The 121,896-nt window shown below is 41.1% G+C and overlaps 1 protein-coding gene across 2 annotated transcripts; it reads left to right on the top strand.

Annotated features, from left to right (window-relative positions):
* Positions 1–15,704: 15,704 nt before the first annotated feature.
* LOC126188019 (N-acetylneuraminate lyase-like) lies at positions 15,705–112,406 on the top strand. Of its 2 annotated transcripts, none has more exons than XM_049929436.1 (8): positions 15,705–15,782; positions 87,143–87,198; positions 87,341–87,417; positions 94,141–94,286; positions 100,311–100,479; positions 105,257–105,402; positions 106,820–106,991; positions 112,135–112,406. In XM_049929436.1, exons 1-8 carry the CDS (start codon positions 15,744–15,746, stop codon positions 112,278–112,280), a joined length of 951 nt encoding a protein of 316 aa, XP_049785393.1. In that variant the 5' UTR covers positions 15,705–15,743; the 3' UTR covers positions 112,281–112,406. The 2 variants fall into 2 exon arrangements, with proteins under 2 accessions (XP_049785393.1, XP_049785394.1); XM_049929437.1 differs by lacking the exon at positions 15,705–15,782 and adding an exon at positions 15,876–16,026.
* The last annotated feature ends 9,490 nt before the right edge of the window (positions 112,407–121,896 follow it).

Here is a 121,896-nt window from a genome sequence, read left to right as displayed (position 1 = left end):
AATTTTCAGACTGTTAAGTTCCATAGAAAAGATAAGGTTGTGACACTCCTTTCTGTGGTCAATGTTCTAAAAGCTGGGATCACTAAATTACTCCTGTTGATCCTTTAACTCTTTCCAAAGGATATGTTTAAAGGAACAAAGTGAAGAAGTATTAATAGCCTTTGGGAAATAAGAGCTTTCTCCTTAACCAATGTCTCTGTTCTCAGAAAGAAGCATGCAAATAGGAACAAAATCTTCATCCTACAATGTCTTTGGTCCAGTGAGAATGTGAGCTTAGTTTCACCGATTAAATTTGTCATTAATGGATGGTACCTTGCACACAAAGCAACTTGGCCTCGAAATGTTTCCTTCAAATAAATAGCTCAAAGTTATATTTCTTGCCTGCGACGTCATTTTTGATTTCAGTTTGCTACTGTATTTGATGGGTACTCTTGTGAGGGAAAGCAAAAGTGCTGAGAGAATTCATAGGACCAGAAAACATTCTTTGGTTGAAGTTGTTGAAACAGAAATGGTAAACCAAGTCCCTCAGGACAAGTTTTTGTAAGACAAACAAGACAAAAGTTGCTTGATCATGGTTTTTAAAAAGTAATTTTGAGAGCGTAGCATTGAGGTGGGCCAGGCACAAGAAGATGTTGACATTATGATTCTAACATTTGCCATTTTGAGAACCAACAATTTTGGAAGTGTGGTCAATAGTGGAAGAAGGTGTTGACCTCCTTGTGCTTATAACAGGTTTAGGACAAGGCATCAATAACTTATTTTTTAAGCCAGAAAGAGGAATTGTAGCAGGCACATGCTTTTACAGTGCATCCTAAAAGTTCAACAGTGAACATATTCTGCTCACTCATGCCATTAGTGGATGTGACACAATGTCCACTTTCTTTGGTCAAAGAAAAATGAAGTTTTGCAACATTATTAATAAACATGAACACCTAAACTCAGCACTCGGATCGTTCAAGAAACCAGACACTACATGTGAAGAAATAATAACAGCTGGAGAACAGTTTATTATCACATTGTATAGTGGAAGTGGACCAGACACTAGACAGTTTGTGGTACCAGCTATTTGCCAAGTTGGCCGCAAGAGGCAAACTGAATCTTGCAAGGTTGCCACCCACAAAAGATGCTGTGCAACATCATTTGTTACAGAGTTACCATCAGATCCAGAGTTGGATGGGAAACTGGAAACCTTCTGAGAAATGTGGCTGACTCACAGTAACGACCATCTGAGGCATGTTGTAGCAAGATGCTGTGGTGGAGTGTGCTCCTGCTGAAAATCAGTTTTGAAATTTACTTCCATTTGCAAGAATTGCAGTGGAGTCAGCTGTTGAAATGTACCAGAATTTTTATATGAAAAAAGTGAAGAAGGTGTAGCTTGTATAGAATTGATTGAGGAAATAGATATCAAACTCAGTGAAACAGCAGAGGCTGACTCACAGTCAGAAGAACGGGTCGAACTGGGACTCACATGACCTATTCACCCTATTCGACTATTCAAGGCGTTTCTGGTGACACCGAGGAACTTAGTCCATCAAAAGATTGGAAGTGAATCACATGTTCACCTCAAGAGCACCAAACATCAAAGTAAACTGTCAGAAGTATCATGTGCCTAGAAGTGATAACAGCAAGTGTTAGTAAATGTTAATGGCTTTTTAATTGTAATAAAGCTACCTATGTTTCATTTCTGCTGCATAGTTCCTTTATACTCATATAATTAGCTACCTGTTTTGATTTGCCTATTTCAGTTAATAATAGTTCAGTTTTCTGTTACTGGCTATTTAAATGTAACTTATTGAGTAACCCATGTATTTTAATAAATGTGCATGAGTCAGGGCTGAAATGCTGTGGATATTACTTTCGACTAGTGATATATGAATCAAAATGTCCAGGAAACCTGACTGCACTGGGAATAATTACATACTGCAAAGTGACACGTTCATTTCCAATATATAACATAACATATAATAAATTTCTACTATATAGATAGAAGCTGAAATAAAAGTGCTTAAATTTTTCCATTTTGCAAAAAATTTGAACAATTGATATTTTTTGGCACCTTGTACCCTGCACAAAAAAGTTGTAGTAATAAATATGTATAGAATTTTGTGCTCTTTTAAGAAAGAAACAGACATCAAAGTGCTAGGAGCACAGGAAACAGATTTTTTGAAAAAACTGTAAAAAATTCGAAATTTTCTATGTTTTTTGACTACAGAAAATTTAGCCAACATAAATTTTGTTGGCAAAACTTGGATTTGGAATCTTTCCAAACATATGAATGAGTTAAAAAAATAAAATCTCTTATCCCAACTTTTGCAAGGTGTATCTACTGTTTAGATGGACTAGCGTTTCTTGCATTAATATTATTACGAGGGGTATTCAATATGTAATGCAACACATTTTTTTCTGAAAGAGATTGATTTTATTCAGGATTCCAATACAGCATATTATTTCCTACTCTTTTGGTTACAAAACCTATTTTTCAACATAATCGTCATTCAATGCAGCGGCCTTAGACCACCTTACTGAGAGGGGGTGCATGACTGCATAGTACCACTGCACTGGTCGATGGTGGAGTCTTGTGACATTGATAATTTCCCCATCATCCACGTACTGTTCCCTGTGGTGTGCATCTTTGTTGGGCGAAACAGATGGAAGGTAGAAGGTACAAGATCTGGGATGTAGGGTAGATGTGGAAGAACGGTCTAATGAAGTTTTGTGAGCTCCTCTCAGGTGCACAGACTTGTGTGAGGCCTTGCATTGTTATGCAGAAGGAAAAGTTTGTTTGCATTTTTGTGGCGGCAAACATACTGAAGTCAATTCTTCAATTTCCTGAAGGTAGCACAATACACTTCAGAGTTGATCATTGCACTATGAGTGCGGACGTAATACAGAGTAACCACTTATGATTCCCAGAAGACCATCACCATGACATTTCCAGCTGAGGGTGCAGCTTTGAACTTTTTGTTCAGAGGAGAGGTGGTGTGGTGCAACTCCATGGATTACCTTTCTTTTCAGGTTCGAAGTAAAGAATGCAAGCTTCATCGCCTGTGACCATGTTTGACAAAAAATGTCACAATCAGCTTCGTAAAGCATAAGCACTTCTGCACAGATGGTCCTTTGTTGCTCATTATGGTCTTCTGTTAGGCGGTGAAAAACCCAGCAGGCATACACCTTTCAGTACCCCCAACTCTTTTCAGCACTACGAACAGACACACCCAGTTGAACATCAAGGTGTTTGATTGTGATCTGTCAGTCACCTTGGAGGAGAGTGTCTGCAGGTTCCCAACACTGAACGAGTCCCAACTGTGTGCAGCCAGCCAGCACACAGGAGATTTGGGAAGGTTTGCCCAATGCCTCATGATGCTTTCTTTCACTGCCAGGTCTTGACAGACATTCTGCAAGTGCCTAAGAATATGTGCAATGCTCTGGTTTTCTGCCAAAAGAAACTCAATGTCACCTCTCTGCTTGGAGGACACCTCCTTTACAGATAACAGTTTGAAGCTTACATATAGTGCTTCCAACTATCGGAACTTAATGAAACTATGGGGACCGAAGTGGTAATCTTCCATGATGTCCCACAACAAATTGTGCATTTTTTCAACCCAAATGGGCAAGAAAAAAATTGTGTTGTATCACTTAGTGAACACCCCTTGTAATGGTTCATACCTGTATTCCATTTAGTGCTAACACATTTTGTGGAAAATTAACACCCTAAAGGCTTGTATGCACAGTGTGTAACCAATGATTCATGAGGTGAGTTGCAGAAGGGCAGTATAACTTTGTGAAATGCTCTGTAGCTTCTTCCAGTGATAAGAGTGGTAACTTGCCGTCTTACTCTTCAGCTTGCGGATGTACAAACGAGGAAACTGCATGACAACAACACTCCAGTGATCTGCCTTTGTCATGTGTCTGCATTCTGCCCCTGCTCCTCCAGCCCATCAACCCCCCCCCCCCCCCTCCTCCCCCCGGCCCGTAACTCAATTTATCCATCAATATGGTTCTAATGCACTTAGATGTGCTTCAGACAATTAATGTTTGTTGTTACTTCATTTCATTAAACAATAAACATTAATTTTATACCACTAAAACACTATTTTTAATAATTATGATTTTTCTATCCCTGCTCTACAACAGGTATTATTGCAAAAAAAGGGACCTTTTTGTAGGAAATTTAATGCAGTTTGACAGTTTGATTTTGTACTGGAAACATTTTCATCAGAAGCTGCAGTTTTTGAGTAATTCAAGAAAAATATAAAATGTGGCCTTTAACCCCACCCCACTCTCACCCCCTTGGTCAGGATCCTTATAATGTTTGTTTATGAAACGCCTTCCTACTGTTGTACAAAAATTTGTGACTGCATGATTTTTTTCCCCTATTCGACATTTTTTGGTTTTCATTGAAATTGCTTGAAACAAGTATACATCCAGTGGTTGACAAGCAGCACAATCCCACTCAACCAGATTTATCTAGCACTTGGCTTGCAAATATATGTCCACACATTCAAATAAATTATTCAGACAATATTAACACTTTGTTACACTATGTCTCAATATTTTTCAGTGCATGAAATGCTACTACTAACATGATAACCATAATTAGTCTTGACAATGTTCTTGCCTCTGAAAAGTACGTTTTCCTGCTTTGATGTCTTGCATTGCAGTTATTAATAAATACAGGGTGTTTCACAATGATCTTATAACTTTGATCACATATACCTCAAATTTTAGTAGCCGTTTAACAGAGTTCAGTCTGTGTGCCATCTGTAGCACCCAGGATATCTTAGCAATATTCCAGTTATTCCCATGTCTGGCCGAGAACATCCTCATTAATGTCTGTAATTGTGGGTCTGATGTGAGTTCAGAGTTCCTGCAGATCCTGTTCCATAGTTTAGTAGACAGTATTCTTCGCAAACCTCCAAAGAAACAAATCTAATGGCGTTATGTCTGGAGACCTTGTGGGCCAGGAAATGGGCTCTCCTCTGCCAGTCCCACAAACTGCAAATGTGTCATCCAATGTTTCTTAACAATTCAAGCCCAATGAGGAGGTGCACCATCCTGCTACAGCATTATGTCAGATTGTAGTTCTACAAAATGCAGAAATTGCGGAGAGCATATAGTTGGTCATGGTGACCAGGTAGAAGGTTGCAATTTCGGAGTTCGTCAGGTGATGGAAAAGGTAGCGTTCAATAGCAGTGAGGCCATGGGCATTGGGGACATCAGGGTAGAGGGAGGTGGCATCAATAGTAAGGAGCATGGCACGAAGTGGTAAAGGAGCAAGGACTGTGGAAAATTGATGGAAGATATAGTTGTGACTTTTTTATAGGAGGGTAGATTATACGTAAAAAGCGAAGGTGTTGGTTCATCAAAGAAATGATTCTCCCTGTGAGGGGGAGGGGGAGGGGGGAAGAGAGGGGGGTGGAACAGTAACCAGCCCCAATGGGGTGTCCTTGGTGGTTGGGTTTATGGACTTTAGATAGCATGTAGTGGGTAGGAGTGCGGGGAGTGAGTTTCTGGGTGGACCTAAGGATTTCAGGAGGGACTGGAGAGCCTACTGCACTCTTGGAGTAGTGTCATTATCACAGGCTTTGTAGGTGGGTGCATCTGACATCTGGTAATCCCAGCTGTCCATAATCCCAGTGGTGGAACTTTCAGCCATAGCTGGTGCCTTTTATATTGGAGGGTAGATTATACATAAAAAGGTAAGCTGTTGGTCCATGAAAGCAGTGATTTTCTTGGGGGGGGGGGGGGGGGGTACAGTAAACAGCCACAAGGTAGGGATTAGATTTGAAGGGGTGGATTGTGGTCCTTTCCATGGATGTAAGATTGATTTCTATGCTGAGGAGTTTACAGAATGATGGAGAGACAAGGTTCGAGGTTAGGAAATGGTAGAAAGTTGACAGGGGGCGATCTAAGGCCAGGGAGAGTGGATCATTGTATTGAACACTACCTTCTCCAAATCCTTGACTGGCTCCAAACCTACAATCTCCTTCCTGTTCACCATGATCAGCTATACCCTCATGCACAATTACTTCTCCTCTAGAAGCATCACCTACGAACAAATCCATGGAACAGCAATGGGCACTTGCATGGTGCTATACTATGCCAACCTACCCATGGGGCATCTAGAGCAATCCTTCCTAACTGACCAGAATACCAAAACCCGCACTTGGTTCAGATTCATTGATGACATCTCTGCAATCTGGGCTAAGGTATAGGACACCATATACACATTGTTCCAGAACCTTAACATCTTCTCCTCCACTTATTTCACATGGTCCTCCTCGATCCAAAAAGCCACCTACCCGATGATGACCTCCACTTCAAGGACGGCTAATCAGTACCTACATCTACATCAAACCTTCCAAGCACCAAATATACCTCCACTTCAACAGCTGCCACCATCCATATCAAGAAGCCTTTCCATTTAGCCTAGCCCCACATGGTCCTAGCATCTGTAGTTACAGGCAGTTCCTCTCCAAACATGCCAAGGGTCCCAATGAGGCCTTTACAGACTGAAATTACCCTCCCAACCTTGTCCAAAAACATATCTCCTATGCCTTGTCTTTTCAGTCATCTATCATCTCCTGAATATCAACTGTCTGGCCACAAATGAGCACTCCTCTCATGACTCAGTGCCACCCAGAACTGGAGCAGCTGATCACATTCTCTGCCAAGGTTTCAAATACATATCCTTGCACCCTGAACTGAGGAATGTCCTGCCCACTATCCTTCCCATCCCCCACACCAAACCTACACAATATCCTTGTCAATCTCACCTCAACTGTTGTTCCCAATCCCTTGCCTCATGGCTCATATCCCTGCAATAGTCTTAGATGCAAAAACTGTCCTATTCATCCTCCCACTACCACCTACTCCAGTCCTGTCACAGGCATCCCCTATACTAAGAAAGGTAGAGCTACCTACCTGTGAAAGCAACCATGTGATCTACAAACTAAACTGCAACCGCAGTGCCACTTTCTACAGGGACATGACAACTAACAAGCTATCTGTCTGCATAGATGGCCACTGCCAAATATAGCCAAGAAACAGCTGGACCACCCAGCTGCTGCACATGCTGTCCAACAGTGTGCTTCACTTTAATGATTGCTTCATAGCTTGGCCATCTGGATTCTTCCTAGCAACACCCCGCTTTTCCAAATTGCATTGTTGGGAACAATGTATCCTTCGTTCCCATAGCACTTCAACTTTCGCTAGTCCCTTCCTCCACTTGTCTATCCCCTTCCCTGCTCCCATTACACAAGCCTTCTACCTCATCAACATTCCACTAGTCTTTCCCCCTTCTCTACTTCTTTCCTCTCCTCCTCCCTCCCCCCACCAGCAAGCCTCCTAAGACTGCACCTAGCAGACCTATCCTGTCCCCACCATGTCCCTGCATGCCCCCACAGGCAACATAGCATCTCCCCCACTCTTACCCTGCTATCCATCCTCCTCTCTGCCCCATGCCATCTCCCAACTCCACTACCCACCCCAGCAGATTGCTCCTCACATCAAACACAGTTGTAGTCAGACTCGGCAACACCTAGAGACTGTGGCCATGTGTGTGTTATTGTGCTTGTATGATGTGCATGGGCTTTCTATTTCAGAAAAAGGACATGATCCAAAAGCTTAAATTTTAGCAATATTTTTCATTTATCTGTCTAAAACTCAACACCTCATCTAGGTTGGTGACTAGCAATCTACCCTTTCCATACTGTTGTTATTTCTATTGTACTTTTATAATTACATTGATTTTGAACAGTATATCAGTCTGTTTACATTTCCTTGGTAATTACAGTGCCCATATTTGTACATACTAAAATGCCTGCCTGGTTAGCCGTGCGGTCTAATGCACTGCTTTCTGGGCGGAAAGGCATGCTGGTCACCAGCATGAATCTGCCTGGTGGATTAGTGTCGAGGTCCGGTGTGCAGGCCAGTCTGTGGATAGTTTTTAAGGTGGTTTTCCACCTGCCTTGGCGAATGCGGGCTGGTTCTCCTTATTCCACCTCAGTTACACTATGTCGGCGACTGGTACGCACACACCATAACTACTCTACCACACAAACATTTGGGGCTATACTCGTGTGGTGTGAGATGTTCCTGGGGGAACATACTTCTACAGTTTTACAATTGTCCTCGAACCATTTCTGCTTCTCTCCAAATTTCTCTCTAATTTTCTTATGGGTGGCAGCTATCTTTTGCATTGTTTTACATGCTTCTACAATCTTACATTTGTCCTCTAGCCATTTCTGTTTAGCCATTTTGCTATTTCTGTCATTCTGACTTTCAGACTACTGTATTTCATTTTGCTTGCTTCATTTGCTGCATTTTTATATTTTCTTCCTTTGTCAGTTGAATTCAATATCTCTAGTGTTATTCAGGGACTTTTACTAGACCTTGTCTTTCTACCTATGTGATCCTTGGCAGCCTTCCCTATTTCATCTCTCAAAGCTACCCATTTGTCTTCTATTGTATTCTATTCCTTTCCCCTGTTTCAGTCAAAAGTTGCCTAATTCTCGCTCTTAAACTCTAAACAAGCTCTATTTTCTTTAATTTATCCAGGTCTCATCTCAATTTCTAGCTTTTTGTAATTTCTTCAGTTGTGATGTACAGTTCTTAACCAATAAATTATGACAAGAATGTACACCAACACCGGACATGTCTCACAGTTTAAAATCTGGTTTTGAAATCTGTGTCTTACAATAATGTAACAGTCTTAAATATTCCAGTGGCATAAGTCTCTTTCACCTATACAACCTTCTTTCATGATTCATACACTAAGTGTTAGCAATGATTAAATTATGCTGTATGCAAAATTCTACCAGACAGCTTCCTCTTTCATTCCTTTCCCCCAGTCCATATTATCCTACTAATTTTCCATCTGTTCCTTTTCTTGCTATTGAATTCCAGTCACTCATTACAATTAAATTTTTGTTTCCCATTACTACTTGAATAATTTTCTTTATCTCATCATACATTGTTTCACTCTCTTTGTCATCTGCAGAACTAGTTGTGTAGTGTTACAGGAGATCTCCCTTCACCTAATGTGAAAGGGTCACTTATGTTTTGGCATTGTGGCTTGGTAGTGTTTTGAATGGCAGAGAGAAATGGTTGGTGTCTATAATGTAAATGTCCCAGAAAACAACTGAAAATGTTTTAAGTCCGATATGTAACTTGACCCAACATACTCTTTGAAATTATGTCGTAAGATTCACTCCATATGTGTTGCTCATATTAATATGAGATCTGATCAGCCAATTGTGCAGTGGTTTTATTTGAACAAAAAAAGTACAGAAGAGTTCTTTCAAAATTGGTTATGTCATTGTGCAGTGAGTTGGCATAGTTGTGAGCTCTCTTCCAGCCCTCAACCCTCTGTAGATGATGAAAAAGTCTGTACAGTATAATTAGTGGAACTAAGTAGCAGATCCACAGCTTCAAGAAAATTCAAAAAGGTTACCGAAGGTTAGTGTAAGGCAAAATCTGAGCATAAGAAGCATTGGTGTGACACATCAGTCGAGAAGTAACAGCTTAGTTACAACCCATAACAAGGGACTCCTTCATTGTTCCACTTTAGTTAGTATATAAACTCATAGTACTGTGGTGGTTGTTGCCTTTGTGTCCATCTTTCCTATGATAATGCATTACCTGTGATGTTCATAGTAGCTTACCCAAATTCCTATTTTCTCATTCATTATTAGACCTACTCCTGCATTACCCATATTTCATTTTGTATTTATTCCCCTGTACTTGCCTGATTGGATGTCCTATTTGTCCTGCCATCTCACTTCCCAAATTCTCGCTATATCTGTCACCCTAACCATTTCTCTTTTTAAATTCTTTAACCTATTTACCAAACGAAAGCATTGGTATGTTGATAGAAACAATAACAATAACAAACACAAACACACACACAAATTTCAAGCTTTCACAACCCACGGTTGCTTCATCAGGAAAGTGGGAAGGAGGGGGAAAGACGAAAGGATGTGGGTTTTAAGGGAGAGGGTAAAGAGTCATTCCAATCCCGGGAGCAGAAAGACTTACCTTGGGGGGAAAAAGGGACAGGTATACACTCAAACACACACACATATCCATCCGCACATAACAGACACAAGCAGACGACTTCCCACTAACACCAACTTATCCGAACTCCGGCGATGGGAACTTGCCCTTCAATATATCCTCTCTTCCTGTTATCCACCAGGCCTCAATCTCCGCTAATTTCAAGTTCCGCCACTTATACCTCACCTGTCATTCAACAACATCTTTGCCTCTGCACTTCCGCCTCGACTGACATCTCTGCCCAAACTCTTTGCCTTTAAATATGTCTGCTTGTGTCTGTATATGTGTGGATGGATATGTGTGTGTGTGTATACCTGTCCTTTTTTCCCCCTAAGGTAAGTCTTTCCGCTCCCGGGATTGGAATGACTCTTTACCCTCTCCCTTAAAACCCACATCCTTTCGTCTTTCCCCCTCCTTCCTGATGAAGCAACTGTGGGTTGCGAAAGCTTGAAATTTGTGTGTGTGTTTGTGTTTGTTATTGTTTCTATCAACTTACCAATGCTTTTGTTTGGTAAGTTACAGAATCTTTGTTTTTAGATACATTTTTCCCATGTGGAATGTTTCCCTCTATTTTATAATTTTTTTTTTTTTTTTTTTTTTTTTTTTGTTTTTTTTTTTTTTTTTTTTTTTTTGCAGATAAGTTTTTACTGTTAAATGTTTTGTTGTTCGTAAGGGAATGTATTCCTCCATGTCCCATGATCCTTGCCAAGTTGTGGGGGCTTGTGTACCTCAATGATACAGACAGCCACACTGTAAGTGCAACTACAAGTGATGAGTATCTATGGAGAGGCTGGGTGTCTGTGGAGAGGACAGGCAAACTCATGGAACCTGAAGAAAGACAGCAGCCTTTTCAGCAGTTGCAGAGGTGACAGCATTAACTGATCTGGCCTTATTAACATTAGTCAACATAATCTTGCTGTACTGGTACTATGAACAGCTAAAAGCAAGGGGAAACTACAGATGGTTGCCCTCCCCTCCTCCCCTCCCTATCCTAGCCCCGTTGTCAAGGGCATGCAGCTCTATGGGGCATGGTTTCATGAAGATGGCATCCACTTGGGTAAAATATTCTGAAGGTAAGATGGTTTCTCTTTGGATCTGTGGACAGTGACTAATTACAAGGAAAACCAAAACTGGTTCTACAGGTCATGGTGCAGAAAGTTAGAACTACTAATTGAGTAGGTAGGATAAAGAATTTATATACCGAGACTTTTTATTTTTAAAGATTATACAAGCAATATTTAATATTCGCACAACAGACACAAGAAGCTAATCTAGTTCTTAAAAGTTAGATAGATTGTCCGAACTGTAAACAGTGTTGTTCAATACAACTCCTACATTTTCTGCCATCTCCCTATCTTTCTCTCTTGTTCTCTTCATCTACACCAATGCCAGGTGATTCAAAAAGAAAGAACAGATATCATTTGCTTATTACAGCCAAATTATAAAAGATAGAAAGATATTATGCATGTCACTGGATAGAGGAAGATTCAAAGTTTACACACAGCTGTGCTGTTCTTTGTTTGTAGCAACAAGGTGACTACACCACAAGAGAAATCATTTTGTATGTTGGAATTTGCACAAAGTCAGTCAACTGTTCAAGTGTAATGAGCATCCTGCCACCATTTCAGCAAGAAGCTGCCTTGAAGAAGTAGATTTATGAGTGTCAGACAAAATTGTTGGAAGTCGGTTGCACACGCATAGGGAAGGGCACTGGTCGGCCACGACTGAGTCTATATGATCCTTTAATTTCATGTCCCTAATAAATGTTACACCCAAGTATTTGTTTGAGTTTACAGATTCCAACTGTGATTCAGTAATGGTATATTTACAGTATACTATGTTCTTGTGCTTTGTGAAATACACAATTTTACATTTTTGAGCATTTAAGGCAAGTTGCCAATCATTGCACCACTATGAAATCTTATCGAGCTCTGACTGAATATTTTTACAGCTTCATTTGGACTGTAATTCTATGTACATAATTGCATCACCTGCAAAAGGTTTGAGGTTACTATTGATATTGCCCATGAGATGATTACTATACAACATGAAATAAGAGTACCCAACACACTTCCCCGGGGTTCACATGATGTTACTTCTACATATGTTGATTAATCTCCAACCAAGACAACATGCTGCATCCTTCCTATCAAGAAATCCTCAATGTAGTCTGATACCTCATATGATTGTACTTTTGGTAATAAGCGTAGGTGTGGGTACTGAATCAAATGCTTTTTGGAAATCAAGAAATACTGTATCTACCCGACTGCCTTGATTCAGGGCTTTCACTAAGTCACATCAGAAAAGTGTGAGTTAGGTTTCACATGACCTGTGTTTTCAAAATCCATGACGGATGGCATGGAGGAGGTATTATGTTTCAGCTATCTCATTATGTTTGAGCTTACAATATGTTCTAAGTTTCTACAACAGACAGATGTCAAGGATATTGGATGGTAGTTTTATTGATAACTTCTTGTAGACAGATGTGACCTGTGCTTTCTTCCAGCTACTAGGCACAGTTTTTTGTTCAAGAGATCTACAATAGATTATAGTAGCAGAGGGGCTAACTGAGCCACGAATCGGGTATACAATCTGGTAAGGATTCCATTGGGGCTTTTTTCAATTTTAACAATTTCAGCTGTTTCTCAATGTCAGAAACACTCCCTCTCCCTTTCCCTCTCACATTTCGCTATGCTGCTTCTCTAAATGTTCTTCTAATTTCCTATGTGTGATTGTAGCCCTCTTTTTTTGCTTGTTTTAGCTACAAACGTCTTTCTTATCCTTTATGATGGTCTCTTGTGGCTATTATTTATCACAAAATTAAAACTTCGCAAGACACCAGGACTTGAAACTGGATTTCATGGGCAGTATGCTGCCACGTGCACAATCTGAGCATATCTCTTAAACGATCTCAAAGCTTCAGGTTGACATTTTCTTGACTCCATTCCTTCCAATTTTGCAGAGGTTCTTCCATGATGGACAATACTAGTACTTCTTGAAATGGGGATACAACAAGATGTTCTGGCTCCCCTACAGCAACAGGATTATTTTCAGATCAAATTCTTCTAGTCTTGGAATATATGAGGAGCAGTATGTGGCTTTCAGTTGGTTCATGAGGCATCCTTGGGCACTGGTTGCAAACACAAGTATCAGGTCTGGCATATGATTTTACCTTGTCACTATGTATAATTTACCAAGAGCAGAGTAAGCTGATATCTTAAATTGCTATATTTTTGAGCCAGACAGGGGCCATTCATACATTTTGCTAATCTCATAGTTGCATTTCATTGTGTTTCTGAAAGATAGCCTGTTGTTAGTTATTACTAGAACTTTTCCCTTTTGTCATGCACCATTCATTTCTCTTGGGGTTTTTCTCCTTCAGTCTTTACTTCAGTTATCCTGTGGGTTATTTGGTAAGAATTACATAGTGGCCCATCCCCCCTTTTCACTTTTCATAATTGATGCACAATACATGAACCAAAATAGGAATCAGAGATTTGTCTATTATGTAATACAGTGGTCTGAATGTGTCTCACAGTTTTCGTTATTTATAACCAAAAGTGCATTGAATATGGAATGAATGTAGGCCTTTGGCTAAGTTCCAGATCAGTCGGTTACCACAGTCTTTATTTTGTAATCACATTAGTTGATTTTATCAATGAAACTTGACTTCCAACCTAACCTAGACCTCAGGTTATCCTAAATATCAGTCCGTCACCACAACTTAGATTTAGAGGCAGATAGCAATGGGGACATTACCACACTGTTATGGTGAGTTTGAATCACTTTACTTATAAGAACATTGAGCAAATCTCTCACTGGAGGTTAGTTCTCTCCAAAAGTTTTAAACTCGCTGGTTGGTTTGGGTACACAGGTACCATCCCTCTATCTAACAATATTTACAATTGCCTCAATAAAAATAATAGGTACTGCTACTTTAAAATGCTACAACAGATGTGGCAATAACAGTAAAAGGCTGCCCTTTCTGGGTATAATTATCATAATTTTATTTAAAATTCCAACACATCATTACTAATACAATTACAAAACATGAACAGATACTGTGTATGATGGTGTACTGACTATTCATCCACAGCAGTGTTTTTCTTTAACTATGAAGTCACAAACAAGCATTGAATTTCATCCATGTCATGTGCTAGAGGTGACAGAGTCCATAATGAAAGAGCAGCTATTAAGTTGTTTTGAAGGAAATAACCTTACGAAACACAGCATGGCTTTCGGAAGTGTAAGTTGACTACAACAACAGTACTTGACGCTTACAAAAAAAGTCAGGGTTTTGCAGAAATGGAGTCCTTAGCACTGGTAGTCCATAACCTTTGTATGGCATTTGATTGTATCCCACATATGGCCCTGCTCAGCAAGCTAAAATCATATGGTTCTGGGGGAGCTGTTCTACATACTCTCAAATCCCACCTAAATAACAGATGACTCACTGTATCAGTATAAGTAGCAGAATCAGTTGAAATGAAGATAGAAACATCATGTGCCATAGGGTGACATAATAGGGCCCTTGTTGTTCTTAATTTTCGTTAATGACATAGGCTCCAATGGGCACACCTGGCAGTTTGCAGACGACACAACTTCGTTCTCAAAAGGGGAGAATGTACTTCAAGCTGTTCGACAAGTGGACGTCCCATGAGGCCAAGAACTAGATGGAAATTGATGATGACAAAACAAAGAGGATGATATGGAGTCTAAGTGAGACTGAAGCACTGGGTGACACAGCAGCTGTTAAGCTTCTGGGCTTACAGATCATGAGACCTACAGAAAGAGAAATGAAGTTCATCAATACATCACTCACTATAAAGACAGGCCATGATATCAATTAATTAAAAGACAGGGCAGTTTCTGAATGGTGACCTAAAAATTATTTAATGTTTTCTACCTAAGGATATTCAGTCATTACCAGTTGAACAATTTAGGATTAAAATATTTATACCAAAAGACCAATCCTTGTACAGTATAGAAGAATACTTTTCTTGTGATAGAACGGTGTCTACCTGAGCTGCAACTCAGTGCCAATGAAAACAGCAGCAACTCTGTTACTTTGCAACATGATTGTCTTATTATTGTAACGTATATTGTAATCTAGTTCTTAAAAAGATATATGTTTTAAAGTACCCACTTTAGCATCACAGTTTAAATTGAAGGTTTTTTAAAATTAATTTTAATGTGGCAATATTATTGCGAAATTGACGGTGTCTGCCCAGCCATGGCCGCTGAATGGCGAGGAACTGGTAATAAGCGTAATAAATACCGACAACGTTCAGGCGCACTATAACACGCAAACGCAGAGCTTTACCATCAGTCTAAATTACTTTAACATTGATTTCCGCTCGTATTAAAGGCTGCTATATATTACCGTCCGTAGAACAATTCAAATGCGAATTATTCATACTCTACCGATTTTGTGTTCATTTTAAATACTGTAATTTTCCTACGGCTTTATTTCAGTCTCATATTTGATGAAATAGTAGTTTTTTGTGTAGAATCTCTGCAAGCTAGAGACAGAAGACTTCAGGGATTATATTATACAGTATTTCGATGGAGTTAAAAGTCCGGGTGGAAAGTAAAACTATTTCGTCACCAGACACACCACAAGCATAAGAACGAGCACCATGCGCACTCAAACAAAATCTCTGACTGGGTGTTGTGCGTGTACGACGATGTTTTTAGACAAGTTCGCCGCGTGCCGTTCTATAGCAGTGTGTAACTTGTCATTTTCGAATAACAACTAGGCTGAGTATTGTTCAAATACACTTATTTTATTGCTAGTCTTTTCCGTAGGTAGGTACAACATCGGCATTTATCAGTTGGGAAGAAGTTGTTTACACTCCACTGTGACCTTCAGTACTATCAGTGCGTTAAATGCATGTATATAAAACACAGTCCTCTTAAAGGCTGTACCAATTCATTACGGAAAGGGGTCTCGTAAGGACGGCAAGGATGGTAAGAACGGAAATTTACTCTGCTGATTTTGAGTAAATTATTTATACATGCTTTTTGCACGACGCTTCACGTACGGCACTACGGTTTTAGACGATCAGAGGCAGAAAACGAAACATGCAGTACGAGCGAGAAACTACACTATTTGCTGCACGGTCATTGTTAAATATTTGTGTAAAGGAAGGGGGAATGGGGTAGTTTTTGAAGAATTAGAACAAGTACTAATGAAATAGTTGCTAAAATATATGAATTTTTCCGAACAGTTTTTCTACAATCGTCGATGTGAACTGATCACATCAGAAACATATCTGAATGTACTTCCATCTATCGTTCATAAGGTTCAATGAGTTCCAAAATCCGAAAATCAGCCACAGTTCATTAATAAAGCTTACGTGTTTAATTACAATTTTGTATATGCTGCTTGGTATGCATTGTATTAATTCGGAGGAACGCTGTTCGTAAAAGATAATCAGTGCTTTTTAAGGTTCGAACTGGCGCCTGCGCAATTCTACACTTATAAAATTTAGGGACGACTGCTAGCAAGTAAGAATAAGTCATTGTTGTCAATGTAACTAGGTGTCTGCTTAACGCAAAGGCCAATGCAACAATGCTTTTCGCTTAATTGACAAACTGTTTTGGTTGTATCTGCATCCATTTTGTGCAAAGCACCGTGGAATACATGGAAAACGGTACGTCCCGTCGTGTCAGCTGTTAAGTTCTGGTCACATGGGCACCGGCATTGGCGGATTCCACCGACGACCGTCATCGGCCGCCACTTCTGCGCGGTCACAACTCAGCCAGTCTCATTGCCCGAACGGAGATACTTCGGATGACAATCGGTGATGTCAATATCAGTTTCTTCGGTGGCATCAGCAGATTTCCTCATACAAGAAATATAGACTGAGAGAAACAGATAAGCTTAGTCCAAGAAAGTAGTAGTCTGTGGCATCCTAGGTAATTGGGATACACCACCGAATCTGTGAACTGAAATCGCAACAAAGTAGGCAAAAATCTGTATTGGAAATTTTAGACGTAAATTATAACCGAATCTCGATAGTAATTTGTTCAAGTGAATATGGTGACGTATCTTGTGCTTAAAGTTAGGTACTGTCTATAGTGGATCCTTTTTGGGTCCTGGTAGGTGGGTATTAACTGTCTACAAACTATTATTCCTGCTTATTGGTCTTTTTTTGCCAGTAAGATGGTGATTGTGTTATATGGGATGGTTTGCAAACGTGGTGTGTGTTTCCGCTTTTCATTGATTTAGATTTTTAGAGTATCTTATTCTAAAATGTATGTTTGCCTTTTACGCACTAACTGACATGTCCGTTTTGCGGAGTGTTTGTAATCTTGCTCTTCAATATCACCACAAATTATTTCTGGTATGTAATAGAACGTATCTCTCTTCATCTCACATATTCGTAAAACTTGTCTGTTTATTCTAATTTCTTCTAATTTATTCTAGTAAGTTCTTTTCGAGATAGATATAGCTCATTCACATGCATTCGCCGTCTTTTTAATAGCTGCAATGCACCGGTGGTCTAGCACAGAGGCGTCGTGTCATCCATCCGGCCCAAGGAGGTTAACATTGATTCTAAACTACTTAGTAGACCAGATTCTAAGCTGACCTCCTTGATCCCTCCAAAAACTGATGGAGGAGGTCAGATGCCTTGAGACCAAGCTGTCGGCCGATGTTATCTGGCGGCCTCTGGCAATTGAGTCTGCCGACAGTTGTCGGTGCCATTCGAAATACAGTCTAAGCTGTCCTCTCACGGGACGTGAAAACGCAATTGGGCAAGGAGCTGGTGACGTGACAGCGTGGATTTCCGCGTTCGACTACACTGCAAAGCGCGCAATGAAGAATCTGGCATGTCAGATTTTTGCCTCGTGGAGAAGAACATGGCCAATGAGACACAACGTCGGTTTTACGTTAGAAGCAGAATTTAGTTGCCGCCATATCGTTTGCAATTAACCTCCATATTTTGTGTTTTTCTTCAGTATAGAGTACGTGTTATGAATATTAGCTATTTCAAAACATCAGAAAAATTGAGGATTTCTCAAAATCGCGTCGGTTTAGGTAGGATCTGTTATAACAAAATGATAGGTGACTATATACCAGTAGTTAAAGGCTTCCCCTATTTGATGATTTTAGTGTTATAACTTGTGTGCTATAAAATATACCACTTCCGTGCTATGGGACAGTGATGATCTATCAGAAGCTCGTCCTTTTGGTACAATTTGTTGTAATTAAATATCAAATGTGACAGTTCCAGATGCATCCATTACATAGTACGTACCATGTACTGAGACGCGGACTGTCATGTCGAAGCCACAGGGTAGTTACGTGAGCTGTATAGAGAAAGGTAGTAGTTCGTGTCAAGCTCATTCCAGTATTTTTACCTTTTTTACACGTTTCAGTTTTTTCTTATTAATTTAACAGAAGTATTATATGCAGTAAGCGATGTTATTTATTATAAATAATGTATTTACTACAATTCTTGTTCCAACGATTGGAATGTTTCTCCAGTGGCCAGAAATTTTAACGTTACTTCTATTCTATATCAGGAAGTAAACAAAAGTTATACACTGGAAGTTTTTGATGGTTCAAAATGGTTCAAATGGCTCTGAGCACTATGGGACTTAACATCTGTGTCATCAGTCGCCTAGAACTTAGAACTACTTAAACCTAACTAACCTAAGGATATCACACACATCCATGCCCGAGGCAGGATTCGAACCTGCGACCGTAGCGGTCACGCGGTTCCAGACTGAAGCGCCTAGAGCCGCACGGTCACACCGGCCGGCCGAAGTTTTTGATACAATAAAACTTACTGTGAAATAAATATACAAATCTCTTGGTTTTATGGACTGCCTTATGTTTGTATCTTGCCGGTAAATATCTTTCTTATGCCGGTAAATATCTTTCTTAGTGATGCTGAGCAGCACTGTATCTCCTCTTCCATTAAAATGAAATTACGAAACAAATTTCGAACTTGAAATCTGTATGATTAAGTACGTAACTTTGGAGAGCTGGTGGCCAATACAACAATGAGAATAGGGATATTAACTTCTGTAAAGTGACATTAGATGCGATTCTTTAACTGCACTCTGGTGAGGAAAGGTATGGGATAGCGATATGCACATATACATATGGCGGTAGTATCGTGTACTCAAGGTATAAAAGGCCAGTGCATTGGCGAAGCATTTAGTACTCTGGTGATTTACATGAAAAGATTTCTGACCATTATGGCTGTAACACGGAAACTAACAGACTTTGAACGTGGAATGACAGTTGGAGCTAGACAAAGGGGCATACCATTTCGAAAATCGTTAGGGAATTCAATATTTCGAGATCCGCGATGTCAAGAGAGTGCCAAGAATACCAAATTTCGAATATTACCTCTCGCAATATTACCAACGCACTGACTGATGGACTTCACTTACCGACCAATAGCAGTGGCCTTTGCGTAGCATTGTCAGTGCTAACAGACAAGCAACACTGCGTAAGTAACTGCAGAAATCAATGTGGGTCGTATGATGAATGTATCCCTTAGGACAGTGCGGCGAAATTCGGCTTAACCGCCGGTAGCGGCAGACGACTAATGTGAGTGCCTTTGCTAGTAGCATGACATCACCTGCAGCCCTCTCCTGGTCTCGTGACCATATCTATTGGACCCTAGACTAGTGGGAAACTGTGGCCTGGTCAGATGAGTCTCGATTTCAGGTGGTAAGAGCTGATGGTAGGGTTCGAGTGTGGTGCAGACCCCACAAAGCCATGGACCCAAGTTGTCAGAAAGACACTGTGCAAGTTGGTGATGGCTCCATGATAGTATGGGCTGTGAATGGACTGCATCTGAGAACTATGGGACTTAACATCTGTGGTCATCAGTCCCCTAGAACTCAGAACTACTTAAACCTAACTAACCTAAGGACATCACACACATCCATGCCCGAGGCAGGATTCGAACCTGCGACCGTAGCAGTCGCGCGGTTCCGGACTCAGCGCCTAGAACCGCTAGACCACCGCGGCCGGCGATATCAAGGTTTCCGAAGGTATTGTCATATTTGCTATTTTCTGTATTTATGCCTGCATATCACGAAAATGCAGTTTCAGTTTTGCACCGAATGAAGGACCCCTCCAAAATGCATCGTTTTAACTACAATTTGTCATGCTACAATGGCAGGAAATCAGACTTCAGTATATAAAACCTTCACGAGCACATAATAGTTACTATACGTCTTTAATGTGTATGTCTATCATGTATGACGAACAGTGATAATAAGCAAAAAAATTGGAATTCTACTGACTTACGTAGCAAAAATGAACTTTTGAGAATTGAAATGACGGTGGAGTGAGGGTATTTCTCCTTTTTTGCATCAAGGTAATGTGTGGCTTTTTTTTAATACGGAAAGAAACGATAGCCACAACCATTTTTTGGTTTCGCATTACCTTTAACTATTGTTCTGTGTCTCTTTGAATGAATTCTGCTGTGGTGGCATTGCGAAATGGCTGAGTTATACACCAAAGTGAAAGTGGCCAGAAAACTTCGAACTTGGAGCTATGACACGCGTCAGATTGGCGAGTTACCACAATCTGCAATATTTTCAAGGACGAAAGTCTTCTGTTTTTATTTTCTGATACAATCTTTTCAGTCTCTGTACATCCTTCGAGTAATTACATTAATCACACATAATCATTCATCAAGTCATAGGACCTTTGTGATTATTATAAAATAAGTACAGTGGTTTGTAAAACTGTATAATACGGATGAAATGACTCAGATGATCATATATAAATCTGAGTTACAGGCGACTAATGCTCTAATATGTCTATATGGACAGTTCCACAAATAAGTGTACGCCATAATTTTAAATGTAACGTCCGCCGCGACGTCTCTGGCAGTATCTCGAATCTGTAATCAATGCGCTTTTGTACAGTGTGAGAGTTGAATGCTTTGTTTTGTCAGTTGCAGTTTAAAATGAGTGCAAAATATCTGAAGCGTCACGAGCCAGTGTTCCTCGTAAATCATCCAAAGGGACCAAAGCTTTCGTATGGAGCTGCTGCTAAAATTCTTAGAAAGTCAAAGACATTCGTTGCGAAGCGGGTCAAACCAGATTTAGAGGTTGGAAACGTGGATGATTTACCGGAGAGAGGGCTACGGTAATGGAAATGAACGTTTGGCGTCATTGACCGGGAGGTCCCTTGCGGGGCAGCTCTGGCCGTCTTGGTGCAGGTATTCATTCGACGCCACATGGGCGACCTGTTCGCCGGATGAGGATGAAACGATGATGAAGACAGAAAACCCCAATCCCTGAGCGGAGAAAATCCCCTACCCAGCCGGGAATTGAACTCGGGGCCGTAGGACGGCAATCTGTCACGCTGACCACTCAGATATCGGCGCGGACAGGGCTAAGGTGCTAAGCTGTAATCGATAATGGCGGTGATTGGATTAACTATTAGGTAATTGTGCAATTAGTAATACATGTATTTTCATGCAAACATATAATAGGGTCGTTTATTTCATACAGATAACGGTGTACACTTTCTTGTGAGACTGACTGTACATTCAAACATATTGATTGTCTGTACAATCCCGCACTACAAAATTTGTCCACCCCTTGTCTCATAAATATGTGGGCACCAAAGTCCATAGGGTGACATAAGTTAGCCGTATGATTTAATGCCTTCATTACAGAATCTCCCGACATTAATCAACATGTAAAGCGCCCCTTACTTGTATGATGACTATTATTAGACTTTTGTGCTACTTACCTACGAAAAGTAATTTTTCCTCCTAGACGAATTTCCATTTGCATCTGTAGCTGCAACAATTCAGCACCATTGCCGTTATCAATAAATGGAAGTATGAAAACAGGACATATAATTATGTGTAATTTTAAGTTCTGGTCTTAGCGCAAAATGTAAACAATTATTTCTTAACAATATGACATGACTGTTTCGTTTCGATTTAGTACCCTAAGCTCACTCCATAGATATTCCTATGCTATGCTCTCATCCTAGGAGTCATTGTGCCGCGTGCTCTGCTCTCCTCCTGTTTTAGCGATCAAGAAGCAGTTTACACACTGCATGCGTTGTGAAGGAGGTGATAACGTTGCTGACTCATTGTGACGTGGGGTCTACAAGATATCTGGAGAGTTGAGGACCTGAACCCGTGGCATGGTTCCAGGGTTTGGTTCTGGGTGGAGAGGGGCTTTCCCATTGTGTTACTTCCCTCCTCTCCCCCAAGCCCGAAATATAATTTTCCGTCATCTGTCACTCGCTTCCGCTTTTAACGTGCCACAGATGGCTATTGTTTTCTAAATAATAACAAAAAACGGTTTGATGTAGTAATGTTTTCATTAGTAACAAGAACATTTATAAAAATTTTAATATAATAATAATAATTTGAACACATCAGTGATTATTAAATACCTTTAATATGACTTTCAAACAACCATAATAACAACAAAAAAAAATGGCTCTGAGCACTATGGGACTTAACAGCTATGGTCATCAGTCCCCTAGAACTTAGAACTACTTAAACCTAACTAACCTAAGGACAGCACACAACACCCAGCCATCATGAGGCAGAGAAAATCCCTGACCCCGCCGGGAATCGAACCCGGGCGTGGGAAGCGAGAACGCTACCGCACGACCACGAGATGCGGGCCCATAATAACAACACTCTCTCACAACTCTGACAACGTCATAATTTACACAGTATGAAATCAAAGTGACTCCTGTACATAGGAAGGGTAAAAGAACGGATCCGCAAAATTACAAACCGGTATACGTAACGTTGGTTTGCTGCACAGTCTTTGAATGTAATAAATTTTCTTGAGACCGAGAAGCTAATGTTCACGAATCAACACGGTTTTAGAAAGCATTGCTCGTGCGCAGCTCAGCTTTCCATTTTTCACATGATATACTGCGAACTGTGGATGTACAGCAGGCAGATCCCATATTTCTGGAAAGCATTTACATGGTGCCGCACCGACGACAGTTAAAGAAGCTAGGAGCATACGGAATAGTTCTCAGACGAGTGCCTCGAAGACTTTTTAAGTAATGGGACACAGTATGTTGTTCTCGACGGCGAGTGTTCATCAGAGACAAGGGTATCATCAGGAGTCTCTAGACACATAAATGATGTGGTAGACAGGGCGGGCAGCAATCGGCGGCTTTTTTCTGATGATGCTGTGGTGTACGGGAAGAAGTCGTCGCTGAGTAACTGTAGGAGGATACAGGGTGATTTAGACAAAACTTCTAGTTGGTGTGATGAATGGCAGCTAGCTGAAAACGCAGAAAAATTTAAGTTAACCTTCCGTTCCTCACGCGAAAATTCGTGACGTCACTCGCGCGGATGACTGGTGTCATCCACAAAGCAAGTGGTCTATTTGTACACTTTGAACGGTCTTTATGACTAGTTTTATGATTTTTTATTAGATCTAAATAAAATACATTTAATATTTGTACACAGTATAATATATTCTAACGTTTGAAACAGTTTGACCGTTCGAAGAACAATGTCTTCAGCTGAATTACTGGCATTACATGGTCCCTCTTGTTGCTTACCGATGTACGGTTCTAAATTTAAAGTATAAGTTGGTTTTACATCAACCAAAGCAAACGCTTTTAACCCATACTTTGCTGGTTTGCTAGGAATATATTGCCTGAACGGGCAGTTTCCTCTAAAGGCCAAAAGCTGTTGGTCAACAGTAAGATATTCACTAGGTGAAAAATATTTTTGGCAATTGTTCGTTAATAGTTCAAGTACCTCTCTGATAGCTCTGATAGCAGCCAACTTGCCAATCTCTCTGCGAACACCTCTATCACGGATATTATCAGACCTCAGACATCTCAACAGAAACCTGAATCGGTATTCACTTATGCATAAATAACATGATTCAAGTCCGTTTCCCTTTGAGTTAATACCACAATTTCGATATACGCTTCCTAGAACATCTCAAAGATCCACATAGATATAACAAACCAATGAAAGCTCTGATCTCTATCGCATCTGTTTCTTTAGCGTCCCTTTCCCTAGAGAAGTTACCACGGACTTAATTGATGTATATATTAGTGCATGTTACGTTAATGCTTATTATGTTTTCATCCAAGAACAAAGGCAGAATTTCTATTTCGCCTTTTTTATACGAGCTTGATTGTTTGGTCCAGGCAAATGCGTAATAAAATTACAAGATCTGCTTCTAACACTGGTAGGATATTTATTTTTCCCCTGTTTAGTTATTCCATCTTTCCGTAAAAAATGCATCCTGTTGAGTTACTTCTTCCTGTGATTCATATGCATCATTTTCTGACTCTTCTTGTTCTGTTCCTGAATCATGACGGCTTTCATGAACAGACTCCTCAGTCTCTGAGTCAGCACTATCACTGTGAGCATCTTCATCACTCAGCTCATTGAACCATTCCAACAATACATTAGGATCTCTACTAAACTCTGTCTGAGGTTTTTTGCCTTTGAGATTTCTTCCACAATGTAAAAATAAAGAGAATACTAGGTAACATGGAAGGTAATTGCAATCAGTTTCAGTACGTCTAAATTTACGCACACGAAAGATCGATTGAATCTAGGAAAGCAATAAAGTAATACAGTATTACTTACAAGGGAACCTCCCCGTCGCACCCCCCTCAGATTTAGTTATAAGTTGGCACAGTGGATAGGCCTTGAAAAACTGAACACAGATCAATCGAGAAAACAGGAAGAAGTTGTGTGGAACTATGGAAAAAAATTAGTAAAATATACAAACTAAGTAGTCCATTTCAAGATAGGCAACATCTAGGAGACTGGCAGTCAAGGAGCGCCGTGGTCCCGTGGTTAGCGAGAGCAGCTACGGAACGAGAGGTCCTAGGTTCAAGTCTTACCTCGAGTGAAAAGTTTAATTTTTTATTTTCAGTTTATGTGACAAACTCTTATGTTTTCATCACTTTTTTGGGAGTGATTATCACATCCACAAGAAAACCTAAATCGGGCAAGGTAGAAGAATCTTTTTACCCATTCGCTAAGTGTACAAGTTAGGTGGGCCGACAACATATTCCTGTCATGTGACGCACATGCCGTCACCAGTGTCGTATAGAATATATCAGACGTGTTTTCCCGTGGAGGAATCGGTTGACCTATGACCTTGCGATCAAATGTTTTAGGTTCCTATTGGAGAGGCACGTCCTTTCGTCTACTAATCGCACGGTTTTGCGGTGCGGTCGGAAAACACAGACACTAAACTTATTACAGTGAACAGAGACGTCAATGAACAAACTGACAGATCATAACTTTGCGAAAATAAAGAAAGTAAAACGTTCAGTTGGGGGAATACTTGAACCAAGGACCGCTCACTCCGCAGCTACTCACGCTAACCACGGGACCACAACGCTGCTGAACTCAGACTCTCCTGAATGTTGCTTATGTTGCGCATGGGCTACTCAGTTTGTATATTTTATTAATTTTTTTCGTAGTTCCATACAACTTCTTCCTGTTTTCTCGATTGATATGTGTTCAGTTTTTCAAGGCCTATCCACAGTGCCAACTTATAACTAAATCTGAAGGGGGTGCTATGGGGAGGTTCCCTTGTTAGTTTCAGATTGTGGCAGCAGAGCTCGCGCGGATGACAATTGTCCTCCAGACTATAATAATGTTTCATAAACAACGTGTCTTTCGTAACTGAAAGACAACAATGATTGGAGCTAACGGCCGAAGAGTTAACAGAAAGATACTGAAAATGGCGCAAACTCAATCCAGCCCTGTCGAACAAAATGGAGCGGGAAAGTCATGTGGATGACGAGTGTCATCCGCGCGAGCAACGGAGGATAAATGCAAATGAGTAGAATGAACAATCCCATAATGTTTGATTCAGCATCAGTAGTGCGCTGTTTGGCACAGTCATGGCGATTAAATATCTAGGTGTAACATTGCAAAGCAATAAGAAATAGAACAATGTAACGTTTGTAGTAGGGAGGACGAATGGTCAGCTTCAGTTTACTAGAATGATTTTAGAAAAGTGTGGTTTATCTAAAAAGAAGACTGTGTACAGAACAATAGTGCGACCCAGTCTTGAATATTTATCAAGTGTATGGGATCCCCAATCGGACAGATTAAAGAAAGACAGTGAAGCAGTTCAGAGGCTACATAGATCTTTTACCAGTAGGTTCGATCAACATGCAAGTATTACGGAGATGCTTCGCGAACTCAAATGGGAATCTTTGGAGGGAAGACGACGTTCTTTTCAAGGAACACCACTGAGAAAATTTAGAGGACCGGCATTTGAAGCTGACTGCAGGACGATTCTTCTGCTGCCAACACACACTTCGCTTAAAGGCCAGGAAGGTAAGATAAGAGAAATTAGGGCTCATACAGTGGCATACAGACGGTCATTTCTCCCTCGATCTATTTGCGAGTGGAACGGGAAAGGAAATCACTCGTAATGGTACAGGGTACCCTCCGCTATACGCAATATGGTGGCTTGCGGAGTATTGATTTAGATGTAGAAGTGTACACGCCCCATTATCAGTGTTTGACTGGGCATTTCGATGGTGAAGACAAATCTGCAGATTGCGGCTATTCAGTCATGTAATTGTGGAGGGGATTGCTCTTTCTTTGAGTCGCTTCCGCCTGCATCTTGGAATTTAGTCTTTCTGTAAGTTTGGACAAGTCAGGAAAACTGCTGGTGAATCCTGTGGATGCCTTGGGAAGATGGAGGGAATATTTTGAAGAGTTGCTCAATGTAGATGAAAATGCGATCAGTAATGTTTCAGATTTCGAGGTAGAATGGGATAGGAATGATGATGGAAATAGGATCACATTTGAGGAAGTGGAAAAAATGGTCAATAGATTGCAGTGCAATAAAGCGGCTGGGGTGGATGAAATTAAGTCGGAACTCATCAAATACAGTGGAATGTCAGGTCTTAAATGGCTACACAGGATAATTGAAATGGCCTGGGAGTCGGGACAGGTTCCATCAGACTGGACAAAAGCAGTGATCACACCAATCTTTAAACATGGAAACAGAAAAGATTGTAACAACTACAGAGGTATCTCTTTAATCAGCGTTGTGGGTAAAATCTTCTCAGGTATTGTTGAAAGGAAAGTGCAAGTATTAGTTGAGGACCAAGTGAATGAAAATCAGTGTGGGTTTAGGCCTCTTAGAGGTTGTCAGGACCAGATCTTTAGCTTACGGCAAATAATGGAGAAGTGTTATGAGTGGAACAGGGAATTGTATCTATGCTTTATAGATCTAGAAAAGGCATATGACCGGGTTCCTAGGAGGAAGTTATTGGCTGTTCTACAAGATTATGGAATACGAGGCAAACTTTTGCAAGCAATTAAATGTCTTTACATGGATAGTCAGGCAGCAGTTAGAGTTGACGGTAAATTGAGTTTATGGTTCAGAGTAGTTTCAGGGGTAAGACAAGGCTGCAACCTGTCTCCACTGTTGTTCATATTATTCATGGATCATATGTTGAAAACAATAGACTGGCTGGGTGAGATTAAGATATGTGAACACAAAATAAGCAGTCTTGCATATGCGGATGACTTAGTTGCGATGGCAGATTCGATTGAAAGTTTGCAAAGTAATATTTCAGAGCTAGATCAGAAATGTAAGGACTATGGTATGAAGATTAGCATCTCCAAACCGAAAGTAATGTCAGTGGGAAAGAAATATAAACGAATTGAGTGCCAAATAGGAGAATCAAAGTTAGAACAGGTGGACGGTTTCAAGTACTTAGGATGCATATTCTCACAGGATGGCAACATAGTGAAAGAACTGGAAGCGAGGTGTAGCAAAGCTAATGTAGTGAGCGCTCAGCTACGATCTACTCTCTTCTGCAAGAAGGAAGTCAGTACCAAGACTAAGTTATCTGTGCACCGTTCAATCTTTCGACCAACTTTGTTGTATGGGAGCGAAAGCTGGGTGGATTCAGGTTACCTTATCAACAAGGTTGAGGTTACGGATATGAAAGTAGCTAGGATGATTGCAGGTACTAGCAGATGGGAACAATGGCAGGAGGGTGTCCACAATGAGGAAATCAAAGAAAAACTGGGAATGAACTCTATAGATGTAGCAGTCAGGGCGAACAGGCTTAGATGGTGGGGTCATGTTACACGCATGGGAGAAGCAAGGTTACCCAAGAGACTCATGGATTCAGCAGTAGAGGGTAGGAGGAGTCGGGGCAGACCGAGGAGAGGGTACCTGGATTCGGTTAAGAATGATTTTGAAGTAATAGGTTTAACATCAGAAGAGGCATCAATGTTAGCACTGAATAGGGGATCATGGAGGAACTGTATAAGGGGGCTATGCTCCAGACTGAACGCTGAAAGGCATAATCAGTCTTAAATGATGATGATGATGATGTAAGTTTCCCTTTCTGTCTTACCTTACTCAGCTTCCTGTAGTTTATCAGTACTATCTGTGGACCCACGAGTATTATCAAGTTCGTTGGTGACAACAGATATGATCAGCCCGTGAATTGGCACCTTTCCAGGCTTAAGCGTTCTCTCCCACTGATCAGGCCAAAAACCCATCCACATGGGAAGAAACTGAGAAGTATCGTGTGTTAAATACAGCTTGTAATTTTCTGGAGATCGTTTCCATTTTCTGCACTCTTAGAATTCATGCTACTTCATTATCCGAAAGTTCGGTGAGAGTTTTTGAACTGATATACACCGATGAGCAAAAACATTGCGGCCCCCTGCTTAATGGCGCCTTGGTCCATCTTCGGAACGCAACATTCAAGCCATCCTGCGTGGCATAGATTCGACAAGTATTTGGCAGGTTTCCGGAAGTATGTTGCACTAGATGTGTGCGCACAGGTTTCACATTTCCTATTCATCACGGGCCACTGGTGTGTGGATGCAGAACTGCAAGTGGTAGCAACTCACATGTGTTCCGTCGAAATCACTTCAGAGAATTTTGAGGCCAATATATCAGCTTGAGTTCTCTATCATGCCTCTCAGACCAGTGTAACACGTTTCTAACGTTGTGACATGGGGAGTTATCCAGATGGAAGAGTCATCGCCGTCAGGGAAGACGTCAAGAACGAAAGGAATGCAGCTGGTCTGCAATAATGTTCAGCGGACCACATTTGTCATGGTACCTTTTATTACTACCATAAATCCAATGGAAGCCCAGGTGAATGTCTCCCATAAGATAAAGCTGCCTCCATCACGTTGCGTCCATGTTTCAAGCAGTTGTTCGCTTGGATAATGGCGCATCCTCATACTACCATCGATCTGATGTAAGAAGAAATGTGGTTCATCAGACCAAGTGAAATGTTTCCTTTTCTCATGGTCCAGTCTCGATGGTCTTATGCCCAATGCAATCGTAATTGACGGTGTCGTTGGGTCAACATGGAAATAAGTACGGATCATCTGCTGTGGAGTCCCATGCTCAACAACGTGCACTGAAAAGTGTGTTCCAAAACACTTGTACCTCCACCAGCATTATACTCAGCCATCAGATCTGCCACAGATCGCCAATACGTATCCTGTGCTTTAAAGAGCTGACAAGCTCTGACCTCCAATTCCTGTGTTGAGGCGTGGACGTCTAACACCTTGCCATCTATGCGTGATTCCACCGTCCTTCAATCACTTTCCATCAATGCTCGTGACAGTAGCAGGCGAACAGCCGACCAGCTTCGGTGTTTCCGAGATACTCGTTCCGAGGTGCTAGGCTATAACAATGTACCCTTTATTGCTTATGGTGAAGAATTATCCCCATTTGTCTCTGCTTCTATGATGGTGATTTGATAAGTCTGGTAAAAGACTAAGAAAAATGTTTGTTTCGTGAACAACTCACCTTCTGTTTGACATGGTCTCCATTGAGGGATATACAGTTTGTCCATCGATTCTCCAACTTTTTCATCCCATCGAGAAAATATGTTTTGCCAAACTCTGCAAAATACTCGTTGACTGCAAATCATTTTCTCATTTGATGAAAATTTCTCCCCAGAAAGCCGAAGTTCCAAGGTAGGGAACAGAACGAAGTCGCTTGGGACTAAGTGTGGAAAATAGGGCGGATGAGGAACCAACTCAAACCCAATTCACACACTTTCGCCATTGTTATCGCTGACGTGTGTGATGCTGCATTATCCTGACAAAAGAGCACTGTTTTGCTGGCCAACTTTGGACTGTTTTCAGCCAAGCATAATAGCGTCCAGTTATGGTTCAGTCTTTCTCCAAGTAACCTGCGAGCATTAATCCTTGGCAATCCAAAATGCTCTTTGCCTTCTTCGGTGCTGTTTTGACTGCCATTATAATTCTGGTGTGTGGTGATGGATCGAGGTTTCATCACAGTCACAAATCAGCGCTAAATGTCTTGCAGATTGCGATTAAACATCGCCAGACATCGTGTTGATATGTTGTACCGGATGCACTTTTGGTCGACTCAGAAATCGCTGCAATCAACCTGCACACAGCTTCTCCATAGCCAATTCTCCATCCAGCATATTATACACTCATTTGGTTGAGATGCCTGCAGTCTCAGAAATATATTAATTTTTATTTGGCGATCTTGCATTACTTTAGCGTGGATGTCACAATGGTTTCTTTCGTAAAGAGCTCAACTGGACGACAGGAGTGCGTTTCGTCTTCGGTGCTTCTCTGACCATGTTTAAATTCATTAATTCAAAAGTAAATGGTCGTTAGTGATGGTGCAAAGCTCGCGTGAGCGTCATCGAATTCTGTTTTGATTTGTGTAGTAGTCCAACCCTTCAAACGAAAATGTTTAGCAACAGTACGAAACTTGGTTTTCTCCATTTTCAATCCCAGTGGTCATATTGAACAATTCAGACGGCTGTGAACAATTCAGTACACTGTTGGAATTCTTTATACGATTCTTGGAATAACCAAGCTTACCAACGGTTCAATATGGGACTTCACATCTGAGGTCATCAATCCCCTGGACTTAGAACTACTTAAACCTAACTAACCAAAGCACATCAAACACATCCATGCCCGAGGCAGGATTAGAACCTGCGACCGTAGCAGAAGCGCGGTTCCGCACTGAAGCGCCTAGAACCACTCGGTCACAACGGCCGGCCAACCTTACCAGTCATGAAGACGCAACAAATATGTTCCATTCTTTCATGGAAATTTACCAGTCTTATCAAACCATCTTTGTATATTTCCTAACCGCGTGTCGCACAAGCAACGCCACCACCTGGAATTCAGTCTCGCGATGGGCGGTAATCGTAATGTATTGGCACATCAATATACGTAAGGGAGAAGTCGTGACAGCTGCCAATACTGATCAATGGACGTTCAACAGCCATCCACGAGATTTAGAGGTTGACAAAATGATGCATTGTTTCGCAACTTATATCGTCTGTCTCTAGTATCTGTATGACTCATCTATGAGGAAGACCGACAGGTAAGGTAAGGGCAAAAGGAAACTGGCCTTTAACTTCCCGTTGACGATGAGCTCGTTATATGTATCTTATTCATTATGGACGTCGAACCCGCAACTGTGGTTAAAATAGCTGATATCATTAGAGAAAATGCACAAGCTGTGACTGGAAAAAAATTGGGCATGAAATCTGCTGTTAACTTGAAAGCAATGCAACGAAACGTTCCTCACAACTGATTTGGGAAAACCAAGAAAATCCGGTTCAGGATGACTGAACGGAACTAGTGTCTCACTCTCGCCCGGATGTTTCATTCCATACAAACAGCCGTCATGTACTATTACCACAATCAGTGTGACCTGTAGTTAGTGGGAAAGAAGTACCAATCGCATGTGTACTTTTCGACGCAACTTTACTCATCAATCACAATGCATCAACATACATTAAGGCTCGTTCCTCGTAGAGACTTTTTTCCGTGCTTCTTACACCTGGTGATGGCATACCTAAGTTTGTGCTAATGTCTAGGCCCTACCGTATGGAAAGTAAGTGACTTCTGTACCCCGCGGGGAGAAGATTGCTATTCATTTGTTGCTGCTGTTGAGTACCGAAATGAAAAGTGATCTCATACAGTGTATCGTAACTTCCACCGATAAAATACTATGACGTTGGCACAGACTTTGGTAATCAGTTAACTTTATGAAACAAGTTCTCGTTCCACCGCTGGCCAAATACTAGTGATGGAAATTTGTTCCACCAAAGGAGGGTTTCAGGCCAGTTACCTACTAATTTATCTCTGCCACAGGGGCATGTACTAGCGGCTTCAGCCACGGCAACGATGATGACATCGCAGTCACATGCTATACCAAAGCATCATGAATGCGTTCCTGTAAAGTGGCAGCTGTCTCTGACTCAATTACTCATCAGTCTGCATTACAGAGACAAAATAACTCTTCACGACTAATAGTACACAGCATTTTAACTGATACACTGCACCAGCTGAGACCACAGCAATAGATCCACAGAATCTGTCAAGTTTTGGCTGTTAATCACGGGAGACTAAGCGTTTCATTTACTTTTGCGTTTTTAGACGTCACGATTCACGATTTAAAGAAAATTACTTAGACTACATTAACTGAATTCTAAGATGACTTGTTCATCATGGCAGCTTCGTAAGCTGTTTTCATAGTAACTGAGCGCGTGTTTCCTCTCCATCAACATCTCTCTTGATAGCATTGGCAAAATCTACTGAGCAATCACAGCTCTTCGTTTCACTGGTATATCGATGCTGTTGTCGACTGTAGAGGTACAGTTAACGCTAAGATCTGCATCTATACTGCCTGGCAAAAAATGAAGCACCCAGAAGGGGAGGAAGAAACGAAATGAAACTTCGTGGGTTGAGAGGGTATGTGATGTTATCTCAATGATTACAAATTGGAGTCGGCTTTACAAAGAACTTGGCAGTTACCGCCCACTTATCAGTATGCACGCACTAATTCAGTTGGGATGTGTAGAGTCTTGTAGCACAACGAAGCAAGGGAGAGGACGTTGTTATGGGTGGCCAGTATCGTCTTTCTACAACATAAATTCACACATAAATTAACATGGTTCTTTATTTAGATGAGTGGCAACGGCGTTGCCGCATTGGATACACGCCGGCACGGTTGCTCAGCGTGTTCGGTCAGAGGGTTAGCTGTCTTCAGTAATAAAAAAACTGAGTTAATCGATCAACGACGAAGTTAAAAGGGTGTCTTACGACGTCCGCCCCGAGCGGATGAAAAGAACAAAAGCAAACAAAATGAGATTTAAAAAAGAAAAGAAAAAAAATACACCGGTTCCCGCCAGATCACCGAAGTTAAGCGCTGTATGGCGTGGCCGGCACTTGGATGGGTGACTATCTGGGCCGCCATGCGCTGTTGCCATTTTTCGGGGTGCACTCAGCCTTGTTAAGCCAATTGAGGAGCTACTCGTCCGAATAGTAGCGGCTCCGGTCACAGACAACCATCATAACGATCGGAAGAGCGGTGTGCTGACCACACGCCCCTCCTATCCGCATCCTCAGTGAGAATGACACGGCGGTCGGATGGTCCGGATGGACCACTTGTGGCATGAAGACGGAGTGCTTTTTTTATTTACATGAACATTTACTTAACTAGCATAAAGTCCATGTGTTGTGGTACAAGATCATCAGTTATAGTCCTCTTGCAGACAATATTGTTAATCTGGTTATTACAAACTTTAGTTTTACTGCTACTACCACTATAGGCACTAATCTGTTCCCTACGTTCTGTCATAATCTGCCATGAACTATACCCGTGCGGTGGTCTAGCGGTTCTAGGCGCGCAGTCCGGAACCGCGCGCCTGCTATGGTCCCAGGTTCGAATCCTGCCTCGGGCATGGATGTGTGTGATGTCCTTAGGTTAGTTAGGTTTAAGTAGTTCTAAGTTCTAGGGGACTGATGACCACAGATGTTAAGTCCCATAGTGCTCAGAGCCATTTGAACCATTTTTTGAACTATACCCGTTTTGCGCGTGGCCTGACTGACGCCAATCTGAAGGAGTGAGTCTATGTGTCGAGGCCGAGCGACTGAGGCCCTCTGGTCAGCGGCGGCGGCCTAAATACAGTACATGCTGTTGAGAGGGCGTTGACGACGTGCTGCTTGTGCGTTGTCCTGTTGAAAAATGGCACCATGATACTGTCGCATCAGAGTTAACACATGGGAATGCAGAATGTCTGTGACATACTGTTGTGCTGTAAGAGTTCCCTCAATCACTACTAGCAATGACCTGAAGAAACGCCCACTGGCTCCCCACAACATGACTCCAGGTGTTAAGACCGCTGGGCCTCTCCTAAACACTGGAAGAACAGGACCTATCTCCCCATATCGCTGCCATACTCACCGACGATGGACATCCGGAATAGTGCAGAACTGTAATTCATTGCTGAAAACAACGTGACCCACTCATCAGAGTTTCATGCTTCCCGGTCAAGACACCACTCCAAAGGCAACCTTCGGGTTGTGATCCTAGTGGCAGTCTACGCATGGGATGGTAATTTCCTAGTCCAGCTGCTCCTAGTCTTCGATCAATGATGTGGGATGAGCCAAGATTTGCAGGGAGCCCATTACGTGCTCTCGGTTGTTATGTGCGGATGTGAAGGGGTTACAATGTGCTTGGTGCACGATATAGCGATCCTCCCTTGTCGTGGTCGGACTTGGTCGACCAGAACCTTGATGACAAGTGTGACTGCCCCCTTCGTTCCCGTGCAGCCTAACATCGGGACACTCACATCCTAAAGCCTCACAGATCTGGAAACTGCACTTGTCGACCAGCTAGCCAAAAAGAGACACGCAATGATGCCCCTTTTAAACTCTCTCAGTTGCTGATAATGCTGTCTCACATGCGTACACAGCATTTCCGTGTCCTTTACAGTGATTACTCAACATCTGACGCTTTTCGCGCCCCATACGTATGCTACTAGGCCTGGGAATAACACAAAACACAAACAAAATTAATGAAAGCTGGTGGCCGTCCTACCTGTAACAAGAAATAGCAACTCTAATCACTTTGATGCCCTCCGATGTCGTGTATGTATACGAAGTTACACTGATATGCAATCATATTTTCTGGAAAATTCACGTTTTCACCTCAGGGAGTGCGCCGGATGGTACTTCTGGTACCACTACATTTTCTAGTTTTCGCTTTTCCATTCATGAATGGTGTTGGGAAGAATGATTGCATTGGTGATATCGTCACTGCGATGTAGCAATCGCAGTACTGTTAGTAACGTAAAAGTTTATTTCCATCTGGATCGAAAAGTGTTTCATTTAACACATGGCCGGTTTCACTTCTTTATGCACCGTAATTAAATGTAAAATCGAGACGGAAATAAACTAATATGTTACAAAGGAATGCTTGTAAACCTCCTTATGAGCTCTTATTCCCCTGGTATTTTCGTCGTGGTCATTTTGCAACTCGTATGCGATAGGAAGTGATATTTTGCTCGACTCTTCTTGTAACAGACGCTGTTGGAATTTCAACAGTACACCGTTCTGCTGTGCTCATCTCTCTTGTAGCGTCTGGCGCAGGAATTTCCGAAACGCTGTCGCATCGACTGCACGATCCTTCAGCAGCTCTCTCTAGTACCATGGAAGTTATTTCCTGATGTCTTAAGAGATGTGCTACCGGCCTGTCCCTTCTTCTTGTCAATGTTTTCCATGTATTTCTTTCCTTGCCGATTCTGCAGAGAACCTCCTCATTCCTTACCTTATCAGTCCACCTAATTTTCAACATCTCAAATTTTTCGATTCTGCTCTTTTCCGACTTTCCCACATTCCATGTTTCACTACTATAAAATGATTCTCAGACATTTCTTCCTCATATTAAGGGCTGTGTTGGCACTAGTGACTTCTTTCGGACAGGAATGCCTTTTTTCCAGTGCTTGTCTGCTGTGTCTGTCCTCCTTGGTGAGTCCTTCATGGGTTATTTTGCAGCCTAGGTAGTAGAATCTACTTAATTTCATCTACTTCGTGATCATCAATCCTGAAGTTAAGTTTCTCGCTGTTCTCATTTCTGCTACTTCTAATTACCTTCGTCTTTCTGCAGTTTACGCTCAGTCCATACACTGTACTCATTAGAGTGTTCATTCATGCAGCAGATCCTGTGATTCTTCTTCACTTTCACTGAGGATAGCAGTGTCATCATCGAATCTTATTATTGACATCCTTTCACCTTGAATTTTAATTCCACTCTTGAACCTTTGGTGTATTTCCATCATTGCTTCGTCGATATATAGATTGGAAACGAGCGTTTGGCGTCATTGGCCGGGAGGCCCCTTACGGGGCAGGTTCGGCCGCCTTGTTGCAGGTCTTATAACTTTCGACGCCACATTGGGCGACCTGCGTGCCGGATGGGGATGAAATGATGATGAAGACAACACAACACTCAGTCCCTGAGCGGAGAAAATCCCCGACCCAGCCGGGAATCGAACCCGGGCCCGTAGGACGGCAATCCGTCACGCTGACCACTTAGCTATCGGGGCGGACGATGTATAGATTAACAATAGATTCAAAAGACTACATTCCTGTCTTACACCCTTTTTAATCTGAGCACTTCCTTCTCGGTCTTCTTTTAGTTCTTTGTTGGGTCTTTTACATGTTGTATGTTACCCGTCCCTCCCTATAGCTTATTCCTATTTTCCTGAGAATTTCGAACATCTTGCACCATTTTACACTGTTGAACGTTTCTAAGGGTCGACAAATCGTATGAATGTGTCTTGATATTTCTTTAGTCTCGCGTCCGTTATCAGCCGCAATGTCATAACTCCCTCTCTGATGCCTTTACATTCCTAACGCCAAAATAATCGTCATCAAACACATCCTCAATTTTCTTTTCCATTCTTCTGTATATTATTCTTGACAGCAACTTGGATGTATGAGCTGTTAAGCTGATTGTGCGATAATTCTCGCACTTGTCAGCCCTTGCAATCTTGGGAATCGTGTGGATGATGCTTTTCCGAAAGTCTGGTGGTACATCGCCAGTCTCATATATTCTACACACCGACGTGAATAGTCCGTTCTATTAATCCAACTAGATGAGGTCCGAGGCTGATAAGCAATATTCAAGAATCCATCGAGCAAGTGTTTTGCAAGCCACCTCTTTCGTGTATGGATTACATTTTCGTAAGTTTTTTTGTTTGTTAATGTTATAAATGCCTAGTTGCGCCGTAGTTCAGACACACGTTAAAGCTGCAGGACCCCGTACACACGGCAGTTTGAAAGTCGGACATAGGCAACGTCATACCATCTCCAATAGGACAATGACTAGTAATGCACTTTCGGGTTGATGACAGCTGAACTTTTCTCCGAAGAACTATTAGTGGCACCTGCTTTGCCTGCAGTTTATGCGCTAGTTCGACTCAAGGTCGTTCCGGATAATAACTCCTTGGTTACCTTTGATTTGTTTGGTGCAAAAGAGGTGAGATATAAATAGTTTTAATATTTAGGCATTTTTATTACGTGTTAGAGCCATGAGTGGAGGACCAGAGTTTGATCTCCAGTCCTGCCAAGGATTTTTCTTTCTTCAGGTGATCAAAACAAAATACTGACGGCATTGAAAAAACAAAAAGAAGGGGAAATAGGTTCAGGTTTGTTTATTACTAAACGTCTCTCGGCTGTGTAGTTATAATGTAGATGTGGTCTTGCCTAAATCAAATTTGGTTCTCTGTCAAGCTTTCAGAATAGAAATGTACCCAGGAAGTAAAACAAAGGTTCAAGAGTCGAATTAAAAAAAATGGCTCTGAGCACTATGGGACTTAACTTCTAAGGTCATCAGTCCCCTAGAACTTAGAACTACTTAAACCTAACTAACCTAAGGACATCACACACATCCATGCCCGAGGCAGGATTCGAACCTGCGACCGTAGCGGTCGCGCGGTTCCAGACTGAAGCGCCTAGAACCGCTCGGCCACACCGTCCGGCCGAATTAAAATTCAAGGTGAAAGGATGTCAATAATAAGATTCACTGATGACACTGCTATCCTCACTGAAAGTGAAGAAGAATCACAGGTTCTTCTGAATGAATGAGCAATCTAATGAGTACAGTATATGGACTGAGCGTAAACTGAAGAAAGACGAAGGTAATTAGAAGTAGCAGAAATGATGCAAAGACCTTGTAGGAGCATTTGTTACTTTTAAATTTAAGGCTGATTCCTTGAGAATTGGGGTCATTTGTTAGAGTTGTTACAGAGTTGTACGCCGCACGATTTGATTCTTGACACTTTCTGATTTATTCCCGTTTTTTCATAGTCCTGTTTTCTTTCTGTTTTTCTTTGCAACGCGTCCCATTTTATTGATCAATGGGGTTCTAGGGGCAATAGTGGTTAATATAAATCCAAGCGATTACACTTCCAGTAGCTGTGGAGATCTACGCAGATAGCGTCGTTATTACGATGAATTGTCTGTAGCTTACTTTCAGAGCGATAGGGTTATCTGTCGGATTTTCCTCAATTGAGAATTCAGTAGCGGCGATCTTTGTTTATCATTTAGACAGATTAGATTCTCTGGGATGAGAAAAACCGGCCCATTATCTCTCCGTTTTTTTTTTTATTTCAGTAGTCAATGCCGGCAGCTATTGAAAGTACCTGATTAAGTTTTGAATGGGCTCTTGTCGCTATTCATCGGTGCTGTATCAGTTCTGAAACAGTATTACTTTCTCTCATTTTTCTTTCAGTTAAGCTTTTGCCTGTTATTTTCCAAACGTGCGGACAATTCAGAATTCTCTTCATACTTATTCTTTTCTTCGATTAGTGTTGCTCCTCTTGTGAGATTTGCGAACTTTTTCTTGCAATTTTGCATTATTTGCAGCCAGTTACTCGCAGCAACCCCCACCATGTTGGGTGAATATTTATAGATCTGGTGGAGCTTTTCTTATTTTTTTGGCTTTATTTTACATTTTACTCAGTTGTTGGAATTTTAAAACGTTATAAAGCTCTGCGTTCGAGCCCCACTTCAACACATACACTACTGGCCATTAAAATTGGTACACCAAGAAGAAATGCAGATGATAAACGAGTATTCATTGGACAAATATGTTATACTAGAACTGACATGTGATTAGATTTTCACGCAATTTGGGTGCATAGATCCTCAGAAATCAGTACCCAGAACAACCACCTCTGGCCGTAATAACGGCCTTGATACGCCTGGGCATTGAGTCAAACAGAGCTTGGATGGCGTGTACAGGTACAGCTGCCCATGCAGCTTCAACACGATACCACAGTTCATCAAGAGTAGTGACTGGCGTATTGTGACGAGCCAGTTGCTCGGCCACCATTGACCAGACGTTTTCAATTGGCGAGAGATCTGGAGAATGTGCTGGCCAGGGCAGCAGTCGAACATTTTCTGTATCCAGAAAGGCCCGTACGGAACCTGCAACATGCGGTCGTGCATTATCCTGCTGAAATGTAGGGTTTCGCAGGGATCGAATGAAGGGTAGAGCCACGGGTCGTAACACATCTGAAATGTAACGTCCACTGTTCAAAGTGCCGTCATTGCGAACAAGAGGTGACCGAGAAGTGTAACCAATGGCACCCCGTACCATCACGCCGGGTGATACGCCACTATGGCGATGACCAATACACGCTTCCAATGTGCGTTCACCGCGATGTCGCCAAACATGGATGCGGCCATCATGATACTGTAAACAGAACCTGGATTCATCCGAAAAAATGACGTTTTGCCATTCGTGCGCCCAGGTTCGTCGTTACACCATAGCAGGCACTCCTGTCTGTGATGCAGCGTCAAGGGTAACCGCAGCCATGGTCTCCGAGCTGATAGTCCATGGTGCTGCAAACGTCGTCGAACTGTTCGTGCAGACGGTTGTTGTCTTGCAAACGTCCCCATCCGTTACAGCCATGCGGCTGCGGATAAGATGCCTGTCTTCTCGACTGCTACTGATACGAGGCCTTTGGGATCCAGCACGGCGTTCCGTATTACCCTCCTGAACCCACCGATTCCATATTCTGCTAACAGTCATGTTAGCGATACGATAAACCGCAATCGCGATAGGCTACAATCTGCACCTACATCAAAGTCGGAAATGTGATGGTACGCATTTGTCCTCCTTACACGAGGCATCACAACAACTTTTCACCACGCAACGCCGGTCAACTGCTGTTTGTGCATGAGAAATCGAATGGAAACTTTCCTCATGTCAGCCCGTTGTAGGTGTCGCCACCGGCGCCAATCTTGTGTGAATACTCTGAAAAGCTAATCATTTGCATATCACAGCATCTTCTTCCTGTCGGTTAAATTTCGCGTCTGTAGTACATCTTCGTCGTGTAGGAACTTTAATGGCCAGTAGTGTAGTTTCCGTCTGACAGACAGTTACAAAACAGCGTACACTCCACTACAGTGTGAAAGATTCTACATCTACATCTACATGATTACTCTGCAATTCACATTTAAGTGCTTGGCAGAGGGTTCATCGAACCACAATCATACTATCTCCCTACCATTCCACTCCCGAACAGCGCGCGGGAAAAGCGAACACCTAAACAAACACTTCTGTTCGAGCTCTGATTTCTCTTATTTTATTTTGATGATCATTCCTACCAATGTAAGTTGGGCTCAACAAAATATTTTCGCATTCGGAAGAGAAAGTTGGTGACTGAAATTTCGTAAATAGATCTCGCTGCGACGAAAAACGTTTTTGCTTTAATGACTTCCATCCCAACTCGCGTATCATATCTGCCACACTCTCTCCCCTATTACTGATAATAAAAAACGAGCTGTCCTTTTTTGCACCCTTTCGATGTCCTCCGTCAATCCCACCTGGTAAGGATCCCACACCGCGCAGCAATATCCTAACAGAGAACGAACGAGTGTAGTGTAAGCTGTCTCTTTAGTGGACTTGTTACATCTTCTAAGTGTCCTGCCAATGAAACGCAACCTTTGACTCTCCTTCCCTACAATATTATCTATGTGGTCTTTTCAACTGAAGTTGTTCGTAATTTTTACACCCAGGTACTTAGTTGAATTGACAGCCTTGAGAATTGTGCTATTTATCGAGTAACCGAATTTCAACGGATTTCTTTTGGAACTCATGTCGATCACCTCACACTTTTCATTATTTAGCTTCAAGTGCCATCTGCCACACCATACAGCAATCTTTTCTAAATCGATTTGCAACTGATACTGGTCTTCGGATGACCTTACTAGACGGTAAATTACAGCATCATCTGCGAACAACCTAAGAGAACTGCTCAGATTGTCTCCCAGGTCATTTATATAGATCAGGAACAGCAGAGGTCCCAGGACGCTTCTCTGGGGAACACCTGATATCACTTCAGTTTTACTCGATGATTTGCTGTCTATTAATACGAACTGCGACCTTCCTGACAGGAAATCACGAATCCAGTCGCACAATTGAGACGATACCCCATAGGCCCGCAGCTTGATTAGAAGTCGCTTGTGAGGAACGGTGTCAAAAGCTTTCCGGAAATCTAGAAATACGGAATCAACTTGAGATCCCCTGTCGATAGCGGCCATTACTTCGTGCGAATAAAGAGCTACGTTGCACAAGAACAATGTTTTCTGAAACCATGCTGATTACTACGTATCAATAGACCGTTCCCTTCGAGGTGATTCATAATGTTTGAATACAGTATATGCTCCAAAACCCTACTGCAAACCGACGTCAATGATATAGGTCTGTAGTTCGTTGGATTACTCCTACTACCCTTCTTAAACACTGGTGCGACCTGCGCAATTTTCCAATCTGTAGGTACAGATCTATCGGTGAGCGAGCGGTTGTATATGATTGCTAAGTAGGGAGCTATTGTATCAGCGTAATCTGAAAGGAACCTAATCAGTATACAATCTGGACCTGAAGACTTGCCCGTATCAAGCGATTTGTGTTGCTTCTCAACCCCTAAGGTATCTACTTCTAAGAAACTCATGCTAGCAGCTGTTCGTGTTTCAAATTCTGGAATACACCATTCGTCTTCCCTGGTGAAGGAATTTCGAAGAACTGCGTTCAATAACTCCGCTTTAGCGGCACAGTCGTCGGTAACAGTACCATCGGCACTGTGCAAGCGAAGGTATTGACTGCGTCTTGCCGCTTGTGTACTTTACATACGACCAGAATTTCTTCGGATTTCCTACCAAATTTCGAGACAATGTTTCGTTGTGGAACCTATTAAAGGCATCTCGCATTGAAGTCCGTGCCAAATTTCGCGCGTCTGTAAATTTTAGCCAATCTTCGGGATTTCGCGTTCTTCTGAAGTTCGCATGCTTTTTCCGTTGCCTCTGCAACAGCGTTCGGATCTGTTTTGTGTACCATGGGGGATCACTTCCATCTCTGACCAATTTGTGAGGTATGAATCTCTCAATTGCTGTTGCTACTATATCTTTGAATTTGAGGCACATCTCCTCTACATTTGCATAGTCTGTTCGGAAGGAATGGAGATTGTCTCTTAGGAAGGCTTCTAGTGACACTTTATCCGCTTTTTTAAATAAAATTATTTTGCGTTTGTTTCTGGTGGATTTGGAAGAAACGGTATTGAGCCTAGCTACAGATGTGCCAGTATGTGATAAGGAAGACAGACTGTCGGAGATCAACGTCCCATGGACACTTCAGTAATTGGTTACAGCTCTGATTCGACAACGGTGGAAAAAATGGTCGCTGTCAAAATCAAGATTCATTCTAGAAACAGTCCCGCAACTAATGTCTCCGCAATATCCTTTCTTCTAGGAATGCTGCTTTAGCAAGGTGTTCAGGAGAGCTTCTGTGGAATTTGGAACGTAGGAGATAAGGTACTGGGGGACTTAAAGCTGTGAGGATGGGGCGTGAGTCGTGCCTGGATAGCTCAAATGGAAAGTGAATTGCCGGGGTAACGCAAGGTTCCAGTTTCGACTCCCGGAGCGGCACATATTTTGAGTCTACTAGGAAGTTTCAAATGCCAATATGTTTGGAGGTCGAGTTATTGAAGTTGGTCGTTCGCCCTGTTTCTGAGACTGAGCGCTGACCAATTACAGGGATCAGTGAAAGAAATCTTCATGCTATGGACGTGCGTATGCAGAGTTTTATATTGGTCGTTTACCTGCTTGACCATTGCACCAATAACGTCAACTGGAACGTCATTAAAATACATGAAGATCGTTCACCTTTAGACGCAACGTATCCAGATAAGTGGCATCCCAAGAAAAGGAACCTCCTAACGTGGAAACCACTTTAATGATGAAGAAAAAGAATTTTTTAAACGTTAGTTAGAACATGGTGCCAAGTATATATTCGAATTCAATAAACTCTATTTATAAGGTCTGTGTTCTTTTTCTACTCCCAGATATTACGCTTGTCCTTGGGAGAGTGGGCTATTTAATAGTGCTGGAGATGTGCCAGTGTGTAATAAGGAAGACAGACTGTCGGAGATCAACGTCCCATGGACACTTCAGTAATTGGTTACAGCTCTGATTCGACAACGGTGGAAAAAATGGTCGCTGTCAAAATCAAGATGACGTTTTGAATGAACGTCACTCGTACTCCATGTCAAACTATGGTACAGCTAGTGAAAGCCACCAGTCATTATCATAGTCCAACGGATTGCAGATTACTTTTGTATGAGTGCAAGGTGAAATGTTCTTATCCTGACGGGGTTGTCTTTTAGTGTAGTCCCCGTTCAGGCCAGCGCACTTATTCCAACATTGTTCCAGCAAGTAAGCAATGTCCCTGAAGAGCGTTTTTAAAAGGTCTGCTGAACAGGAATACATGATTGCCATAACCACCTCTCTGTACTCAAAACGCTTCTCAGTCATGTACTTCTGTTGATGTCGTTATGAGTGAATGTCAAAGGGAACGAAATACGGTGACTGTGGAGGACATTTCAATCTTTCGTGCTTAAAGTGCCTCAGTATTTCCTGTGCTGGAGGGATTTTCATAGACTTCAAGAAATCTCTTTTTTTTATCTTTTCGCTTCCAGGCCTATTATCATGAGTTTCTTCATTTTTTTTTTCTCTAAGACTTGCGTAATATTCAGCACTAATTACATTGATCTTTTCAAGGTATCGATTAACACAATAAGAAACCGGCGCACAAAATCAGATGAATAATTCTTAAATTAGTTCTAACTTTTTCTTCCTTTCTGGCCTTATTCTGCGTCTTCACGGGGTCGGCATGTTATTTTAGATTTGGCAGTGTTAATGACTGAGGGTGGTCGGACGGCTTCCTCCCCCTTCCTTTGTGCCAGGAAGGGCTCTCAACAAGGGAAGTGCCCTGGCGTCTCGGAGTGAACCAAGACGATGTTGCTCGGACATGGAGGAGATACAGACGGACAGAAACTGTCGATGACATGCCTCGCTCAGGCCGCCCAAGGGCTACTACTGCAGTGGATGACCGTTACCTGCGGATTATGGCTCGGTGCAACCCTGAGAGCAACGCCACCATGTTGAATGATGCTTTTCGTGGAGCCAGAGTACGTTCTGTTACGACTCAAACTGTGCACAATACGCTGCATGATGCGTAACTTCACTCCCGACGTCCATGGCGAGGCCCATCTTTGCAACCACGACACCATGCAGTGCGGTACAGATGGGCCCATAAACATGCCGTATGGACCGCTCAGGATTGGCATTACGTCCTCTTCACGGATGTGCGTCGCATACGCCTTCAACCAGACAATCGTCGGAGACGTGTTTGGAGGCAACCGGGTCAGGCTGAACGCCTTAGACACACTGTTCAGCGAGTGCAGCAAGGTGGAGATTCCCTGCTGTTTTGGGGTGGCATTATGTGGGGCCGCCGTACGCCGCTGGTGGTCATGGAAGGCGCCGTAACGGCTGTACGATACGTGAATGCCGTCCTCCTACTAATAGTGCAACCATATCGGCGGCATATTGGTGAGGCATTCACGCCCCCATCGTGCACATCTTGTGAATGACTTCCTTCAGGATAACGACATCGCTCGACTAGAGTGACCAGCACGTTCTCCAGACATGAATCCTATCGAACATGCCTGGGATAGATTGAAAAAGGGCTGTTTATAGACTACGTGATCCACCAACCACTCTGAGGGGTCTACGCCGAATCGTTGTTGATGAGTGGGACAATCTGGACAAACAGTGCCGTGATGAACTTGTGGATAGTATGCCACAACGAATACAGGCATGCATCAATGCAAGAGGACGTGCTACTGGGTATTAGAGGTACCGGTGTGTACAACAGTCTGGACCACCATCTCTGAAGGTCTCGCTGTATGGTGGTACAACATGCAATGTGTAGTTTTCACGAGCAATAAAAAGGGCGGAAATGATGTTTATGTTGATCTCTATTCCAATTTTCTGTAGAGGTTCCGGAACTCTCTGAACCGAGGTGGTGCAAAACTTTTTTTTGTGTGTGTGTACAAGTTGTGAACTATCGACCTTCAATGCTCCCTCTCGGAATCTATTGGGAGAATTTTAGTCTGGCATGGTAGTCTTGTGGGCTGCGAGCTTTGACGCGCTGTAAGTGATATGCATAAAGTGACTGCTCGTGCTGAAGTGACGACACAAGAGCTTAGTTTACACCTTCAGATGCTACAGTTTTTCGCTTATTTGTTTCCGGATGATCATGTACGCGTCGGAAAGCTGTATGAGTTTACCACGATCCACTGTCCTGGTTGCTAGCGATCCTGCGTCTGCAGCTCGCTGGAACGATCTTGCGAACATTTATGTTCAGGTGGAATGCGGCGCTGAGTGTGTCGTGCAGCGTACTTGTCATGTGTCTGTCGATTAACACCGTTGGCAAAGCCAGAGCAGAAAACCATATGTGCAGTTTCTTGCATGGACTAACAAGGCTCTGTTTCAGTGTTCACGTAGTTCACACCCACGAAATCACCAATCTTATTCTGATGCCAGAACAACCTTGAAACAGTAGGTACTGACTGAATGACGTCAAATGTAGCCTCAAGTGCTGTGTCTGACAACAGAATCACAGTCGAAGGGAAGGGAGATAGGGTTTTAACATCGTGTCAACGTCGAGGTCGTTAGAGACGGAAGCATGCTCGGATCAGGGATGAAATCGGCAGCTCTCTTTCAAAGCAACCATCGCAGTTGTTACTTTAAGCAAAATTAATGGAAACCAGAATCTGTGTGATCGGACAAGGCTTTGAGTAGGCGTCCTCTCAAATACCGGTCCAGTGCGATGCCACTGGACTATCTCGCTCGGTATCAGAGTTCAAAGCAGAGAGAAACACAATCAATGATAAATGGATAATAAGGTACTGACTCTTTTAAGTTTACAACTTAGTATTTACTGGGACAGAGTGTCCCTACTGCTGATTTTTGCCCTCATTCGAAGGCACATACATAAACACATAGATTCATAATTGACAACAGGCATTATTGTGGCCCTCTGCAGCTACATGATAATGTCTCAGATTGATTCCTTAAGTTTCTAAATTAACAATATTGCATTTAGTGCTAAACTTTTGTGTAAAATAGTTGAACTGTTTTAGGCATTTCTCCATTCTCCACGAAACGATTGGTCGCCAGATTCTGTTGGACTAGTCCGCCTGCTTAGCTGGGCGGTAACGTGCTCACCTCCCGTCCAAATTCCCGGCCGGATTGGAGATTTTCTCCTCTCAGGGACTGAGTATTGTGTTGTCCTCACCATCATTTCATCCTCATCATCGGCGCGCAAGTCGCCCAATGGGGCGTCGACTGAAATAAGACCTGCACTTGGCGTCCGAACTTCCCCGGACGGGGCCACCCGGCACCGATTCCGTACGCTCATTCCATTCTTTTGGACTAACAGAGCTACCCATATACGAGTATGATGAGCAAGAATAACAAGATCGCTAGTTAATTCAAGGCTAACCGTCTGACTATTAACTGTGGCAATAATTCTGAAGTCATACATGTTGACAGTAAAATTGTGTTCTCTGTATCACACCGAACCCAACGCTAATATAAGTGACATTAAATCAATAGAAAATGGCTAACGAACGTCAACAGGAAGACAGCGTGCACCACTGACTACTGAGGCAAGCAGAATTATCCGTATCTCAACAAATACTTATTTCTGGGCGTATGTTTGAATTTTTTCTACCTTTGACTAGTGCCATCTCCTTTAAGAATATGAAGCACCCTATTAAAAAAAAAGAAAAAAAGAAAAGAATAAAAGAAAAGACGCACCATGTGTGACATACAGAGTGAAAGTAAAATAAAACAACCACGCAAATCTAGTAACGTGAGGAGCAAATATCAGAGGATAGAGCTTAACGTCTCGTCGCTGGCGTACTCAGCGGCGGAGCACTAGCTCAAACGATGACGTCCTTGTTGGGGGGACCATCCCATGATTCATCTGAAGTGTCTCGAAGACAACGGAAACCTAAGTGGGTATCTGAGAATTTGTACCCCCGCCTCCCGCGCTATTATTGGGTAATTTCCAAGAATGATTGCCTATCGAAGTTGGAGGGCTCCAAACGTAACATATCGAACGTGCGATACTAAATCGATTATGGAAGTCTCGTGGCGCGCGTTACGAGTATGTTTCAAGTTGTCACTACAGCAACGAAGAAACAAAAGCGTTAGAGAAGCACTTGTAAATTCAGAGGAGTCAACTTACCTTACTCGTTGTCGGTGTTATCGTCTTGTGACAGTCCGCGTGATGTATAAGCTACAGGGGCAGTTCCTTTTTTACCGTACCCAGGGTAAACTCTGCCAATATCGCGCAGGAATATCGGCAGAGTGTCGCATGCGTCGATTTTCCCCTGCAAACGCAAGTTGTGGAAGTATAGGTACTGGGACAAGTACAGTTCGTCCCTCTGTCCTGGACGCCCTTCTCTTTTTATGGTAGACTTGACATATTTCCAAAGCCGTTCTGTATTCTGGGTATGGACACTGGCGTCATCTGAAGAGACGAACTCCACAGAGTTCAATTCAAATGGCTCTGAGCACTATGGGACTTAACTTCTGAGGTCATCAGTCCCCTAGAACTTACAACTACTTAAACCTAACTAACGTACGGACATCACACACATCCATGCCCGAGGCAGGATTCGAACCTGCGACCGTAGCGGTCACGCGGTTCCAGACTGTAGCGCCTAGAACCGCTCGGCCACTCCGAACTCCACAGAGTGGTTCACAAATTCGTGGTCGAAACCTTCAGCTCTCAGAGTCTGGTACGACTCAAACCCGTCTGTAATGACTTTTGTTCCAGGCAGTATGAAATGTTTTATGAGACCCACTAAAGTCACCTTGTCTCGGGACAATACCCTCACAACGAAACACTTCCGCCGGCCGCGGTGGCCGAGAGGTTCTAGGCGCTTCAGTCCGGAACCACGCGACTGCTACGGTCGCAGGTTCGAATCCTGCCTTGGGCATGGATGTGTGTGATGTCCTTAGGTTAGTTAGGTTTAAGTAGTTCTAAGTTCTAGGAGACTGATGACCTCAGATGTTAAGTCCCATAGTGCTCAGAGCCAGTTGAACCATTTTTTTGAAACACTTCCGGGACTCTCTTTCTATCCCACCGAAAACCCAGATACGATCTACTTCACTTTTAGAAGGTCGTCCTCTCTGATTCTTTCGTCTGGCAATAAGAGATTCGTCTACTTCTACTGTTTTATTCGGTCCACCAATTGGCACACTGTCATTTGTCACGACTACGTAGCACACTTCTCGGCAAAACCCGAGTAGTCACACGCGGTATTTGCCGATAACTCAGTTTTTGATCCTGTGGCTTGCAACGTGTAATCTCGAATCCAGCACGACACAAGAATTACGCTCGTCTGAATGGATAATTTGGAGGACTCGAACCACGTATTTTTCCTAACGCTGGTTCGCTTTCCGCAAAGTCCGCAATGAAATTGCAACGGAATCTCGGTGTTCACATTCCTCTTACGAAGTTTTACAGACTTCGCAGCACCACAGTGAACACAGTCCCTCCTTTTATCGTCCGTCAGAAGTCCATATTTCCGGGAAAAAGTCAAACATTTGTCTATGCTGGATATGCATGGAATTATAGTTTCCCATGTCAGGCAACCCACAGAAGAAACGTGAGAAGCAGCAGACATTACACTCGCTATGAAGAGAAACCGTGTCGATTTCCCAATGGAATCACAAGTAATTACGGCGGGAATGTAATGTACACGAACTGAAGAAACAACGGAAAGCTGATAAAAATGACGATCACAAATAATTGTTCATAACGCGCGCCACGAGACTTCCAAAATCGATTTACTATCGCACGTTGGATACGTATCGTTTGGAGCCCTCCAACTTCGATAGTCAATTTGTACCCCCGCCCCCCTCGCTATTATTGACTCAGTCACACATGTCGGAAGGCCGTACTTACCCCGTCGTTGCTCTTGCCAGGTCCGGCGGCATTGCGAGGCGCCACGCATTGGAGTCTGGTGTCTGCGCATGCTGGCCATGAGCTCACGGTAAGCGAGCGCCTGTCATCTCCATGGTTACTTCCCTCTTCTGTTGTCCTTGTCGGTGCGTACACTAATCGTAATTTAATATAGAAAAAAGCCAACTTCCTTATACAGGGTGTTACAAAAATGTACGGCCAAACTTTCAGGAAACATTCCTCACACACAAATAAAGAAAAGATGTTATGTGGACATGTGTCCGGAAAAGCTTAATTTCCATGTTAGAGCTCATTTTAGTTTCGTCCACCTACGCTCAATGGAGCACGTTATCATGATTTCATACGGGATACTCTACCTGTGCTGCTAGAACATGTGCCTTTACAAGTACGACGCAACATGTGGTTCAAGCGCGATGGAGCTCCTGCACATTTCAGTCGAAGTGTTCGTACGCTTCTCAACAACAGATTCGGTGACCGATGGATTGGTAGAGGCGGACCAATTCCATGGCCTCCACGCTCTCCTGACCTCAACCCTCTTGACTTTCATTTATGGGGGCATTTGAAAGCTCTTGTCTACGCAACCCCGGTACCAAATGTAGAGACACTTCGTGCTCGTATTGTGGACGGCTGTGATACAATACGCCATTCTCCAGGGCTGCATCAGCGCATCAGGGATTCCGTGCGACGGAGGGTGGATGCATGTATCCTCGCTAACGGAGGACATTTTGAACATTTCCTGTAACAAAGTGTTTGAAGTCACGCTGGTACGTTCTGTTGCTGTGTGTTTCTATTCCATGATTAATGTGATTTGAAGAGAAGTAATAAAATGAGCTCTAACATGGAAAGTAAGCGTTTCCGGACACATGTCCACATAACATATTTTCTTTCTTTGTGTTTGAGGAATGTTTCCTGAAAGTTTGGCCGTACCTTTTTGTAACACTCTGTATAGAACGGGCGGCGCTAGCGACGAAATTATCAAGTCGGGAAGCTGCATCCCGCTAGACTTCGGCCAAAAATTTGGCGAATATAAACAAATCGTCATTAATCCACGATAATACAGCAGTGGAATTCTTGCAGCATTTCTTCAGTATGTCTGTTTGTGCTGATGTCCGCTACATGTTCGCTTTAAACAAATTAATATTTCTGACTAGAAAATTAATATAGAAGGCTTCGGCTGATATCTACTGACGATATAGATGCAATTGTTTAACAGAATAACGAGTTAAATGAATTTTCAGTATACTATATAGCATAAAAAATTTAACATTATCTTCTAGATCGTGATCGACCGGTATAGTTTTCACACAATATTTCACAATAGTTTAATACGTTCGCGGAAAAACTCCGATGTCTCTAGGTACTGTGCATGCAGTAGCTAGACGTCGTTTCGTGATAACTGACTACCCTATCCTCCAGTAGGCCAGATTGTGTACTCTGCTTCGGCGCTGATGGCTGTTTCCGTCGGAACGCGTTTACTACGGGTAAACACAGCTCCGTTCATTAACACTTGCTAAAATTTTCCTTCGTATGTATTTTATCTCTATAAACTCAGCGAAAAAATGCATAGACAATGTGACGCTTCTTGTTCTGGGGTCATCAGTCTTCTGTCTGGTTTGAAGCGGGCTGCCACGAATTCCTCTCCTGTGCCAACCTCTTCATCTCAGAGTAGCACTTACAACCTATGTCCTCAATTATTTGATGCATGTACTCCAATCTCTGTCATCCTCTACTGTTTTTGCCCTCTACAGCTCCCTCTAGTACCATGGAAGTCATTCCCTGATCTCTTAACAGATGTCCTATCATCCTGTTCCTTCTTCTTGTCAGTGTTTTCCGCACCTTCCTTTCCTCTCCGATTCTGCGCAGAACCTCCTCACTGCTTACCTTATCAGTCCTAATTTTCAACTTTCGTCTTTAGCATCACATCTCAAATGCTTCGATTCTCTTCTCTTCCGGTTTTACCGCAGTCCATGTTTCACTACCATACAATGCTGTGCTCCGAAAGTACATTCTGTTGTGTTGGCAGAAGAGCCAACACCGTGTTACTAGTGGAGGCCGAAATGCATGCGTTTTAGCTCACGCAGGCTGGCGTGAGTAGGGAAGAACTATACTGACGTGATGTCTGGAACATGACAAGGAATTAGAATTCGGAAAGCGGACGTAATTAGTTTAATACTTAACTTTAATCCATTAATGATGAACGTCGCTCTTGACGGTACATGATTCACAATATAATCTGTTCAGAATACATTCATAGTAATTGAATATGGCGCCTTGCTAGGTCGTAGCAAATGACGTAGCTGAAGCCTATGCTAAACTGTCGTCTCTGCAAATGAGAGCGTATGTAGACAGTGAACCATCGCTAGCAAAGTCGGCTGTCCAACTGGGACGAGTGCTAGGGAGTCTCTCTAGACTAGACCTGCCGTGTGGCGGCGCTCGGTCTGCAATCACTAACAGTGGCGACACACGGGTGCGACGTATACTAACGGACCGCGGCCGATTTAAAGGCTACCACCTAGCAAGTGTGGTGTCTGGCGGTGACACCACACAATCTTGAAATTTCTTCTCAAATTGAGGCTTATGTTTGATACTAGCAGATTCTCTTGGCAGTGTTAGTCTGGTTTTTGATGTCCTTCTTGCTCCGTCTGTCATTGGTTATTTTCCTGCTAAGGTAGCAAAATTCCTTAACTTCATCTACTTCGTGACCATCAATCCTGATGTTACGTTTCTCGCTGTTGTCATTTCTGCTACTTCTCATTCCTTTCGTCTTTCTTCGATTTACTCTCAATCCATATTCTGTACTCATTACACTGTTCATTTCATTCAGCAGACCATGTAATTCTTCTTCACTTTCACCTAGGATAGCAATGTCAGCAGCAAATCGTATCATTGATATCCTTTCATCTTGAATTTTAAACCAATTGCTGAACCTTTCTTTTATTTCCATCACTGCTTCTTCGAGATACGGATTGAGCAGTAGGGGTGAAAGACTACATCCCTGTCTGACACCCTTTTTAATCCGGGCACTTCGTTCTTGGTAGTCCACTCTTATGATTCCCTCTTGGATCTTGTACGTATTGTATATTATCGGTCTCTCGCTATAGATTACCCCTATTTTTCTCAGAATTCCGGTACATCTTGCTCCATATTACATTGTCGAACGCTTTTTCCAAGTCGACAAATTCTATAATATGCGTATCACGCATTTTATGAAGGATTCGCGCATGAAAGTGTCTTAACTACTGCTCTATTGTGCAAAGCTCATATTAATTTCTCTACATGCAACAACCGAAATTGCAGAAAACGTGCATTACTCGACACTTATTAAAATTATGATGGAATGATTAACTATAGAGGAACCGCATTTGTTCAAATGATTTTCTCCGTCAGATCTATAGACTTGTGTCCACTAGCAAGTAAATTCCCCACGTAACGTCTACAGTCGCTTACGGTGGTGTTTACATTAGAACAAAAACTTGCGCAGGTTTATTTCTTGTAACGTAAACTGCTCTGGAGCGTAAATAGTGCGTACTATCTCGCAGCTTATTGTGTGAAGTTTATGTTGTGTATTTGATTTCGGTTTAACGTGTGGATGGCAAATTATCTGGCAGAAGTCAAGTTGTTATAAAAACGCGAAGGATCCATTTGTGAAGCGGATAACCACAAGACATGAAGAATACATCATTGGCCATTAAAACTGCAGCACAATGAAGACGGCGTGCAACAAACATGAAATTGGGATGAAGTGTACTAAAGGCTTGGGTATGGAACTGGTCAACATTTTAGCGCCACATAAAATATAGGGCATTTTGTTTTTGCTCTTGTCCGGTATAATGTCGCGCTTGCTCGGCTCGTGTTAGTTCACTTGTAGCCTCGTCGGTTGCGATTTGTAAGTCTGTGAGTGCGTAGTTCGGGCCTTGTGACAATAACGAGAAAATTAGTGACCCGTTCGCAGTCTTTAGCTGGCAGAAACATGCAGTACACACTTCGAGAGTGGATTTTTATTGTGGAAACATGCTGGAAGGTAGATTCATTGGGTACAACACAACGAGCATTCCGGAGAGAATTCTGTGGGCGCTATGTTCCAACAAAGGTAACAATTTTACCGATTGTAAGGATGCTAGAGGCAACTGGTGCACTAAATAGAGACACTGGTAAACACAGACCAACATTGAGTGCAGAGGTTATTGATAATGTTCGGAGACGCTTGGAGAACTCTCCAAGGAAATCGTTGCGTCGATTGAGCCAGGTGGCAGGCATTTCATATGGCATATGTCAGAGAGCTGTGTAGAAATCAGCATTGCGACCATACAGACTGCACATGTTGCAAGCATTACAAGAAACAGATGATGAAAAAAGAATGCGTTACTGTCGGTAGTTTCAAGGTTTTCTTATTCAACGCCCATACATTCTCTCCTCCATAACTTCGGCCACAGATGAGGTATAGTTCCATCTCTCAGGCTACATCAACACACAAAACAGCAAATCTCCTATCATCCAAGAAATACCACTGCATGATCAAAAGGTTGGAGTGTGATGCACGCTGTCTGCTTCCAGGACTTTTGGCCCCATTTTCTTTGATGCGACACAAGACACTACAGTTTACACGGGCATCTTCAATATATTTGTGTAGCAGCTGGATTATGTCGAACTTTCAGAAGGTTATTTCCAAGATAGAGCAACGCGTCACACATCTAACGCTTCTATGCAATTTGTAGCCATTTTCTTTGGTGACCCAATAATCTCGACAAAGAAAAAAAATACTCCCCCCCTCCTCCCCACGATAAACTGATTTATCGTCCCTGAATTTTTTCTTGTGAAGTTACCTTAATAGTCGAGTGTACAAACATAGACCACGGACAACCGCAAAACTCCGTGAGGCCAACACACACTAAATAAGAAACATAGGTGAGGACAGACTTCACAGTACGTTGGGGAATATGGTGAAACGAGTACAGTACCATCGATGCTGGTGGAGGACACTTCCAGCATTTGCTGTGAGGTCCTTGTATGTACACTCTTTGACATAAAACTTGACCGGCGGCCGGCCGCTTCAGCGGCTAAATCCGCGCCGATCGCGACATGGGACAAAGAAACTGGCCAACTCGCTAATTCTCTAAGTCCGGTTATCTGCACAATCTGGCAACACTGTAGACTGCGGCACTTCCTGGAGGAAAACTTGTCCCAAGATAGAGAGACTCCAGGCTGATTACGCCTGTGGTCTAGCGGTAGCGTGCGTTGTTTCTGTTCATATTGTCAGTGGATCGAGAGCAGCTGGCATAAAATATTTTTATAGCCTCTTCTGTCTGAATGCTGAAGACGTGAATGTAATGGTAGCGCAGATTCAATCTATTTCGCTTTGTGACACACCGATATCAAAATTTTATCTAGTAACGATTTTGCGGCAGATTTCCTGCAGACTGTCCTCCTCTGGACGCCGTATGCGGCAAAGCTCCGGGATCCATTTGCTGGCTACTGGCAGCGGCCGTGGCGACAGCAGCGGCGCTGCACTCCCCCGTTCTTTATCGAAAGCGCCTGCTACCGCTCATCGCTTTTGATGATTTGAAACGCTTTATTATTAAATGTTGCTCCACAGAAAATTTCTACAATTTCCATTCACGCTCAAAAGCAACGGAGACAGACGCCCTGATTAGTAGGCGGGTAATCGGCAAGAGCTGAGTATGGCCCGAAATTAATTTTATAGACTGGGACGAAATTAAACCACCTCACTACATTCGATGAATTTATAAATGCTTCATACCTCGTTTCTTTTCCTTTCAAACTTAATTATTTGTGCAACTTTTGGTCAATGATTGGATGTTTTCGTCAAGCCAGAGTGAGCGTCTGTGGTGTAAAATGTGTTACAGTTCTTGTTTGATTCCTTATGGTAAGTCTATGCGATAAACTGTGTGAATACCTTGCAATGCATGCTCTGTAGCAGTGCAGGCACACTGCACATTTGGAGTTCCATGTATGGGTTCATGAAGTATTTATTGTTGATCGGAAGTGATAGTTAAGGTCATCAGATTTAATCCAGATAAATTTGTCGTTTTGAAGGTTTCAGAGAACGGAAAGGAATTGCTAACGCCGGTGTTAGAAAACGTCTACAGTTAAATGCTATTGCAAAAATTTAGAAGATGTGAACTATATTAATGAACATGTGCACTTCATAAACAACCTTCTGACATGTTAGACCTATATGACGAACAAAGCTCAAATTTATATCGTTGACAGTCGGTTTGAATCTTTTCAGGACCTATTTTACAGTGAAGCACCTTGGAATTTGCAAAGCAGAAATCCATGATATTAACTTCATTTACTAAGTCGAAATCGGACGAAGATTGATGTTTAAAGGCATTCTTCAGATTTCGCATAAGAAATGTTTACTAGCAGTTTGCAACTCCATTAATTAAAATGGAAAATAAAATGTTTTAGTCAGCGGCTTCTACCGTGATTCGAACTTATAGTACAAGCACTGCAACGCACAAGGGAACCTCTGAGCTAACGACACACTGGCGGCCAGGTGCGGACTATAGTCACTGCGATGTTGCCTGAGCCTCAAAACGCAACCTTAAACACATAAACAGAGGAGGTGGAGATTACTGTTTTAACGTCCCGTCGACAACGATGTCATTAGAGACGGAGCACAAGCTCGGATTAGGGAAGGATGGGGAAGGAAATCGACCGTGCCCTTCCTAAGGAACCATCCCGGCATTTGCCTGAAGCGATTTAGGGAAATCATTGAAAACCTAAATCAGGATGACCGGGCGCGGGATTGCACCATCGTCCTCCCGAATGCACACACAAACAGGTGTTACTTATGTGAAGAACGCCGTTCTTGGAGTCCAGAAATTAAATATACTTTCTAATTGTGTCATCTTGCAGTGGATTATATCGTACGAGTCTTCGATGTGGAAAACGAATGTTAAGTGAATTTAGCGAGGTAACGCCGACCTACACCCGGAAGTAAATGCACTATCAGAGTGTTGACAAATACTTGCTACGACGCTGCCATTTCTCGGCTCTCTGACGAGGCAGCTCTTCAGCGAAATGCTTGCCGTGATTCTCCGATACGGTTCTTCAGAGTGGAGACGCGCGCGCACGTTTGGTTTTTATGCGGCGTTCTCCCCTGGTGGTTTCTGACGTCGCCTTGTGGGCTATGTATACATATGAGACATTCAATTATCATTAATCCAGAATGATACAAGTTTCAGCTTCCGGCGTGGAAGAAGGCTGTTGACGCCGACATTATATCATTTCAACGTAGGGAAAGCAAAACGGATCATTCAATGTTTCTCATTCAACATAAAGCATGTGAGATAAATTTCCGTAACGTTCATAATCATCTAAAAATACAAACGAAGTAAAAATACACCGGAATCTTATTCGAATTGAATATAATGTAAGATACCAAACGCTTTGCACCTCGATGTCGAATTTGTCCACTTGCAATCGTTTGCAGCATGCACATAGATTGTCATGATTACCACGAGAATGAAGAAATATGTTGGTAAGGATGGAAGCAAGAAGAGACGCAGTCAACAAATATTCTATTCCTCATGGCATTCATTTCATTTGACACGTAAGAAGAGGTAAAGCGGGAATTTACTTTCGTTAACACGAAAGATATGCCGCACATATTGATAACGAGGAAGTCTGCGTCTTCATACGTTTCCTCCTTGAAATCTGTATGCTCTATTATATACTAAGTAGCCCGATCATTGTTTCAGTAATGTGACCCTCTTATTTGACCCCGTAACGATGAACAGATTCCAAATGCATGTCTCTGCGTGAAAGTAGCTGTTCGAACCCTTCCTGGGTTGTTTTTTGTGTTTTATTGCTTGGAATTCCTGAAGCAGACCACTGTGCCTTCCCCCCTCGTGGGTTAGGTCTCAAAACTAAACCGCTTTGTATCCAATGGCATAATTTATTCATACAGCATCAGCATAAGACTCTTGCGAGTGAGAGAATGACAATAACAATCGTAACAAGAACAAGCAAATAATGAATGATGTTTATTCCAACGCAGAACGAGAATGGCTTTAAATATAAAAATCTATATCTATATCCATATCTATTGATCTTTGAGTTGGCACAATGAAAATATATTCTTAGCATTTAGTTACTGAATTTAGTTCTGGATGTTTGCAGAGAAAAGGAAAAGTCGGTACTTCTCGCTAGTGTAATATAATGTGAACCAGCAACTACCCTTTCCTTAGAACACGACTCAATCAGGTCCTCAAGTAGGCACTGCTGCACTCTGTTCCCTGACATTGCTCTGATGACGGTTAATGCAGATAGTTCCGATTATGAAATACAAAACGTATTGCAGGTTAGTTCCTAGGATAGTAACATTAAATTTGCGTTGTAGACGGCACATGAACGTGACGACTATGCATATTACTCATCAATATAAAAAGACAATATTTTGGGAATTTAACAGGATTACTCAAAATGAATTCTGAAATTGGGTGACTGACCGCACAGGTGCTAAACGTCGTCAAGAGTATACGATGTCCTAATCGCATTAGGAATATGAAGATCGTCTTCGACAGCTCGCAACTTTCACATTGCTATCCCCACCCTACTCCAGACAGCTCTCGGTGGAGTTGCACTACGTTGCCGATGTTATGGAAGGCCTTCAAACCGACAACAGACCACATATTGAAAAATACAAGCGAATTCTCTTGCAGCGTAAGCTTATTGTAACTAATCTAAAAATTATTGGAGAGGAACATTGTCCTATTCAAAAAAGTAAAATGTTACACACTGTTGACGTCAAACGGACATTATCTATGTCCTGTCTTGTGTCCTACTCATCTATAATATCAAGTGTACTATGAAAATGATTATATATAATGGATTATAAGGTAATGCATTGATACCAGATGGTGGGGGCCGGCCGATGTGGCCGTGCGGTTCTAGGCGCTTCAGTCTGGAACCACGTGACCGCTACGGTCGCAGGTTCGAATCCTGCCTCGGGCATGGATGTGTGTGATGTCCTTAGGTTAGTTAGGTTTAAGTAGTTCTAAGTTCTAGGGGACTGATGACCTTAGAAGTTAAGTCCCATGGTGCTCAGAGCCCTTTGATCTATTTACCACAAAATGACATTAAAAATTTAAGTTATTCACGAGCAGCTAGTTGAGAATATGTATGAACATTAAATGACACTACGAACCGTCATGTTCTGCATATGGATTCAAACCCAGCTCATGCAGACTAAGCAAAGATTTCGTGACTGACGGAAACTAACAGTCATTCCTGATTAGGCATACAGAGAGTGATATACCTCGATTTTAGACAGTATCAGTTAGCAAATATCAACTTTAAATTGCATAACGCAAACATTTTTAACAGACGCGAATTCCTACCCAGCATCTATTGTCCCTGTTAACGAACTACGAGAGATGTTAAATATTGCTTCTTCACAAGTAACTTACTTGAAATGCCGTGAGGTAAAGCTGTGTGTTGGACACGGATTCGAACCCGGAACCTAATCGGATTGCTATCGAAGCACAGTCAAATGTGACATATCGGAATTTCGCGGCAGTAACTAGATGTTATAACTGAAATGACGAGACGAAAAATTAATTTTTTCCTTCCCAGGACTCCAACCCGGCACCTATCGCTGTTATATTCTAGAGAAAACTAACGTTAAATATGGGTTTGTTGCACCAGCAGTGACATGTGAGCATGTTTGAACTGAAATAATATGACGAAGAGTTCAGCGCTCACTGGGAATAGAGCCCCACACATATCGTTGTTGACTACACACAAAGAGACGTCAGCTACCGAATTTTTCTCCACCAGCTGCTCAGAATAGCATCTTGAACTTACAGTCATCTCGCAAATAGTTCTGTGTCTCACTGGGAGTTAAAAACGTCAGATATCGTTAGTGTGACAGCGAATGAAAATACATTAAAAATCAAAATTATTATCCACCAGCAGACAGGTGTTCTCATGCTAGAGCTTGATAATACATAATTAAATCTTTAGTGCCGGGCCAGGATTCGATCCCATTCACGCATAATATGTGAAGGTGTTGAGGAATCTGCAGTTTTGAACAAACAACAAATTGTAGCCGAGCTGTATTGCCACGAAGGGATCAAATTCCGCGTTAAGGGCGGTCTGAGTTGCATTCCCAGTTCAGAACCAATTTTATCGACATACAGAAGCTCAAATAAAAGATGGAATAAGTGTCCTGTGACCATACATAGCGTTTGTGTCGTCACTTGAAATAAATAACTAGTATAAGAAAGGTTACTGGTGGTAGAGTTTCTACATGTCGCCACTCCAGACTTTATTGTGGTTCAACCTACCGTCTACTTGGTAAAGAAGGAATATCATCTTTAATGTGAATTTTCTGACCATGCAGCCATTATATCTCCTTCACTTGGTGTAGCCAGGAGAGAATGGAATCTGTCTCTCCCTATCTAAAATCATTGACAGAAGTGGGAATCGAACCCAGACCATAGGTATAACAACCTACCATCCGTCCAACAGACCACGAAATCCTCTTCTCTGCGAGTCATTTTTCTATCGTAACGCAGTTGTGCCACACTGGATGAGAATTCTGACACACAGGCTCCCTGTAGTAATTTGCAGCATGTTCAGTAAATTCATTTACTTGGTTGACCGAATCACCATGAACTAGCTGCCTCGGCTACCCAGTGCATACATTCGACTATTTTGTAATCACAGAAATAAAATCACGTTACTGCCACCTACACACAACTGCCAACATTGTAGGATGCAGAAGTTTAAATAAGAAGTGTTCCTTTTCACTTGAGCTATTCTATTGCACTATCTGTTACTAGAAAACGTCGTTCAGTCCAAAAGAAAAGCTGTAACTGTTTGTCTCTCAGAAGTCAAGACATGGCCATATGCATAATCTCACAGTGCTGTGGAATCCAAAAGTTCTGAAGGAATAGTTGCCGAGCTCTGGAGCTGTTGTAGTTCCGTGTCAGCTTGTAGCATAGATAAGATGTCGCGAGTTCGAATACATTCAGTGCTACATTTTTTAAAACGCAATTCTGCTCTCTGCTGAAGTTATCAATCTAATGGAACTTTGAACAAATTCCCTTCACTTCTCAACCCAAAGTAGTCGCATGTGGAAAAAGGACTAACTACTGTGACATTTTGTCCTATTCAGGTTTAATAGACAGCAGGCAGCAGATGCATCTCGAAGATGTGCAGGGAGAGCGCATCGTGCCATAATATGTCAGAAAAGTATTTTCTACATTAGCCGTCGTGTGGTAGTGATATTTTATTCTTCTTCAAACTTTGATTTACAGCTTTAACTCAGAACAAATTTTCTACATGCATGTAATCAATAAACTGCATGTGCATTGTCAGACTGTCATAGGTAACATCAGAGAATTCGCATATATCGTTGATGATTAATTTCTCTCTCATGTTTACTATTGTTTTAACAACACTAAAGGAAACCTTACGAAAATTGTGCACTGTATTATAAGAAATGAAATAAAACTAACGATGATAACCTTACGACGAAAGTATCTGTACACAAGCATGCCTCTATCGACACGAATTAGTAAAATACTACTCACTTAGATTTTGATAGGGTCTGTGTTTAATTGGTATGCTGTGTCATACTCAAGAGGTATGCAAATGTGGCATTTCATAAATATAGTTACGTATTCCTAGAAACCCAAAATTCGCTTGTCAGCAGCGGAAAGAGGCGTTACCTGTTGTGCAGCATTGTAAGTTTTTCAACATTGCACTATGAGCTGAAAGCATTTTCTTGCGATTTCCGTATTGATGTTTGATCTGACTGCTTGTAGCTCTTTCACAGAAGGGATAAAAACGTTTCAGTCAGTGAGACTGGAACTGCGAACCGTAACAGACGCTGTTTCACATGTCAGCACGTTACCACAGAGCTGGCGAGGGGGTATGGGTCTCAGCTTCCTATTACGACGGCAATAGTAACTAGAACTCGTAAACCGCTATTTAAAGGTCGAGATTAGTTGCGATTTCCACCTGCAACGACTTTCTTGGGCTGAAAACCGTAAATTTTCAATCTTTTGTTACCCTTCAAGCTATAATAACTCAGATTATTCAATGGAAATGACAGGTAAAATCAAGTGAACTTTGAGGCTTAATTCCGTGCACACCAGGAAGTAACTCGTCGATCACAGAGTTGCCAAACATACGTTGCCTTGTTGCCAAATCTCAGTTACAGTACCAGCAGGAAGAAGACGAACCGATGTGATCCTACAGCGGTCTGGGAAGTGACCATAGCTGGTGTCTCCAAGTCGCGGCTGCTACGGCCTGGAATACGTAATGCGTCTGATTCGCTTTCTGTAACTAGGTTTAGGGACTGGAGCGTAGTTACTAATAATACTCAGAACTGACTGCAAACTGAGCATCATAAATCAGTAACTCTCATTGTTGTTTTTATATTTCTTTCGTAAGTGCACTCAAAACGAAGAAAGTCATTCACAGGCGTTTTCCTGCCTCGCCGATAGTCGAGCAGAACATACAAATAAAAATAAAAAAGAATGTGTGTGTGTGTGTGTGTGAGAGAGAGAGAGAGAGAGAGAGAGAGAGAGAGAGAAATAAAAAGCAATGAGAGAGTGTGTAAAAAATTGTTGTAAAGAAATTGAATCATGGTATTTAAAGAAATCTTTCATTAAAATGACACGTTCCACATCATTACGAAATGTCGTATTCATGATCTATGGAACAAGAGTTAATCTAATGTAATGTAATCTAATCTAATCACATCATATTGATTATTAGCCATGAAGAGTCATGAACTACCGAAAGTTTTGCCAATACCAGTAACCAAATCTAAACTTGAAAATAAAAGACGACAATTTTTGTAATAAACCGTGACTCCTATCAAGACCCTTTCATCCCTGTTATCTAACCACGAAAGATGTCTGATATACCTCCATTCTGAAGTAACAAAGTGTGCATGCATTTAAAGATGAAGTGCATGATGTGAAGTTCTGTGACGGAGATACGAACCCAACACGTAATCCGATTGTTAACTAAGAAAAATCAAATGTTACGTATCGGTTTTTCTTACGAGCCGCTAGGTGTCTGAATCTAAAATAAGGATACAAACTTTTGTGCCTAAGCGACAATCGAACTGCACACCTACCGCGCATCCACGAATATAGCTTCAGTATCAGTTGCTTACTCATGAACAGTAAGATGTGTGCGTGTTTGACCAGAAATAACGACACCTGTTGCGATTGTTGGCAACACATGAACAGACACTGAAATTGCGCGTTAATTTTCACTAGCAGGTGGGTGTGCACTTGATAAAGCTAGAAATGAAATTATGAATATTTTTGTACTGGATCAGGTTTCAGACCCACATACTTACCTTTGGAAGAGAGCTAGAGAAGATTGCAGTCTTGGGAAAAGGAACGAAATGACTGAACTATACTGTTCCGAGAGATTCAGATCCTCGAAAGAGGAGATACGAATTCGAATCACAGTCCAGCACCAAATTTTTAAACGTCTCTAGTTCAATCAAGTACAAGTAAAATAAGAGCCCTGTCCCTTTAAATGGCTATCGGTTCATCAAATAAAATAAAATTTTCTAATGTAAGTAAGTTTACTGGCGACTGTATTTCTGTTTACCATGACTTCCGCTTTGTCATTTCCCAACGAAAACTGGCTCTGCTCAGTTGGTTATGAAGGAACGTGATGTTTAATGCGGATTCTGGATTATAACGTCTTTCTCTTGAGGTTACCAGAGGTAAAATAAATCTGTTTGTGCCTCTTAAAAGTAAATGCCTGAACCCACGCATTGCACCTGTGATAGCTCGTTCCACCAGACCATTGTGGCCACATTACCCAGCCCCAGGAGTGTGCTGTAACGGATGATGTGCTTAGCTTACAAAATTAGTCACGGTGGAAAAAATGCGAGTCTATTAAATGGTCAAGTAGAAGCAAGCTTCTGACGCAGAGATTATGCTATTCTCATGTCAGCAGGATGTAAAGACTCTTCTAGGCATCATAGGCTGGATGTGAAGCCATTTTGATTTTTCACAAATTCAGCAAATTTCTTAGTTCGAGAAAATCCACTGTGAAGTGTGAAGTTGCCGGATAATTCGATTATTACTGTTATTATTAATATCATTTTATTCATACTGCTGCTGTAACACAAGTGCTTGAACATCATTTAGTATCTTTTGGTCACTATAGAAGTAGTTTCCCAAGAACAGGTTCTTTCCCTGTCTACGGAATCCTTTTCATGTTAATATCAAACACCAGCAATTACTCGTAGATTACATTAAAACTAAAGTAATTGACGAAGACGTTACTTGGTAACAAAAACGCACTGCCTTTCTTCATTTACTTTCGCCTAGAAGTGGCTATCGAGTACTGACAAACCAAAAGGCAAGAGATCTTACTGCCTTCCGATATACGTTGCTGTTAGTTCTTCCACATGATTTGGTCGACATGACCTGTTTCAAGTAGTGTATGACAGACAGTGTTTTAGAAAATCTATTGTTTCCCTTTGCAATAAACAGAAGTATTTTCATTTTAAGCTGTCCAAGTACAAAATTTTCGCAATATTAGTGCACATTTAATATTCGCTTCTATAATGTATAAAAGTATTTCACAGTCGCAAAACTCGCATCCGAAACGTTGACCTTACACTTAGTCGCTGACCATAAATTCTAGCTCAGAGTGACACCAGTTTAAATAACCTAATGTAGCGAAGACTTTGCCAGTGCTCTTTCTCACCGGAAAATACGCAATTGACTCATTTGGCTCCATAAGTACACTGTAACAGTAATTTCTGTGTGAAATTTGTCAATAAGCTTTCGCCTTCCAACCGGCAAAATACGGAAGAGTACAGCCGGTAAACAAATCACAAATCACGATTTAGTGCCGATAAGACGATTTCTTTAAACATTGTCGAAGCTGAGGGAATTTATTTTCTGCTTAAATCGTCTTAAGCAGCAACGTTCACAGATATCTCAAATAGGAAAAAGCTGAATATCCAGGTACGAAGGTTGTAAAACAAACTTCCCACAGTTTGTGTCAGGTTGATCTTTTCGTCTGATAACACTGCTTAAGTATTTTGTCTAAGAGGTATCACAAGTAGTATCCCTGTAGCTGTGGGAATCATTGGTTGAAAACGAGTTTAACGCCAATGGGTACAGTGCTGCTATATTTTCAAAATTATTATCAACTTAAGTCTGAGTTCATCCACAAACTGAGGCGTATTTATAATATTGAAGCTAGACTGTGTATCCTTGTCTTTCTTGAGTGGTCACTGGAAGGCGTTTACACACATGTATACAATACTATGAATACTTCGAACGCTATGGTTAACGTTGCTCTCATAAACTACTTTTTTTTTTAAATTCTTCTGGGTCTTAAGCGAGCAATATGTGTTGTAGATACAGTCTCAGACCAAAAAATTGACCGCCGAGTCGTTCACGTAAGGTGGACAATACAGTCATGCTCCTCTCAGAATTCTATGTCTGGCAATATGCTCGATCTAGCAACATGTAGACTGCGGCACTTCCCAGAGGAAGTCTTGACTCCAGTCTTAGTACATTACTCTAGACTACGACCGTAGTCTTGAGGTTAAACGCGAGACCAGCTAATATGATATTGTAGATTCGCTTGAATTACACTCATAGCTTCAGCACCGAGAGGAAAGGGGCGATAAAAATTCTGTCGATATGTGCTTTCGGTCGCCAGATGTCATATTAGCTGGTCTCGCGTTTTACCTCAAGATTACGGTCGTGTTCCATCAGCGGTACGAATAAAATGATAGTAATAATAACAGTAATAATCGAATTATCCGGCAACTTCACACTTCACAGTGGATTTTCTCGAACTAAGAAATTTGCTGAATTTGTGAAAAATCAAAATGGCTTCACATCCAGCCTATGATGCCTAGAAGAGTCTTTACATCCTGCTGACATGAGAATAGCATAATCTCTGCGTCAGAAGCTTGCTTCTACTTGACCATTTAATAGACTCGCATTTTTTCCACCGTGACTAATTTTGTAAGCTAAGCACATCATCCGTTACAGCACACTCCTGGGGCTGGGTAATGTGGCCACAATGGTCTGGTGGAACGAGCTATCACAGGTGCAATGCGTGGGTTCAGGCATTTACTTTTAAGAGGCACAAACAGATTTATTTTACCTCTGGTAACCTCAAGAGAAAGACGTTATAATCCAGAATCCGCATTAAACATCACGTTCCTTCATAACCAACTGAGCAGAGCCAGTTTTCGTTGGGAAATGACAAAGCGGAAGTCATGGTAAACAGAAATACAGTCGCCAGTAAACTTACTTACATTAGAAAATTTTATTTTATTTGATGAACCGATAGCCATTTAAAGGGACAGGGCTCTTATTTTACTTGTACTTGATTGAACTAGAGACGTTTAAAAATTTGGTGCTGGACTGTGATTCGAATTCGTATCTCCTCTTTCGAGGATCTGAATCTCTCGGAACAGTATAGTTCAGTCATTTCGTTCCTTTTCCCAAGACTGCAATCTTCTCTAGCTCTCTTCCAAAGGTAAGTATGTGGGTCTGAAACCTGATCCAGTACAAAAATATTCATAATTTCATTTCTAGCTTTATCAAGTGCACACCCACCTGCTAGTGAAAATTAACGCGCAATTTCAGTGTCTGTTCATGTGTTGCCAACAATCGCAACAGGTGTCGTTATTTCTGGTCAAACACGCACACATCTTACTGTTCATGAGTAAGCAACTGATACTGAAGCTATATTCGTGGATGCGCGGTAGGTGTGCAGTTCGATTGTCGCTTAGGCACAAAAGTTTGTATCCTTATTTTAGATTCAGACACCTAGCGGCTCGTAAGAAAAACCGATACGTAACATTTGATTTTTCTTAGTTAACAATCGGATTACGTGTTGGGTTCGTATCTCCGTCACAGAACTTCACATCATGCACTTCATCTTTAAATGCATGCACACTTTGTTACTTCAGAATGGAGGTATATCAGACATCTTTCGTGGTTAGATAACAGGGATGAAAGGGTCTTGATAGGAGTCACGGTTTATTACAAAAATTGTCGTCTTTTATTTTCAAGTTTAGATTTGGTTACTGGTATTGGCAAAACTTTCGGTAGTTCATGACTCTTCATGGCTAATAATCAATATGATGTGATTAGATTAGATTACATTACATTAGATTAACTCTTGTTCCATAGATCATGAATACGACATTTCGTAATGATGTGGAACGTGTCATTTTAATGAAAGATTTCTTTAAATAACATGATTCAATTTCTTTACAACAATTTTTTACACACTCTCTCATTGCTTTTTATTTCTCTCTCTCTCTCTCTCTCTCTCTCTCTCTCTCTCTCTCTCTCTCTCTCTCACACACACACACACACACACATTCTTTTTTATTTTTATTTGTATGTTCTGCTCGACTATCGGCGAGGCAGGAAAACGCCTGTGAATGACTTTCTTCGTTTTGAGTGCACTTACGAAAGAAATATAAAAACAACAATGAGAGTTACTGATTTATGATGCTCAGTTTGCAGTCAGTTCTGAGTATTATTAGTAACTACGCTCCAGTCCCTAAACCTAGTTACAGAAAGCGAATCAGACGCATTACGTATTCCAGGCCGTAGCAGCCGCGACTTGGAGACACCAGCTATGGTCACTTCCCAGACCGCTGTAGGATCACATCGGTTCGTCTTCTTCCTGCTGGTACTGTAACTGAGATTTGGCAACAAGGCAACGTATGTTTGGCAACTCTGTGATCGACGAGTTACTTCCTGGTGTGCACGGAATTAAGCCTCAAAGTTCACTTGATTTTACCTGTCATTTCCATTGAATAATCTGAGTTATTATAGCTTGAAGGGTAACAAAAGATTGAAAATTTACGGTTTTCAGCCCAAGAAAGTCGTTGCAGGTGGAAATCGCAACTAATCTCGACCTTTAAATAGCGGTTTACGAGTTCTAGTTACTATTGCCGTCGTAATAGGAAGCTGAGACCCATACCCCCTCGCCAGCTCTGTGGTAACGTGCTGACATGTGAAACAGCGTCTGTTACGGTTCGCAGTTCCAGTCTCACTGACTGAAACGTTTTTATCCCTTCTGTGAAAGAGCTACAAGCAGTCAGATCAAACATCAATACGGAAATCGCAAGAAAATGCTTTCAGCTCATAGTGCAATGTTGAAAAACTTACAATGCTGCACAACAGGTAACGCCTCTTTCCGCTGCTGACAAGCGAATTTTGGGTTTCTAGGAATACGTAACTATATTTATGAAATGCCACATTTGCATACCTCTTGAGTATGACACAGCATACCAATTAAACACAGACCCTATCAAAATCTAAGTGAGTAGTATTTTACTAATTCGTGTCGATAGAGGCATGCTTGTGTACAGATACTTTCGTCGTAAGGTTATCATCGTTAGTTTTATTTCATTTCTTATAATACAGTGCACAATTTTCGTAAGGTTTCCTTTAGTGTTGTTAAAACAATAGTAAACATGAGAGAGAAATTAATCATCAACGATATATGCGAATTCTCTGATGTTACCTATGACAGTCTGACAATGCACATGCAGTTTATTGATTGCATGCATGTAGAAAATTTGTTCTGAGTTAAAGCTGTAAATCAAAGTTTGAAGAAGAATAAAATATCACTACCACACGACGGCTAATGTAGAAAATACTTTTCTGACATATTATGGCACGATGCGCTCTCCCTGCACATCTTCGAGATGCATCTGCTGCCTGCAGTCTATTAAACCTGAATAGGACAAAATGTCACAGTAGTTAGTCCTTTTTCCACATGCGACTACTTTGGGTTGAGAAGTGAAGGGAATTTGTTCAAAGTTCCATTAGATTGATAACTTCAGCAGAGAGCAGAATTGCGTTTTAAAAAATGTAGCACTGAATGTATTCGAACTCGCGACATCTTATCTATGCTACAAGCTGACACGGAACTACAACAGCTCCAGAGCTCGGCAACTATTCCTTCAGAACTTTTGGATTCCACAGCACTGTGAGATTATGCATATGGCCATGTCTTGACTTCTGAGAGACAAACAGTTACAGCTTTTCTTTTGGACTGAACGACGTTTTCTAGTAACAGATAGTGCAATAGAATAGCTCAAGTGAAAAGGAACACTTCTTATTTAAACTTCTGCATCCTACAATGTTGGCAGTTGTGTGTAGGTGGCAGTAACGTGATTTTATTTCTGTGATTACAAAATAGTCGAATGTATGCACTGGGTAGCCGAGGCAGCTAGTTCATGGTGATTCGGTCAACCAAGTAAATGAATTTACTGAACATGCTGCAAATTACTACAGGGAGCCTGTGTGTCAGAATTCTCATCCAGTGTGGCACAACTGCGTTACGATAGAAAAATGACTCGCAGAGAAGAGGATTTCGTGGTCTGTTGGACGGATGGTAGGTTGTTATACCTATGGTCTGGGTTCGATTCCCACTTCTGTCAATGATTTTAGATAGGGAGAGACAGATTCCATTCTCTCCTGGCTACACCAAGTGAAGGAGATATAATGGCTGCATGGTCAGAAAATTCACATTAAAGATGATATTCCTTCTTTACCAAGTAGACGGTAGGTTGAACCACAATAAAGTCTGGAGTGGCGACATGTAGAAACTCTACCACCAGTAACCTTTCTTATACTAGTTATTTATTTCAAGTGACGACACAAACGCTATGTATGGTCACAGGACACTTATTCCATCTTTTATTTGAGCTTCTGTATGTCGATAAAATTGGTTCTGAACTGGGAATGCAACTCAGACCGCCCTTAACGCGGAATTTGATCCCTTCGTGGCAATACAGCTCGGCTACAATTTGTTGTTTGTTCAAAACTGCAGATTCCTCAACACCTTCACATATTATGCGTGAATGGGATCGAATCCTGGCCCGGCACTAAAGATTTAATTATGTATTATCAAGCTCTAGCATGAGAACACCTGTCTGCTGGTGGATAATAATTTTGATTTTTAATGTATTTTCATTCGCTGTCACACTAACGATATCTGACGTTTTTAACTCCCAGTGAGACACAGAACTATTTGCGAGATGACTGTAAGTTCAAGATGCTATTCTGAGCAGCTGGTGGAGAAAAATTCGGTAGCTGACGTCTCTTTGTGTGTAGTCAACAACGATATGTGTGGGGCTCTATTCCCAGTGAGCGCTGAACTCTTCGTCATATTATTTCAGTTCAAACATGCTCACATGTCACTGCTGGTGCAACAAACCCATATTTAACGTTAGTTTTCTCTAGAATATAACAGCGATAGGTGCCGGGTTGGAGTCCTGGGAAGGAAAAAATTAATTTTTCGTCTCGTCATTTCAGTTATAACATCTAGTTACTGCCGCGAAATTCCGATATGTCACATTTGACTGTGCTTCGATAGCAATCCGATTAGGTTCCGGGTTCGAATCCGTGTCCAACACACAGCTTTACCTCACGGCATTTCAAGTAAGTTACTTGTGAAGAAGCAATATTTAACATCTCTCGTAGTTCGTTAACAGGGACAATAGATGCTGGGTAGGAATTCGCGTCTGTTAAAAATGTTTGCGTTATGCAATTTAAAGTTGATATTTGCTAACTGATACTGTCTAAAATCGAGGTATATCACTCTCTGTATGCCTAATCAGGAATGACTGTTAGTTTCCGTCAGTCACGAAATCTTTGCTTAGTCTGCATGAGCTGGGTTTGAATCCATATGCAGAACATGACGGTTCGTAGTGTCATTTAATGTTCATACATATTCTCAACTAGCTGCTCGTGAATAACTTAAATTTTTAATGTCATTTTGTGGTAAATAGATCAAAGGGCTCTGAGCACCATGGGACTTAACTTCTAAGGTCATCAGTCCCCTAGAACTTAGAACTACTTAAACCTAACTAACCTAAGGACATCACACACATCCATGCCCGAGGCAGGATTCGAACCTGCGACCGTAGCGGTCACGTGGTTCCAGACTGAAGCGCCTAGAACCGCACGGCCACATCGGCCGGCCCCCACCATCTGGTATCAATGCATTACCTTATAATCCATTATATATAATCATTTTCATAGTACACTTGATATTATAGATGAGTAGGACACAAGACAGGACATAGATAATGTCCGTTTGACGTCAACAGTGTGTAACATTTTACTTTTTTGAATAGGACAATGTTCCTCTCCAATAATTTTTAGATTAGTTACAATAAGCTTACGCTGCAAGAGAATTCGCTTGTATTTTTCAATATGTGGTCTGTTGTCGGTTTGAAGGCCTTCCATAACATCGGCAACGTAGTGCAACTCCACCGAGAGCTGTCTGGAGTAGGGTGGGGATAGCAATGTGAAAGTTGCGAGCTGTCGAAGACGATCTTCATATTCCTAATGCGATTAGGACATCGTATACTCTTGACGACGTTTAGCACCTGTGCGGTCAGTCACCCAATTTCAGAATTCATTTTGAGTAATCCTGTTAAATTCCCAAAATATTGTCTTTTTATATTGATGAGTAATATGCATAGTCGTCACGTTCATGTGCCGTCTACAACGCAAATTTAATGTTACTATCCTAGGAACTAACCTGCAATACGTTTTGTATTTCATAATCGGAACTATCTGCATTAACCGTCATCAGAGCAATGTCAGGGAACAGAGTGCAGCAGTGCCTACTTGAGGACCTGATTGAGTCGTGTTCTAAGGAAAGGGTAGTTGCTGGTTCACATTATATTACACTAGCGAGAAGTACCGACTTTTCCTTTTCTCTGCAAACATCCAGAACTAAATTCAGTAACTAAATGCTAAGAATATATTTTCATTGTGCCAACTCAAAGATCAATAGATATGGATATAGATATAGATTTTTATATTTAAAGCCATTCTCGTTCTGCGTTGGAATAAACATCATTCATTATTTGCTTGTTCTTGTTACGATTGTTATTGTCATTCTCTCACTCGCAAGAGTCTTATGCTGATGCTGTATGAATAAATTATGCCATTGGATACAAAGCGGTTTAGTTTTGAGACCTAACCCACGGGGGGGGAAGGCACAGTGGTCTGCTTCAGGAATTCCAAGCAATAAAACACAAAAAACAACCCAGGAAGGGTTCGAACAGCTACTTTCACGCAGAGACATGCATTTGGAATCTGTTCATCGTTACGGGGTCAAATAAGAGGGTCACATTACTGAAACAATGATCGGGCTACTTAGTATATAATAGAGCATACAGATTTCAAGGAGGAAACGTATGAAGACGCAGACTTCCTCGTTATCAATATGTGCGGCATATCTTTCGTGTTAACGAAAGTAAATTCCCGCTTTACCTCTTCTTACGTGTCAAATGAAATGAATGCCATGAGGAATAGAATATTTGTTGACTGCGTCTCTTCTTGCTTCCATCCTTACCAACATATTTCTTCATTCTCGTGGTAATCATGACAATCTATGTGCATGCTGCAAACGATTGCAAGTGGACAAATTCGACATCGAGGTGCAAAGCGTTTGGTATCTTACATTATATTCAATTCGAATAAGATTCCGGTGTATTTTTACTTCGTTTGTATTTTTAGATGATTATGAACGTTACGGAAATTTATCTCACATGCTTTATGTTGAATGAGAAACATTGAATGATCCGTTTTGCTTTCCCTACGTTGAAATGATATAATGTCGGCGTCAACAGCCTTCTTCCACGCCGGAAGCTGAAACTTGTATCATTCTGGATTAATGATAATTGAATGTCTCATATGTATACATAGCCCACAAGGCGACGTCAGAAACCACCAGGGGAGAACGCCGCATAAAAACCAAACGTGCGCGCGCGTCTCCACTCTGAAGAACCGTATCGGAGAATCACGGCAAGCATTTCGCTGAAGAGCTGCCTCGTCAGAGAGCCGAGAAATGGCAGCGTCGTAGCAAGTATTTGTCAACACTCTGATAGTGCATTTACTTCCGGGTGTAGGTCGGCGTTACCTCGCTAAATTCACTTAACATTCGTTTTCCACATCGAAGACTCGTACGATATAATCCGCTGCAAGATGACACAATTAGAAAGTATATTTAATTTCTGGACTCCAAGAACGGCGTTCTTCACATAAGTAACACCTGTTTGTATGTGCATTCGGGAGGACGATGGTGCAATCCCGCGCCCGGCCATCCTGATTTAGGTTTTCAATGATTTCCCTAAATCGCTTCAGGCAAATGCCGGGATGGTTCCTTAGGAAGGGCACGGCCGATTTCCTTCCCCATCCTTCCCTAATCCGAGCTTGTGCTCCGTCTCTAATGACATCGTTGTCGACGGGACGTTAAAACAGTAATCTCCACCTCCTCTGTTTCTGTGTTTAAGGTTGCGTTTTGAGGCTCAGGCAACATCGCAGTGACTATAGTCCGCCCCTGGCCGCCAGTGTGTCGTTAGCTCAGAGGTTCCCTTGTGCGTTGCAGTGCTTGTACTATAAGTTCGAATCACGGTAGAAGCCGCTGACTAAAACATTTTATTTTCCATTTTAATTAATGGAGTTGCAAACTGCTAGTAAACATTTCTTATGCGAAATCTGAAGAATGCCTTTAAACATCAATCTTCGTCCGATTTCGACTTAGTAAATGAAGTTAATATCATGGATTTCTGCTTTGCAAATTCCAAGGTGCTTCACTGTAAAATAGGTCCTGAAAAGATTCAAACCGACTGTCAACGATATAAATTTGAGCTTTGTTCGTCATATAGGTCTAACATGTCAGAAGGTTGTTTATGAAGTGCACATGTTCATTAATATAGTTCACATCTTCTAAATTTTTGCAATAGCGTTTAACTGTAGACGTTTTCTAACACCGGCGTTAGCAATTCCTTTCCGTTCTCTGAAACCTTCAAAACGACAAATTTTTCTGGTTTAAATCTGATGACCTTAACTATCACTTCCGATCAACAATAAATTCTTCATGAACCCAGACATGGAACTCCAAATGTGCAGTGTGCCTGCACTGCTACAGAGCATGCATTGCAAGGTATTCACACAGTTTATCGCATAGACTTACCATAAGGAATGAAACAAGAACTGTAATACACTTTACACCACAGACGCTCACTCTGGCTTGACGAAAACATCCAAACATTGACCAAAAGTTGCACAAATAATTAAGTTTGAAAGGAAAAGAAACGAGGTATGAAGCATTTATAAATTCATCGAATGTAGTGAGGTGGTTTAATTTCGTCCCAGTCTATAAAATTAATTTCGGGCCATACTCAGCTCTTGCCGATTACCCGCCTACTAATCAGGGCGTCTGTCTCCGTTGCCTTTGAGCGTGAATGGAAATTGTAGAAATTTTCTGTGGAGCAACATTTAATAATAAAGCGTTTTAAATCATCAAAAGCGATGAGCGGTAGCAGGCGCTTTCGATAAAGAACAGGGGAGTGCAGCGCCGCTGCTGTCGCCACGGCCGCTGCCAGTAGCCAGCAAATGGATCCCGGAGCTTTGCCGCATACGGCGTCCAGAGGAGGACAGTCTGCAGGAAATCTGCCGCAAAATCGTTACTAGATAAAATTTTGATATCGGTGTGTCACAAAGCGAAATAGATTGAATCTGCGCTACCATTACATTCACGTCTTCAGCATTCAGACAGAAGAGGCTATAAAAATATTTTATGCCAGCTGCTCTCGATCCACTGACATTATGAACAGAAACAACGCACGCTACCACTAGACCACAGGCGTAATCAGCCTGGAGTCTCTCTACCTTGGGACAAGTTTTCCTCCAGGAAGTGCCGCAGTCTACAGTGTTGTCAGATTGTGCAGATAACCGGACTTAGAGAATTAGCGAGTTGGCCAGTTTCTTTGTCCCATGTCGCGATCGGCGCGGACTTAGCCTCTGAAGCGGCCGGCCGCCGGTCAAGTTTTATGTCAAAGAGTGTACGTAATCCCCCAACTGCGTATTATCATCTCCCAAAATTGCAAATGTGTCTACTTATTGGTCCAAATGTTATGACTCATTAAAGTAGTTCAAGTTTTATGTGGATCGCACTGTAAGTAGGACTATAATCATCTGCCTCCTGTATATGAAATGAAATGTCGTATGGCTAGGGCCTTCCGTCGGGTAGACTGGTCGCCTGATGGAAGCCTCTTTAGTTGACTCCACTTCGGCGACTTGCGTGTCGATGCAGATGAAATGATGATGAGGATAACACAACGCCCAGTCCTGGAGCGTAGAAAATCTCCAACCCAGCCTGGAATCGAACCCGGGCCCCTTGCGTGACATTCTGCCGCGCTGACCATTTTCTTTCTTTGTTGACCTCTTTTTTTGTTCTATATTGCTCGTTGTATATGTTCGGGGCGGACGTCCAATGACACCCCTTCAGGTTGTTCGTTGAGCCGTTTACTCAGCTTTTTTTTATTAAAGAGGGTAGCTAACCCTCCGGCCGAGCACGCTGAGCTACCGTGTCGGCAACCATTCAGCCATCGAGGCGGACGTTCTGTATATGAGGATAAATTATGCACCGTGGTTCTCGTCTATGAATCAGATTTCAACGTTGTTTGTGAGAAGATGGTGTTATGCCTCACGCAAGGAGAAACGACTACTAGCTCCTGTCGGAATTCGATAGCGACAGGATCGTGAACTGTCGCGGCTGCGGCTTATCGCTCTGCGATATTGCTGCTCTCGTCGTCGGACGGGAGCCCGCGACTGTAATGCGAAACCGATGGTTACAAAAGGGCCATACGACGGCTTCTGTATCTGTACCCTGTGTCATGCAAGACCTCAGTGGCTCTGTCCGACTGGCGTCCAAGGGGGACACACATATTCGACTACATCCACAATATAACTATACTCTCTGGCTGTGTGTCCTAGGAGTAGCATCCACAATATAATTATACTCTCTGTGTATGTATCCCAGGAGGAACGGTCATTATGGATGTGATAGGAACGATCATTCTAAGCAAAAAAGTTTGGTAAACTTGGGCTTTAAAATGCATAACTTAAGAGCATGAGCACTATCTTTGTCTTAGGTGCTGCGAAACAAATCTCTTCTACTGCAAACTCTTTGCTTTCCATATTTTGAGAGGTGGTAGTAGGTAGGAAAGCAGGAAGAGAATGTCCAGTAAACACGGGCTCTAAAGCGCAAACCTTAACAGCTATGAGCACTTGCTCACCTTCGCTACTACGAAACACGCATTTTAGAAATTTTTGAAAACATACCGAGCAATCTTAAAATTTGTTAAAATTAAAATTTGAAACAGTCTTATGGCAATTTTTATTTATTTATTGCAGTGAGTGACCGGTTTCGGCTCTTTCATAGAGTCAGTTTCAGACTCCAGAGCGGTGGATGGACACTCAGTTACACAGCGTCGATGGCCGACGAAACTCGTCTGGCAGTGTCCATCCATCGCTCTGGAGTCTGAAGATGACTCTATGAAAGAGTCAAAACCGGTCACTCACTCAAATAAATAAATAAAAATTGCCATAAGACTCTTTCAAATTTTAATTTTAACAAATTTTAGAGCCAGTGTGTACTAGACAATTTTTTCTTATTTTGGTCCATATACCTCCTTCCAAAATATGGAAGGCAGAGAACTTGCAGTAGAAGAGATGCGTTTCACATTAGCGAAAATGAACAAGTGCTCGTAGGTCTTAAGGTATACATTTCAGAGCCCTTGTGTACTAGACAATTTTGATTTCAAATGATCGTTCCTGTTATGTCCCTGAATACTGACCATTCTTCTTGGGACGCCCTCTATAACGCCGACTACTGCCTTGATTGTGAGTGTTGTGTCTCTAATTCAATCATCCTACGCTAGAATGGGAGACAGTCCACTCGCAGTTAACAAATAGGTAGTTAAGGATCCATTTCGGCATTCATCTCCAAGTGATTAAGGAAGACAGAATTATTCGAAACCAGGATAGTCGGACGTGTTTTTTTTTTATCCCGCTCCTTCGAAATATGACTGCAATGTCTTTTGTGTACCACTTCACCTGTCACTGCGGTGCCTTACGATGGAAGTAGCTCATGAGACAGTCGTGGAACCTATCAGTGAGTAGGTTGGTCGCTCGAATGTGTGGAGTAGACACAGTGGACCGAAAAGTATAAAAAATTTCGATGATATACAAGGATTTTGAGAAGTTCTTTGTCGGCACGATAGCATTACGGACATACTGGTAGTTCATAAACTCCATGCAAGGCGGAGTGCAATTCTTGGAAGAATTCTGTGATTTTGAGAAACTGTCTTTTCAGATGATTATAAATAAATATTTCACTTTAGTAGTACACTGCAGCTGAAATTAGAGATGTACAGGAAATCGTTCTCAGCAAGCAATATTTTTGCAATATACGAGCTGTCTTGCTCTATGCAGTGGTTTCTAGGATACGAGGGTAGATATTAAATAGAACTGAATACCCACCCCTATGGTTTTTTCCCTTTGTTAACATGAACGTTTCTATGTATTGAGCTTAACGTACGGAAACTCATTAATTTTCGGGAAGGGGCAAGGATGGGAGGAACGAAGCGCCATTTCCTGCAAAACAAAACTCAAAACTACTCAGAAACTATGTTTATGAATCAGCAAACGTCTAATGCTTTTATAAATACCTGCTGCCTATAATGTACTTAAAACAGGAAATATAATTTCAAATTTATTCTGCTCTTTGACTGGTAATAACGAAGAAAATATCGTGAGTGAAAGGAAGGTTAAAGCGTGTTTAGGGTATAACGTTCACTCGGCGAACCTGTTATTATCGATGAAACACTGCTCACATATTCTAGGATTTATGTATGTATGTATGTATTGAACTGGGGACCTAGAAACGACGGAGAGGCTTCGTCCCCGCCGTAGCCCTCAGTGGTACACAACCCCACAACAGGCTACAGCAGTCCACTCACCCCACCACCGCCCCACACCGAAGTTAGAGTTATTGCGCTGTTCGGCCCCCAGTGGAACCCCTCCGGGAACGTCTCATTCCAGACGAGTGTAACCCCAAATGTTTGCGTGGGGGAGTAATTATGGTGTACGCGTACGTGGAGACAGTGTCAGCGCAGCAATCGCCGACAAGAGCGTAACTGAGGCGGAATAAGGGAAACCAGCCCGCATTCGCCGAGGCAGATGGAAAACCGCTTAAAAACCACCCACAGGCTGGTCGGCACACCGGACCTCGACACTAATCCGCTAGGCGGATTCGTGTCGGGGACCGGCACTCCTTCCCACTTGGTATTCTAGGATAGGCAGAGAAATTGACCACTGGCTCCTGAAGAAACTGATATACGGGAGGTATGATTTTTGATTCAGAAAACGACAGATCATGATGAACCGATGACTAGGCCTATTTGTTCGGCGCTTTATTTATCGTGTGCAAGGCCAGGATTTATCATTGGTGCGCCACGCTTTCTATGCAATACTGAATGAAAAGAGACAGAATGACGCTTACAAATTCATGGCAGAATTTAATCCTGTTTTGTTCGAACCAGCTGTCAGCTGTGAGCAACGGCGTTGTGCTTGTTGCTGGGTTGTATTCACTGTTGTTTACTTGCAGAACAATGCTTACTGTCTCCGATGCCTTTCATCGATGAGATATGACGGCTCAAGATAGCGTCTGGTATTTATATCATTAATTACGTAACTTACTGTTGCCTAGGACTGCGTTTGAAGAGTGACAGATAAGAATTTACGTAACTCTGATAAACTCTAGGGACGGAGTGACCTTGTAGCCTGGTGCCCGCGTTAACTTCACCGTTGTTGTAGTTACGCTGGTGGCCGTGAAAATTGAAATGCCAAGAAGGATAACAAATAATGAAATTTTCAGAATGAAATTTTCGCTCTGCACGGAGTATGCGCTGATGTGAAATTTCCTGGCAGATTAAAACAGTGTGCCGGACTGAGACCAGCGGGCAATTGCTCGAACGTCATTTTTTTCCCATGGTGTTCGTTATTGTTCTCGGCATTTGGTCTGGGCGGAAGTTATATGACACCCCGTCAAGTTCATTGTTGAATCTTTCAGTCAGTTTTTCTATTATAGAGGATAGACAGACCTCTGGCCGAACATGATGAGCTACCGCGCTGGCAAGACTAGTCTGGGAAGTTTCGCAGGAGAACTTCTGTGAAGTTTGGAAGGCAGGAGACAAGGCATTGACCGAAGTAAAGCTGTGGGGACGACGGATCGTGAGTCGTGCTTGGGTAGCTCAGTCGGTAGAACACAACGAAATTTTACTTACTGTATATACAGGATGGCCAGAAACAGTCTGAAAAGCGTGTAGGGTGTTGCACGGTAGGTTGTTCTGAAAAGTAATTGTTAAGAAATAAGTTCAATTTGTTGCGCCATTTCCGAGTTAATTGGCATTGAAGTTAGCCTTTCAGGTCGGCGCGCGCGCTGCAATGATAGTATCAATTGTTCTCATAGCGCAGAATGAGCACACGAGACTGCTCAGCCTTTGGCTCGGTTTTGATCCATACTACTTTCCAATGTTCAATTTTTATATCGCTCTCTTGTTCGGTTTTAGGAAACCAAGCGAAGAAGAAGTTTGGCGACATCGTCTCTGACGAGCCGCTTGAATTTGCGCGCACAGCGGACTGACTAGTTAACTTCAATGTTAATCAGTTTGGTAACGGCGCAACATATAGTTTTTTTCTTAACAATCGTTTCTCAGTACGACCTATCGTGCAACTCCCACACTCTTTCTGACCACACTGAATACTGTATGGTGGGGAAAAAAAATCGTTAAATGTGTATGTTATTTAGGATTGTAAAGAGTGCAAAATGTAGTAAGCAGAGGTGCCACTTCTAGGCACTGAATCAAACTGAGCTTGATTGACAGACATCGGTACACCACTCCGCGCTGCCTGAACTCTGTATCAGAGTTTATCACTCGAAGTGGATGGCGGGCAGTGGTATTTCTAGGCAACCCATGGTCAGATGTTCTCACCGAGCGAGGTGGCGCAATGGTTAGCACACTGGACTCCATACGGGAGGGCGACGGTTCAAATTCACGTCCCGCCATCCTGATTTAGATTTTCCGTGGTTTCCCTAAATCGCTTCAGGCAAATGCGGAGATGGTTCCTTTGAAAGGGCACGGCCGACTTCCTTTCCCATCCTTGTCTAATCCGATGGGACCAAAGACCTCGCCGTTTGGTCCTCTCCCCAAATCAACCAACCGATCAATCAGATGTTCTCAATGAACGAGTGATCCGGAGATAGTGCAGGGCAGCGCAAGAGTTGAATACCATATATATCGAAGTAAGCCAGAACAGCATGGGCAACATGTGTTCCTGCATTATGTTGTTGAAAGATAACTTCACGGAAACCTCGAAAACAGGGCACAGCCATCGGCCTTAACCTTAACTCGCCAGAAACGTAACGCTGCCGTCCATATTCGTTGCTACGCAAGCCAGACGTGATGTGCAGAGCCCATTCTCCTCAAGCCTCCATAAAGGGATACGTCCATTATGTTATTGTACGCAGAATGGACAGTCGTCGGAAGAGATGACAAGGTGCCGCTGCTGTACTCAGCGTTCTCGTTGCGTGCATCACCATTGGCATGCGCCTCTCTCTGCTGTTGCATATAGAGCAGCTGCAACTGTGGTAGCTATTCTGACAGTCTGTGGTGTACCAGATGTTGTTGCACTTTCTGTATGGATACTTGCCTGCTGCAAACAAACCAGTGTCCTGTCTCAAGGTACAAGGGACGTCCAATAAGTAATAAGCACTCCGTCTCCAGGCCACGAGAGGCCTACCGGGGCCATCCGACCGCCGTGTCATCCTCAGGGGAGGATGCGGATAGGAGGGGCGTGGGGTCAGTACACCGCTCTCTCGGTCGTTATGATGGTAACCAAAGCCGCTACTATTCGGTCGAGTAGCTCCTCAATTGGCATCAACAGGCTGAGTGCACCCCGAAAAATGGCAAAAGCGCATGGCGGCCTGGATGGTCACCCATCCGAGTGCCGACCGCGCCCGACAGCGCTTAACTTCGATGATCTCACGGGAACCGGTGTATCCACTGCGGCAAGGCCGTTGCCTCGTCCAATAAGTAATACAACACTTTTTTTCCCTGCCAATTTCGGTTGAAAAAGCGCGGAATTTGTTGTGGGACATGATGGATTATTCGCGTTTCAGCCCCTATGAAGTTCCGCTGGTTGGTGACCCTCTACGTAGTCTTTAAAATAGTGTCGGTAACGGAGGTGCGTTCCAAGCAGAGAACTGTCATTGAGTTGCTTTTGGTGGAAAACCAGAGCATCGCAGATAACCATAGGCGCTTGCAGAATGCTTACGGAGACCTTGAAGTGAACAAAAGCTCCGTGAGTCGGTGGGCGAGGCGTTTGTCATCATCGCAACAATGGCGCACAAACCTGTCCGGTCTCCTGCGTGTCGGCCGTCCATACACCGCTGTGACTCCTGCAATGTTGACACGCGTGGATACTCTCATTCGAGGTGATCGATAGATCGCAATCAGACCCGTCGCTGCTCAACTGGACGTCTCTGTTGCTAGTGCTGACACACTTGGCCACCATTTGCGGTACTAAAAGATGTCTGCCCTTCGCCACCTAATAGAAGATCACAAAGAACAACGAAGAACCATCTTTGCAGAGTTGTTCGCACTTTACGATGCTGATCGTGACAATTTTGTGTCGAACATTGTCACAGCCAATGAAACACTTCGAACCAGAAACAAAACAGCAATCCATTGAGTGGTACGACATAATCTCTCCTCCGAAGAAAATGTTCAAAGCCGCACTGTCAGCTCTTGAAGTCATGGCGACTGTCTTCTGGAACCCTGAAGTAGTTATTCTGTTTGATGTCCTCCCTCATGGCGCCACGATAAACTCTGAAATATATTGGACTCCCCTCAGGAAACTGAAGAAACGATTTCAATGTGTTTATCACCACGAAAATGCAAACGATCTTCTCTTTCTCCATGATAGTGCAAGGCCTCACACAAATCTGTGCACCCGAGAGGCAAAACATAATCTTCTCACGGATAACTAACACTCAAATCCGATTTCTGAATGAGAAACCCACTGCGTAATACTTCCTTGTATGAAGAATGTAGATAGTGTTAATACTACCTACTTTGTTTGGTTGTATTGATATAATCATTTATACATATCCAAGCATGCAATACACTTCACGCCAATTTGCCATCTGTCTTCATGGTGTTGCAACTATAATGGCCTGCAGTGGATTGTGTGATGGGGTTTGAATCATTTATATATAGCCAAGCATGCAATACACTTCACGCCAATTTGCCATCTGTTGCCAGCTGTCTTCATGGTGTTGCAACTATAATGGCCTGCAGTGGATAGTGTGATGGGGGTTCAAGTACTTGAGAGAGAGGTCATCAGTCCCTCAGTCGAGAGATAGTTCGTCTGGAGTCAGAGCCGTCTGCTAGAAATTTGTTCAGGGTATGTAGGAGTGCTAAGTTCTAGGCAATGAAAGCAATATTGGTATTAGAGCTGAGAAATAATTTAAGGAGGGGTAAAAAACAAACAGATCGGTCTGGTACATGGAGCAGAGCAACTGAAGGGCCTCCCAGCGCTTATCTGAAGTGAGAGGAACCACACCCAAAGCTGACCATCCGCCAACCCAATGAAGGGTGAAGACAGTTACAGAGTAAAGAATGTCTTCTAGTTGTGAGAGTCTAATAATAAAAATGAGAAGTCTTAACACGTAATGAACTTCAGTTGGCCCGTCAATAATAAAACAAGGTGAGATAAATGATCAGGTCAACACATCAGTGGTGCCAGCTGAGTGACCCCCATGGGCTGTGCAAGCGATGGGGACTGTCCCTCCCACAGCTGTCACAGTCCTGATCTATTACAGTCAAGAGGGACAGCACCCACTATTCATCAGAGTACCATTCCTAAAATGGAAGGATGGTGTAGAAAAAGGGGCTAACCTCATCTAAAAGCAACTAAAACAATAAAAGAGGGATGAACATGGCAACTGTCACACAGATAGGGCAGATAGTCCCCTAGATCCAGTATGTGCTGGGAGATACTCCAACACCAACCACCCCACACCCATCCAGAAAGTAGTTTGAAACTTCGTTGGTAAGAAAAAAACACTTCTATGGAGAAAATGGAGAACCAGCTCAACTGTCCATGATACGTCCATCAATAATAGAGGCAAAGAATTTGGAAGACCGTGTCGAGCATGGGGCCAGAAAAACTTGGCATTCCACCAGCATTTGAGCTACTGGAAGCCTCCACAACCACAATGTGAGGGTGACTCGTTACATAAAATAAAACTATGGATTAGTTATGTATGATATGGAGGTGACATAGGGTGGTGAATTCCTCCTGGCAGGAATGGAAGGAGGAGCAATTTGCAGCAGTAGTCTCCTTGATGATGAAGATCTTATTAGAGTGGCCAATAGCCTGCCAGATGTTGTTCCATCTCTGAGAAAGGAGAAGTCTTATTTGCATCTGCAAATCTGCATGTGGGATTGTCAAAGAGGGAGTTGGGAGTGTAATCGCTTCTTGAGCTAAATAGTGAGCCTGTTGATTCCCTGGTATATCCAGATGACTTGGGGCCCACAAATATTATTCTGGTGCCACATACAAGTGTGCCCCAGTATACTCCTTTCACAACCCTCCAGTGGGGTTTAACAAATGTGTGATAAATTTATGTAACTCTGCAACATCATTAGGGTATTGTAACTGCATGTGGTGTGCTTACTCTGTGTTATTGTTAGCAAAACAATATTGTAGGCTTGTGGAGAATTTATGTGGATGTAGAAAATAGCTGATGTTGCAGGGTGATAAGAGTAACATTCATCATTGGAGTGGGGACTGCACGGAGAATCACTAAAAATTAAAGCACAGTTGAGGGAGGTATGTTTAAGTAGGGCACTGTTAGTGGCCATCAGCTCTGCCATAAAAATAGTAAATGTTCCCGGAAAAGACCATTTTTCCTTATCAGTGCAAGACGTAAAAGCATATTCATGTTTGATGCCCTTTGTATGTGCAAATAACTTGCTAAGTTGGATGACTAGGAAATAGATGAATAGTGATTGCACAAATAAGCAAGAGTTGGCCCCACCAAAACTTGAAGAGGGAATATCACCACTTTGGCAAGATGACTGTCTCCATGATAATGGACCGGGACCAACAATTTCAAGGCTGAAGGTGCCACTGAGCCCTAAATGGGCAACTATAGCCCAATCAAGATGAGACTAGTGCCCAGTAAATACAGAGCATAGTAGCACAATCTGCACCCCAAGAGATATGGTCAAGGAATCAAGGAGCATTAAGCTTTCACATGAAGCTAGTTTTTAGTTGGCGAATATGGACAACCATAACAACTTTTTGTCAAAGAGGAGTCCCAAAACTCGGGATTGTGCAACAACATCCAAGCTCTGGGAACCCAAGTAGAGCTCTGGGTCAGGATGGACCATAGCGTGATGACAGAAACACTTGACTCGTGTTTTCGCAGCAGGGAAATGAAAGCCATGGGGGAAGGGTGCAAGTGTAGGCTCTTCAAATGGCGCCTTGGAGGTGATGTCAACCAAGACTATAGATGGGGAACCATACCAAACAGAAAAGTCATCAACATACGTTCAGCCAACAGAGAGATCCCTAGCCCATTGATGGCGATAAGGAAGAGTGTATCAATCAGCAGGGAGCCCTGCAGGATGCCATTTACTTGTGCCCATGGGGAGCTGTGCGATGTACCAGCTGCAACCCAAAACAACAGTGGGATAAAAACTTTCAAACAAAAATCGTAGGAAGCCTTGAAAGTCTGTCATGGAGGGTAAATAAAATGTGATGGTGCGAAATGGTCTCATACACATTTCGTAAGTCGAAAAAGACTGCAGTGAAGTGTTGTCATGTAGAAAAAGTCTGTCAGATTGCTGTTTCCAACCTTATCGGGACTGGTTGTGGATTTTCCCTCATGGAAACCACACTGATAGGGGGACAAAAGGCCACGTGATTTGAGAAATTGGCAGGCTACCATCATTTCAAGCTGTTTGCAGAGCATGTTGGTGAGGCTAATTGGTTGGTGCCCATAGATGGATGCTGGGTTTCCAAGAGTCTGTTTTTGAGTCTCTTGTTGTGATGGATGGAAAAACTGAACTTTTTGTGGTAGTATGAGGATACGGTAAGCTGTCCTCCCCATGACTTGCTTTTGCTAACTTTTTATACAGTTTCAGTGCTCTTAGGTGTCTAGCAGCAAAGTGATTGTTTAGACATTTTTTAACAAACTGACGTAACATGTACAGCTCTGGGCTTAAACTGATGCTACAAGCACTGCTACAGCCCTCTGTGCCTAATGGACACTCCCAAAATTGATTCCAGAACATCATAAAATAATAGTATCACACTTCATGTTATGCTGTTTGTCTCAAATTTCCTTAGTTAATTCAGCAAGTTGTTTTATGTGCTGGGTGAGATTCTGAGTGCTGCAGTGTGGCCTGTATAAATCACAGGATACTGAAACATCATAGGTATATATATTAGTCGGAGTGCTCATGGAGTATGCTGAAAAAAATAATAGTTCCACTTTCTGCCTCCAGGTGAAAATATGGTGCTATAAAGAGTCAGAATGTGATATGTTTCCTGTTTTGATGTCAGTATGCTGTTTGTCATTTGGCAATGCACATTGATTTCTTTTGTGAAGTGACTGTTGGTGTAAAGAGTAAAGAAGGTAGGAGCTTTCCATATGAAATTGAGAAGAAAGACCATGCCCTGCTGGTAAGAGGCCCTATGTCAATAAATGGGCTAAGGAATATGATCAATAAATGTAAAGAAACAGATTAATTAAGTGGTGGCCAAGGAGGAGGGAGGAATTACATTCTCACAGCAGTTTGTTAATGGAGTTGTGATAGCTATGGATGATGGTGCAGCACATGCCTCAGATCCTAAAGCCAGTATTTGAGCTGTGTCATGGTAATTGTCTCTCCCCTGACCAACACTTAAAAAGATTTTGCTGCACATTTTATATTTGTATCCCTACAAGATTCAGAATGTGCACCAAATGAAGCCCCAGAGTACAACACCACAACTTTGTCCCTTTTTTGGCATGTATGAAAATGGATGGCATATGGCCACAGAATATTCTTTGGATGGATGAGGCATGGTGCCATGAATGCACAGGACTGTCACATATAGGGTTCTTCTCCACCACATGTTGTGCAGGAACATCCACTGCACTCAGCTTATATGATTATGAAGTGTGGCTTCAAAGCTCATTCATTCCTGGTCCACTTTTCTTCAAGATGATGACACCTGTCAGGGCCTGTTCAGTGTACAGTGACATCTGCACATCATAAGGACCACCTTATGCAACATGTGATTGCAGCTTTACAAGAGCACAGCTGTGTCCACATCACCACTTTCATGCAAAATGGGGTGACACCACAATTCACTTACCAGGGGAAAGATTTACTTCAAGAAACCTTCAGTAATGACCGCTTCATCTTTAGGCAACTTCAGGATGTGTGGCCTTCCAGATCTCCTGACAAGAATACATGTGACTTCTGGTTGTACGGATATGTGAAAGATCATATCTACCATGAATGAATCTTCCTGATATGGAGGACAGCAAACAATGAAATGTCACTCTGATTACAGTGGACATGCTAAGAGCAACTGTTGAATGTGCTGCATTATGAAAGAAGAATGTTGCTAAGTCAGGAGACCATATTGAACACATGTTGTAACTTGTGACCATATCCTAATAAGCATGCCAGAGCCATCCTTATCATGTTTTTCATCGTTTCTCCCCTTTTCCTGCACCCACACCACATTCTGATTACTTACAATGCCATAGTTTCACATGGTGGCAGAAAGTGGATCTATTATTCTTTGTGCATACTCCTCGAGTACACTGACCAATGAACATACTTACCATGTTCCAGTCTTCTGCAATGTATACAGCCTGCATTGCAGTGCTTGGAACACTATCAGTTTAATTACACCACCTGCCATCTGGTATTTCTGCACAATGCCCTAAACGAGTACACAATGGATTCCTTAAGACTTTATCTAACAATAAAAAAATGGAAAATTCAGGATGGAATAATGACAATATACTGAAAAGGATAGTTGCTACAGTGGACATGCTAAGAGCGTCTGTTGTATGTGCATGCCAGAGCCATCCTTATCATGTTTTTCATCGTTTCTCCCCTTTTCCTGCACCCACACCACATTCTGATTACTTACAATGCCATAGTTTCACATGGTGGCAGAAAGTGGATCTATCATTCTTTGTGCATAATTCTTTCTTCAATTCAGTTTCTCACGGGGGCAGTTCTGCAATTTGAGAATTTGTCCTTTTTAATGAGGTTTTTTCTTTTAAAAACCACTGGAGTGTCAAAATTTTGAATGAAAATCAATTGCTTATAAGCTGTGCACATTTTTTTCTTTAATTTTTCTTGCATTAAAATTTGGAAACTTTTCTGCCTGTCTATTTTAACTAAGACATACACAAAGATATTGGCTTGTAATAGGTATACTGGTATTGAAATTTGAATGATTTTTTTTAGTGTGCTCCAACAAATAGTCATTTTCTTACCAAAAACTTGCAATGTAATATTGATCTTTTAGTTCTTTCTCATGTATAATGCTGCTGTAGCAGTTACAAATCTAGCTGTTTTTGTATCAAAGTCAGGTCTACTCTATTAGTCATTGAAAGTGAAAGTTCAGCATTTGATATCTATTTTGATACAGCTTCTACTGCCCCCCCCCCCCCCCCCCCAAAAAAAAATGGTGAGTTATTCACTTTGTTTTTGCTGTCAACATTTTGCTACCATTAAATTTGTGATAGAGGTTGTCACTGCCTTACAATATATTTCTTGAAAATGAATACAACAGTAAAGTTTAACATTGCTAATATTAAGTTATAACCTTCTCAAAAATGCAAAAAAGGTTTGACAAGTGTTGCTAATTTGTTGATAAAGCAAAGAAATCTTTCAAATTTTTCTTGATCAAAGTTTGGTGACATGATTATCAAATTATGATTATTTTTACAGAAGTACCACTTCCAGGGGTTGATGTCACCAGTGTTGACTCCTTTCAAGAGAGACAGGTTGGTAACAATATTCTCTGTTTGCATTGGTTATTATTGCACATGATCATACAGAGAATTTACTTTATGCTACATATTTGCATTCATACTCCTGGTGCTGCATTTTAAACAGACTTCAATTTAATTTGTTTCTTTTTTTCAGTGCACAGAGTGTCAATCTTGATATCATACCAAAATATGCTAAATATCTCTCTGATGTTGGAATTAATGCAGTCTTGGGTAAGTTCACACTTCACTTAAATGAGATAATTGTTATTCTGTGCAGTATTTTGTTCTTTAATATTTACTTTCACCATTGTTTGAGGAGTACAAAGGAGAGAAATGTAAATTACATCGAATTCTGTAATTAACATGAAATTTACTTGCTGGGCAGTTACAATATAGTACTCAAAGTAATTTTGAAAACGTGAAAGGTGTAAAATTTCAGTAGTTGAAGTTCCCCTAATATTATCACCTGAATCTATATATCTACATCGCATACAAGTGCACAGTGTATGGCAGGGATATTTGTGGCCCTTTGCAAGCATTTCATGAATGGCAACTGAGAAATTATGTGCAAATGTTAGCAACACTTAACGTGCAGGGTGAGTCTGTAGTGTGTTACAAACTTTCAGTGGTAATGGAGAAGGATAAATGTATCAGTCTTAGGTAATGGACCCTGGTTCAGAAACAACCAAGTCAAAAGGTCTAAGTGAAAATCATTCTGATACCTTGGTCTGTGGGCCTCTTCTTCTGCAAGTACTTTGTTTTCCATATTTTGGGAACATGTAAAATGATCAAAACAAGAAAAAATGTCCAGGAAACATGGGCTCCAAAGTGCATACCTTAGGAGCTATGAGCTCTTGTTCAGTAGAAGATATGTGTTTCACAGTAGCAAAAATGAAAAAGTGCTCAAAGCTATTAAAGTATGCACTTTAGAGCCCATCTTTCCTGGACGTTTTTTATTGATTTGGTCCATATTGTTTCCTTCCAAAATATGGCAAGCATAGAGCTTTCAATAGAAGAGGTCTGCTGTCAGAGATATCAGAACGATTTTTGCTTCTAACTTTTGACTTGTTCATTTACAGATCAAGTTTGCTTACCTCAATTTGATACACTTAGCCTTCTCCATCACCCCTGAAAATTTGAATCATCATCATGTAAACCCCATGTATATGCTGGAGCCTTGGAATTTTGAATTAACTGATGTGTATACCACTGTAACATGAATATAAGGAGTTGAAGATAAATTTTTCATTTACAAGTTAATGAAATCATTGTCTCTGCTGTATTGTGTTATCTGTGTTAAAACAATGAAGCACACAGAAACCAGTCAATAACAACAAAATAATGAGTGAAGAACTGGATCAAGTAAATCTCACATTTAAATGGAAAAAAGGAATAGAACACACTACGTGAATTTGAATTTGATTTTAAACATGATGCACTTTACCCCTTCTTTCTTATAATTCAAATTAGTTTTATCATATTACATTCAATGTGAGATTAAAAGTTCTCAGGCTTTGGTACCATGTCACTCTTGCAAGAAATCTTTTGATTTGACATTCAGCCTGAAGCCTTCTCCCAGAAACTGGCTGCACACGTATGTGCACTATCATATTTCTGGGAATTTAAGGAGAGTATTTCCAACATTTACCACTGTAATTGCTAATGATAGGCTGTTAAAATGTTGCTGTGGTTGGGGAATTGTTCACTGCTGTAGTAGAGCCTAGGGAATGGGATGTGAGTTCTAATTGCATTTATCTTTGCATATTCTGGTATCATCCTTGTAGCACCAAGGACAGGCAGCCATGCCACCAGCAGCCTAAGGATGTCATGACAATTAAAACTGTTTGGGTATTTAACTATCTTGACCACCTGTCTGACTTTCTGTTTATCTTGTATGGTACTTTTATTAAATTGTGAACATTCACAAAGACTTTGTCCTGACAATAGGATATGTTCAGCTATGACTGGCTTTTTGCATTGCTTGAAGCACCACACATGTTCTTTGTGCCCTTTCAGACATTTTTTAACTCCATGGCCTCTCTCCTCTATGCTTAACACTTACTTAATTTTATATACTCCAGTAGTCTGTAGTGGTTCTGTTTGGTCTTTTATTGATTTTAACTTAGCATTTCTTGTATGTCAGAAAAAAATGGCGTTACATACTCTCACAAGAAAAAAGGAAGTCATGTGATATAATATTATAATGCTCTGTAGGATAGAAATACTTTCAAAACTCCTTTCTAGATAACAACCGAATCATATTTACCACCATTTCTTCCTACTTAATGACAAAATATTCTCACACTTTCCACTGACCTATAGTTTTACAGAAAATTCACTATTGATGAACATGTTATGCACTTAAACTTTGTAGAACCATTTCATTAAGTCAACTGTACCTGCTAATTATGAAAATAAATATTGAATTACATCAGTTCTGAATTCTCACATTCACTAAACACTCCCTTGTTTGCTAATATTTCATAACAAATCAAAGTACAATAATTTATTGTTTAATTATATATTACAAAATCCAACCAAAGAGAGAAGTGAAATAAATGTACACAGCACTTTTATGTGTTTGTCAAAACTATAATTAAGACACTATTAATTCAGATTTCTCAGATGCTGCAAAATTAAACTGGCACTTAATCTGTAGTTTCTGGTTGGTGTGCTATTAAACTCTCCCTCAGCCATAATTTAAGTCTTTCTAAGGAGTTCTGCCAGTACTTTTTTTCCTTGGTGGTGTCCAGTGATGAAATACTACCCTCCTAACTTTTACTTAGGATAATGAATGAAATATTACTTTTAACATGATAATTCTTTGAGTGTGGAGAAAATACGTACATCTATTGATGTAAGATGTATGCAACCTGCAATCAGATTTTTCAAATCCCCCCTTAAAAATGAGGAGAAAAAGGTGTTATATTACCAAGATAAACACACAGTTTTACAGAATTATGTTGTCTCAGTTACCCTATCCAGAGAAATTTATGGTCTGAACAATGGGAGAAAAGTTAACAAGGACACTCAGTACAGGAGAAATTTTTATTCTCTCCTAAAAAATTCTTACAAGACTATTAACTGGGTTTTCCTTTGCAGTGGGTCAGACAATTACAGTGGACAGCAGTACGAGTGCTAAATTAGTTCACAATTTATTTTCAATTTTAATGTTCTTTGATATTCAAAAACTGTGACAATGGTGCTCTTCTTTCATCTGTCATTTCATCACCCTCCCTAAAAAGACCCCAGCAGTAATCATTCATCATCTAAGGGCTTCAGTGTCATTGATAACAGTGTTCCATTATACAGATGTCTGGATGAAAGCATTCACCCTGCCCACTGCTTATGGCTCCGAAATTTTCTGAAAATAAATCAAGGTGGGAATGTTAAAAGCGAATTTTAAATGATGTTCTGCACCCTAGCAGCTGTAGAGCAAATTATTTATAATGGAAACATAGTTATCATCTCTTCTGTTACCCAAAAAAGTCCTTCACAATTGCTCTGTAAGGTGACCAGTGGCTAATTTGATAATTGTGAGTTTGATATCAATGGTTGGATCCTTCATCACTTTTCTTGTTTGTGATGCACCAAATATACCTTCTTTCAGCTTTGCTTCACTCAATTTAGGAAAGTGTTTTTTGAAATGGTTGAACGCCTGACAGTAGAAAAACTCTTTACAAAACTCGAAAATCTTAACTGCAGGAACATTTTGAAAGGTGTATTCAGATTCTGCATGCCAGAATATATAATAACTGGTATATCATATTCCAAATACAAAATGGCTGTTGACAAGTGTTATTAGGCATGAAACAAATGAAATTGACAGGGGAAATGATATACACTCCTTGATGATAGTAAGAGTAATGCAGATGACATTAAGTCATTGGCAACTAAATCCAATTAATTCCTATTTGCAGTAGCTGAAAACATGGGCACCAAAAACTATCCATCACAGACAGATCCATTAGATTTACTCAGATCGTCATTGCATACTCCACCACCAGACATCAGTTTTGCTAAATCATGTGTTAGCCCCTTGAGTTACCTTTACAACCTGTCAATGATTAAAAATGAAGTGGCTGAAAGACACGTATGCAGTAGTAGTAACCATTCACAAAAGTGGAAATAAGGCCCATCAACCTACTATCCGTTTCTCAGAAATTTTCGATAAAGTAGCTTACAACAGTATACTGAACCATCACTCTGAGAATAACATCATAACAGCAATTCTATTTGGCTTCTCTACTGATAATGCAATATGTGCTTTTAAGAACTCAGATCTTGTAGAAATGAACAAGAAAAAATGCCCTCTTGACATTTCAAGTTATCTTGTTCTGTTGCCTTTTATTACATAGTTCATAAAATTCTGTTCGGGAATGATGTGGTGTTAAGGCCATTCCCCTTGTATGTATGGGATCATATCTTAGCAACAAATGGTATCATGGAAACAAGACTAAATTCAGAATGGCAGAAATATTAAATATTGTGTCCTGCAATATGAACTGCTTTGTCCACTCCTTTTCTTGGCCTAACTGGGAGACTGGAGGACTCTTGAAAAACTATGGAGTTGCTGATGATTCAACTATATAGATAAAGAGCCTAAACACATAAATGTTAGATGCAGCCAGAAGAATAATGGAATATGATAACATATGGTTCACAGCTAACAGCTTAACCCGTAATTAAAGAAAAACTCATAATACTTAGCTGCAAACTTATAGGTACCAGAATTAGAGATCAATGGGTACACAATGGTTGAAGTTCCAGGAGTGAAGTTTCTAGGCATTCAGATGGATAATAAACTTACATTAACCGAACAGCTCGGTTATGCCTACTTTGTATTTAGAACTCTCTCTAATTGTGTTGACAGGCAGAAGGGACAGCTGAGATACTTCATTTGCCTTCACTCAATAATGCCCTAATATTCTGGGGAAATACAGCTAATGTCTAAAAGGTTTAATTCTACAAAATTCTCTAAAAATATGATGAAAAGGAAAGTTGCTACTCACCTTATAGCAGAGCTGCTGAGTCGCAGATAGGTACAACAAAGAGACTGCCACAAATATAGTTTTTGGCCAGTAAGGCCTTTGTCAGAATAGATGGCAAACACACACATAAACACTCATGCAAATGCAACTCTCTCTCTCTCTCTCTCTCTCTCTCTCTCTCTCTCTCTCTCACACACACACACACACACACACACACACACACACACACACACACACACAGGACTGCAGTCACAGGCAACTAAGGCCTCAGTTGCTTGAGACTGCAGTCATGTGTGTGTGTGAGTTGCATTTGTGTGAGTATGTATGTGTGTGTTTGCTGTCTATTCTGATGAATGCCTTACTGGCTGAAAGCAATCTTTGTGACAGTCTTTTTGTTGTGCCTATTTGTGACTCAGCATCTCCACTATATAGTGAGTAGCAACTTTACTTTTCATAATATTGTTATATTTCATCCTGAATTTTCCATTGTTTGAAATTCTGTAAAAATTGTGTATAAAATTGATAACTGAAAATCTGCAGAAGCCTCTTCGCGGACCTAGGGATTCTTACACTTACATGTCAATACAAATACTCCCTAATGACACTTGTGAATAGCAACAAGAGTGAATTTAGGATGAACTGTATAATTCACAATCACATATTAGGAGTAAAAATAATTCTCATATAGACTACAGTTTTGAATGTAGTTTTAAACTTGGTGCAAAATCCTATAAAAGGTGCCAGTAAACAACAAGGCAGGATATTGAAAATCCCCTCATATTCAAAAACAAAGAAAAAGGATATCTCATCGTCCACTCCTCTATAATTTATCAGGATATTTCAATTCAGAGATGTAAATTCTGTGTAACTCTAATATTGGTATTATCCAAATTGGGGCTTCTTTCAACATTGTCTAGAAAGCCGATGCTTTCTTATAAGTAGAAGATAAAAACACCAAATGATTAGTGAACAGGAAAATTTTCTTCAAAGTAGCTGTTTGTCTTGTAAGTACATATATAATGTAATCCAGAAGCAATCCTAAACTTATCTGTGTGAGAAGACCAGCACTGGTGCTAATTTGTTTTTAGCATACTTTACAGAAGCAGCCAGTGGTGACTAGTTTTGTCTGTTAATGTAAAACTTGACATCCTTGGTGACTTTCTTCATAATGGAATTTAAGGAACAAGTGTGACTGGATGAATTAAGTAATTAATTATGCCAGTTATGAATTGTTGGTATTCCTTATGAAGCCAATATTTATTTATTGAAAGTGGTTGATCATAAATATTCTGAAAGAGATGAAGACTGAATAATATGAAATTCTGAACAGAGATACATTTTAGAAGAAGGTTTTAGAGTCTCCTCTCTGTAGTAAACAAAAAAAGGAAACTGGAGAAAAAGAATGAGGCGTTCATAAGCAACCACACTCTGATTAAATGGAAAATTATTGGAAAAGCTGTAAGTTAAGTTAGATGTAGTTATTTACAAAATACATAGGAGGCCCAAATCAAATGAAGAAGAAAAGTGATCATAAGCGAAAAAAGTTTATTGAATAATCTGCTTATATCAGTTGCTTGTAGGACTGAATATAACAAAATAAGCATGACTGTGGTTACATAATATCACAAAACATATATTTCATGACATTTGAATCATAAAAGTCATGTCGCTTTGTGTTTTGAAGATTAATTAATGAATTTTTGATGTATGTATCAATTGTAAAGAAATTCCAGAAACAAAATGAATGAATAGTTTTTAGAATAGATAGGAGCCCCACAGCTCATTTTTTTATTCTGCAAAGAGAATCCTTTGTAATATTCTCTGTAATGTAAATAAGTAGCACATGTTTACTCAAGGATTTCAAAATTTTACAACACTGTATTTGTACTTGCATGCAATTGTTGTATTTATTTGTTTATGGACCTTGGTTCTCTCTCTTACATTAATATGTTGTTGTTTGTAGTAAATGGAACAAGTGGAGAAGGAATGTCAATGACTGTTGATGAGAGGAAAGCAGTTACAAAGGCATGGGTAGATGCTGCAAAAACCACCAAACAAGTTGTCATGGTTCAGGTTGGAGGAGCTTGTATGAAGGATGTCCTTCATATGGTAATCTTTATATACCTTTTATTCCATTCTGTTAACATAAGTAATTTCTTTTCTATTTTATGCGGATTTAATATCCACTCAATAATTAAATCAATAGACATTGGACACTAATACACTTGATCTGTAGTATTTAATGAAACAACAATAGCCTAATGTGATTATCTACAGCAAATCCAAATCAGAGTGACATAAGCAAGATTTGTAATTTAAACTTCCTGAATATTTCAGCTACTCTACCAATATGAATTTATTATGTAATCATTATCCAAGCAGAAAAGTGAAATTGTTCCTCTTTGTTGTGTGAAGGTCACACTGCAATACGTTATCTTTTCCTAATGTAAGGAAAAGATAGATTGTTACTTACCATAAAGATTACACATTAAGTTGGAGACAGGTGCAACTAAAAGACACTTAAACATTACCTTTTGGTTACAGCTTTCATCAAAAAAAGAAACACACACACACACACACACACAAAAGCAAGCTCATGTCATGCACACATGACCGCCATCTCTGGCAGCTCAGATCAGAATGCTGGTCTGAGCTGCCAGACAAGTTAGCAGCATATTAGTAAATAATCAGTAACTGTCTCAAACTTCCTGCCAGATTAGAATTGGCTGTTGGATTGAGGCTTGAACCCAGATCCTTCCCAGTTACAGGTTTGCAATCTGGTTTGGCACACACCTTTAAACTGACAGAAAGTTTAAAAACAGTGCACACTGTGTTGCAGAATGGAAGATCCTCTGTAGCAGTTTTACCTTTCCTTTACAAAGGTGTGACAATATAAACAATATAAACTGCTCAATTCAAGTTAACAGAAGTGCTTCAATACCTCAATAAGTTCTATAGAACTTACTATCACAACCAAAAGGCAGTGCAGAACAAAATTTACCCTTTTCACTTAGTTCTCAAACTATGTAAGTGCAGAGCTGACAATTAGAAAATAAGATATCAAACTAAGCTGTTATAATAGTGCTCAATCACACCCTCACCTTTAACAAATATTGTGAGACTATTAAACAGAAAATGAGTGCATGTAACATCATTAGTAGATGTTCTCATTTGACCATTGTTAAACACATGCACATTTGAGCCACAATTCTCTCCTCTATGCCAAACAGTTGACATAACATCTAATGAATCCTGAAAACCAGTTATACTATCTCTGAAGCTAACATTGATATATCAAGTCTGTTCTAACTGCACAAGAGAACACCACATGATGACTGACACAACAAACTGTATTGAGTCTAGAAAACATGTTATTACAATGGGTACACTAGCAAAGGAGTGGTTCACAGTAACAATCTGATAACACATATACATAGGTAAACATGTAAATGAGTTAGAGCTGGCCTGACCTATCTCTAAAAGCCCACTAATAACCTTGCTGTTGTATGCCCGTAAGCTCATCTTCCTCTCTAAAAGCTGACTAGAGGCTGTGCGTGCATCCACAAGTGGAAGCCTCTGATGATGTTTGAACTTCTAGCTGTGTTTGCTGACTTCTGTGGTGTGGCCTACAATTGTATACCTGGATCTCAGGTGTGGATCTATGTGGGTCACTACACCCCTCCCCCCTTGTGGGGGGAGGGGGGGGGGGAGGGTAGAGAGTTGCTGATTCCTGGGGAAAGTTGCAAATGACTGTGATTTGGAGGCAGCGTCCATGTCCATGAAGGCCCCAGAGGTGAGAGGAGCAAGCAATCCCCAGTTGTCAGAGGCTGGGGATACAGGCAAAAGTGGCTGGTGTGAGGAGGAGAGGACCAGGGGCCTCTGCCTAGCATGAAAAAACTAAGCTGAGCCAACTGCTTTGAGGTTATGTGGGCTTGAAAGTCTGTGGTGCACCCTAGGCCTTCTGCAAAGACATCCTGAAATTCTGAGCACAGAAATTCTGAAGACTGACAGCAGATCTCAGCAGATGCCAACTGCATAGAGTTCATGATCGAAATGCCAAAGGTGTGAAAGGCATGAAACCTGAAATGGTTTGCTAAACTAGCATTGTGAATGACAATAAAAGTAACAGATCGAATCACTGATTTATAGGTGACCTCCACCCACCACGAATAGACCAAGCAAAGGGATTTGCTCTTTACTGTATCACTCGAGGTGCCTGCTTACTAGTGACAACTGCAGAGAGCTTAGGTCTGAATATCTTTGGGCTTTAAGCAGGCAAACTGCCATGCTGGTGTCTACCTTCAGGCACAGCTGTTGTGAGAGAACCAAAATCTTGCTAAAAAGCTTTTTGGAATCATGATCGGGAACTGGCCCCCACGATAACACTTCCTGAATATTCATATCCATGATCTTTGGTGCTGCAATCTGGGCAGCTGAGTGGCAGAGTACTGCAAAGTGACTTAACAGATGGCTCAATCCTGGGGATACTCTGATCTTTCATGTTTGGAGTAACAGAACACACATGATAAAAACAGAGAGCAGTGGCTGGAATGTTGTCCACACACTGTGAGGGAGGTGCTGGATTGGTCAGTTTACATTGCCATGATGTCATCCTCCCTGGATGCAGCCAGGCCACCCTGTACCGCCACGACATTGCACAAGGCCTCTAGTTGCAGACCAGCAGTATGGTAGACCTCATATGGCTGCTCACTTGACGAAACCTCTTCAAGGAAGGAGTTATCCAACTGGACAGCCCATTGCTGGACTTCTTTATCTGGGGTGGAGTGCATGATAACATCATGAATCATGACATCGGCATATGTCAATTGCAACTAAGGTTGTGGAGGGTCGTGACCAGATTGATGGGGCCCCTTCTTGCATTGGTGAAATTCAACTCCATTGTCACAGTGTGTGTGTGTCAGTGATAATAGGAAGACAACAATGAATGTAAGTGTCAAACAACAAAGACAAAGGTTTCTGCAATGGGACCAACTGCTGCAACACCCGATACAAGGGGAAAGAAATCCATGACAAAGACAGTGCATGACATACCTTCACATCCAGAATGTGGAAGGCATGAAAGTACTGCCATAGGTGGTGTTCATACGCCTTCCAATTTTCTGCTGCCTCACTGAAGGCACAAACTGAGGAGGAAACAGAGCTAGAGCTGACTAGGCCTGTCTCTAGAAGCTGTTGACTGACCAGTACAGTGCATGGGCAAGAGACTGCGGGCACATCCAAACTGACAACCTCAGACAGTTGTCAAACTTCTAGCTGCACCTGCTGACTTCTGTGGTGCACCTTGCAACTGACACAGAACTGTCTCAATTTATTGAAAATTTCCCTGAAAGAAATTTAATTCAGGAGAATAAATGCTGCTGCCAATTGCTCGATGGGATCTACATGATCAGTGACAGAAATCCAGAAAATTTTAGTCCTCCAGTATACTGTATTATAACATCCCACCATCCTCCTGGTTTTAACTTTAATTAACATCATGCTCTCTCACCTTCTCTTTTTTTTTTACTTTTCACTTTTTCTTACTATTTGTTAATTTATTTACTCAATAATTTACTCTGTTACTTTTTAATTTTTTATGTTCATGATTCTCCCTTTCTCCCTTTTTGGTATATCCTCATTTCCTTTCTCACTTTCTTCTTAGTTCTTAAGTGAACCATTCATGTCACTTCTCTTCCTCTTACTCAGCTTTATTTTTCACTCTGTCATATCATTAATCTCTGTCCCTCTTTTTGATTTTCCCACATTTCCATTCTACTTCCCTCTTAGTTCTTAACTGCACTGTATTTCTTTTATCTCTGGACTGTTGCTGGCACAGGGCTTACCAATGTGCTGTATACTATATCCACCTTCCCCTTCATCTCTGTCTGTCCTCATCCTCACAACAGATGGAGCTTTCTCATCTTTGGGTCTGAGTGGCCTATCACTCCTTTCTAAAATTTCCCAGATTATCCCTTTTTGTTACCTGAGGAAGGAGCTAGCAACCTGAAAGTTAGGATAACAACAGTATGGAAATGGGAGATTGTTACTCACCACACAGAGGAAGCACTGAGTGACAGACAGAAACACTGAAAAACAACTGTATGATGAAGCAAGCCGGGATATTTTTACTTCTCCTTTTGTTTTGCCATCTGCCTCCTTAAAATTGGTTTTTTCAATTTTAACTGATTACCATTAACATATGTGAAAATAATCTGCATTATTCATAAAAGAGAAAGATTGGCCCTTAGTTTTAAGGAATATAACACCAGACCTTATTTTGACTATTCCTAGTTAGTATCTTTTGTTATAGGGTGAAATCCATAATTTTTTCATAACTTAAATTCTATTGTTGACATATAAACAAATATAAATTCTGTACTAATTATAAACATTTGGGAGACAAAACAAGAGCATTCTTAAATGATCCATTTGGCTTTATTCGAAAATATGTTAGCAAAGCCAGCCCTTCACTAATTCCAAAGTAATTAACAGTTTGTCAGAAGTATTGTTTACATAACTATATATGTTAATTTCATCATTTAAACAAATACTTTGGCCTAAACCTTGTAGTAGAAGAAACTGTAAAAAAGATGGATTTTTTTGATGTATTCAGTTAATTTAATGAGTTAAGTTTTAATTGTAATTTCTATAAATTTAACTTTAAACAACGTGTAGTTTCAGTACCTATTATTGTGATGATATATAAGGGCCTGATTTTTGGTCCTGAGACAGTCAGTCCACAGCCGAGTTTCAGATGAGCCTTGTCAGTTAGAACAACAACAATGCTGCAACTTAACTGTGAAATAAGTGTTACACAATTAGGCTGTGTGTTAAAACAATGACAGTGTCTGCTCCATACGTACCTTTCTATTCTTCAAGAACTGTGGACTTTGTAGTTAGGTTTTTACTGTTTGTAGATGTTCAATAGTAAACTATTGTAGCAGTATGTGGAGGTTTGCCTGCACACTATTAATAAGGCTTATTGAAACTTAAACAATAGTGCACTGGCCATATAACGGTGTATTATTAGGGGGTTGTGAAAAGTGAAATTCAAGTACTGTGAAACACAACTGTGCACCTGTCAGCTACATTATTTACAGTAGTCAGTGTTGGAATCCACAACCCATTTTTCAGCCAGTATAGCAACACAGTATGTTGACACCAAGGACATTAAATGAAGAGATAAGTAAAGCAGGGCAAACTGTCACAACTGCTAGGTATTATTTAGCTATTTGACTAAGTCCTTCATCTGACACAGACAAAACAAAACACACATACAACCAAATGTACATAATTCACCCACACATAACCGCTGTCGCCTCTGGGCATTAGGGTTAGTAGTTTCTACTTTTATACGTGTCTATAACCAGTACTTTTAATTTCACCTTCTGAAAGTAAATAATGGGAAACTACTCTGCCTCCCTATAATTTTATAGTGTTTTTCCTCAAATTTATGGCACATTTGACCCAGAAGTTTGAGAAAAAGAAATCTGCAATTGCGAAGAAACAAAGTTTTTTGGCAACAGGTATTTACTCCATGACAAGCTTTGGCTATTAGAGATCAAGAGCCATGTCCAGTGTAAAAATCCTTAAACAGTTGGGCTTCACTGTTCCAAGAAAAATCCAAAATCAAACTAAGAGGTGTTCTGTGTACTTATTGTACTAAGATAAGACACCACTGTTTTGACTGTTCTTCCTCTGTGATACACGAAGAAAAATTTTATTACTGTCTAAAAGCAAATAAGTTGGATAGGTATAACCAGTACCTGCAATGGGTAGTTTCATTGAATTGTCATATGGAAAATAGACACTGTATATTTTTATCATCACAAGTTCTTACAGTATGTACATCCCTATTAATCTCTATATGACAGCATGGAATAGATGGAGTACAATGTAATTTATAATACCAACAGCTCATAGTTCACTAACAGTTTAAATGAGTGAATATATTTCAGAATGATTCTTTCTTATTGAAAAATGCATTATTACATATGTTCAAATTAAGCACAGTATTATCTATATTTTTCATTTATTTTGTATGATAAATGATGCAGGTTTTATGTCATGTAAGTATGACTGAGAGATAGAAAATTATTTACTAACATAACAATTCACATAATTCTCTTCTAGGCAAAACACTGTGAGGACCTTGGAGTTTCTGGATTGCTTTGTTTGCCTGAACTTTTCAATCGCCCTGCTTCAATTCAGGACCTGGTGAGGTATCTAAAAGAAGTTGGAAAAGCTGCACCAAAAACACCATTATTATACTACCATTTACCAGCTTATACTGGTGTAAACTGTAAGTGTTAATCACTTTGAACTTCTGTATATGTAAACACACACACACACACACACACACACACACACATACACACACACACACACACACACACACAAAATATAAAGTTCACCATAGATGGACCAATAGATACATAGATAGAAGAAGATAGAAAGAAAGAGAGAGGAAGGGGAGTAAGATTTTTTTTGGGGATGGTGGAGGCAGGATGACTGAGGATGTGTGGAGTATGAACAGGAAGATGAATTATTGGGAAATGTATAAATTGTCAGAAAGTCCATATTTATTCATTTATTTAATTTTGGACCTGTGACATTTTGTACAGACACAGGACAAGTCAATAATGAATACAGAGGAGATAAAGATTATATGTATATAAGAATAGAATTTATCACAAATGACTGCTCTGCAAAAGTTTGATGTGTGTGTGTGTGTGTAATATTTATATAATATCATTATGTTTGATAATTTTATGTTATAAGTTTCCACTTCAATTGGTGAGGAATTCATGTACAGAGCAGAAGCTGTGATCCATCAGAAATGAGTTAAGTTTTTTTTTTTTTTTTGAACAAGCTTTCTTCCTTTGATAATTTGATGTTGTTAGGAAAGTGACTGTATAATTGTCTACCTCTCTGAAGAACACTCTTCTGATAGGTTAATGTCCTGGCATAGGAGACATAGATGTTATTGCCATTTCTTGTTCCGTGACTGCGCACAAAGCTATTTTCCTGGTATGCACTGGAGGTTCTTAAATATTTTCTTGTAGGGACTGTCATTTCAAATATGTACAGGCATGTACGGTTCAGTATTTTTAATACTGGGAATAGAAGGTGACACAAATCTTGTTTCTTTATGTTGCATATGATTCTGGGGGCTTGTACTTTCATTTCAAGTCAAATGGTTTTCTATGAGTTTCAAGTATGTATAAAAATTAAAAAGTGTGTAGCCACGAGTTGTATGCAAGGCAATAATTGTACAGTTTTGGATGTATGTTATGTAATTTTAGAAAAGATGTAGAATGTTAAAACATCAAATAATGAAACACTGACTTTATAAAATGGCATAATACCAAACAGAGACACATTTCTGACATGATATTATGGAAACAATAGCACTAAGTTAAGATGAAAATGTAATGCTCTTTGAACAAATAAATGCTATGCTGATACACTCTAACATCTTCAATATACACTCCTGGAAATTGAAATAAGAACACCGTGAATTCATTGTCCCAGGAAGGGGAAACTTTATTGACACATTCCTGGGGTCAGATACATCACATGATCACACTGACAGAACCACAGGCACATAGACACAGGCAACAGAGCATGCACAATGTCGGCACTAGTACAGTGTATATCCACCTTTCGCAGCAATGCAGGCTGCTATTCTCCCATGGAGATGATCGTAGAGATGCTGGATGTAGTCCTGTGGAACGGCTTGCCATGCCATTTCCACCTGGCGCCTCAGTTGGACCAGTGTTCGTGCTGGACGTGCAAACCGCGTGAGACGACGCTTCATCCAGTCCCAAACATGCTCAATGGGGGACAGATCCGGAGATCTTGCTGGCCAGGGTAGTTGACTTACACCTTCTAGAGCACGTTGGGTAGCACGGTATACATGCAGACGTGCATTGTCCTGTTGGAACAGCAAGTTCCCTTGCCAGTCTAGGAATGGTAGAACGATGGGTTCGATGACAGTTTGGATGTACCGTGCACTATTCAGTGTCCCCTCGATGATCACCAGTGGTGTACGGCCAGTGTGGGAGATCGCTCCCCACACCATGATGCCGGGTGTTGGCCCTGTGTGCCTCGGTCGTATGCAGTCCTGATTGTGGCGCTCACCTGCATGGCGCCAAACACGCATACGACCATCATTGGCACCAAGGCAGAAGCGACTCTCATCGCTGAAGACGACACGTCTCCATTCGTGCCTCCATTCACGCCTGTCGCGACACCACTGGAGGCGGGCTGCACGATGTTGGGGCGTGAGCGGAAGACGGCCTAACGGTGTGCGGGACCGTAGCCCAGCTTCATGGAGACGGTTGCGAATGGTCCTCGCCGATACCCCAGGAGCAACAGTGTCCCTAATTTGCTGGGAAGTGGTGGTGTGGTCCCCTACGGCACTGCGTAGGATCCTACTGTCTTGGCGTGCATCCGTGCGTCGCTGGGGTCCGGTCCCAGGTCGACGGGCACGTGCACCTTCCGCCGACCACTGGCGACAACATCGATGTACTGTGGAGACCTCACGCCCCACGTGGTGAGCAATTCGGTGGTACGTCCACCCGGCCTCCCGCATGCCCACTATACGCCCTCACTCAAAGTCCGTCAACTGCACATACGGTTCACGTCCACGCTGTCATGGCATGCTACCAGTGTTAAAGACTGCGATGGAGTTCCGTATGCCACGGCAAACTGGCTGACACTGACGGCGGCGGTGCACAAATGCTGCGCAGCTAGCGCCATTCGACGGCCAACACCGCGGTTCCTGGTGTGTCCGCTGTGCCGTGCGTGTGATCATTGGTTGTACAGCCCTCTCGCAGTGTCCGGAGCAAGTATGGTGGGTCTGACACACTGGTGTCAATGTGTTCTTTTTTCCATTTCCAGGAGTGTATGTGTTACTGTAAAAGTAATACCATTGGCAAATCCCAGAATTAACTGGTGAAACCTAAGACTTACCATCACGGTGTGCTAAAAGTCCGAAATTTCTCATTATATGCATAGATTGCGAACTTTTACCAAGAGACATTGGTAAATCTTAGAGTATAACCATATCAAGTGGTAAAACTGCATTCATTTTTAAAAAATCAGCTTAGCAGTTTATTGAAATGTTTGTACTTATTGTAGATTTATGTATTTTAAACATTCTTGCATTCCAATGTGATTATTCCATATTATTGAAAAATGTAAAAAATGTTACCTTATGATTATTTTTTTTATTACAACAAGGTTGACTATTGTGGCATTTCAAATTACGTAACATTCAACGTTTATAAAATTTTCCTTGCACAATATGAATTGGCTCCTAGTGTACAGTGACTTCATTTTACCAGCTTTGGTACAAAGTTGATAAAATTCATCATCCTGAATATTTATCACTACTGCTATTACAGATTTTGCATCAATTTTTGCCCTGCCTACATCTGGTACTTGAATTCTCACATTCTGTCCAACTGAAGGTTTTGGAATTTTATTACATGAGGCTGCTTTCATTTTCTTTGCCTGCAATTGAAGATTTTCTTTGGCAGCTTCTCAGATCTATTTCACTTTATTAACACTTTTAAAAGTTGTCAGCATCTCATCACAACCATCAGCTGGTGTCAGTGTCTCATTATTAACTGTCGTCAAATCCTGTCTCTGGTGCTTCCTCACCTGCTGCAGCTGCACTTTTTGCCTCTGTTTCTTCTGTTTCAGTATTTGATTCACTGGCATCAATTCCTTGGCTGTCATTTTCAATTTGCAGTGAGTCAGTGGAAGTGGTGTTTAACATCGTTTCCAAGTCTTCTTCAGTGTTTATATTTTTTATTAAATCACGTGGAACAGCTGAGGTCACAATGCTCATTTTCATTGGAACCCCAAACATGGCTTCATATGGTGAATATCTGATCCCTTCATGATAAGCCATATTTTTCATTGCTTGCACAAACCTCAGCTCTTCAGACCATTTTGAAGTTTCATTTGTTTCCATCCAAGTTGATAACATATTTTCGACATCTTGATTTGCTCTTTCGACTGATCCCTGACTCTGAGCTCCACATTTGGGAACACTCCTTGCAACATGATCTTCAGTTCTCTAACAACCCTGGCCTCAAGCTTTGCCAGTCTCTATTCCTGATGTGCCTCTATCCACTTCCCTGCTCCTCTCCAGCCTCATACATGCCTTCTACACTCCCACTGCATCTGTGCAGTCCTGTACCTTTCTCTGGTTTCCGTCTCTCCCTATTCCCCCCACCCCCACCCCCCTGTCTCCCTCCACTGCACAGCCTCTCAATGCAGCACCCAGCAGCCCATTATCCTGTTTGCACTATGTCCCTGTACACTCTCGCATGCATCACTACGACACCTTTCCCAATGTCTTCCCTGCTATCTGTCCTGTTCTGCACAGTGGAGTAATTTTCTTCCAGTGCCAAAATGGGTATCTAGCTGTTTAGATGCCTGAAAACATGACAAGGATATTAGAATTTTCAGGAAGTCAAGCACCCTAACTGGCTGAATAGGACAACTATAAGAGCACAGCCAATTCCTTTTTTGTGGAAAACTGTCATGTGATAAATGCTGTATGCAAGAGCATGATGTCATACTTCTTAACCCAACTATGAAAGTTTAATCTCTGATATCTATGTAGAAGAATCTATTGCAAAAATACTGTAGAACTAATATAAAATAATCATAGATTACTCTGTTACATTATATTATATTAATCAAACTGCAATGGAGAAACAGTTATATGATGTGGAAAGAAGTCAAAGGTGCACAAATATTATTTTGTTATGGTGGCAATGTGAATTGCACTACAAGACCCACTAATTTTCAGAGCCCTTGTGAAGATACTGTTGAATAGAGTAGAAACAATTGGCCAAAAGAATATTTTTTGATTCACTCTTAAACTCCATTATATTATATACAAGACACTTCTTATGCTATAGTTTTGAATGTATGTGTAGTCTTTTAATGAGACTCTTTATATACATATATTCCACATCTGAAATCTTTCAACCAAATCTAATGCAATTGTTCAGTGCAAATGTCTGTTAGTGATTAATAACTGATTGATGTTTCAGTCAGTGTTCCAAATTTCTTGGAGGCTGCCTTGAAGGAAATACCAACATTTGCAGGTGCAAAGTATACAAACACAAATTTAGAAGAAGCAATACAATGTTTATTGGTAAACAATGGTGATGTAAGTGTTTTCTTAGGATGTGACCAGGTATGTGCACTGTTGTTTTTATGTTGAATAATTAAAAGTGTTCAAGTAGAAGCAATCTTTAATTATTAATTATTGTTAAAACTATATATTTAGCATTAAGCAAGAGTATATCTGGCTTTGAATATTGTAACCAAAAACAGATGGTGTTTTGGAGTATAATTTCTAAATAAATAACTGTTTCCTTGCTTATTCTTCAGTTATAGAATGGATAAAAATTATTTATTATTATTTCTTATTCAATTTTTAATCCATTTTTATCAGTACGTATATAGAATGAATGTCTCTGCACAGATTATTATTTTCCCCTTCTATGCAGTGAAAAATATGGTTCATTATTGACACTGAAACAAAAATTTTTGTTGAACTTTATACTAAATCTGCATCTAGGTTCATATGTACTCTGAAAACCACTGCAAAGTGCATAGCAATTAGTACTTAGCATAGAATCACATGTTAGGGTGTCTTCTCATTCCCATAAATTTTGGAGTATGGGAAGAATGACTGCTTAAATGACTCTGTGCACACTGTAATTAGTATAATCTTGTCTTTGCATTGCTCTGGGAGTGGTACAAATGGGGCTAAACTATATCTTTAGGTTATTTGCTCAATACTGGGTCTTGAAACTTTGCAAATGAGCTTTTGCAGAATCTGTCATTTATTTTCAAGTGTCTGCTATGTTGGGCCTCTCAGTATTTCCATGATGCTCCCCCATGAGTCAAACGAACCTGTGACCATTTACGCTGTCCTTCACTGTATATGTTCACCATCCCCTATTCGTCCTATTTGTTATAGGCCCCACACATCTGAGCAATATTCAGAGATGGAATATAAAAGTGCTTCATAAGCAGCCACCTATATAGATAGGCTGCATTTTCCCAATATCTTGCCAATGAACTAAAGTCTGCCATGCATTTTAGCTATGGCTGAGGTTAGGTGATTACTTCATTTCAAATCTCCACAAACTGTTATATCCAAGGATTGTACAAGTTGATATATTGCAGTTGTGACTCACTGATATTATAATCATGGGATACTATTTTTCTGCATTTTTTGCAGTGTAAAATTTTACATTTCTATATGTATAAGACAATTTTTCAATCTATGCCTACTACATTTGTAATTTTCAAGCCACCTTGCAGTGTGTGATCAGGGTGCATGGTGAAAAATCAGTTTCCCTGTTTCCTCACCTGAGAGACCAACTGATATCGTCATATCAAGTTATGACACATATAGTTCTATCATATTTTATTTTATTTTAATTTTTTATTTATCTATGTTATTGACTTGTTCTTCTGAAGTTGCAACATTTCTTGTTATCCAGGCATATAAATGTTCTTTGATTTATTATGTTAATAATTATGTGACTGAATATGTTACATCAAATTATTTTAATCCTACTGTAAAACTGTTTGAACAGGTTTTGGCAGGTGCAGCTACTCTTGGATATAATTCTACTATAGCTACAACACTCAACATGCTTCCTGGGCCAGCACAGAAAATTTTTGAGAGTGTTAAGAAAGGTGATGCACATGAGGCCCATAAACAACAAATGATACTAAACCAGGCTATTAAAGCCATGACGAGATACGGTAAGATAGTTTGTGTTATTTAAATGCATTCACACATTTTCTTTCATGTTCTCTTTCATTATTTATCATATTCTTTTGATTATTCTGTTAAATATTTTTCACTTGATCTGTTTGCATACTTTGCACACTAGCAAAATAAAATGTATTTATGAATTACTATCTTTTAGTACTAGCATAATCAAAACTGGTAACTTTCTAACTCTTTCAAGAGACCATTTGTGTATTTGATGCTGACAGTTTTGAAGCCAATTTTTCATATTTTTTTCTGATTGTAAAGATGTAATCAAGTTTTACTGAATGTTGCCAGATAAGAAGATTGTTTATTAGTAGCACATCAAACATACCTGGTATCAAAAACTGAGTAGGTAGATACAATATTTCACATACCAACAAATACATGCTTTGATACCATCACATGAAGTAAATGGCTTAATCAATACTTGCAGATAACAGCAACATCTTAATCATGCAAAATAATAAAGAAACTTCTGAAAGCAACATTAAGACTGTCTCCAAGAACACAGTAGAATACTTGATGCAAACTGTTTGATTATAAATCTGGGGAAAAAAACTATTGCAATGGACATATTCATATTCACCACACAGAATAGGACACCAGTTAATCCTCATACTGAAATAAACAGACATTTGGAAAACATGAAGTACAAGATTTCTTGGTACTTGGCTAGAACATAATGAGAAATGGGACCCACAGGTAGAATACATAAACAGAAAAAGCAAAGCATGTTTTACAGTATGAATACGAAGGGGCTGTAGATCATACAATAATCTCAAGACCATATATTTTTCTTATGTTCACTCAGTATTGAAATGTTGTTGTTGTTGTGGTCTTCAGTCCTGAGACTGGTTTGATGCAGCTCTCCATGCTTCTCTATCCCGTGCAAGCTTCTTCATCTCCCAGTAACTACTGCAGCCTACATCCTTCTGAATCTGCTTAGTGTACTCATCTCTTGGCCTCCCTCTACGATTTTTATCCTCCACCCTGCCCTCCAGTACTAAATTGGTGATCCCTTGATGCTTCAGAACATGTCCTACCAACCGATCCCTTCTTCTAGTCAAGTTGTGCCACAAACTCCTCTTTTCCCCAATTCTATTCAGTACCTCTTCATTAGTTATGTGATCTACCCATCTAATCTTCAGCATTCTTCTGTAGCACCACATTTCGAAAGCTTCTATTCTCTTCTTGTTCAAACTATTTATCGTCCATGTTTCACTTCCATACATGGCTACACTCCATACAAATACTTTCAGAAACGACTTCCTGGCACTTAAATCTATACTCGATGTTAACAAATTTCTCTTCTTCAGAAACGCTTTCCTTGCCATTGCCAGTCTACATTTTATATCCTCTCTACTTCGACCATCATCAGATATTTTGCTCCCCAAACAGCAAAACTCCTTTACTACTTTAAGTGTCTCATTTCCTAACCTAATTCCCTCAGCATCACCAGACTTAATTCGACTACATTCCATTATCCTCAATTTGCTTTTGTTGATGTTCATCTTATACCCTTCTTTCAAGACACTGTCCATTCCGTTCAACTGCTCTTCCAAGTCCTTTGCTGTCTCCGACAGAAGTACAATGTCATCGGCGAACCTCAAAGTTTTTATTTCTTCTCCATGGATTTTAATACCTACTCTGGACTTTTCTTTTGTTTCCTTTACTGCTTGCTCAATATACAGATTGAATAGCATCGGGGAGAGGCTACAACCTTGTCTCACTCCCTTTCCAACCACTGCTTCCCTTTCATGTCCCCGACTCTTATAACTGCCATCTGGTTTCTGTACAAACTGTAAATGGCCTTTCGCTCCCTGTATTTTACCCTTTCCACCTTCAGAATTTGAAAGAGAGTATTTCAGTCAACATTGTTAAAAGCTTTTTCTAAGTCTACAAATGCTAGAAACCTAGGTTTGCCTTTTCTTAATCTTTCTTCTAAGATAAGTTGTAGGGTCAGTATTGCCTCACGTGTTCCAACATTTCTGTGGAATCCAAACTGATCTTCCCCGAGGTCGGCTTCTACGAGTTTTTCCATTCGTCTGCAAAGAATTTGCGTTAGTATTTTGCAGCAGTGACTTATTAAACTGATAGTTTGGTAATTTTCACATCTGTCAACACCTGCTTTCTTTGGGATTGGAATTATTATATTCTTCTTGAAGTCTGAGGGAATTTTGCCTGTCTCATACATCTTGCTCACCAGATGGTAGAGTTTTGTCAGGGCTGGCTTTCCCAAGGCTGTCAGTAGTTCTAATGGAATGTTGTCTACTCCCGGGGCCTTGTTTCGACTTAGGTCTTTCAGTGCTCTGTCAAACTCTTTACGCAGTATCATATCTCCCATTTCATCTTCATCTACATCCTCTTCCATTTCCATAATATTGTCCTCAAGTACAACGCCCTTGTATAGCCCTCTATATACTCCTTCCACCTTTCTGCTTTCCCTTCTTTGCTTAGAACTGGGTTTCCATCAAAGCTCTTGATATTCATGCAAGTGATTCTCCTTTCTCCAAAGGTCTCTCTAATTTTCCTGTAGGCAGTATCTATCTTACCCTTAGTGAGGTAAGCCTCTACATCCTTACATTTGTCCTCTAGCCATCCCTGCTTAGCCATTTTGCACTTCCTGTCGATCTCATTTTTGAGACATTTGTATTCCTTTTTGACTGCTTCATTTACTGCATTTTTGTATTTTCTCCTTTCATCAATTAAATTCAATATCTCTTCTGTTACCCAAGGATTTCTACTAGCCCTCGTCTTTTTACCTACTTCATCCTCTGCTGTCTTCACTATTTCATCCCTCAAAACTACCCATTCTTCTTCTACTGTATTTCTTTGCACCATTCCTGTCAATTGTTCCCCTATGCTCTCCCTGAAACTCTGTACAACCTCTGGTTCTTTCGGTTTATCCAGGTCCCATCTCCTTAAATTCCCACCTTTTTGCAGTTTCTTCAGTTTTAATCTACAGTTCATAACCAATAGATTGTGGTCAGAGTCCACATCTGCCCCTGGAAATGTCTTACAATTTAAAATCTGATTCCTAAATCTCTGTCTTACCATTACATAATCTATCTGAAACCTTCTAGTATCTCCAGGCTTCTTCCATGTGTACAACCTTCTTTCATGATTCTTGAACCAAGTGTTAGCTATGATTAAGTTATGCTCTGTGAAAAATTCTACCAGGTGGCTTCCTGTTTCATTTCTTATCCCCAATCCATATTCACCTACTACGTTTCCTTCTCTTCCTTTTCCTACTATCGATTTCCAGTCACCCATGACTATTGAATTTTCATCTCCCTTCACTACCTGAATAATTTCTTTTATCTCATCATACATTTCATCAATTTCTTCATCATCTGCAGAGCTAGTTGGCATGCAAACTTGTACTACTGTAGTAGGCATGAGCTTTGTATCTATCTTGGCCACAATAATGCATTCAGTATGCTGTTTGTAGTAGCCTACCTGCACTCCTATTTTCCTATTCATTATTAAAGCTACTCCTGATTAACCCCATTTGATTTTGTATTTATAACCCTGTGTTCACCTGACCAAAAGTCTTGTTCCTCCTGCCAAGGAACTTCAGTAATACCCACTATATCTAACTGTAACCTATCCATTTCCCTTTTAAAATTTTCTAATGTACCTGCCCGATTAAGGGATCTGACATTCCACGCTCCAATCCATAGAACGCCAGTTTTCATTCTCCTGATAATGACGTCCTCTTCAGTAGTCCCTGCCCGGAGATCTGTATGGGGGACTAATTTACCTCCGGAATATTTTACTCAAGAGGACGCCATCATCATTTAATCATACAGTAAAGCTGCATGCCCTTGGGAAAAATTACAGCTGTAGTTTCCCCTTGCTTTCAGCCGTTCGCAGTACTACAACAGCAAGGCCTTTTTGGTTAGTTTTGCAAGGCCAGATCAGTCAATCATCCAGACTGTTATCCCTGAACTACTGAAAAGGCTGCTGCCCCTCTTCAGGAACCACACGTTTGTCTGGCCTCTCAACAGATACCTCTCCGTTGTGGTTGCACCTACGGTATGGCTATCTGTATCGTTGAGGCATGCAAGCCTCCCCACCAACGGCAAGGTCCGTGGTTCATGGGGGGGGGGGGGGGGGGGGGGAGTATTGAAATATGGAACAGTATTTTGGGGAAATTGTGGAGCAAGTTGAAATGATTTAGATTACAGGATAAGATTATTAGACTAATGGAAGGAGTAGACAATGGTCAGCATGTATGCAGCCATTTTAGAAAAATAAAATACTACCACTTCCACGTATTTACATACCAGAAAATAGAATTACTGTAAGAGAAAACTTAAACACAAGCATTCCATGCTTTACTTATAGTGAATCTATAGAAAGCTACCATACAAAACAAATAAATGGTGTGTATGTACAACATACAAATACAGCATCATTACAAAAGGCATACTCCATCCTGGCATCAAACTGTACAACACATTACCCAAATCCACAAAAATAATTATGGACAGAAACTATTTCAAATCAACTGTGAATGATTATTTTGTCTTCATAGTAAGGGTGTATCTAGGAGAATAAAACTGTTGTCTCAATTACGATTGTATTTCGAAAGTGCTTACACTTATAAAATATTGGGTAGTATAAAAATGTAATGTTATTTTTTGCTAAAATGATGTGTTTAAAAAATTTCAAGAAATATGTATATTAAGTGAGGAATTGTCCAGTACCCAGTATAATCCTAGATCCAAAGAAAAATTGAGTAAATAAATCTTTAGATGACATCTTTAAAATTGGAAATTGTCCAGTAACCAGTATAATCCTAGATCCAAAGAAAAATTGAGTAAATAAATCTTTAGATGACATCTTTAAAATTGGAAATTATTCTGCAGCAGTTTATTTCAAAGATGTTGTGTGTATCAGTCTGCCATTTTACTTACTTTAGCCCTCCTCCCTCATCCTCATTCTACACCCCCCCCCCCCCCCCACTTTATGTGAGTGAGTGTGTGTGTGTGTGTGTGTGTGTGTGTGTGTGAGTGAGAGAGAGAGAGAGAGAGAGAGAGAGAGAGAGAGAGAGATTTTATGCAATAATTTGTATGCATAATATATGCATACTGGAAAAATTAAAATTTATGTTGTTTGGAAAAGGTGTTTGGGTACCTGCAATGAAAGCAGCCATGAATCTGATGACTCCAATTGACGTGGGTGAGCCACGTCCTCCGCTGGTTGGATACTCAGAGCAAGAGAAGAAACAACTTAAGGAGGAACTGAAGTCACTGAAACTGATCTCTTAAGAAAGAAGAAATATCATGATTCACTGATGATATAACAAACACTTGAATATAGAACTTCAATTCTGTATTAGTGTTTCAACTGCCATTGGCACATTTTGCAAATATAATATTAAAACATCAATAGAATTCTCTCATTTTATTTCTACATTTAAATATACAGTTGGTCTTTTGTTTACATTAACTTCTTAAGATATCCAGTTTTCAAAAGAATAGAATGTCTCATGAGAGAACTGATAAACAAAGTGGAAGGTAAGTACTGCCACCTATTAACACTGTAGAAGCTGAAAGAAGGCTAAATAAGGTATGAATAGAAAAAGTTAATTACATTTACTGTAGACCAAGTTTAGTAGAAATGGACTATATTTTTAATGTAATTAGTTTCACAAATTACAGAACAAGGAACAAAATTCATCAAACAGTTTCTAAAAATGTACTAAAATACGAAGAAAAAATATCTGATGAGTAGGAATGTACTCACAGATAAAACTGTTCACAGTCAACAAAAGATATACTAGAGCTGGCAGAAGGACAAGGTTAATCAGTCTCAAGTTTTACAATCCCTCAAAAAATGCAGGAAGAATGGGTTAATGCCATAGGAATGTGAAAATGATGAACAGAACAATACATTATTTGTATGCTGTTGTCACATGACAGGAGACTATGTAACACTGATCCTCATATTTAACACTCTTTAGGTTCCCCAAATGTATCAACTACACACTATCACCTGATTTGTCATTGAAATCAACCTTGTCCAGTTTATGATAAAATCAGCACTGAAGTGTTATATTGCTCTCTCCACATTGTGGTAGTGAGCAGTTTGCAAGTGGGAAATATTTTTGGACACTATGCCTTCACAGCTTTCAAATTCTTCATAAAAGACTCTTGCATTTTAATATCAGACAATTTGCTCTTCTGGATTTAGAAGAGCTATGTCAGATTATGGTCCATTGATCATGACTGGGCCAAACACCTCGCGAAATAAGCGTCAAACGAAAAAACTACAAAGAACGAAACTTGTCTAGCTTGAAGGGGGAAACCAGATGGTATTATGATTGTCCCACTAGATGGCGCAGCCACAGGTCAAACGGATATCAACTGCATTTTTAAAAATAGGAAGTCCCATTTTTTATTACATATTCGTGTAGTATGTAAAGAAATACGAATGTTTTAGTTGGACCACTGTTTTTGCTTTGTGATAGATGGCGCTGTAACAGTCACAAACATATGGCTCACAATTTTAGATGAACAGTTGGTAACAGGTAGGTTTTTTAAATTAAAATACAGAACTTAGGTATGTTTGAACATTTTATTTTGGTTGTTCCAATGTGATACATGTACCTTTGTGAACTTATCATTTCTGAGAACGCATGCTGTTACAGTATGATTACCTTTGAATACCACATTAATACAATAAATGAATGATGTCCATCAACCTCAATGCATTTGGCAATACGTGTAATGACATTCCTCTCAACAGTGAGTAGTTTGCCTTCCGTAATGTTCACACATGCATTGACAATGCGCTGACGCATGTTGTCAGGCGTTGTCGGTGGATCATGATAGCAAATATCCTTCAACTTTCCCCCCAGAAAGAAATCCAGGGACGTCAGATCCGGTGAACGTGTGAGCCATGGTATGGTGCTTCGACGACCAATCCACCTGTCATGAACTATGCTATTCAATACCACTTCAACTGCACGCAAGCTATGTGCCGGACATCCATCATGTTGTAAGTACATTGGCACCATACATTAACCCACCAAGGTCGCTGATTTTCCACTTGTCGCAGCCATTGTGGATTTTACATTGCCCAATAGTGCATATTATGCTGGTTTACGTTACTGCTGTTGGTGAACGATGCTTCGCCGCTAAATAGAACGCATGCAAAAAATCTGTCATCATCCTGTAATTTCTCTTGTGCCCAGTGGCAGAACTGTACACGATGTTCAAAGTCGTCGCCATGCAATTCTTGGTGCATAGAAATATGGTACGGGTGCAATCGATGTTGATGTAGCACTCTCAACACCGACGTTTTTGAGATTCCTGAATCTCGCGCAATTTGTCTGCTATTGATGTGCAGATTAGCCATGACAGCAGCTAAAACACCTACTTGGGCATCATCATTTGTTGCAGGTCGTGGTTGTCATTTCACATGTGGCTGAACACTTCCTGTTTCCTTAAATAACGTAACTATCCAGCGAATGGTCCAGACACTTGGATGATGTCATCCAGGATACCGAGCAGCATACATAGCACATGCCCGTTGGGCATTTTGATCACAATAGCCATACATCAACATGATATCGACCTTTTCCGCAATTGGTAAACGGTCCATTTTAAGATGGGTAATGTATCACGAAGCAAATACCGTCTGCACTGGCGGAATGTTACATGATACCACGTACTTATACATATGTGACTATTACAGCGCCATCTATCACAAACAAAAAAAGTGGTCCAACTAAAATATTCATATTTCTTTACGTACTACACGAATATGTAATAAAAAATGGGGGTTTCTAACTAAAAAAATGCACTTGATATCCGTTTGACCTATGGCAGTGCCATCTAGCGGGCCAACCATAGTGCCATCTGGTTTCCCCCTTCAAGCTAAACGAGTTTCATTCTTTGTATTTTTTTTGTGTGATGCTTATTTCGTGAGATATTTGGCCTGGTCACTCTCAGTGGACCACCCTATATATCATCCTTTTACCCAAGACTTAGGACATACAAAATACTGGTACAGCTTACAGTAGCTTTCATTAAAAGCATATTCTTTTAAATTTTCTATCGTAATACATCCATTTCTTATTTCTATGGCTGCTTTAGAAGTTGAGCAGGAGAGACGGGAAGCACATGAGCCAATCAATCCCACATAATTAGTGGGCAACACATATGGCCATAGCCAAGAAGATGAACTGCATGCTATGTATCTGTTGTGATTTTACAAGTAAAACGACAATAAAACAGAAGCTGTTGTTCACACAGATCCCATACCTTGTGATGCAAAGATGGACCTTCTGTCAAAATAGATTAGCCAATAATTGTCAATAAGTTTTGTTAGATGCTAAATCACAGAATCTCCAGATTTTAAACACAAGTTATGGTTTGTAAAGATATTAGGATTCTCGACAGCAGTCACCCCAGCCATTTTACAGTGATATCTGGCATGTGCAAACTATTATTTTATTATGCCACCTATCAGACAATCTTGTCACTGCAACTTTGAAGCAACAACATTTGGGAAAAGCGTGCTACTTGTTCCAGTCTTTGCAAGACTCATGGTTGCCACATAATGTAAAAAATATTATATTTTTTATGATTACCCTTTCAGTTTTGAGCTTTTCAGTATTGGCAACCAAGTATGCAGAAATCATTATACCAATGGGCTCTGGCTGTTTTTCCCATTTATATGGTCACTTTTGCCCCAAAGAAGTCTGTTAAGTGCATGGGCTGCATACATACAGGGGATGGACAAAAACATGGAAACACTCTGAGGAATGCATGCTTGAACATAAATGCAGATGCTAGTCAAGCCTGCAAGGTTGCACTGTTGTATTTGACCATGAACAGCACTGAGCAATGTCCTCAGTACACTCCAAGTGTCAGTCATGGTCAGAAAAATGGTCTTTGTAGTTATGAGTACATTATGCCAGAGCTAAGTGAGTTTGAACATAGTCAAATTGTTGCCGCTTGTATTGTGGGTGCTTCCGTAACCAAGGTAGCTGAAGTGCTTGATATTTTAAGAGGCAAAGTGTAGAATATTTACACTGCTTACAGGGAAAGTGGAAAAACATAATTCACTTGGTCACAATGCAAATGAAAGTATATGTTTAGTAATCATGACGGATGGTCACTGAAGAGGACTGTGATGAAAAGTAAGAGGACAACAGCTGAAAGTTACTGTAGAACTGAATATCACAATCATGAACCCAGTCAGCACCAAAACAAAACAAAGGGAGCACCAGAAGCAGGCAATTGCTGGGTGAGCTTGAATTCCTAAACTACTCATCTGTGATACAGATGCCTGTAACAGGACAATGTCTTGCCGATGCCCTCAAAACAAGGCTAGCTATGAAAGAATGCCATTTGGTCAGTTGAGTATTGTTTTACACTTTTTCCAACTACTGACTTGGCTATATCCCAAGAATGAAACATGGTGGGGGTACGGTGATGATTTAGGCAGCCATATTGCAACATTCCATGAGCCCCATGGTTACTCTGCGAGGTTGCATTATTGCCAAATATTATGTGACCATTTTGACTGATGAGGTCCATCCCAGTGTAAGAGTGTTTGTTCCCTAATGGTGATGCAGTGTTCAGAGATGGCAGGGCACCTGTTCACACAGCTCTCATCATCCAGTAATGCTTTTATGAGTACAAGTGTGAATTGTTGCATCTTCCCTGGTCAGCATAATCAGCTCGTCTCAATGTTGTTGAGCATCTAATGTCTTCTTTGGAGAAAAGAGTGCACTATCACTATCCACCTCCATCATCATTATCTGAACTTGCACTATTTGCAGGGAGAATGGTATAAGAGTCCCTTAACCATACAGGACAGGTACTTATCATTTCCAAGACTGGAAGTTGTTGTGAATGCAAATGGCTTTCTTTACATTGTATTAGGCATTATAATGTGTTGTATTTTTTGCTGTTACCATATTTTTGTCCACTTTCTGTAGTACTTGGGAATATGACTTTATTAGGGAGATTTCAATGGCACTTGGTAACTTGGATATTTCTGCTGATGTGAGTTTCCAAAATTTACCTTAACAGCAGTGAGTATCATTCAGTTTTACTTCATGAGGAAGAAGTCGCTCCTTCTCACTGGTTGCCTCTCTGTGAACATGTTGTGCATGATTGTCTGGTTTTTGCACATTATCCACAGGCCAATCATTCCTATTAGCTGCTGACTCCTTATAATATGACTTAGGAGCTGTGCTGTTACTCACAACTTACTGAAGGATGCGTAGAGGACTCCATCTATCTGTGTCTGCCTTTCTCTCTCTCTCTCTCTCTCTCTCTCACTCTCTCTCTCTCTCTCTCTTCCCCCCCCCCCCCTCCCCCCCTCCTCTCTCTCTCCAGCTAGAGGACTACTGTGTGGAGGCCACAGGTTCAATTTCTGGTACTGCCAGAGATAGCAATTGTTTCTTGGTGGATTGATTGGAACAAAGTCCACTGAGAAGGCAAAAAAGGCTGACATTGTGCCCCTCCATACTGCATCCAAGAGATGCCAATAAGGCAGAGGATGACACAGCAACCAGTTGATATATGGGTCTGCTTGCAGAATCTGGTTTTTTATTTGCATAAAGTCTTCATCAGTCTTCATTGGATCACCTGAGGATGACTGAAACATGCCCTGTTGAAATATTGAGGAGCGTAAAAATGATGCCCCACTGCAAGCCAGAAAATTTTTTGAACATTAGACCACTGCCCATTGCAAGATTAAATGCCACCTGTTGGTACAGCAGGCAACTCATTGTAGTCAAAGGCACTGTGAAAGCTGTTGATTACATGTATATTATTGTGGACCACCTGCACCCCTTCGTGCTTGCTGTCTTCTCCAATGGTGATGGCATCTTCTAGCAGGATTACTGCCTGGGGGTAAATCAGTTCAATGGTTGGAGAAAGGCAAGGACATACCACCTCCACCAGGACCACTTGTAGTAAACCACTGTGATGCTCAAATCAGAGTTCGGGTTGATGACAGCTTTACCTTTTGTTGTATTTGTTATAACACATTGTGTACTATATTTCTTAAATTACATGTGTACTGAGTAGGTTATGTTCCAAGTAAAATGACTTGTCCTACTTTATGAGGACATCAGTGTGCAAAATGAAATGGGCTGGAGCAATGAAATTACAATCAAACGTACAACGTGGTCCATAGTTACCTCAGATAAGTAAGGCAGCTTCAAAAGGAACTCCTTTCCATTATTCGCTTCATTGTCTTTATATAGCTGTTGTTACAACTGACATATAATCATGTAGCTGTTAAACTACCCCTTTTTTAATTGCAAAATAAATAAACTAACAGACACAAACAATGAGTCAACAACTGAAAATGTATCTACACTTGTGCACTACTTATCTTGCGTGAACACTACCCGACCTCTCCACAGTTGGTCTACCAGTCCTCACACAATCACCTGAGCCCACACTGTGGGATATTCCAGCCGAAAAATTCATATGACATTTACATCTACTGTGAGCTGAGGGTGTAGAGTAGAGTCCATTATTAAAATGCAGAAGAGAAAAGTCATTTAACACAGCAGCAGAGATCCCAGTTGTTGACTAAATGTGAAGTCAGAGAACAGCTTAATCTCTCAGGCAAGATGGACTTTTGCAGCCTATGAGAAACCATTTTCCTGAGTCCAGTGCAAACTGTGCCTTTGTCTCATGGAGGTAACTGACAGAGATGTGGTACACAATATGAATTTGCGTAATCCTACTAAACCCACTGAATAGTGAGCCAGCCTCCAAATACAATTTGTCATCTGCTGCATGTTTTCTGTTGAATGTCAAATACTTCATCTACATCTACATGGATACTCTCCAAATCACATTTAAGTGCCTGGCAGCGGGTTCATCGAACCACCTTCACAACTTTCTATTATTCCAATCTCATATAGTGTGCGGAAAGAATGAACACCTATATCTTTCTCTAATAGCTCTGTTTCCCTTATATTATCATGGTGATGTTTTCTCCCTGTGTAGGTCGGTGTCAACAAAATATTTTTGCATTCGGAAGAGAAAGCTGGTGATTGGAATTTCGTGAGAATATTTCTCCGCAACGAAAAATGCTTTTGTTTTATTGATGTCCACCCCAAATCCTGTATCATTTCAGTGACACTCTCTCCCCTATTTTGCGATAATACAAAACATGCTACCCTTCTTTGAACTTTTTCGATGTACTCTGTCAATTGTATCTGGTAAGGATCCCACACCATGCAGCAGTATTCTAAAAGAGAATGAACAAGTGTAGTGTAGGCAGTCTCTTAAGTAGATCTGTTACATTTTCTAAGTGACCTGCCAGTAAAACACAGTCTTTGGTTAGCCTTTCCCACAACATTTTCTGTGTGTTCCTTCCAATTTAAGTCGTTTGTAATTGTAATTCCTAGGTATTTAGTTGAATTTACCGGCTTTAGATTTGACTAATTTATCGTGTAATCGAGGTTTAACGGACTCCTTTCAGTATTCATGTGGATGAACTCACACTTTTCGTTATTTAGGGTCAATTGCCAATTTTCGCACCATACAGGAATCTTTTTCAAAATCATTTTGCAATTCGTTTTGATCTTCTGATGACTTTATTAAGCGATAAACGACAGCGTCATCTGCAAACAACGTAAGACGACTGCTCAGATTGTCTCCCAAATAGTTTACATAGAAAAGGAACAGCAAAGGGCCTATAACCAGGGCCGGCGCAAGGCACGTGCGAAACGGACGGCACTTTCCGAGGGGTGGCAATTCTGCTGCCCCCCACTTTTTTTAGGACAAACTCAACATTCATGCCCAAGAGGGGATTCGAAACCAAACCTCGGAGTAAGCGGCTTCGGGAACTGTAGCATCGCGCGTTGACTACCTGCCGGCCGCCCCTGTTGAATAAGGGGAGGGAGGAGGACTAATTTCTTCCTCGCCACTGTGGCAGCACCGTCGTGTTTACGCCGGAGGAACAGAGAGGGGGAAGCAGTCTGGCGTACACGCCAGCGGCCAGTATTCTTACGAGTGGAGCGCTGCCAGTATGTTGTTACGCGCTATGCATTTACTCACAACTAATTTTGCAGAAAACGAAATCTAATTTGGAAATTCGAATGCAATGTTCGATACTGCGGCTACATGTTAAGCCTTAAGCAATTTTGCTAAGCCCTTCAATGGCAGTTTCCGAGTATTTTACTCTTCCCGCATTATGGAAAAAAAAAATGGTTGAACGTTACTACAGTCAAATATGTCCAACACCTACAATGGCTAGAAGTATTTCGAATGGATAAATACGCTGCAAGTAATTGCAAGGGATAAAGACACTGCTAATAAGCCTGGCATAAGGTGGGTTTCGACGTATTTTTGAAAATTTTTGCTCTCCGTTTCTGAGTGATGAGTCGGACGTTTTGGTTTTTGAGCCATGAAACACCTGTCTTCGCCTGCATGAACAATAATTAAACTCCGACCGGCACTTTTGTTTACAATACTACTCGCACACTATCACTTTGCCAACATTTATTTACTGTATAATGCGTGTGAATCCATGTTTCATCTTAGTAAACTACTGGTCGCTTTGATTCTGACGAAAACCTGAGAAAGTATGGTCTTTTAGCAACAATGCCCTCTCGTCCGCACAAAACAAAATGGTTCAAATGGCCCTGAGCAGTATGGGACTTAACATCTGCGGTCACCAGTCCCCTAGAACTTAGAACTACTTAAACCTAACTAACCTAAGGACTTCACACACATCCATGCCCGAGGCAGGATTCGAACCTGCGACCGTAGCGGTCGCGCGGTTCCAGACTGAAGCGCCTGGAACCGCTCAGTCACAAAGGCCGGCCCATAAAACAAAACGTTAATTTTGACACCTTCTAAAATAGACAGAACATTGCTTCGAAGGGTTTCCTTGTTAGCTTTGAAGCTCATTTCTGTTTGACAAAAGTTGTGCAGTTTTCGCAAAGATCGTATTTCTTTCTATTGTTCGTAATGCCATAGAAATTGCTGCCTGATAATCCATATCATCGGTCACATACTTATTGTGAGCTTTTTGCTTCTTCTTCTTAGCCGCTAGTTTAACCGTAGCCATGCTGTACCTCGTCACGTGACCTAGTTCCTGGCACTGACGCGTCACCACTTCGCCTTTCCAGGGAATGGGTATTGTTGCGTTTTCTGCAACGAAAACTACAGAATTCGTTTCGGTTGTTGGTCGAGGGAGCCAAGATTGGTCAGAAGCACTTTCATTGCGTTTCGTAAGAACAGAAGAATTGGTGCGTCCGAATTTCTTGCAACTTGGGATGTAATAGGTAAGTGCTTTTCATATAATGTACAATTAGTATTACACAAGTCGGCAAATAAGCACGCGTCGTTCCAATAGCTAGAACGAAAATAAAGCGAAGAAAAGTGAAGTGATACGGCAATGACTAATTTGTTACTCCTTACTCCATAATCAGACACGAAAGAAGTGACACATGGAAATTACGACAGATGAAGAGTGTCAGTTCTTTGACACGAACAACCGCAGTGCTGTGAGTTAATATACACTCCTGGAAATTGAAATAAGAACACCGTGAATTCATTGTCCCAGGAAGGGGAAACTTTATTGACACATTCCTGGGGTCAGATACATCACATGATCACACTGACAGAACCACAGGCACATAGACACAGGCAACAGAGCATGCACAATGTCGGCACTAGTGCAGTGTATATCTACCTTTCGCAGCAATGCAGGCTGCTATTCTCCCATGGAGACGCTCGTAGAGATGCTGGATGTAGTCCTGTGGAACGGCTTGCCATGCCATTTCCACCTGGCGCCTCAGTTGGACCAGCGTTCGTGCTGGACGCGCAGACCGCGTGAGACGACGCTTCATCCAGTCCCAAACATGCTCAATGGGGGACAGATCCGGAGATC

This window comes from Schistocerca cancellata, chromosome 5 (assembly GCF_023864275.1).
Source record: "Schistocerca cancellata isolate TAMUIC-IGC-003103 chromosome 5, iqSchCanc2.1, whole genome shotgun sequence".
NCBI classification, from domain to species: domain Eukaryota; kingdom Metazoa; phylum Arthropoda; class Insecta; order Orthoptera; family Acrididae; genus Schistocerca; species Schistocerca cancellata.
This window is presented reverse-complemented; position numbering and strand designations above follow the sequence as displayed.

Bases quoted from the DNA above. Each gene is read 5' to 3' on its own strand.
- LOC126188019 (XM_049929436.1), top strand. From the start codon at position 15,744: ATGTTTTTAGACAAGTTCGCCGCGTGCCGTTCTATAGCA. The intron at 87,418-94,140 runs GTAAGTTCACAC...TGTTGTTTGTAG, and splicing joins TGGAATTAATGCAGTCTTGG to TAAATGGAACAAGTGGAGAA. The intron at 100,480-105,256 runs GTAAGTGTTAAT...TTGATGTTTCAG, and splicing joins AGCTTATACTGGTGTAAACT to TCAGTGTTCCAAATTTCTTG.